General features: G+C 34.8%; 1 pseudogene; it reads left to right on the top strand.

Moving 5' to 3' along the window:
* The first annotated feature begins 7061 nt into the window (after window positions 1-7061).
* LOC106060745 (dynein axonemal heavy chain 6-like) lies at window positions 7062-90949 on the top strand (annotated as a pseudogene).
* Window positions 90950-117335: the final 26386 nt, after the last annotated feature.

Below are 117335 nucleotides of genomic sequence, written 5' to 3'. Positions count from 1 at the left end.
TTTGTGGACCAGTTAGGGGGGGGGGGGGGGTATCTAGGAATTGGTTTTCCGTGCTGCCTTTAGGCGCTCAGTAAGCGCAACTCTGCCCGAGTCGGGTGTCGAACTTCGAGCCCCTTTCTAAGTAGCCAAGACAAGACAAGGTCAAGCACACTTAGTCTCTCGACCACGCTTCCCACTAGTTCTAAGTTATATTTCTAGCATAATAAGGCACCATCTTTAATACAAAGGACTGTGAAGGTTATGGATAAGCAGACAGTCTTTAATACAAAGATTATGGATGAATGACACCATCTTTAATACAAAGATTATGGATGAATGACACCATCTTTAATACAAAGATTATGGATGAGTGACACCATCTTTAAAACAAAGATTATTATGGATGAGTGACACCATCTTTAATACAAAAATTATGGATGAGTGACACCATCTTTAATACAAAGATTATGGATGAGTGACACCATCTTTAATACAAAGATTATGGATGAGTGACACCATCTTTAATACAAAGATTATGGATGAGTAGGCCTGCAGTATTTCACATGGCTATGCAGACCAAGTCGTCAATGCATATTTCGACACAAATGAACAACTTAAGACCTAAAATCTAAACTAAGTAACTAGTTATGTTATTAAGGCAGCATTTTCTTTTCACAAATATGATAAGTACAAAGTAAGACTAGGCCTAGGATACACTTGATGCAGGTAACAATAACACAACAGTAGTTAGATGTTTACTAGATCTAGAATTCTCTCTCTCTCTCTCTCTCTATATATATATATATATATATATATATATATATATAAAGTAAAGTTCCCCTTTTAGACCTTGTGGTCTATAGGGCAGATGATGTAAAGGTCATCTGATTCTGTGGCCTACAGTTAACGAGGGTGTCATGTGGCCAGCACAACGACCAACCGCCTTTACTTTTCCCCAACTGTCAGGTACCCATTAGAGCTGGGTGGACTCATAGGCGCCCAAGGATCCCGATATAAAAATCCCAGCCTTCACCGGGATTCAAACCCGGGACCCCAGGTTCAGAAGGCAAGCGCTTTACGGCTCAGCCGCTGCGCCTCCATATATATATATATCTATATATATATATATAATATACTATATATATAGATCTTTAGCCTAGAAATATATAGTAATAAATATGTAGATCTAGGCTTATAGACCACTAGAATCTCAATCTAGATTAGAGCTAGATCTATCTAGACTTCTAGATCTAAGAGTCTCTAGATCTAGATACAGATGAGCCGGTTATCGTTATCGTGACGTAAGCAAATTTACTTTATCTAAAAGGCCTATATTCCCTATAAGAGTGAATAGTCTATATCTATAATCCATATTATAGTCTATAGCCTATACATCTCTAGACTCTAGACATAAATTAATCATGTTATAAAAGTTATTTAATCTTTGACAGAATTACCATAAAGTTGATAAAGAGTTAGTTGCCAAAGCAAGTAAATATTGACTAGATAATAAGATGGCATTACTAAATTTAAATTAGATCTAGAAGACACTGCAAACATACCTGGAACCGAAGATTAGACACAAGGGACATAACGAGATAGGCAATAGATAGGATTAGCCTCATAGGAGCGTCCCATTTCATTTGAATGCTGGCAACACACTGAGCTCTATTCACTTCGACCGCACGTGACCAATAGGCTTCTGTGTCAAAACTTGACCGAGATTAGGTCTAATAGATTGGGATTGGCCAGTTTATCCGAGACATGTGCATTTGTTACATCCGGAACTAGATAGACCCACACTTCGACGTTTAGTTGCTATGACACAATAGATCGCTTAAATTACTCTGACCCGTGACCCCTCAATACACATACACACAATATACTAACCAGTGGTCGGCAAACTCGTCATCCAAAAGAGAGCAATATAAACAATACAAAATTGAAGTTTGATCAGAGTTAGTAGCCCTGGAGACACTTTTATTTGAAATAATTAGGATTTAAAGTACAATCTCGCGACTACCGTTACCTTTGTCTTAGGTTGGGGGGCCTACATCAAATTAAACTTAGTATTATACCAGGGCTGGATTTACCTATAGGCAACACATGTTAGAACTATAACTTCCTCACAAGCTACGGTCTGCGGGCAATTTCTGTGCACGGACCAAAGGTTTGGAACTCACTTCCCATTGATCTCAGACAGACATGCTACACTAAATTCAAGAAGAACATTAATAAAACTTTTTATTTAGATTAGTTTGTGTCATTTTAGCTCTCCTGTTAATGTTTGTAATGGCCTTGAGCCTACATTTTTTGTTTGTTAACTGCTCGAGTCGGGTGTCGAACCTCGAGCCCCTTTTATAGGTAGCCAAGCAAAGTTAAGTTCAAGCGTTCTTAGTCTCTCGACCACGCTTCCCAGATGTGCCGACAAATTCGATGGTTAGATTACACAAAGGATTGCGTAATAACATGTCCTTTTTTTCACTAAATTATTATGTTTGTTTGTAAAATGTTTTACATGTTTCGGATGTTCATTCAGAGTTGAAGATAATTTACTTCCTAGTCCAAACCGTCCTCAGGACGACGGGAGAGGGGAGCGGGCTGGGTTTGAACCCGGGACCATCGCGAACGACAGTCCAGCGCGCATACCGCACGACCATCCTCGTAAATAATCCCCCATCGTAAATAATTAATAACCATTCCATCAAATATTGACTATGTTTATGACGTTGTTGATCTTTTTTAAATTAGCATTACATGTTCGTAATAAAAATAAAAGAGCTGCCATCTACAGATCGTTCGTTATCTCTGCACAGTGAATAGTGAATAATAAGATGATTTTTTTTTTAATTGGTAAAAATTGAAGCTTAAAATGTTTCTCTCTATAACCAACGAACTTTGTCATAGGGCAGAATATCTGCATCATAGACACACACTCTCTCTATAACCAACGAACTTTGTCATAGGGCAGAATATCTGCATCATAGACACACACTCTCTCTATAACCAACGAACTTTGTCATAGGGCAGAATATCTGCATCATAGATACACACACATACACTCTCTCGCTCTACTTCAATTAAAAATTCTTAAAATGTGCGAAGATAAAGATCACTAGATACAATTCAAGTAGGCCTACTTTGCGAATTTCGGGAATTGTTTGCGCACTTAGTGATTCCTAATAAAAAATCTCGTGATATATTTTTTTCTTTCAAAATTGAGACAAATCACAGACCTATAGGCCTTTATATTAACACCAATTTCTTCCACCTTTCTACTGTTGAAATCTAAACTCTTATTTTTCCTAATGGAATTAATTTTTTTAAGCACTTAGTTATAAAATTTGCTAAATCTACCTCACGTATTAGTCATTCAATTGGAAATTAATCCCAAAATTATTCTATTATATATGAGTATTGTGTATTGGAATGATTGCATGCCAAATGCGATCTTTAAACCAAGCGTAATGAAGGATGGCGTAACAGAGACCACCTTCCCCCAGGCGCTATAAAGATCAAATGAGGCGCCATTTTGATCGAGGCGACAGAGAAAAACAACTGCCAGAAAAGAATACATTTGATTAGAGTAGCACAATGATCAAAATCACTCAGAAGGTTAAAAAGTAAAGTAGCAATACTACATAACACTAGCTGTACCATAATTTACAAACACGAAAGGTCATCTGTCTCCATCGAGAAGTCCATACAAGTCTAACTTTTAAAACGCTGGTTGTGAAGTCTATAGAAGTCTAATTTATAAAACGCTGGTTGTGAAGTCAATAGAAGTCTAATTTATAAAACGCTGGTTGTGAAGTCTATAGAAGTCTAATTTATAAAACGCTGGTTGTGAAGTCAATAGAAGTCTAATTTATAAAACGCTGGTTGTGAAGTCAATAGAAGTCTAATTTATAAAACGCTGGTTGTGAAGTCTATAGAAGTCTAACTTCTAAAGCGCTGGTTGTTACGGTGTATGTGTTCCGTGTGTGAATGGTGTTCGCATTTGCATCTATATTGTTATTGTTACAGTAGTTACTTGAGGTGGTCAAAGACAGTTCTAGACAAACAATTTCCATTTGATTGAATCAATAAAAATTATCTTGTCTGAAAGTTTTCTGAAAACAAAATAAAATACTCAGAAAGACAGCAGGGTAAAGCACATTACTTGTTCCACGTGCTAGGACAAATGTGTACAAGTGCTCCTTCTTCAATGGTGCTATTAGAGCATGGAATGGGTTTTCTGAATCAGCCAGGAAAAGCAATGACTTGGAAAATACTAAATCACTAATTAACTAGATAACTGGATTCTCAAAGGGCGCAATTTTCCTTTGAAGTAACGTCTGTAATTCATCAGATAAGACAGGCGCAGTCGACGAAAAAAAAAAAAGAACGTAGGCCTCAGAGAACCTGCTTTTTATGCATAAGTTGTGGCAAAATATGCAGGTCGCAACTGGGTCTGCTTTGCCACGTTAAATGGGAATTCATCTTTAGTCACACAATCTTCGGAATCAAAGGCAAAGAGATGGGTATGTATAAAGTTACTATGAAGCAAGCAGCTGGTGATCTCGTATGATGTAACCTTTTCTCACTGCTCGCTGCCACAACCGTGACCTCCGTGACCCCACAACACACCTGACCAGAGATTGATGTGCTGTTAATGAACAGATGCCCACTGTTGCAATAGGCCTACTTATCCATTCTCGCCCCATCTCTTCATTTGTGTGCGGCGAAAAAAAAAGGGCGCGGGTGGTCAACACTACGAAATAGAGACGGAGGTCGGTCTGCACGACTGGTTTAAAGTCCCCGAGATAGTGGGCGCCTAGCTGGATCTCAGAATTCAGGGTCAGGTCTAAACTTGTATCAACTACATGTTATAATAATGTGGAAATAAACAAAAGTAAAACATGTAGGAAGCATAATTAGACTTTTTTTTTTTAAAACTGAATTTGTGGAACTACTCAATGAAAGCAAACATGCTTTCTCTCCCTTGTCTTTAGTACCGTATTAAAAAAAGTATCTTTTCAGACCTCACCATTTGTAAGTCAGATGATGTAAAGGCCATTGTTTTCAGGGCCGGATTTAAGTGAGATCATGCCGGGCTATAGCCTCTATAAAAAAAAGAAAAATATAACCGAATTATGACGGGTCTGAACTTTTTTTTTTTGGTCAAACATTCTATTTGTACTTTTGCCACCACAATCTTAAGGCTTCGAGGGAAACAGAAAGAGAGAGATTGGAGCCCCACCACAAAGCGAATCTTTCGTCACCTTTAGTCCATCGTACAAATATTCGTGTCCCTTTTGGTACTCGCCCAGGGTCCCGTGCAATGCTGAGACGCCATTGATTAATTGCTCTGTAGTAACGCTATCTTCGTTTGTTTTTTTTTAAATAAAGTTTTGTAGAAACAAAGGGAGGATAGTAGAATCAAAGCATACCGATCGACGAGAGAGAGAAAGAGAGAGAATAAGAGAAAGAAAAATATAAAGATGTTGACATTGTGTTTATGTGTTTGTATATAGAGCTATTCCCGTCGGTAAGCAAGCTCCTATTGTGTGTTATGTGTTATTAAAGAGTTTGATGTACCCAGCATCGAGTGTTAGCGTCGCATATAGAAAATCTAATCGACCACCGGCGAACAATTGTTATGCAAAATATGTAGGTCACAGCTGGGACTGTGTATCCACGAGAAATGTTGCATTCCTCGTTAATATTCGGACTCGAAGACAAACCTTATTATTTTTATTATTATTTAAGCTAACATGGATGTCTGGAAATTTAGGCATCGGATATTTAGGCACCCGATAATTAGACACCCGATAATTAGACACTTTTTGAAAAGGCAGAAAATTAGGCACTCTTTATTTAGCAACCTTAATTTTGAACCTAATTAAACAATTTTAACGGATATTTTATCATTAGGCTATGGGCTATCGTTGATCTAAAAATAAATATAACGATTCTTACTACTTTTCATGATACAAAAGAAAACCTGAAACAAAACGGGGAAAAAAAATATAATCATGAGAATGTGTGGCAAAAAAAAAAAGACTCCCAATTAAGAGTCATTATATAATGATTCAGGGGAGGGGGGAGGTAGAGATGATTCTCCGCTCATTGCTTCACCTCCATCACCAACCCCGAGTTTTTGAAATTGATAATTACGCGATTTGTGTACATGTTTAGTTACCAATGTAAATACGTTAGATTAAATAATATTATAAAATATTTATTATATATTATGTCGGAAGGATTGGTACCATGACCTTTAACGATTGTGCGTTTATGAGTTTATGAAATGGGAATCTACCGAGAAAAGTGAATGGATCTTTTTTTGTGGAACATGATAATTAGCCAGCATATTTGTTTTGTAAAGAAAGTCTGGCTGTTTCAAAAACAAGAACATATACAGCGGCATTATAAAACAAATATGAAGGCCTTTTTGGTTTGAGCCGCGTATAAAAGATTGGTCAAACTACGCCTAGAGATTGGTCAAACTACGCCTAGAGATTGGAGGGTCGATGGGAATATTAACCAAAAAGAGACAAGAAAATAAGTTGGTGATAAAGGTAGCTACAATGTCGCTCACATTTTAAGTATAGAAATGAACCCATTTTTAGACGCGTAAAAAATGATGACTTTAAATATCCCATTAATTAATACTAGATCCAATATTTTCAAATAGTTTTTGGAGAATTTGGATTTCATTATTTTACCTTTTATTGATGTGGCCCGCGACACGCGTGTCGAAAGTTAAAATGGCCCGCAGGTCGAATTCGGTTGAGCATCACTGTATTAGACCATAGCCAGTGGCAGTCTGTTTTAAAAAGTTGCCATGATAATGTTCTCTCATTTAGTATTTGATCATTTTAATAGATGTAGCTCTAGCGACTAGCCGCGCTAGGTCTAGAACAAAAACAAAACCTTTACTTATGTGATACTCGATTTTATTTTTAATGTTGTAATAAATAATATTTGGCCTGCATCACAATCCGGCCGTATTTATAATTCTTCCTTGAAGTCTAATCTATATTTTTAATCTATATATATCTAGATCTATATATAGAATCTGTCACAGATAGTAATATAAACAAGCATGGCGTCTGCTACACATGTTCAACATTTGTGCAGTTCTAGCTACGTTATCATTGAATGTGAGTGGCGATAGCAATATTTATAAAAACAACACCGAAAGTCTTAGTCAAAAATTACACCCTCACAAGACTAGATCGATCATTAGTATCATAATGTCATAATTATGAAAAGCCTAGATTTTAGTCTCTGCCTCTCTATGATCTAGCTACATCTCTAGATCTAGATCTAACTAGACTCCTAGAGTCTAGAACTAGAGGACTAGACTCTACTGTCTAAGTGACGTCTACTTCTACTCTCTAGACTAGAGTAGAGTAGTCTTAGGTCTAGGTCTAGAATACTCTAGAATCTAGATCTACTAGAACTAGAGGACCAATGATCTAATCAGACTAAGTCTAAAGTCACTAATCATTTACTGTCTAATCTAATCTGATCTTGTCTAGTCAGTCTAGTGACTCTAGTCTAGATCTAGTCTCTAGTCTAGCCAGTCGATTGGCCAATTCCCTGCTTAGACCTAGGCTGGCTAGACCTAGAGATCTATTACACTTCACTATGACTATTAATATTACCATTATTGTATTATACTAGAATCTAGTATTGCCTATTGGTAATTAGATCTACTATTTTAGTATTTATTAATTATTAGTCTAGAATTATAGAAATACATTTCAATGAATTTCGTTGTTACTGACTCAACACTGATTGTAACATTTTGATGCAGTCAATCTAATGACTAATCATATGATCTATAATAACCTAGAATAGAACTTTAGATGTAGTACAACTAGTACTATATCTACTACAAGACAATCTAACTAATAAACTAGAGCCCTTTCATGGCTCCTGGCCTATCAAACTTATACAGTTTTATACAGCCCTATCCTAACTCCAGGCACATCTAATACAGCCCTATCATGGCTCGCATTACGGCCAATCTAACTGTATTAGTGTTATTTAATTAATACAGCTCTATTTTCACTCCAGGCCTGTTTAACTAATACAGCACTTTTCATGGGCTTATTTATATAATAATTTGACTCCAGGCCTATCTACCTAATACAACACTATTTCAGCTACACGCCTACTCCAGGTTTATCTGCTGGTCATATTTAAATCTCAAATAAGTTAAATATGGGAGAGCAATGAAATGGAGTAGCACAGTAATTTCTCTCTCTCTCTCTCTCTATATATATATATATATATCTTCCCTATAACATGCACATACGCCTACACAATAAACTGACTTTTGACCAGACTTTAGAAAACATTTTAAGTTCATTGATAACATGTGGAGCAGCTGTTCATCTATTCAAAGTCACAAGGATAGATATTAACGAGTGGCAGATGCATTTTCTTTTTGGTTCTAATAAGAAGGTCGCTGCAGTGTCTTTCATTTATCAGATGTCTTTGTAAAGATAATTCTGTTTCAAATGAAAATTAGGAAAGCTGTCTAAAAACAAAACCATTGTATTGTTAAATAAAAAGATTTACTGCTACATATAGGAAACCCTTAATGTGAAAAGGGTAATCTATAAAATGAATGTCTGCATATGACTGTTAAGAATCTAAGCACTTCACTGTTAGGTGCACTGTCCCAATGTTTCCCTTGTTTATTTAAATAATAATAATAATTGTAAGCCCTAATATTTTTTACATTAAGTTTTTAAGTTTTATATATATCTAGGTTTAGCACCAAGTCATTGCTTGCATTTATTGAAATCATTATATTAGACATGCATATTGCAAATATTGCTGTAGTTTATAAGATTTTAAACACAAAAAAAAAAACAAGATTAAATAAAAAAATATATATATATTTGCAATAAAACAATAAAAAACTTTTAGAATTGTGTATTAATTATTCCTTTGGTTGTGTGTGCTACCAGGTTCCATTCATGAACTTGGAACCAGAGGAGGTGACCTCCACCACTATGAAATACCTGAAGACGGTTCAGATGCTAGAGAAAGGTCTACCACCCAATGATGTGGTCAGCCTGTTGAAGAAGAAAGTTGAAGTTATGAAACAGAGAGTAGGTGTTTGTTTTCTGTTTATTAGAGGCGTAATTCCTCAATTAGGTTTGCTTCATTTAGATTTTTTAATTAACACATAAAATATTTTTGTCATGATACATTTAGATGTGAAGTTTTTAGCTCTGTCACACTAGGTTTCGGGTATACTTTTGGATGTTTCCTTTGTTGTTACCACAATATAAATTGTTTTAGAGTGTGTCTCAGTAGCATTTCAGTACAAAGTAAGGTTATTGTTGGCAGCTTGAGATTTTCAATGGTTTCATTGTCATGGCATGTTATTGGGTTTGGTAGGCCTTGGTGGCACCCATCTCTTCTCCCAAAACCAATTATTTCTTGAGGCTTTCTCCAGACAATGGAAAGTATTACATGACTAATCCACTCATCCCTTGTTTAAGGTTGATGCTGGTTTTGATCTCCCCTTGGTATTTGATTTTCCTTTAGCCTGCCATATCTGGGGGGCATTCTTCTACTAGAAAAAAATTTCAGTAATGCCATATGAAGTTCGTAAATAGTTCAGAATACTTACACAATTCGGGAAAAGAGAGGTGCAGGAGGAAGCGTCTTAATATCTATTGCAGACATAATTAAATAATTACATTCTACCCATACCCATGTGTCAATCTAGTCATGTAGACCAATACCCATGTGTCAATCTAGTCATGTAGACCAATACCCATGTGTCAATCTAGTCATGTAGACCAATACCCATGTGTCAATCTAGTCATGTAGACCAATACCCATGTGTCAATCTAGTCATGTAGACCAAATCTGACCAATACCCATGTGTCAATCTAGTCATGTAGACCAATACCCATGTGTCAATCTAGTCATGTAGACCAATACCCATGTGTCAATCTAGTCATGTAGACCAATGCCCATGTGTCAATCTAGTCATGTAGACCAATACCCATGTGTCAATCTAGTCATGTAGACCAATGCCCATGTGTCAATCTAGTCATGTAGACCAATACCCATGTGTCAATCTAGTCATGTAGACCAATACCCATGTGTCAATCTAGTCATGTAGACCAATGCCCATGTGTCAATCTAGTCATGTAGACCAATACCCATGTGTCAATCTAGTCATGTAGACCTACATTTAGGAAGTTGTAGGACACATTCAAGCAGTCTTATAAATTTCACACATTTTGAGTTATTTAATTGGTCTATTAAAATTAAACATTGAAAATATAAAGTACAACAGTTGACTAAATGTGAATAGTTTAATATTAAGAAAGGGCGGAAGTTGATAGAACATATAGAATCAGAGAGTGATTGCAGGCTAGTGTAAGGTACAAAACAATAAAGTTCAATGAAATTTAAATGCAAATTTCTTTTTGATAAGACTTCCAAAATTTGAACAGCACAATTAAAATTTAAAGTTTTTTTTTCTTCTCATTATAAAAGTGGTGTGTTAACTAGACTGCTGGTAAATTGTACAATTCTTGAATTCATTTTATTTTTACTTTTGAAAAATGGTCAAGCAAAAACTTTTGCTATTGCATGTACTCACAGCTTCAGGTAATAACTGACATGAGAAACCCACATCTTAAAAAACTTTTGTTATTGCATGTACTCACAGCTTCAGGTAATAACTGACATGAGAAACCCACATCTTAAAAAACTTTTTGTTATTGCATGTACTCACAGCTTCAGGTAATAACTGACATGAGAAACCCACATCTTAAAAAAAGGCACTGGGACTTGATCCAGGAAGCATTGAATTATAAATTTATCAAAGATGAGCCTCTAACACTTGGCCTGTTGATTGAGATTGATGCATTTGACAAGTCTGAAGAAATGATGGAGATAGCTGGCATGGCGTCCTCACAGGCAGCTCTGGAAGCCATTCTTAAAAAAGTAATTTAACACTAGTATTATAGATCTACCATTTTTGGTCATTTTTATTTAGACAATTCATTATTAAGATGAAAATTATCTTAGATTTTTAAGTGTTTTACATTTAGTCCAAATTCTAATCATGATTGTTGACTACTTCATAATTCTTATAGTAGGCTAATGAATGCATCATGATACTATTTTTAAAGCACCTTTGACAACCTTATTTTAACCACCCTTATTGACTTTTTTAAAAACCAACTTTGGTGACTTCATATACACCTTTTGGAGACCTTACTTTAGCAAGCACACTCTATGTTAAAGTTAGTGACTATGGTATTGATTAGTGTCACATTATTGTTTTATAGCTATCGTGACATGCACTAGTCAGGAATCACGTAATACAATGATTTATAGTGTTTATTATTTTTCACGTGGGAAACAAGGGTCCACAGTTGAATGGTGGGTAATAAGTCTCGTTCTGAGAGTTGACCACATGGTCAGAAATCAGTAGACGCCATGGACATAGTAGAAGATAGATGTTATAAGTATTTGAGGAATTCTCTTGGACTACATTATCAGTTTATGTGAAATATTACATGTGATTTCTTGATGGCTGAAATTTCCAGTATATTATGAACTGTTGTTTTATTTTAATAAATGTATATCTGTTAAGTCGACTTGAATCAGTGAATTTTAATACATGTTGTGTTGTGCTAATGTAAGTAGACATACCCGACGACATGTAGAATAATACATTGAAAAAGATAAATTTACAATAAGTAATTCATTGTTTTGGTAAATTCCACTTAAAACAATAGGAAACTTATGTCTCAATATCTTGTTCAGGTGGTGGATGCCTGGAAGCATGTGGAGTTCCCTGTACTGCCTTACAAAGATCAGAAAGATGTCTATATAATTGGGAGCACAGATGAGATTCAACAACTGTTAGATGATAGTAACATTAACATCCAGACCATTCAGTCATCAAGACATGTAGGTCCCATTAAAATCAAAGTGGAAGAATGGGCAGCTAGTCTGTTTATTTAATAAGACTTTGGTAAGTAGTTAGAAGTTTAGAATGTACACTTTGGTTTCTTATAGTTATAATGTTTTTTGTTTGGTGTAATGCACAAATTGTAAGACAAATTTCCTTACGGATAATAAAGATTATTATTATTATTATTCGTAATGAAGTATTAAAAGTTTAGAAAGTCTTTCACTTTGTTGTTTCTCCCAAGGGTTCCTCCATCCGATGTTAAATATATATTTTATTAAGTTTCCTGCCCTGTATTAACCATGTTTGTTGCCTCTGTATATTTTTGGTTTTCCAGTTGATATTCAGAGGCCATGGTGGCTGATTGGTGAAACACTTGGCTTCTAAACCAAGAGGTCTCTGGTTCAAATCTTGGTGAAGACTGGGAATTTGAATTATGTATGATGCACCAGAGTCCACCCAACTCTAACTCATTCGTTGAGAAATGTAAAGAGAGTTGTTTGTTGTGCTGGTGACATGACACCCTCATTAAGTACTGAACAGAGAAACTGATGAACTTTATATCATCTGCTCTATAGATTGCAAGATCTGAAAGATCAATGTGTACACTTCCGTTAATCTAACTCAATGTTTTCCAAACTTTTTCATAAATGGACACTTTTACATTCTGAGTATTTAGAGGAACACTTTGCTTATTTTTTAAGAGAGGTTAGAGTTAGGCCTACTAGTTAATTATTCCAGTAGTTCATGGAACACCTATTCAGACCTCGTAGAACACAGTTGGGAAACACTGATATAACTCTTCAATCCCGTCCTCTTTTTCTTTTTTTTTTTTTTTGAATTACTTTCCAACTATGTTATTGTTATTTTTATACCTTCTTACATACAATTTAAATCCTGTTTATTTTCTTAAAATATTAAGGTCCTATTTTTTTCAATTGCTTTTTGTCTATTTCAACACCTCTTACCTCCGTTAGAGAGGCGTGTGCTGACGTGTGGGCAGCCCAGCACTCGCAAATTTACCGCTCAGGCTTTCCCCCAGCAATGGAGAGGTCACTCCATCTCTGACAGTAATGTCTTTGAAAAAAGTCAAGGATTGGCCTCTTAAGTCACACAAGAAGATGCGAATGGAAAAGATCGTTTCTCGAGACGTAAAATGCCACAGACCTCCATTACAGTTTAAATCCATTTAAACTGTCTTTTATTCTATCAAACTTTTTGCTACCCCATTTTATCCTAATTCATTATACTACTATCCTAGATCCTTGTTCCATGGATTGCAGTTTCTTCCCCCTGTCTTTAATTGTGCCATCTCATTATGAAATAGATTTATTTTCCAGGAATCATGGATCAACTGTCAGAGGACATGGCTATATTTAGAATCAATTTTTAGTGCCCCTGATATTCAGAGGCAGCTTCCAGTGGAGGCCAAACTGTTTGTTGAAGTTGACAGATCTTACAAGGAAATTATGAGGAGAGTAAAGAAAACTCCTCTAGCTATACGTAATGGAACACAGCCAGGTTTGTTTTCAGTTCAATTTGTACTTCTTAGCCCTACATAATAAATATTTATTTCATTGATATAATCAAAGCTATGGTAATATTTACATTGTATATATATATATTACTGATTATGATTATGGCTCTTAATCTTCAAGTTCATTAGTGTAGTGCAACCATTTAAATTGTAGAGCAAGTATCAAAATGTAGGAACAGGGTTTGAGAAATCTGTTGTCTGATTCTATTGAAGGTGTCAAAATGTCATTACATTTTTTTTTTTTTTTTTCTATTTCAGTAACTTTAGGAAGTATTTGAACAAAACATTAACAAATATTTAAATGAAACATTTCTGCATTAAAAGTAATGACATCTTTACAGGTCTCTGGGAAACATTTGAATATAACAATGAATTATTGGATACAATTCTGAAATGTCTTGAAGCCTACCTGGAAACAAAGCGTGTTACATTTCCAAGGCAAGGTTTAAGCTTAGCTATAGACAGAAATTATTGTTAAGCTTTAGGTTAGATTACATGCACTAATAGAATCAATGACTTGGTTAATGCTCTAATTAACATATCCTAACACTACATGAATGATTAAGTTAACACATAGGTACAAACTGTACACTAAAATCTTTATTTAAAGAAATGTCTCTTCTTTATGTCAAGAAATTTTCTTCAAAAAACAATTACTTAGCTTAAGATTTATTTTAGAATATTCACAAGCAATTTAAATTTTGAATTTTTTTTCCCAAATAGAATGCTTCCTTTGTTTTATAATTTAAATAATTTTTTGGTCCAATTTTCTCATTTAAACAAAATTTAGAAAATGCAGAATATTAAAAAAACAACACCTTTGGGAGCTTTGAGTTACCTATAGATGTAATAGCTAAGAAAGTGAGCTACTGTTTTTTTTTAGAAGAGATTAGATTGTATTTTTGTCCATATAATATTTGTAGACGGCATAAATTTCTGTCTCTTCTAAGGTTCTACTTTCTCTCCAATGATGAACTACTTGAGATACTTGCACAGACTCGAAACCCATTGGCTGTGCAACCACATTTACGTAAATGTTTTGATGCTATACACAGACTAGAGTTTGCTGTGGTTGAGGGACTTCCACCTGGTATATTTATAGTAGCTTAATAGTGTCTTCATATTTTCCAACTTGAAAAAGCTTGAAAAAAATACAAGTAAGTTATTAAATTTATTTTTTTATTGCAGAGGAGGAGATTCAATTTACAAATGACATATTAAGCATGATATCACCAGAAGGAGAGAAAATTGGATTGGGCAAAGTAAGTAGCTTCTTTTTTTTTTTGTTTAGGATTTTATGGCTTAGGAATTACACATACTTTTTATTAAAACATAGATCTGTTACAGAAACTGATTAGCTTTATATTTAATAATGTGGCCAAAGACAGGTGCAGAAGACAAAAAGAAAACTTAAATAAACCCAGGCTTTGTCTGCATTAGATTTGGCAAAATATGCAGGTCAATATTGGGTTTGCAAAGTCATGAGAACCACTGTGTTCACCCTGAATCTTCAGAATCAAAGACATTGCCATTAAATACATTTTATTATGGACTCTGTAAAGAACTACTTAACAAAAAATTGAGAGTTATGTTTTGTCATTGTAAAATGTAATGTGATTGTGACCTTAAACATTATATTTTCTTTCTACTAAATGCAACTATAAGCCTACTAATATTGGTATTAGGGACAATAACAATGAGAATAAATTGAGGTTGTGGCTTCAAAATCAAACTTTGTCAATGACTCAACAAAGCAGAGTCTAACGAAAAGAAGAAATGTTTACCCCAAATTATGGAAATAGTCTACATTATGGAACAAATCTTTTTTTTTTTTACCTACAATTCATTTGTTTTTTATAGGGCTTGAAGGCAAGAGGTAATGTCGAAGATTGGCTTGGAAAAGTGGAAGAAGCCATGTTTGCCAGCATACGACGATTGTGCAAAAAGTCAATCAAAGACTATGAGACAATGTCATTTCTTTCTTGGATTATGTCTAATGCTTCACAAGTAAGTAAATAACTTTTGTATGTCATTTTATTTGGTGTTAGCTTGAGAAAAGTATTAGAATTTCTCCATTCAATTAGTTTGAATGCAGAAATGATGGGTACTATTACTATTCTTTTGAAAACAATTTTTTTTTATTATGTCTATATAATAGAATGCCCTTTTTTTAATCTATGCTATAAAATAAGATATTTTTTAGGTTTCACAGCTTTGTCTAGTTTATCAAGAGAAGTTCAACATTTTTTAACTTGACAGTTAGTTACACTACCATTAAAGACACCTTTGTTCTGTCTCTGCCATGCTGCAGGAATTTAAGTTTAGGCTTTAACTAATAATCTTCATTTTGGAAAAAAAAATGTCTGATGCGTTTAAAACAAATCAAAAGCAGTTGGACAAAATTGGTGTGATGTTTGGCTGAGAGGCCAAAACCACTGAGCTATGGCTTGGCCACCAATCAATGGGGACTCAAGTTTGAATCTGGACTTAAGCAGAGCTATGTTTGCTGAGTGCATAAAAGCAGGAGGGAAACTTGTTTCTATGCCCCCCCCCCCTCCACTGGTCCACAAAAGAGATTGGACCATAGTACATTGAGCATGCAATGAACATGAAAGCAATAACAAAAAGTATTGATTCTCAGAAAAATCTTTGACGTAAAGGACAAATTATAAACTAGGAGGGCTAATTATAAATTAATAGGACACTAGATGTTGGTACATTAAATAATAGAGTACAAAGACACATAATTAACTAATTGGACAAATAATCGACTGTTAGAACAAATTTAATTTGTGAAATTATAAACAAGTAGAAGAATATAGGTACTAGCAATTCAAATTATAGAAAAGCAGAATAAATGTTTCATTATTTGGACAAGCTATTAGGTGACTGGGCTAAGTTATAAGTTATTAGGTCAAGCTATTAGGTGACTGGACTAAGTTATAAGTTATTAGGACAAGCTATTAGATGACTGGGCTAAGTTATAAGTTATAAGGACGAGCTATTAGGTGACTGTGCTAAGTTATAAGACTGTCAAGAAAAGAACAAAGACAAGTAAGATAATTAATCTCATATTGACCTCAGACTTTTGTATATAACAGAGCTAACCCATTTTAGTATTGCTCTTAATTGAATATCAAATTTGTATTTAGGTTGTTCTAACTATATGTGAAATGATGTGGACCCCTGATGTCAAAGCTATTCTTAGAGACTCTCGAACAGTTATCAGGGGAATGAGGGACTTTGAACAAAGAAGCTTTACAGTAAAAAATTATTTGATTTTATATTTCACAAAACTTATCTTTTCTACCATTATGTATCAGCACTTAAAATGTATCAGTAATTTCAAAGTGACTTTCTATCAATCTATCAACAGGAGTTAAATCTTCTAGCTGGGGCAGTGAGAGGAGAACTTCCTAAACTGGCTCGAGCTACACTCTGCGCTCTTATTACAATCAATGTTCATGCACGGGACATAATTTCAGAAATGGTGAAAAAACAGGTCAGACATTTTAGACAGTAAACTTTTTAATCTTCCTAATATAATTAAATTCCATTTGATGGCTTAATCACATTGTTTGACATCATTCATAAATGCATATTGCTTCATTCAACAAAGACCAAGAACAATTCTTAAAAGATGACTGGTGAAATGTGCATTAATGGGCTGCTTTACATGCAGCCCTGAGATGACCAAAAGCTTTAAAATCTTGTTAAAAATAGTATGCCTGTGAATAAATCAAAGCTTTACAAATTTAATCAGTCAAATGGAATCAGTCAAATGGAATTTTGAAATGGTAATCCATTGTAAAAATGACAAAATCATGAATGTCCCAAATGTGGTTAATTATAATTATAATAATAATAATAATAATAATAATCTTTATTATCCGTATGGAAATTTGTCTTACAATTTGTGCATTACACCAAACAAAAAACATTATAACTATAAGAAACCAAAATGTACATTCACACCAGACTCACTCAAAATTTACATGTGACAAAGTTTATACCAGATTGTTCTTATTTAATGATTTGATTGCCAGCACTCAAGACTTAATAGTAAAAAACAACAACATCATTTAAATAAATACAAGATCTTCTTTTTAAAAAGATAGAAAAGAAAAATCATAAGTTACAGTTTCATTCATTCTCTTTTACAAACTGTGTTTTGGGGACAAAAAATTGTTTTTAAAAAGAAAGAATAGTTTTGGTTATGGTGTAACTATAGGACTCATTTTAGTCATTTTAGGTCCATGTCATTATCATCTGAATGTAAATAAAAAATCTTTCTGGGTTCTGTATAATGCTAGGAACAAAAAACAAAAATATTTTTCTCTCTGTATGTGAATAGAAACATTGCTTGTGCATTGGAAACGTTTACAATCTACAGGAGATATGTCTTATAAATATGTCTAGTTGTAAGTTGTAGCTGCTGGCAGTTTTAAAATCTCTTTAGCCAAGTTTTTTTGGTGTGGCATTTCTTTTGATCTACTAAGTCTTTGCGAATTCAGTCTGTGTCTTATTCCATTTCAATCTCCTTGGGATTCTTTCATTTGTTTGTTAAATGAGGAAACTACAAAACTTGTGTTAACAGGTATCAGAACTTTTAAGTTTTGACTGGCAAAAACAACTCAGATATTATTGGAATATGGAAGTGGTAACTGTGTTGTCTGCATGTCAATAGCTGTCTACACCTATGGCTATGAGTACCTTGGAGCCTGTCCTAGATTAGTGATTACACCTCTGACTGTAAGTTTATTGATATGACTTTATTCGGGAAGTGGGGCTATCTACGAAGATCTGATTTATGAACATGCACTGTTTACATTAGATTTTTACCAAATATTTAAATTTTTACTACCTTTACTATTTTAACTGTGAATAGACCTTGATTTTAATGATATGACTGTATAGAATCTGGCCCTTGTTGTTTAGAGAGAGAGTAGTCCTTAAGGGACTGCAGGCTCGACATGGCCTAAATTGTGCCGATGTGCCTCAAATCAAAAATCAAATCGTTGGACTATTTATATTTTTCCAAGTGACAGGCATATTTGTTTGATCAATTGATAGGATAAAACATTTGAATTAATGTCAGGATAAAACATTTGAATAATATGACATGACCTGACTAATTTTCAGAACATGCCTAGCTGACTATTTGAGGATTCAAGTGGATATTTCTATTGAATTAAAAAGATAAAATAATTGAATAACTAAGTTGACATATCTATTACATCAATGATTATTAACTGGGCAAACACGTTTAACAAATTTACTGAACACAACAGAATTAATTGCTAATAAATTCTTTAGTTTTAAATAAACTTAATAGCAATGCTTTTAGTTTTAAAAAATACAGCTACCACTTTTGTGTAGATCCCTACTTTTTAATTGTAAATTCTCAGTACTAGCCTGAAGATTTTATGATGAACATATTAGTACCTTATTCGTTAGTAATCTAGTAGAATGGGAGCTCAAAGTCTGTAAGTGATGCCAGATGTTACTTTTTGACAAATAGTTATAAGCACAATCAAAGCACAATCATAGAGACATTGACAAAATTCTTTCTTCCTCCTAGAAGGATAAGTTTCATCTTTCTGGTTTATGCATTAAAACAGCAACCATCTTTATCTTTAGTTTTCTATACATGCCACATTGCTCATTCATAGGACAGATGTTATCTCTGCCTTATGGGAGCCCTACAACTTGATCTAGGTGGAGCACCTGCAGGTCCAGCTGGTACTGGAAAGACTGAAACAACTAAAGATTTGGCTAAAGCTTTGGCTATATGGTGTGTAGTGTTTAATTGTTCAGACAGCTTGGATTATAAGGTGATTAGGACCTTAAATATAATTATGTTTCTTTTATAAAGACTTTATTTGAATTAGTGAATATTGAATATTTAGTTCAAATTGTTCATTGACTTATTATTATTATTATACCTTTTATATAGCGCTACTTTCATGCTTATAGCATGCTCAGAGCGCTTTTGGTCCAATCTCATTTGTGGGGGGAGGGGGTATCTAGGAGTTGGTTTTCCGTGCTGCCTTTAGGCAGAGACACCATGGCTGAGGGGCAGACAAACCATAGCTAAATGGTATAAAGAGGCTTACTTTCATTGAAAAACACCATGGCTAATGGCTTACATATTGTTGTGACTGATGAGACTGGGTGACATAAACACTACAGAACTGAATGACATAAGACTCCACAAGGCTCAGTGACTTAGATAATTATATTAACACAATATATTTTAAGATTCTATACCAGAAATAAATTAATCCTCTCTTGATTTATATTTTTTTTGGTGTGTGTTTTTATTGGCGATGCTCTAGTGTTCTAAACTTCATGTAATCCTTAATATGCTATTGGAAGGGAAGGCTGCTTCCATTTTCATTAGACTAGTCTCACAAGTCTGATAAAACTAAAACTCACCCCAAAAAGATGCAAGTCTACAATACATGCGTTCTGAGTACAAAACATGGTCAATGTATGTGAAACAAGTCCCCACCTCTGCCAAGTGGATGTGATCAAAAGGAAAAAAAAAAACAACTTTTGTGTTGATCCCTACTTTTAAAAAGAAAATAGTTGCTTAACTATCTTGATGATAAAGGTGTGATCATCATGTACAAATGAAGCTTTCAGAATGCATCAAATCATATTGTTGTAAACCTGGTGGTGACACAGTTGGGGGTAGTGCTGTGTGTTTTTAGCCTACTCAAATCGCCACAGTCCAGCGCAGGATGAGCGGTCAACTGTGACCAGTGACAGTACACGCCAGTTCGGCAACGACCTGTGTGTAAATATTACGCAGGCAAGTCATGGTGATTGTGATCATTCTGAGTGGCCAAGAACGCTCCATCCCATTCTAGAAGGCCAGTAGAGACTCTATATAAGAGCGAGTGTGTTAGAAAGACTGGACTTCACGTTACCTCGCAATGTGACCAGACGAGTTAGTGTGATGTTGTTGCCAACCGTACAGTATTTGTAATGTATTTGAAATTAAATTGCTACTGTTACTTTGGAGCCCTGATGAGTTGTGAGGTTCTTTGAGTTCGTTGTGTCGTGTGGTGCAGTTTGAAGAGAGCCTGGGCAGTAGAGGAGAGATTGTAACAATATGAATAGAAGAGCATATAAATGCTTGGGAAGACATGGACATAGATCTAGACTTCACCATGTGTAGAGAAGTGGTAGAGAGACATTCATTGAACAGCCATGTAGCAGTAATGCAGCAATGATGTAGCAATGATCTCAGCTGACCTAGCTAGTTAAATGGAAAAGACTGGAACTACCAGGTTCTACATAGTATGCATGGGCACTATAGCCCTAACAAGGAAGGCTCTATGGGATAGCCATAGTCATCTTAGGACAGAGGTCTGTCAATGATGATAATGATAACTCTATGGTTTGACTTCTTCAGCTATATTAAATACTGTTTTATTGAGCAATTATTAGATGTTAAAATTTTATGTTATTGTAACATAACTGATAGTTTCAATTTCCATTGTATTCTTCCAGATGATGGGAGGATTCTTCTCTGGGCTAGCACAGTCAGGGGCCTGGTGCTGTTTTGATGAGTTCAACCGAATCAATATTGAAGTTTTATCTGTTATTGCTCAACAACTTATTACTATCAGAAATGCCAAAGTAGCTAAGGTAGGAATCAAAAGTAGATAAGGCAGGATTCAAAAGTAACATAGGCATGAAGCTAAAGCAGCAAATATGAAGCATGTCTTACCACCAAAGAAAGTGTCGATTAAAAAGTGTTACCTGAAAATAAATAAAATAATGACTAATCAAGATAAAGTGACTTTTATCAAAATGTAATTACTTAGATCTGGTTATCATAATATAGAATAAGCTGTAATAAAGACAAAAAAAATTATTAGCAAAGGAATCTAATGAGAAAATAATATTTTCATATCGAACATTGTGCATGAAAGTAAATACTTAGGTTCTAGGTTTCTGAATGAAGATTTCTCGTGTTTTTATTAGGTCTAACGACCCAGATGAAAGTTTACCTTTATTAGATTACACTTCGGCATGAAACTCAAGACCTACATGTTTTTTTGTTGTTGGTTTTTGGCGTAAAACTCAAGGACTACATGTTTGTTTGTTTTTTTGACATGAAACTCCAGGCCTACATGCTTGCCTCTTGTGTTTCAATCTAGTCCTTTATTAATCTCCATTATTGCCTACTAAAAGAAGAGTGTTTTTTTAAAAATATTATATGGAAAGGGAGTTAAACAATCAATGTAATTAATCAGACTAAAACATTGTTCTCTAGAAAAAGTGGCGTACATCGTTAGGCTTATTTTTTTGGCATTATTATTTATGAAAAGTGTTGCAGACTAAGAAATAAATAACTTCAGTTGTACAAGGCACAGTAAATAAAGACACCATATTAACTCCAATATATCCATCATTATAAAATACAAAGATCAGTGTGAGAAAATGTACCTCATTCCTATAATTTTATTCAACTTATTCTGCTCCTCACAAGTCTATAGACTTCTCTAAGTTGTAGATTTTGAATAATGGGATTGGAATTTTTATACTAAATACTACTGCAAACTTTCCATATTATAATCAGTAGATACAAGTGTGTATGTAAATGTGAATAAATCAGCCACTCTGGTTTAAAAAGCGAAACAAAATCAATCTTTCAAAGAGTTATCAGAATAACACACCAATATTTCATCAGAATAACACACAAATATTTCATCAGAATAACACACCAATATTTCATCAGAATAACACACTATTTCATCAGAAAAACACACTAATATTTCATTAGATGAACACAGAAATATTTCATCAGAATAACACAGCAATATTTCATCATAAGCAGACATCATTATTTCATCATGGGCAGTGTTTTTGTTTTACTTATTTTTCCAAATTGTATGTGTGTTAAGCAGTTTCTTGTATTTTCTCATGTTGCAATTTAAAACTTTCATATATATTTTTTTTTTGACATCACACTGTATATTAATATAGTCCTGAGATCGTCTTAATCATTATTTCCTATTTACTGTTGACTATTCATTATCATTACCTCTGTTTTAGTGATGGTTTGAGAGGTGGGTGCGTTTATTCTAAGTTTTAAAAGCCCTAGATAGAAGCTTGGTAATTGCATGTAGTGCATGTATGTTTCCGTGTAGGTTATGGTCAAGAAGATTCGGTAATGAAATTGGTTAACCTGATTAGTGTTAAAAACAATAAAAAAATTGTCTCTCTCTTTAGTCTCTTTAGATTACTAGACTGGTAAGAACAACGTTTTCTATGTTGTCTCCCTCTATAGCTCAATAGGTTCATGTTTGAAGGGGGTGAGATCAAACTGGTTCATACATGTGCAGCCTTCATCACTATGAATCCTGGTTACGCTGGACGGACAGAATTACCTGATAATTTACAGGCTTTGTTTAGACCTATATCAATGATGGTACCAGATTATGGTAAGAGGATGAAACATCTAGAATGTCTTTTCCTTAGTAGTATTCAGAAGCCACAAGTACAACAATGGCTAAGTGTTTAGAAAAATCCCAAAAGGCCCAAATCTGCAAGTACATGTGATGCCTGTCATGGAGGCCTGAACAAACTATAGAAGCATTGTGCAGAACAGGCCATTGTCTTGTTGTTTACTTTGCATGGTTCGAGCCAAAGATTGACTCCTTAGTAGATTTATTTATTTAAAGACAACAAAAATAGAACCTAAACCTATGAACCAGTACAAAGTTGAGTGATCTTTTTGGATGTTTTATTATTGTTATCTTTGGTATCACATGCTATTTCTTTCTCAGCCTCTGTCATTTGAGATGGCTTGGATATTATGCTAGATTTGCTATATTGTTTCTCTATCCAGATGATGGGAACTTGGGCTAATTCTTTTCATCTCCTCTCAATATTCATTTATTTTCAGGTGTAAGACAAATGAAGCTTTTTCCATGAATGCTATTAGTCCTTATGTGTTCTCTTTTTCTTTTAGTCTATGTATGCAGCTGTAGTGTTTATTATATATCATTTTTATCAACTTACAGATGAAGTTTATATGTAGTCTATTGTCACTCCTGTACAAAGTGACTCCTTGTAGATAAATTATTTCCAGTTCAAAAATCTGGCAATATTTTATTGCTTCTTTTCTTTTAGGTCTGATTGCTGAAGTTATCTTGTACTCAGAAGGATTTGAGTCCTCCAGAACATTAGCCAAGAAAATGGTTCAAATGTACAAACTGTGTAGTGAACAACTCTCGCAACAAGATCATTATGACTTTGGTAATAACCTTGACACATTCTTAAATAAGTATTTCCTAGAAAAAAAGTACACACTCATAAATAATAATGTCCTAGAAAATAGTAGACACTCATGAATAATTATATCCTAAAGCTAAAGACATGTACACACTCAAATAAAATGTGCTTATATGTTTCATTTAGGTAAAAAGCAAATTTATGATAATGTACACATTTTTGTTTTAGGTATGCGAGCTGTTAAATCTGTCCTGGTTATGGCTGGCAGTTTAAAAAGACAGAATCCTGACAAACCGGAAGATGTAGTTCTGATTCGAGCGCTTCGTGATAGCAATCTTCCAAAGTTTTTGTTCAACGATGCTAAACTGTTTCAAGTAACTCGGTTTTTACTTTTTCATTTATTATTATTATTAGTATAAGTATCACTATTATTTGTTTATTTTTATGCTTTGAACTGTTATAAAAGACTAACAGCTATATATATAAACTCTTCTAACAAATGTCAAAACAAAAGAAAGATGAAGTAAAAACCACAGTGTTAAGCCCTGTAATAAATGTGAACCATTTGATGAATGGATAAATCACTCTGTTGATTAATAAACCACTACGTCTATTCATGTAGGCCCTACTTCTGACTATAAGCTTACTGAACCATACAATAGTAAAAACTGTATATTATTATTATGCCATAAACTAAATTATCACTCATATTGCATGTTAATAATGTGTATTTACTTACATGGAGCTTGAGCTTTTAATTAGTTTTTAGACAAACATATTGTTATCTATGAATTATCAATTCATTTGTGGAAAGTTTTTCTTATGGTTTTATCACCAGCATTAAACAGAATATTTCTTACAGATAAATCAAAATTTAAAAAATTATATTTTGGGTGGAATAAAAAAAAGTATTAATAATGTGAAGAAATAGTTATGAAACTTGTTCACTGAATGGTTTATAATGTTTTGCAGGCCATACTTTCAGATCTTTTTCCTGGTGTTAACATACCAGAACATGATTCTGGCCAGCTGAAAGATGAGATCATGAACATCCAACTAGAAATGAAGCTCCAAGTGGTGGACACACAAGTTGTGAAAGTGATACAGTTCTTGGAGACTATGATTGTCAGACATGGTGTTATGTTAGTTGGACCAACTGTGGTGGAAAGACCACAATTTACAGGGTATTGTATTACATTTGTAGCCATTCTAATTGTAGTGTATAGGTATGTAAATCTTAAACGTGTAAGTTTTCATTCACTCTGGGACTCACACAATTCTCTACAACTTTTTTACTTTTTACTTTTTAAAGTAATGACTTTATGTTCTTGCATTTGAAAAGTTTGAACCAGGGCCTAAAAAGCAGAGTTTAATAAGGAATCCATCAAAAGGACATGATCTGCTGCTAGCATTTAAAAAAAATATATAGTCATCTATCCACATTATGTCCTTTTGTTGTACAATGACCTTGTTTCTTAGGTCTATACATAGAAAGTTAATAACAATCAATAATTAAACACATTCAATATCAACTTTCTCTGTGGCACCAGTGAGACAAAGACCAGAAATAAAAAAGGCTCCTCCCTTGGAATTATGTATAACAATTTGAACAAATTTAACTCTTTCTCTCCATAATTATTTACCACATTCTGGTGGAATCAACGCTGGTATCGTCAGTAGGAGAGAAAGAGTTAAAATATATTAAAGACTATCTTTTACACTTAGAACATTTAAAGATGGACTGTTAGATGTAAAAAATACATGTGTTGTTTTAGCTATTTTGGACAGATTCTGAGTTTTCTGAATTTTTTCATTATGTAGGTGTAGGTTAAGAATCATTGATATTTTAAGGCAATTATGTCTTACAATGCATACAGCTGCTAAAGGGTTATCTGAAATTTTTTACTCAACCAAAATAAACAATTATTAACTGTTGTCAAATTTTCTTTGAAAATATTCTAACAGCATCATTAAAATGAAAAAAGAAAATAAAAGACAGTTATTTGGAAAGTAAAAAGAATCAATACAAATTTTGACACCTGGCAGGCTTTGTTGTGCAGTTGTTTAAATGATCTGAGCTCTTTGTTACCTACCCCTGATGTTTGGTAGGGTAGTCAGACTCATTGCTAGTTATTTGGTGCAGTTCCTTCCTAACTATTTAGCTTGTAACCTAAACACTTTTCATTCTGTTCATAATATTTTTTTACACAATTTAAAAAAAAATTTTCATCTTTTGTGAATGAAAAGATTAATTGCCAATGTCTAAAGTTTGGTGAATGTGTATTGTGTAGTGTTTGTGCTTCAACCTTATTAAGGCATTAGATTAAGCATCAGATCTGAAATTACATTGGAAAAGACAACATTAGAATAGGTATAATATGTATTTTAATTCTAAATCAATTTACCTTTACCTATCCCTTAGTCTGTTGGACCATTGGGGCACCATGGCAAGATTCATCTACTGTCTTTCTCGATTCCTCTCTGTCTTTTGCCTTAGTTAGAACCTTTTTCAATGGCAGGCCCGTCCATTCTTTATGTTGTCCTCCCATCGATTTCTCTGTCTGTCTCTTCTTCATTTTCATGGTACTAAATATATAATAACCCTATCTATTTAAGCAAAAAAATGTTTTAAAGTTTTGATGACTTGTTTTATTAGATTCTAGAAAAAGCCTTGACCAGTTTGTACAATCAAGGTGTACAGAATGAATTCTATCAACAGTTCATGTGTATGTTATGAATCCAAAATCTATTACTATGAATGAATTATATGGAGGTGTGGACAAACAAATGCTCGAGTGGAAAGATGGGCTGATGGGACTGACTGTCAGGTTTTGTGTCAACGTAAGAGTTTAGCAGTTAGATTTAGTTTGAAAATTTGCAAGAAAATTTGCATTAAGATAAGTGTTAGAATATATTGTTTACTTAACGATAAGTGTAATAGTAGGTTACATTATTCACATGAGTATGAAGTGTAAATGTATATTATTGTGACTAGCCTGTGAATACATTTGGCATTATTTTGAACTGTTTAGGACACAACCAAAGATCATCAGTGGATAGTATGTGACGGCCCTGTGGATTATGGATAGAGAACATGAACACAGTGTTAGACGACAACAAAATGTTTTGCTTAGCCAATAGTGAGAGAATCAAATTTACACCTTACATCCACATGATCTTTGAGGTGCAGGATCTTGCCGTAGCTTCACCCGCGACAGTCAGCAGGTGCTTGCTACTGATTGCATTTCTTCATTTTTAGTTTAAGATATAGATTTGTAATTGAATAGGATATTTTTGTATAGTAATGCCAGGAAAGACTTTTACTTTGACAGTCTGGCTCAGCATCCAATTGTTACAAATATGTTATCATTGTATATTTCTATCAATCATGGATCTAATAACCACAGTTTGGCTACACAAATTAAATTTGTCTAAATTTTGTTGCTTAGTTTTAAAACTTGATCTTAATTTGATTTTAATATATTTTCATGATGATTGTCACATTTGAAGGTGTGGAATGGTTTACGTTGACCCAGATGAACTGAAGTGGCTACCATTTGTTAAAACATGGCTTGATAAATGGGGTAAAAATATGTCCCCGGAGGCTCCTGCCTATCTTCTCAAACTCTTTGAAATCTATGTTGAAGATGGTCTAAGATTTGTCTCCAAAAAATGTACTCAGACAATGAACCAGGTCAGTATTTTAATTTTGTGTGATCATTCTATTAAGAGACCAAGTCCATTATTAGTTCATATTACGTACTGAAAATAATCATTTGTTAAAATTACACTTAGTCATATTTAGCCTACCTTTTTTTAGTGATATAAACTAAAACTTATTTAAACTCATACAAACTGAAAGTCATATATACCAATCATATTTCATTTATACCTATTTCAATACAAACAGTGGCCACCAATATAAGACTTATTTTTTCATGCACTTATATCAAAATTAGTTACATTTAAATTAAGTGATTCACATTTCTGATAATGTGTGTTGATTTGTCTTATTTTGAAATGTAATTTTTGTATGTTGATGTAATTATGACATTTAAATGTTAAAACAAAAAAAAAGGGAACCTATACACTAAGTTTGGTCAACACCTTTATGTGTGAATTGTCCTAGAAATGTGAAAAAGTAGCAATTTTTTCACAATTTTTGCCCTAACATAAACATAACATTTCTATTTTTTTAGGGGTGGGGGGGGGGGGGGTCAAAGTGTCCATAGTAATAGATTGTAATACATTGTAATAGATGCTATGCTTAAGAGTTACTAAGACATAATTGGCAACACATTTATTCATATTGAAAATGAAACAAAATGTTTTTTAAACTCTAATTATTTAACCAAAAAAAAAAAGTTGTGCAGTGTATATGATAATGTGTATTCACCTTTTTGAATTTCAAGATTATATCATTACACTGTTAAATGGATAGAGATGGAAAGTAGTGAATAATGTAATGATAAAAGCATGCAGATGCTATTAGCTAAGGTTGACCCATCAGGGTGCCAAGAAAGATTCCAGTGCTTTTTAAAAATGATGTTGCATTAAATACAAAGTATCTTAAAGAACTATATCCATACCAGTAAGAACAAATTAGTTTCAATGTGGACTTAAGAATTCTCAACATTTAGATCTGTACTCTTATTTTCCAGGTAGATATCAGCAAAATAAACTCATTTTGTAAGTTGCTTGAAGCCATTTTCTTCTACAAGCTTGGTCAATTTGACTGGTCACTAGAATCCTCCAAGATGTTTCGATTTCTGTGCCAGATCTTTGTGTTTTGTTACCTTTGGGCTCTTGGGGGTAACCTCAATGATGAGTACAGAGATGCTTTTGATCTGTTTATACGACAACAATTTGATGAAAATCAAGATGCCAAGGTAACTGAAACAATATTATGTGTTGATAGTTTCAATCAGATATTCAATTTAGTGCTGAACTGGCTCAGAGTTGATTTCATTGTTGGATAATATAACAACAAATTTGGACCTTAAAGAACTGGGTATATTTCTTCTACTCACTAAACCTATTGACTTTATTAAAAACTAGACCCATCTAGTAAAAGACTACATTGGTAGTGATAGTAGAAAACAATTAACAAAACATACACCAAGGAGTCTTCTTTATAAGCATAAAAAATAGTTTTTTTGATTGGATACAGAGACGTGAGTCTTGAGTGCATTTTGAATACTGATGCTTGCTTATAGCTTACTTCATTGAGTAATCTAGTAGCTGGAAAGAAGTCTAGATGTAGTGCATTCTAGATGCACTGCTGAAGTACTATTGAAATGACAACATGTTCTGTTTAAATTTGATGTTATGTTGTCCTTAAAAAGAATACTGAAGTTATGAACATTGAAATTATTTGCAAGATGGAGTGTTTCTCTATTATTAATATAACCTTTCAGCTGCCAGGAACATATCCTTTATGGAGCTATTACATTGAGGTGGACTCAAAGAGAATGGATCTGTGGGAACGTCTTGTCTCATCCTTTCGATTTGACAAATCAATTTCATTTTTTAAAATGATGGTGCCCACTGTGGACACAGCACGTTATGGCTACTTCCTAGAGCGGTTACTTTCTGTTCAAAAACCAGTGCTCTTTACAGGAGGGACAGGCGTGGGCAAGGTAGTATGAAATTAGTTTACCAATTTACCTTCATTAAAGATATGATTATAAGATGTTGATTTAATGTTTTTGTTTAAACTATAACTAAAAAAAAAATGTTGCAACTTCTGAATATTTCTTGATTGGTTAATGTTTGTGTAATTGAAATAATTGACTGCATATCTGAAAGAATGAATATATTGTCTCCTTCATCTTGCTCTAGTCTGTGATAGTAAGAGATTTACTTGACCGCATCTCTGAGAGAATGAACTACGTACCAGTTTACATTAACTTTTCTGCACAAACCAGCAGCGGAAGAACTCAAGAAATTATTGAAGGGAAGTTGGAGAAACGAAAGAAAAATGTTATTGGTAAATTATTTTTTTGTCTATAACTGTAACATTTTAACTTCTTATACAGTCTTATGTTTTAAACTAAATGTCGGATCTCAGTTTTTTTTTTGTTTTTTTTTTGTATGTCTTTTTGGTTAATATCCTGACTATTTAATTTCTTTATTTACTCTCTCAAGATATTTTTAGTACTAAAATTAATTTCAGTAATTCTAAAATTAAATATCATTTTATGCTAAAAATTGATTACTTAAAATAAAATAATTTTCTATATTTTCAAAACCCTACCAATTGAGTCAAGGTTTGCAGGCTATATAGGCTACTGTTTTGATCTTATGTGCAAAAAGAATCGACAGGGGCTTATTGCAAAAAAAAAAATTTACATGAAGAGCGCAAGTTGAGAAAGAGATCATGTTCTTCCTCAACTACTAACAAACATTTTGTGTTCAACTGCTAATATGCACTTCTCTAATGACCAACAAAAATCTTTTAAAAACTAACATATATGTCTTTAATGACTAACACACATATAGTTCTATAACATCTTCAATGTTGGAAACACATAAAAAAAAGAAAAAAAGTTATGTTCACTTGATACGCTTTGCCAGCTATGCTTTAAGAATCTAGAGTGGTTCCCTGCCCCAAATGATTGTCTGGATGGGTTACATCTGTTTAACAAATGATGTCTGGATGGGTTACATCTGTTTAACAAATGATTGTCTGGATGGGTTACATCTATGTATAAGTAACACACTTCACACATTGCAACAAATGCATTCAAACAATTAGTAGAACAAACAAAATAGGCTACATTTCTTTTTTTTTTTTTTCTTTTTTTTTTTTTAAAGTTATAAAACAAAAAAGTTGTTTGGTTGAAGTTGTGGCATGTTACCCCACACAGGGGTAACTTGACACATGGCTTGGGGTAACAAATCACCATAATTGGATCATGGTTGTGGCTGAAAGCAGTATGAAAAATAGACTTTGTCCTTTCAATATACCTGCTGGTGGTGAAAGAGTGGTTTTTATATCCTGTTTTGGACAGTTCCAATAGCAGCTACAACAATTTTCTTTCCCCTTTCAGCTTTGGCGTTTCTTTTGATAATGCCCTGTGACCCAATTAACTCGGCAAGCTGATTTTTAGTCTATGCTTTGTGTATTTTTAGTTATTTTTTTTCCTGATTCTCTCAGGTCTACCCAGTAAACTTATGAAATGTTTCTGAGGCAGTGATCAGTTTCACCATTAAATGTTTTTTTCAAGTTCTTTCAAGAAAACTTGTCAGGTCTTAATTTAACCTGCATTTCTTTTTTTCTTGTTTGCTTTCCACACATCAACTGTAGTTTTGTTTTGTACATAATATTGTGCTGTTAGGTAGTTCAGAGTAATGACAGCATAATGACATGGTATCTGCTTGTAGCCTAATTGTACTTTTAATATTTTCCACATGCTTCATCATGATCGAGGGTCAACATGTCCTAGAGCAATTTTTAATACATTAAATTAACTAACTTTTTGATTGATTGAAATTAAGAATAAGAACAATTTCAATGTTTAACTAATGCATGGTGACATTATAGTCTAAAACTGACCTAATGTTTCAGTAGTATTAATGTTTAATTACAAAATTTCAGAAAATTGAACTCCACTTTTAGAGCAATTAAAAAAACAGTACAGTCCAATAGATGTAGGTTGGTAACAAAGAAGTGGCAGGGGCTATAATTGACCATCATTTATATATGTTTCTATAAGCATCTCAACTGTAGTCTTACATTTTCGATAGCGCATCAGATTATGTTTTTGAGGATTTGTGACGACCTGCCCTTTTGACTTAAAGCCCCGCCTTTACCTACATATTTGTAAAATGTTCTTTCAGAGTTGAAGATAATTACTTCCTAGTCCAAACCTCCTGCAGGATGACAGGGATGGGAGCGGGCAGGGTTTGAACCCTGGACCATTGATAAATCTGAATGACAGTCCAGTGCGCAAACCGCATGGCCAGGCAGCCATTCTATCCTTAATGGCTGACATACAAGACCATAGTAGTAACATACAACTCTTGAAAAGTACCGGTATAATTACATCTTAATTCCTGCTCAAAACTTTGATCAATGTTCATTATTCATACCAATGTCCTTCTGTCATGCTTTTCTCTTGTGTACAGGTGCACCTCAAGGTAAACGAGTGGTCATATTTATTGACGATCTCAATATGCCCAAACTTGACACGTACGGCTCTCAGCCACCTATTGAACTTTTACGACAGTATCTAGACTTTGATGGTTTATATGACAGAGAAACAATGACCTGGAAAGAGATTCAGGTGCTAAAAATAATTGCGAACGTTTTTTTTCATAAATGATAACAAAATGTTTACTGTTTGAGTGCATGTGTATGAGTTGAATATTTTTGATTAAACTGATGATAATAATTTAATAATTTTATTTATAAAGCACTGTTAACAAACAAAATGTAGGCTCAAGGCGCTCTAATAACATTACAAACACAAACACGACAATAGAAATAAAAAACTAATCTAAAAAAGTTTTAAACAAGTAGGTCTTAATGTTCTTCTTAAAAGTGGTATAGCATGTTGTCTGTCTGAGATCAATGGGGAGTGAGTTCCAAACCTTTGGTCTGTGCACTGAAAAAGCCTGCAGACCGTAGCTTTTGAGGGAGAAACGTGGCACCACTAAAAGCGTTGAGTCCATTGAGCGTAGGGCTCTCTTGGGGACATATGGAGTAATCAGTTCTCTAAGGTACAGTGGCATCTCATTATTATATATACACTGATGACAAAGTGTGGCGACAGTGTAATCGATTCTTGAAAACTGATGTACCTGGCATGATAACAACAGCCAAAGAACAATGGGGAGAGTCTTGCAATGTGGACCACTTTTTTTTACCCTTTATATATTTAGAGGGTAGCATTCTTAATATACTGGCTCGCCATGATATAAAATGTTAAATAATTTTAAAAGATTCAGAATGGCTCATACTGGAAACCCTCTTTGACTGCAATTTTGAAATCATTAAAACTAATTCCACCTTGGACTGACAAGCTGTGAAGAGACTATAAAGTTGTTTTAAATAGGCATAAATGTAAAAGTATTCAATTTTGTCATTGCAAATATCATTTAAAGAATTCACCTATCTCTTAGCCTGTTTAACTGTTGGGACACCATGCATGATCTGTCGACTGTTTTTCTCCATTCCTCTCTGGTTTTTTTTTTTTTTGCCTTTAATAGAATCTCTTTCAATGACTGGTCATCCATTCTTTTATGTTGTCTTCCTATCTCTTTCTGTGCTGCCTCTTCTATTTCCTGGTTCTGTTCCCTGCAGAAAGTTTTTTGCAAGCCCTGAAGACCTTGTGGTCATAAACGAATATGGTCATAAAGTTTTAGTTTTCTGTTATTGACAGTGGTTAGCAGGTCATCTCTGGGCCCAATTGTCATTGTGATCCAGTATCTAATCTTTTGTTTATGTTTCAGTCTTTGTATGTGATAATTAGGATCATTCTATAGCATATATCTATGGCCAGGATCCTCCTCTATAGTTCTGCAGTTCAAGCATATAAGAATGTGGCCATGACCAAAGTCTGATTTAAGTGTGGAGGGCTATACCTTTGTCTTTCTAAATTGCTATGAGTTAACCAAGTGCTCCTGTGAACTGGCCAGTAGTTCAGTTTTGGTTTCTTTATCTGAAACAATAGCTCTTAGGTATTTAAATTTACTGACACTTGTCAACTTTCTTTAAGTCTCCAATACTAATGTCTGTTGGCTACTAGAGTCATAATTAGTGTTTTTTCAACATTGATTTGCATACCCTATGCTGTGGAAGTCTTGTCTTTGAGCAACTAGTAAGCTAGTCCCTGCCAGACCATCTATGTATTCAGCAAAGCACAAGTTAGTAATTTTTCTTCCTTTAATGCTTACAGTACCTTTGTAACCTTTAATGTTGAAAGCTTTCTTAAAATCTATTAAGACATGACAGAGTATCCTGAAGCTTAGTATTTTTTTCTGTTGTGCTGTGACCTTGTCTAAAACCTGCTTGTCCTTCTAAAATTTTTGTCATCTATTGGTTTTAGATGGTATAATATAATTTTTAACAGGACTTTGCTGGGATGGCTTATGAGGCATGGTAGTTTTGACAGAGTTGCAAATAGCCTTTTTTTAGCAGGGTGATGATGAGTGATTGAAACCAGGGCTTGGGCCAGTCTCTTGACTGCCAGATCCTGTTGCAAATCTTAAAAAGTGTCTTTATTATCTTTACTCCTCCAGCCTTGTAGAAACTTACCCCCAAAAAAGTATATATGTGTGTGTGTGTGTGTTAATGTCATTAAATGATGGAATAGATTTTGTTAAGAGAATAAATAGGCTTTGCAACACAAAAGTTCAGATGATCAATTTAATTCAGAAATATTCACTCAGCAAAACAAGAGTTCCAAGTAGCACTTTTAATATTTAACAGTCTTAAAGATATTTTGAGTGTTTATTTCACTTAAGAAATTTGGTTGGAAATGACAGTCCTGTTTCTGAATCTATTCTGAAGTGAAAGTTGGCAACCAGAAGTTATATTATCAGAATTAGAGAATTTAGTGCTGCCAAGAAGGTACAGGTGTGGAGATATATAGGCTTTCACAAAATAATCTATCCTCAAACCAGAGAAGCCATTACTGACAATCAGCAAAGTGGACATATTTAATCCTGTGTTCAAGATTCCATGAAATAATCTTTCAAATTCTCTTTTAGTCAATTTTAAAAGAAAAAAAGCTGATGCACTGCTACACAGCTTTGTGCACTGACTCAAACAATTTTTTCTGTTACAGGATGTAACCCTTGCTGCTGCCTGTTCGCCTCCTGGTGGCGGTAGAAATCCTGTGTCACCAAGGTTATTTCGACATTTTTCCATGTTCACCATCCCATCCCCAACTGAAATGAGCCTGAAACAGATGTTTTTAGTAAGTACAGAGTTGTTTTTTTATTGATACTTTTCTTTAGTACAATATTTGTTTTTGCTTTTTATGTTTTCGATGTTCCTTCAAAATTAAAAGATTATTACATTGTAGCCCAAACCTCCCTCAGGTAGGCGGAGGAGGGTGACTGTGTTTGAACTAGGAACCATTCAGACAATAGTCCAGAGCTCCTACCGTATCATCAGGCAACCATTTTAACAAGGGCCTCACTTAAACTTGTTATAATTTAATTTTTAATGGTATTGATATTTTATACTTAAAATATTAATATTGAGTGTAATATATATTTTCAGTTAAAAAATAGTGATTGTAAATTGTATTGACTGCATTCTCAAATGTCAGGGTAAACTGCCTGGTCATTTAGTATTTGTGAATGTTGTCATGTTTGTCACTCCTGTCAGGTCTGGACTAGGATGTTCTAATCTTCAATTCAGATAGAATGTCTGTCCTGTAACACACATTGAAATAAATTACAATTTATTGAAATATAAAATGTTTTCAACTATTTGTGGAAAAAAAAAAGATAATTAGATAAAATATAACTTTTTTGACTAGTAAATTAAAATACATTTGATAAAGACTTTGTTGGCCTCTTTCAGTCATTGAACAAAGTATTTACTTAATAATAAAAACATAGTTTAGGTTATTGGGCCTATTATGTTTGACTTCACTTTTACTTCCAGGCAATCATCAATGGGTTTTTACTAGACTTCTCTCGCAATGCCCGTACATTAGCTGAACCAATAGTTAACTCAGCTGTTGAACTCTATTTTAGAATGAGCTCAGACCTACTTCCTACGCCTGCCAAATCTCACTACGTTTTCAATCTGCTACTAAGCATTTAAACAACAAAATTTCATGAAATTTGCACCTTTTCAATATCCCATATTATAATAATTACTGTTGATATAATTATAATTAATTGCAAGATGATATGAAAATAGCTTTAAAATACCACTGAAAATATTGTTCGACTAGTACTGTGAATCAGAAACTATGAAAAGAAAACAAAGCTTTAGAATGTCTAAGTGAAAGAATTGCTGTTTGAAAATTATTATCACCTCAAAGCTCGAGAGTGACCATAAGGCCTAGAATGCAGACTGGTTCTGATTACAAATAAAAGTAAACTAACATTATTGAGAAACAGCTCTTCAATGAAGAAGTTGATAAATTCAATTTCATATCAAACAACTTTAAATAGTTCCACAATAAAAGCACAGATTTTTTAATTAGAGCTACATTAATTTACAGTAACAAAAGCAGGGGGTTAATTAAACAAATTTTTTAAAAATAGATTACAAAGTCTCACAAAAAAGGTTTGGACTTTCTGAATTTTTTTTTTAATAGTATTTTTAGATTGATATTTTCATAGGATGAAATTATAGCAAAAATTCTATTTCTTCTTTCACTTTTACTTTTTTTTTTTTTTTTTTTTTTTTAAACAAACCATTTCCTTGTAATTTTATTGCTAGAATCTCAATTTCATTTTCTGTTAGAATTTTCAAATTTGTAATGACATTTTATTGTTTTGTAGGTATATTGAAGGCTGATGCAGGAATCTTCCGTGAAAAAAATTCAAATTGTTCGTCTATTTATTCACGAGACTCAAAGAGTGTTCCATGATCGACTGATTAACAATGAAGACAAGCTTTTCTTCCACAAACTTATGGCAGAAATTGTGTACAAAACATTCAATGAGGTTATGTTTAAATTACTGTTATCATTATTTTTAATTTATTTAATTATTGTTTCCAATCTAATCAGTAATGTTAATTAGAACTGAAATAAATACAATCATCAATAGAAGTAATAGCATCAATAGAGGCAAAATAATCTTTATTAATAACTCTTTAAAATGTGAACATTTAGGTCAATGCTCTTAAATTGGTGTAAGAAGTGCAAACAGTCTTGTTCCTATTCATATTACAATGTGAACATTCATTCAGATTGATGAATGTTTGTATAGAAATTTATTCCATTGTTGATGAGCTTGTCATTGTGTTGTAGTTCTAGTAAGCATTTAGCTTACTTGATACAAAACTCTAAATAAATTCTGAAAATGTTTCAACACCTACAATCAACACACATTCTGTCTCTTATCTCCTACTTCTTTCATCAGCTGCTAAGCTTCTTTTACCAACTGTAGAAATCTGAATTTAGCAGCAACAGTTCTCTGTCAATACAAACATGGGCACACACTCCATAACATACATGTTTAATAGTTTTTAGTTAGCTCAGTGCAATGGAATCTATATTTCATTTAAAATGGGGGGGGGGGGGGGGGGGAGAGGATCTGTGAAGAGTGGCGGAAAAGCTTAAACTGCTGTGCTATCCATCAAAGGGGCTCAAGCTCATAACCCGACTAAGATCTGAGTTGTGTTTGCTGGGTTCCTGAAGGCAGCACAGAAATTTCTCACAGATAGCCCATACTCTCACAAAAAAAGAGATTGGACCATAGCGCACTACCATAAGCATGAATAATGAAGCTACAAACCAGCCTAAATCTCATTCATTCTCCTGACCTGAACTGAGATTGTCAAGATCTTACTACCCTATTTATTAGACCATCATTTTATCACTTGGCCATCCTATCTAAAATACAAATGTCAATTTTTTTTAATTTTTAAAATTAACTCCAAACATCTGACCCTCATCAAATATCAATGCCAGTAAAGAATTCTTTTAATTATTTTCAGAACTTTGATCCACATTCATTTATCAAAGATCCTTTACTGTTAGGTAATTTCATGAAGATGGGATGCCCACCACAAGAGAAATTTTATGAGGAGATATCTGACATGAACAAACTTCAACATGTTTTAGGGGAGGTAACAAACTGCTATTTAATGATTTTTAAAATTTATATTGTGTTATGAAAATTTCATATGAAAATATCAAAATAAAATGATAAAGTTCTAGACATTTGGAAACTTAGTTTTATACTTCAAATAGTTACATAGGTATAATGTTTTTAACCATTTCAAAAGTTATCATCAAGCACTTCATAGTCTAACCTCTATATTTTATTAAATCATCTAAATTAAAATACATCTTATATAGAACTCTACAAAGCTTCTAATACTTACTTATGTAGAAATTCCTTCTGTTTGAGACAGTATCTAGATGACCTTAACCTTACATCACCTAAAGAAATGCATCTTGTGTTCTTTATGGATGCAATGGAACATATTACTCGACTAGTCAGGATGATTCAACAAGAAAGAGGCAATGCCTTATTGGTTGGAGTGGGAGGAACAGGAAAACAGTCATTAACAAGGTTCAATATATAAATATCTATAATATTTTTACCAGATTGTTGAGTTAAAATAATCATTTTTTTACAGTTTTAAAAGAACATTTATATATACTAGTAGATAAAAACACACCTAAGTATGTGATTTTTTTTTTTGTGTGCAGATTGTCTGCCCACATGTGTAACTATCGCTGCTTCCAGATTGAGCTCTTTCGAGGCTATGACTATTCTTCATTCCACGATGACCTGAAAAAATTGTATGATACAGCAGGCATTCAAAATAAACCCACAATTTTTTTATTTACTGATACACAGGTTGGCAAAAGAGTTTATATATATATATATATAGAGAGAGAGAGATACATATGTATGTATGTGAATATCTGTGTGATCAAGTGTGATTGTCAAATTCATGTGATACATATTAATATTTGAAAAATCTAATACTGGTACTATACTATATGGCTCCTTCTATTTGAAAGACAATGGATAAGCCTGGATGCATCATCGGTTTTAGTTTCTTCTTGAGACTGGGCAGAATCTGGTGTTATTAAACAAGCCAATTCTTGAGTGTCAAAGTTTGCCACAGTTAGTGTATATGAATGCACCTGTTATAGGGCTATGTGACAGGACAGCTTTCTTTATCATCTTTTTGTCTCTAGTTGCTTCATTCCTTTTGTTCTCAATGAGGTTTGTACCAGTATGCACAGTCTATCTTTATGCTGACCAATCTTGGGTGATGTTTGTACCAGTATGCACAGTCTACCTTCACGCTGTCCAATCTTGGGTGATGTTTGTACCAGTATGCACAGTTTACCTTCACGCTGTCCAATCTTGGGTAATGTTTGTACCAGTATGCACAGTCTACCTTCACGCTGTCCAATCTTGGGTGATGTTTGTACCAGTATGCACAGTCTACCTTCATGCTGTCCAATCTTGGGTAATGTTTGTACCAGTATGCACAGTCTACCTTCATGCTGTCCAATCTTGGGTAATGTTTGTACCAGTATGCACAGTCTACCTTCACGCTGTCCAATCTTGGGTAATGTTTGTACCAGTATGCACAGTCTACCTTCACGCTGTCCAATCTTGGGTAATGTTTGTACCAGTATGCACAGTTTACCTTCACGCTGTCCAATCTTGGGTGATGTTTGTACCAGTATGCACAGTCTACCTTCACGCTGTCCAATCTTGGGTGATGTTTGTACCAGTATGTCCAATCTTGGGTGATTCTTCTCCCACATACTTTCATTGAAGCCTGTGATCATCAAATCTTGCTTGGTCATCCCTTGGGTAAGACTACATAATCTTGGCATAGTGGTTGGGCTTAGGAAACTTCCATTTGGCATGCAAGTGACATGTCCAAGCCAACTTAGTCTTTTTCTGTGTCATAATATTATAGATATTGTGTGTATTGGCTAATTTCTTATTGCAAGTCTGAACCCTTGACATGCAACTGCCAGAGCATTTACTAGTTTTTGTGATCTTTCTTGCGAATGATAGTTGTGCACCTTATTGTCAGTGAACAGCAGTCCCTGATCAGGATATGCAGTTTCTTCATTTATATCTGTGTCTTGCCTTTATGGGTGTCCACTTAATTTGTTTAGATAACATTACTTTACAAGTAGCTCACAATGATGCAGATTGAAATCCCCTCTAAATTTCGCCACAACAAAATAACATCCACAAAACTTGTGTTACAAAAGATGGTGGTCAAATGCCTTGTCATCAATGTTTCCCTTGCACTAATTTCAATATAATTGACCATAAACATCAATAATCATACACATGCACTACTGCGCACTAGTTTTTTAATGTGCTAGCTATACTACAACATAAAGACAGAAAAAAATATGTGAGTTTTGTCATCTTACAGATTGTGGTAGAAGAATTTCTAGAAGATATTAACAACATGCTGAACTCTGGAGAAGTTCCAAACTTGTTTGAACCTGACGAGTATGAGAGGTTGATAATAGGCTGCAGACCAGGTGCTAAAGAGGCAGGAATTCCTGAAGGAAATAGAGATGCAATTTATGACTATTGTATCCATTGTGTCAGGTACAGTTGACATTATTGTTTTAACCGTCAGGCACTTATGACCTTACTATATTTCATGTATAAATTACTCTAGACCTAACTGTATCCAGTGTGTCAAGTATGTTTGAACTTTGAACTTGTACCTGGTCATTTGACTTTTCTTTATCCATTTTTCACATTCATTTGACTTCTCAATGTTCCCTTATAACAGGTTCATTTGGCTTATTGTATTCACTGTCAGGTACATGTAGCTTTTGTTTGCATTCAGTGTGTCAGATAAGTATCCAACATATCATGGCTAATGAAACCAAAAATTGTTCAATCCTTTACCTTTGGAAACTGCCTTGTTCATTTGAATGTGTGGGTGTAGGATATCTAGCACCTGTTCATAGAAAGTCATTAATTCATTGTCATCATGTTCAGAGAATTGTGCTTGAATTGTGTCACTTGACTGGTGTGTAGCATTACATACATATGGTCATCTTCACCTTACCCTGTCATTTAGTCTGTCTGACTGTTGGGGCACCATAAACATCATGTTCAGAGAATTGTGCTTGTCACTTAACTGGTGTGTAGCATTACATACATATGGTCATCTTCACCTTACCCTGTCATTTAGTCTGTCTGACTGTTGAGGCACCATAAACATATGTTGACAGAATTGTGCTTGTCACTTGACTGGTGTCTAGCACTACATACATATGGTCATCTTCACCTTACCCTGTCATTTAGTCTTGTCGGACTGTTGGGGCACCATAAACACATGTTCAGAGAATTGTGCTTGTCACTTGACTGGTGTGTAGCACTACATACATATGGTCATCTTCACCTTACCCTGTCATTTAGTCTGTCTGACTGTTGGGGCACCATAAACATATGTTGACAGAAATGTGCTTGTCACTTGACTGGTGTGTAGCACTACATACATATGGTCATCTTCACCTTACCCTGTCATTCAGTCTGTCTGACTGTTGGGGCACCATAAACATCTGTTGAGGTTTGGACTAGGGAGTAAACTATCTTCAACTCTGAAGGAACATCCGAAACATGTAAAACATTATTTTACAAAATAAAAAAAAAAGTAAGACAAGATTATTAGAAGGCACTCAAGAATGAACTATTAGTCGCAGATTCGTTGAGAGCTATTTAAGTGGATTAAGAGTATAGACATCATGTTGTGATAGAGTCACACTGTTAACCCTTAGATCTTCATTTGGGCATTCTTAAAAAGAAAACAAAAGCTAAGATTACACAAGTGTTAAGGTCTAAAATTAATGTGCATAACTAGATTAACAAGGAATATCTGTAGACTGACAAGATAAAAAAATTATTTCGATGGTTATGAAGAAAACTTTTCAGAGAAATAAATTCTTTAAGACTCTGTACTGTCGTAATATTTTAATCCAGACATAATAAATTTTTAAAATATTATTTTCTGTAAAGCATCCCTTTAAATTTAATGGCACTTTATCGGTCTGTATTTTTTCCAGAAATAATCTGCACATAGTATTGTGCATGTCTCCGGTGGGCTCTGACTTTCGATCACGATGCCGGATGTTTCCATCTTTGGTCAACTGTTGCACCATAGACTGGTTCATTGAATGGCCGAAAGAAGCTCTTTTAGGAGTGGCACAGTCTTTCTTCAAAACCGTATCTTTAGGATGTTCAGATGAAATCAAAGTAAGTCTTACACTAAATTATTCTTTTATTGAGCATTAGAAAGAAAATGTGATTCTCAAATATCTATGATCATTAACATCCACTCAAGATTTCAATTGAAAGACTTGACTTGCATTTTTCTAGAAAGTACCACTTAAAAAATATGAAGCAAACTAATCTTCAAACAATTAATGTTTACTATTTAAGTAAACAAATCAAAACTCAATAGTTACAACTGTTCTTGTTTTAATTTTTTTTTAAATATTACTATTGACACTTAATGCAAACACATATAGACATACAAGAAATGTTTAATTTAGAGCAAAACAAATTTGAATATTTTGTAGCAAAGTATTTTGTCAACAAGTTACAATTAACTGTAGCATCTGAACGATTACATCAAGAAAGTTCTTACAACAAGAAAGTTCTTATTCATTTTACATTGGTGTTTTATCAAAAGGGCTTGATTACATAGGTTTGACATTGCTATTTTATTGCCTTAAACACATATTATATAGAGGTTCCTCTTTCTGAACTTGTGATCTATGGAGTCAGATGAATAAAACTTGTGTTGCCTGGTCAAGTAGTATTCACTCCAGACAGGCTGTCATCTTGATGGTCCTGGGTTCAAACTCTGCCCACTGGCTTCCCCTGTCAACCTGAAGGAGGTGGGGGCTAGGAAATAAGGATATTCTATTCTGAAGTAACATGTTAAAAAAACAAAGCTTATCTGTTTCTATAACCAAAGGTTAACTAGGGTGTCACGTGGCCAGCACAATGCCAACTGCCTTTTCTTTACCTATCATATATCAGGTACCCATTAGAGTTGGGTGCACTCAGGGGCCTCCAAAAATCATATATCAGGTACCCATTAGAGTTGGGTGCACTCAGGGGCCTCCAAAAAATCATATATCAGGTACCCATTAGAGTAGGGTGCACTCAGGGGCCTCAAATAAATCATATATCAGGTACCCATTAGAGTTTGGTGCACTCAGGGGCCTCCAAAAAAATCATATATCAGGTACCCATTAGAGTTGGGTGCACTCAGGGGCCTCCAAAAAAATCATATATCAGCTACCCATTAGAGTAAGGTGCACTCAGGGGCATCCAAAAATCATATATCAGGTACCCATTAGAATTGGGTGCACTCAGGGGCATCCAAAAATCATATATCAGGTACCCATTAGAATTGGGTGCACTCAGGGGCCTCCAAAAAAATCATATATCAGGTACCCATTAGAGTTTGGTGCACTCAGGGGCCTCCAAAAAAATCATATATCAGGTACCCATTAGAGTTGGGTGCACTCAGGGGCCTCCAAAAAAATCATATATCAGCTACCCATTAGAGTAAGGTGCACTCAGGGGCATCCAAAAATCATATATCAGGTACCCATTAGAATTGGGTGCACTCAGGGGCCTCCAAAAAAATCATATATCAGGTACCCATTAGAGTTTGGTGCACTCAGGGGCCTCCAAAAAAATCATATATCAGGTACCCATTAGAGTTGGGTGCACTCAGGGGCCTCCAAAAATCATATATCAGGTACCCATTAGAGTTGGGTGCACTCAGGGGCCTCCAAAAAAATCATATATCAGCTACCCATTAGGGTTGGGTGCTCTCAGGGACCTCCAAAAAATCTCAAAATTAAAACTCCAAGTCTTAACTGATTTTCAAACTTGAATCCCTCTCATCAGTTTAAAGCCAAGTGCTTTACCACTTGACTTCGATGGCTGCCTGGTTGTGCGGTTTGCGCTGGACTGTCGTTCGGATTTGTCGAGGGTTCAAATCCTGCCCACTCCCATCCACCGTCGTCCTGCGGGAGGTTTGGACTAGGAAGTAAACTATCTTCAACTCTGAAGGAACATCCGAAACATGTAAAACAAACAGACCATCATGTCCCACAAATTGTGTAATAGTTTGAGTATTTCATTTACAGGACAATGTATCTAAAATGTGTGTAGAAATTCATATGAGTGTTACAGAAATGTCTGAGAGATTCTTCACTGAGCTAAAGCGTCGTTACTACACCACACCCACCTCCTACCTTGAGCTGATCAACCTGTACATTACCATGGTACAGGAGAAAACAAGGTACACTCATTTCTTCTAAATAAATATAATTTGAAAGAAGTGATCGTAAATTGCACTTCCTATTAAATCCTAGAATAGAAACGACCTTCTATTGCTCTAATATTTCAAAATAAAAATGTCAGTTCTTCCTTATAAATATTTTTTTATTAAATAAAGCCAGACTTATTTCACATTTTTGGATGTTATTAATGTAAAAAAAAAATAAATTTATCTTGGATTGTACTAAATCTTGCTCTTCCATTTCGACCATTGCACAAATCTTTCCTTTTCAGAGAGACTCTTCTCAGCCCTTTAATCTTTCTCTATTTTTTTATCCTTAAAGTAATGTTCTTTTGCTTGACTGTCACTAAATGGTTCATCTCCTTGGTTCTGGATGCACTGATATATATTGCTGGTGGCTAATTCTTAATGCTTATCCTAATTAAGTCATTTTTTTTTGCTACTATTCTATAGTGCAGTTGCAGGTCACAGCTGGGACTGTGTAGCCATGTAAAATTGTGAACTCCTCATTAATCTTTGGACTCAAAGAAAAAGCCTTACTATTATTATAGTGGAGTTGTATTAAAAAGTGATACTTCAAATGGTATCATTATAAGTGTCCACTGACATCAATTAGTTTTATAGTCATATTTTAAAGCTAGGATTATCTTTAGTCATAATAAGAGTAATATATTTGTTACTCAGACATCTTATAATGTAAGCACAAATCAGGATCAACTAAAGAATACTAACGTATTAGATTAGGCTGTAGAAAATGTTAATAGCTTTACTCATGTTGGTTTACTTAATATGCTTCTGTTGCATATATTTCTTGTAGTAATATTAAGACTGCTCGTGAGAGAGTAGCTAATGGACTTTCCAAACTGTTTTCAACCAATGATTTGGTTGACAATATGAAGAAAGAACTTGTTGCCTTAGAGCCTGAACTTAAACAGAAGTCTGCTGACACTGCTGCCTTGATGGAAAGACTTAAAATAGATCAAGAGAAAGCTAATGTTGTAAGTTGACATTTAGAAATAGGACGTTTCTATTTATAACAGAATGCATTATTTTTGTGCATCCATCATTCAATTATCTTTACTATTTAATTTTTGAAGTAGGGACAAGTAATTTTGTACGAGTTCAAGTTTCATTGAATGATGGAATTTTAATAAATGTTTGTAAAATGTTTTACATGTTTCGGATGTTCCTTCAGAGTTGAAGATAGTTTACTTCCTAGTCCAAACCTCCCGCAGGACGACGGGGGATGGGAGCGGGCAGGGTTTGAACCCTCGACCGTCGATAAATCCGAACGACAGTCCAGCGCGCAAACCGCACGACCAGGCAGCCATCCTGCTGATCATCAGGGGTATGGTAGTATTGGTAATTATTAAGAAAGTATAGGATGATTGCTGTCAAACTCTTATTTAGCTTTAGAAAAAAACAAATATATGTATATATGTTCAAAGAGAGACAGAAATGAACTTTATATTATCACTATATTTGAAATAGGATTACAAAACTTGAATAAAGAAGTCAGAATGTTCATAAAGTTTACTTTAAAGAAACAATCATGTCAAAATATAATTTGTACTTTAAACTTACTGATTTTTAGTAGTAATATAGTATTGATGTTCCTTTTTAAATGTGGTCGCTAAGAAAATAAAATTGTACATAGGTCATTGTTTACTAATTGTACTTTTTAATGATACATTTTAAGATTTGATGAACTAAAAGCTGTTTTGGCAATTAGTATTTTAAAAAAAAAAAGGACAAGCAATGGCTGAATAGTAGCTAACACAACAGAATGCAAATGTACCTGATTCAATCAATAGATATAAAAGGAGTGACACTTTTATTTAGATAAATTATAGTTGAGGTCTGAAGCCTTATGACTTTGTTTGGGACTATTTATTGTTTGATTTGTAGGAAATAAGAAGAAAACAAATCTCTGCTTTTTTGTATATTATATTGAAATTCAAGGGCTATTGAAATTACTGTTCTTGTTTCAAATATCTGAAAAGTCAGCACCTCTAGACCATGAAAACATCACCTTCACTTATCCCTTAGCCTGTTCAACTGTTGGGACACTACACATGATCTGTAGACCATTTTCCTTTGTCTTTTGCCTGAAGTAGAATCTCTTCCAGTGACGGGGTTGTCCACTCTTTGATGTTGTCTTCCATTCACTTTCTTTGCCTTTTCTTCTTTTTCCTGGTATTGTTCCCTGAACAATTGCAGTGTAATAAAATTCACTGATAATAACAATTAAAAGTTGAGTGATTATTAAAGTTAATATCTGATGTAGAAACCAGTCAACATTTAAGAACATAAGACCTCCATCAGTATTTCAATGCACTAATGAGATTCTAGGCTGCTTTTGATCTATCTATTACTTTGTTCTGATTAGGCTCAGAAATTGCTGCTGTGGATTGTTTCAAACCTCTAATCAATATGAAATATTTAATATGTATGGGTAACATTTTCTTTCAATTTATCAATCAGGTTCAGAAACAGGTGGCTATCGATGAAGCCAAAGCGAAAACAACTGCTGAAGAAACTCAGGCTATAGCAGATGATGCTCAGCGAGACTTGAACGAGGCGCTACCTGCGCTGGAAGTTGCAGAGAAAGTAAAACATTTTTATAAATTACAGACACTCTTTCTAAACAGAAGAGAGTTATAGATTAAGCATATCCATTTGTTAATCTAGTCATGTAAGTTAATAACAGACTTAAACTCACCTAAGTCTTGATTGTCCTGGATGATTCAGGCAACATGTTCCTTGCTCCAATAGCAATAGGGAAGAAACACTTGTACCAATTGTCCTACCAGATGGAATAAGAAATGTTACTTGTTACTTTATCTTTGTGTCTTTTGGAGTATTTCATTAGGTTGTGCTTTTGTATTTTTAAGTTATGGTTGAGTGTTTTATGTATTATTATTCCATCCCATCCCAGTGGCGCTACAGCTCTGGCCTACTTCAACACATCCTTCCATTCAGATCTCTCCTGGGCCTTTCGTCTCCACGCTCTAACCCCAAATTGTTGCAAATCTGCTTCCACATCATCAATCCATCGCATTCGGGGTCTGCCTTTGGGTCGCCTGCCTTTTGTTTTTTGCCTGTATACGATTTTCGCTCCTCTGTTATCTGACATTCTTTCAAGGTGACCTGCCCAACGTAGTCTTTTCTTTTTATTTTGGTCACTATTGGTGGGTCTTCATACAATTGATATATCTCATGGTTAGTGCGTGTCATCCACCCTGTTTCATCCTGTATGGCACCATAGATTTTCCTAAGAATTTTTGTTCCCAAGTATTAAGTAAATTTTCAGATTTCTTAGTCTGTGTCCAGGTCTCACTTCCATGCATTGCTGCTGGTCTTATTATGGTTTTGTAGATTATTTTCTTGGTTTTCCTTGAAAGAATGTATTATTATTACTTGACTTTTGTATCTTCTGTCTTTCACAAAGTGTCATTACATGACAAGGTAGTTGTTCCTTCTCTGTCATTGAAAAAGGATCTCATTTTCTTTGAACTCAAAGACTGCTAGGGAAGATTATCTTCATTTTGAAAAACAAGCCGCACACATGGCATGAAAAGGTTGGATATCTTGAGAGTTGCCCACTTTGATAAAAAAAAATTTTTGTAAGAATGTTCTTTACTGATGACCATAATCTCCTTGTCTTCAATCTCATAATGCTGCCATACACGACTTCATGCCATGAGGTGCAATAATAAATAGCATTTCACAGTCATGAATGTCAATTTCATTATCTTTGTGTCTTTCTGAGTATTTTATTAGATTTAGTTTTTTTATTTGAAGATTCTGGTTCAGTGTTTTATGTATAATTGCTACCTTACTTTTGAATCTTCTATCCTGAAGGCTTTCTAAATTTAGTGATTTTACTAAAGGTGTTACTCTAGTCAAATGTGAATATTCATTTGTTATGAATCTCACTGATCTATTTTGTGTCTGTTCCAGTTTCTTAATGTTTTCTTGAGTTGAGGGGTCCCAAACAGAGGATGCATATTCTATTATTGGCCTAACAAACATTTTAGTTATGCTTAATGCTTTGTTTGATTTTTTGTTAGTTTAATCAATATGGGGATTCCATGGCAGTTTTTCATTTATCATAACACCTAAGTATTTTGCGTTTTTAGTCTGTGTTACTGGTTAACCATGAATAAGATAAGTGGAATTTATTTGTTTTAGTTTTTATAATAAGGCTCAAAAGTAAAGTAGCAATCATACATAAAACACTGAACCATAATCTTCAAATACAAAAACAAAATTTAATAAAATACTCTGAAAGACACAAAGATAAAGGCACATTCCTCGTCCCATATGCTAGGACAAATTTGTACAAACACTCCTTCTTCCCTAGTGCTATTAGAGCATGGAATGGGTTGCCTGAGCTAGCCAGGAAAACCAGTGACTTGGCAGAATTTAAGTCATTGGTTAATATGCATGACTAAATGCATGATGCGTAGGACGTAATCATCTTCTTTTTTGAAGTAATGTCTGTATTATATAAGATTAAGATTAATAAGAATGACTCTGATCTGTTATGACTCTGTGCTTTCAGGCTTTGTTAGCACTAGACAAAAATGACATTGCTGAGATACGAGTATTTACCAAACCTCCAGAACTTGTTCAGACAGTTCTAGAAGCTGTTGCCATTCTCTTAGGCAAGTAAGTGGAATAAACAAACAAAACATTAATGTTTTATACTTGGTGAACGTCTAATGACCGTGACCTTCAGTAATTCATTGCACTAAAATGTTGATTGCTTATGTAATAATGTCTTTCAGGACAGACTGGGTGAGTTGTAAAGCCATGCTGGCAGACACAAACTTCTTAAAAAAAATTTATGAATATGACAAAGAAAATGTCCCAGCTGCCAAGCTGGCTAAAGTCAGGAAATATACATCCATGCCAAGTTTTGTACCTGACGTTGTAGCCAAAGTTTCAAAGGTAACTTATTTTATTGTCAGAGGAATCATTAAATTATTTCTAAAAACTCATTAGACTGAGTCCCAAAAAGCCTGTGGAGTCTGGGAGCACATGAGGCGCCCTGACTACACTCCCCGTGGTGGAGGCTGTCCAGGCCTGAGCAAGCTTTTATAGCACAGTGCAGGACAGGCCACTGTCCTGTTGGCTCATATATCTCGCGGCTATGGCCAAATTTTGATTCACTGTGCCCCCGCTACGGGGAAGAAGAGGAAACCCTGCCTCATATTCTGTTTGACTGCCCCAGATTTGCTGATCTCCGTCTCGACAGGTCTGGGAAACCCAAAATTCTCAACCTGTATGGCGACATTTATGCACTACGCAAGACAGCAGGGTTTCTGGTCAGGGCTTTTGCAAGAGAGGATTTGAGCCTCTCAAGCCCTCACTCTAATGGAGTTTGATGATGATGATTAAACTGAATAATGAAAAAGTAAAAAGCTGGCAACACATGCATTCAATGGACAAAAAAAAAATGGAGGATCTAGATTTCACAAGATGATATCTGCCTCCAAAAACTACAACATGCTCATTTAAAATGAAACAAGATCATTATAGAAGTGGAGAAAACTGATTTAAAAATCATAGAAGCACAACTATAACTTCAAGGAGAAAACCTAGTAGAAAGAGATGATACTGTCTATATTGAAAGCATCATAAGCAAAGAGGGATGATTAACATAGATGTTTAAAATTAGATCAACTAGGCTAGTCATGTGTTTAATATTCTACAGAAGATCTGGTGTTAAAAAAAAACACAACAAAATGTGAATGTGAAATCATTTCTTTTATTTGGATCAGAGACTTGAAGAGTAACACAGTCTAACATTCACCCACAAATGTTGTACTAATAAAATGATCTGTCTGATAAGTTAAGCCCACAGTATGTCAAAACAACTCCACTTTTCATTGAATGTTGTTTTGTTTTATTTGTTTTTTTTTTCTTCTTTTTTATTTGCCAACCAGCAATCTTCTAAGCTGAAAAACAATTTCTGTATTTGGTGTGAAAAAAAAATGTCTATAGATGCATTATTGTTTTTTTTATTTAGTAGACATTATATTTTGTAATTACATTGTTTATGGAAAAGTTTCATAGTGAATGTAAATCTTAAATCATTAACTACGTATCTGAAAATATTTGTGATATAATGTTTTGAAGATTCTTATGACCACCGAGTAATGATGGAATGTTGTTTGATAAATCTATTCTTCGTCTAGGCTTGTAAAACTTTAGTCCTATGGGTTCGAGCAATTGATGTTTACTCTGCTGTAGCTAAATAAGTTGAGCCAAAGAAACAAGCGTAAGTAATTGGAAGTCAAAGGTTTAAATAATTAGCTGACAAAGCATTAAATAATTAGCAGTCAAAGCATTAAATAATTAGCAGTCAAAGCGTTGCTATTTTTTAAATCATTCTAGGTATAAGTAAAAAAATATTCAATTATATTTGTTTTCTTAGACTTATTTTAATATAACTTTAGTGGTCATTACTTAGTAAACTTTGTACTAAATCATAATGATGTCACTTTGAACATGGGATATATATAGTTTTATTACAGAAGTATATGTATAGTTGGTATATTATTATTACAAGATGTATTATCTCTTCCTAGTCAGACTGGCTGAGGCTCAAGACGTTCTCAATGAGGTTTTAAGTGTCCTCAAAGCTAAACAAGACCAACTGGCGGAAGTGGAGAAACAAATTAAAAATCTTCAGGCTGTCTTTGACAAGAGTATGGCTGAAAAAAAAAGTTTGGAAAGAAACATGGCTGTGAATGCCGCCAGATTGAAACGCTCTTCCAAACTGACAACAGCCTTAGCTGATGAACAAGTAGGTTATTTTAAAATCTATGAGAACTATTATAACATTAAAATATGATTCTTAGTCAGACTTGGCCTACTGGGCGTAGTTTTTATAATATCAAAGATAAATTGAAATGATCAAACAAAAATATCACCTTGAGGAATAAATTAACGATTTGAAAATATGTGCATTCATTCACTAAAACCATATTTCCATATTGGAGATGAGACATGCATGACACACAATCTTGGAAAGAATTGTGAGACTACAATGATTTTGTCACTTTCTTGGTGTGATTTTGTTTCATATTTCTACTTTAAAAAATATACATTTCAGTAGCTCAACTATCTTTAAATCCCAAAACAACATCTCAATCTCATGATTTCATGTTGAAATAAGAAATGGGACATTACTAAAAACTCATTTATTTCTCATCTTTATCATTGAACTATTTATTCTCTGCTCCTTGAACTATTTATTCTCTGCTCCTTGAAATATTTATTCTCTGCTCCTTGAAATATTTATTCTCTGCTCCTTGAAATATTTATTCTCTACTCCTTGAAATATTTATTCTCTGTTCTGCAAGGTTGTTAAAAGTGTTAATGGATATAAGCACTCCACTACCTAAAAAATACTTTCAATGGCTTTCAGATAGCCTCTGACAAACAGCCTCTACCCGTTAGATGTTAGATATGGGAGAATTGTTATCACTAACTGGGGAAAATGTGTAACCAGTGCCTAAACCAGTAAGCTTCAGGCAGGAGGGGCTCATTAGCCTTGGTTGACTACCCACCTAGGAGAAGGAAAACTGAATTCAAACCTCTGCTGCCTTGCGGCTATAACCAAATATGTGAAAGGCTTTGGGAGTCTATCTTGAGGAAAAATAAGGAGCAGACAAGGCAGTTTGCAGAGCCTGCGCCACCGCATTTCGCATTCTGTATCAGCAGTTGCTGTTCCTTTGGATTCATTAGCTGTGCAGAGAAATTGGAAAATAGCTGTTTGGGTTACATTGTTCCAACCATAACTAATGCCCAGGCATTCATCTCATTTCTCATTTCCATAGTTATTTTGCAACTGAAGTAGGCCATTGTATTTATTCCCTTTCTACATCATGTTTCTTATAGGTTCGCTGGGAGGAAAGTGTTGCCAACTTTGATGTACAGTTGAAAAATGTAGTAGGAGATGTTTTTATAGCAGCAGCTTGTGTAGCTTACTATGGAGCCTTTACTTCTACTTACAGGCAAAAACTTGTAGAAGGTAAGTCTAAACATCAAAAACAATGTACTTTTAAAATGTTTAGATACAGACACCCTTGAAAACTAGTACCATTAAGAGAGCAAACTGGTCGTGTGGTATGCCTTTAGAACTGTCATCAGTTTGAACCCTTCCCACTGCTGTCTGCTTTGGTTCTCAAGAAGTTTAGATTGGTACATGATAATCTTAATTTCTGAATGAATGTCCAAAACTTAAAAAACGAAACCTTTATTAATGCAATGTCTGCTTATACCATATTAACTGATTGTTTTTTGACTAGCTTAAGTCTTGTGTTGGATACATAAATACATTTTTTAGACCTTTGTAGCAGCTTTTGATTCATTTCAGTTGTAAGTTTTCCTAATCGCCCATTAATCTTGATACATGACAACTAATCATCCTCAATAAGAAAATATGAATAGTACAAAATGAATTAGGTTTTGAAAATGGTGAAGGCTGTTTCTAAAAAATGTTTATAAAATGTTTTACATGTTACGGATGTTCCTTCAGAGATAAGGATAATCTACTTTCTAGTCCAAACCTCCTGCTTTCTGCTTTTGAATTGATCATTTGAGACTGTATACCTTCCTGGCCAAACATCAAATTATACAAACTTCTTGTTCTCATAACTCTTGAAAATATTATTAGGTCTAGCTTGATTTTTCATTATTTAGTTATGCTTTACTCTCAGATATATGATTTAGTAGTTAGAAACAAAATATTTTACATCAATTATTATTAACTTAGAAGGTGCGGTGGCTGAGCGGTAAAGGGCTTGACTTCCTAACCGTTGTCCGGGGTTTGAATCCTAGTGAAGACTGGGATATTTAATTTCAGGATCCTTGGGCGCCTCTGAGTCCACCCAGCTCTAATGGGTACCTGACATTAGTTGGGGAAAAGTAAAGGCGGTTGGTCGTTGAGCTGGCCACATGACACCCTCGTTAACTGTAGGCCACAGAATCAGATGACCTTTACATCATCTGCCCTATAGACCACAAGGTCTGAAAGGGGAACTTTACTTTACTTTATTAACTTAACTGTATCTTGTATTTCTCACATTTAATTATTTGTTAAAAACTTTTAGAAATATTTATATTAAGAAAGAACATTTTTAAGAAAGTAGCATAACATAACCTAAATATTACCACAACGACCAATTGATATGACTGAAATACTCTGATGTATCTAGCATGAATACTTAGATTCATTATAAGACATTTGATTGTATTTAATAATTTGGATACAAAAACTTTTCTACAGTTTGGACTAAACGATTGATTGAGCTTCAAATACCTGCAACAGAAAATATGACTCTTGTGTCAGTCTTGGCATATATATATGAAATTCGACAATGGAATGCTGACGGTCTGCCAAGAGATGCTGTGTCAATTGAAAACGCTGTTCTTGTAACTAAAGGTCGCAGGTGGCCTTTGATGATTGACCCACAAGAACAGGTAAAGTTTCTAAGTAAACAAATAATGTTTCTAGTATGTACTTGTATTGATTAAAGCTGAGTTTTATTGTTGACACTTCTTTCAGGCCAACAGATGGATCAGAAATAGAGAGGCTCTAAATAAGCTTAAAATTATTAAATTATCAAATTCCAACTTTCTGAGAACACTGGAAGCATGCATAAGAGCAGGCTTACCTGTTTTGAAGCAAAAAGGCTTAATGATGGAGTAATGTCTCCTGACTTGTTACAACTTTACGTAATCTACCCTTGGACTCCAATATGTTTTGAGGGTTTGGTCAGTGCAACATTCAATTCATTTCTCCAACTATAACTAAAGTGCTTTACATGACAAGTAACATATCAAGCTTTAAACTCCTTTAGGTATTTGAACCTTTTATGTAACCTTATTGACTTTTTCAGTTATATATTTATAAGTAAGGTCACTTTTATCAAATTTGACATTATGAAAATGCTTCATTTCTAAGGACTTAACATGTTTCTCTATAAGAGTAGATTCAAAAATTTTGAGTTTTTTGGTGTTCCTAATTAGGTATTTGTGAAGTAAAGCTATTACTTGCTTTAATCCCAGGATTCTCAAAGAGATGCCCAGAACAGTGTTAATGCAGAGTGTTCAGATGCAAATGTATTGTAGAACAGAGAGGAAAAAAAATGTTACTGTAATCTTTTAGAACACCAATCTTGGTTGCTGAAGTTATCAAAATATATTTTGTACAAAAATAAATAGTATAGTGTTGTAGGTAACTGTGAATGAAAAAATGCGAGGCTAAAATGATAATACATAAAAGGTTAAGGATGATTTTATGGAATGCCTCCCCCCTCCCCATTTGCCAATGCTTTCAATGAATTTCTTAGTGTTGTATCTGGTCTCCTTAGTGGTTGTCTTGGAATGTTCCTGGTTTTTTTTTAATAGAGTATATGTAGTCATAACGTATTTCCAATTAGAAAATTATTTTCTGGTCAGAGCCTACTTGTTATATATAGCAGAGAACAGATCATCTTATCCTATCTTGTCTGCTTACCATATTCCTTTGTAGATTGAAATCTAGATAATGATATTTTAAACATTCTCGAATATCATTCTCATTATAACTATGTTATGGGCTGATTTATGATAATTTTTCTTTCCTTTTCTAAGGGAATGAACTAAGTTTTATGTTTAGGCTCACAATAGATTTTATTGGAAATATAAGAAAATATAAGATGGAGTTCATTTGCCCCTGAGTCCACCCAACTCTAATGGGTACCCGACTTTAGTTGTGGAATGTAAAGGCGGTTGGTCGTTGTACTGGCCACATAACACCCTGCTTGTTAACTGTTGGCCATAGAAACAGATGACCTTAACATCATCTGCCCCATAGATAGCAAGGTCTGAAAGGGGAACTTTACTTTTACTTAGCTCGTGTCTCATGTTTACAGGAAGTATTCAATGAACAGCGTTTTGGATGTAATCTTTAAAATTAAAACAAAAGTTAGTTTATCTTGTAATATTTCTAAAAGTAATGAAGTCTATTCACATGTAAAATATTTCACATGTTCCTTCAGATTTGACGGTAATTTCATCCTAACCAAACCTCTCGCTGAACTGTAGGTTATGAATCTGGTACTATTGAGACCATCGAACAACAGTCCAGTCAGCATATCACACTACCTGGCTGCCGTCAATGAAACGATAAGGAAAAATCTTAGCATGAATAATATTATAATAAATGAAATGACCATAAATAGAATCATGATGAATCAACTAGTAATTAATAAGATTATTATAAATAAAATCAGCATAAGTGAAATTATAATTGAATTAGTCATGAATGAGCTTAAAAGGGATTGGAAGGATAGAACTTGCAGTTAAAAACTAAATTTTCAAAGTGATACCCAATGTGTAGAGTTTTAGGCCAACATTCTGATTAAATAAAAGTTACTTTTTAATCTTTTTTTTTCGTTGTCTTTTTTCAGGGTGGGCGTGTGTTGATTCGCTTGGGGGATAGCGATATAGACTATGATCGAAACTTCCGTTTCTATATGACCACCAAACTTTCTAATCCACATTACTTGCCAGAAGTCTGCATCAAAGTAACAGTTATCAATTTCACAGTCACCAAGAAAGGCCTTGAAGATCAACTTCTTAGGTTGAAAATTTCTTTTTCATCTGTTTTTTTTTTAGTTACATGCATTTTATTTTAGCTCTGGCTTAATATCCAAAGCATTCTTTCAAGACTAAATTAACCAGTCGAATTGTTAAAAAGATTTTAAAAAAAATAAGATTAGTTAAACTAAATACATTACAATTTTTATTACCAAAATAAAACCTACATTTATGTAAATGTTGTTTTATTGTTTTGATTATGAAAATAGAAATAGAAATTTTTTTTTGGAATACAATCTGTTTTTAAATAGACTAATTTTCAACTAGGAACAGTAAAAATTTCAACTAGTTACATTTAAAAGGTCAGACATGAAAAGGTTGTTGTTTTTTTTTTCTTTTGGTTGTAGTGATGTTGTCAGTTTAGAGAGACCAGACTTGGAAGAACAAAGAAATGAACTCATCATGAGAATCAATGCTGATAAGAACCAGCTGAAATCTATTGAAGATAAAATTCTTAAGTTACTTTTTGAATCGGAAGGAAATATATTGGACAATGAAGAACTTATCAATACATTGAATGATTCTAAGGCAAGTATCACATAGGCCTTGAAATGTGAGAGTTTCACATGTGTGAGTTTCACTTGTTTCCATTGGTAATGTGGGTGTTTATGACCATTAAAGCATCAATCAAATGTCCCAAGCACATCTTGAGGATCTCTCATTCCTTATATCTCTCGGCAGAAGTAACACAGCACTAAAATAATTTTTTTTATAATTCCGCTAGCAGAGTTTAATATGTAATAATGATCATATAATTATAATGTGATTTAGAAAACAAAGATGTAGAAGACTAGAAATCAAACAGAAAAAATACCATTATGTTTTATTAGACTTGGTTCAAGAAAAAACAATGTTCATAAAGTTAAACAAAATTCTAAGATTAAAAATGGGTCTAACAATGTTACCAGAAAATTATATCATGAGGGTGTCTACCAATAAATTTTACTGCTATTGGGAAAAAATTGGTTTTAGTTGCCAATTTAAAGTAAAAACATCAAGTAACAGTGTAGATACACTTGTTGAAATAAGGTCAGATGTAAAATGTATAGCAGACATGTATTAACTAGTTTTTAATTCTGATCAACTTAAAGAAAAATATTGAATGGTTTCTTAACAGGTCACCTCAGCAGTTATCAAAGACTTACTGTTACGTTTTCATATTGGATGAGACTCTTTAGACATGTAAACGACAAATCACGGTTTATAAATACTTTAATCTTTATTAACACTGAAAACACTTTCTTGTTCATAGTCCTCCATTTCGGTTCCTCTCCCCTTTCAACACGCAATCGCACCATTTCACATTCACACTAAGATGCGCACGTAACACCCCCCCTGTTTAACAAGTTCGATGCACATCGAACGTCCAAAATACAAATCACTGAATATATTATCAGACTATTCCAAGTTAAAACAAATCGGTAACATATAAAAACTATAATGTAATAATTACACAAAATCAAACACAATGTCATGTTAATACCAATACAATTCCAACATGAAATAACAATTATATTCATCACAATAATAACTGTTATTATGAGCAATTGAAACCACTTCTGTTAACATATATCTATAAGTAATCATATTTCTATTAATACAACTCCCCACTCATAATTTTATGCCTGTACAAACACCATCATTCCAGTCGCAATCAAATAGTTAACAAACAAGGTCTATCTTGCTCCATGTATATTGTAGCCTCAACAACATGACCCATTTATAACTAACAACACTCCTCATAGGATACCATAGCTTTAATCCAATGCTATTTACGTCTTAGTATCATCAGGCCTATATAATAATTCCAGTCTTGACGTTTCTTTTTATGTATTTCTACCACATCATTTCGATAATTTTCTTACAAATGTAATTTTAATAGAATAATTATAATCCAACCGAACCACACATAATTAAATACATTGTGCAACATATACGTATCTACTTTCCAGTATTTATACTCTTACATTTCCTATGTAGCCTTTACAAACTTCTATAATGTAGTATCCTTAACCTATATGTATATGTAACAAATATATTTACTTCATTACACATATATTTATTCATTGTAGAATAGAACAATAATTAGTGTCCATCAGTCCTACCTTTTCTAATCATATCTATATAATTCTAACATTATTGACATGCCATCCTTTCCGCTTCCCTCCTTTGCAATGATGTCCCATTGTGATCCTACTACCGAATGATCTAGCTGTACTGTTTTCTAGGCTGCTAATATCCCTCTCTTTTCTCGTATACGCCTCTCCACTATTGTACCTTGATTCCTTAATTCTAATTAACTGTTGACACTGTCTTCTAATATGCCCCCTTCTCCCACAATTAAAGCATAAGATGTATGGACTTGTACGTCTATATGTGGGTTTAAATCGCTTTCCCTGTACTTCTGATTGCCTTACTTTACTTTGATTTGGACCCATTCCTATTGCATTGCTTTCTACCTTATCTGTTAATTCTTTCTTCTCGTGCTCTCTGCTACCCATGTCATCTGATGTATGAGATCTTATGTCTTCTTCCACATCCCCATTTCTACCTCGCGTAAACTTTATCCCATAATATTTCTTCCAATTCTCAATCTCCCTTACTGAACATATTTTCACCCCATGAATATTCCCAATAATTAAATCTATCTCACCCTGATCTACAACACAAGCTTCCACTGTCCCCTTAAAATACGGTGTGTCTATACTAACTTTAGCAATCGGTAATTGTACAATATTCCCATTAAACATAACACACTTCCTAGATTCGCCTGTATATTCATGGTCTTCCACTAAATCCTTATTCACTCCAATAATAGTGCTCCCTGTATCCCTGATGGTCTTGGCTGCCTTGTTCCCTACGAATGTCTGAAAAATCTCCAATGTTCCAGTATCAGATGACAATGATAAGCCTTGCTCTATTCTACCTTTCTCCCAGTCCTTTCTTTCCTGTCTGTTTCCTTGATATCTTCCGTTGCGGCTATCATTTTGTCTTTCATATGTACCACTTCTATACTGTCTATCCTGTGTCTCCCTTGTTCTGTGAGAGTTATTCTGTGTCTCACATGTTCTGTTAAAGGCAACTATTTCTTCTATATCACTGCCTCTAGATAATTTCTTCTCGGGATGAGCCACTTTATAAGCCCTTATCAGTCTTACTATGTCTTCTATGGATTTCGGTTTCCTCTCCAACAGAAATATTTTTAATTCCTCCTGACACTCGTACATCACTTTGTCCAGCATGAGAAATGTCTTAAGACTGTCAAAGGTTTTTTCTACCTCAGCAGTTTCTATCCAGTTATCGAAATGGCTGCTCATTTTGTCCAGGAAGGTCTGCGGGTCATCCTCTGGTTCTATCTCACAATTAACAAACTGTTGGCGATAGAAAGCTTCTGTTTTCCCGAAAGTTCGAAGTAGTTGTTCTTTCACAATGCTGTAGTTACCCTGGTTCATACATATTTTTGAGGGCACCTCCGCTGTAAATGATCTCGACAATAAGAATGTCCATTTGTCTTCAGGGTATTCCAATTCTCTCATTTCTATTTCGAACTTCTTCAAAAAAATGTCTATGTCCATTTTGTCTTCGTTGAATATCAAACCTTTATATTTTGCCAGTTTATTCCCTGTAGAGTCACTCTTTCTTTTATCATTCTCTTTTCCTTGGTCTGTTTTTAACTTTTTCTCTGCTGTCTCTTTTTCAAACGCTAATCTTTCTCTTTCAATGGCGACTAATTCGTTTTTCTTCTCCTTTTCAATGGCTATCTTTTCCCTTTCTCTTTTGTCCTCCTTGTCTAATCTTTCCTTTTCTTTTTCTCTTTCTCTTTTGTCCTCCATGTCTAATCTCTCCTTTTCTTTTTCTCTTTCCATCGCTAATCTCTCCTTTTCTTTTTCTCTTTCCATCGCTAATCTCTCCTTTTCTTTTTCTCTTTCCATTGCTAATCTCTCCTTTTCTTTTTCTCTTTCCATCGCTAATCTCTCCTTTTCTTTTTCTCTTTCCATTGCTAATCTCTCCCTCTCCATCAACCTTTCTTGTACGTACTTTCTTAGTTCTGCCCCTTCCAGCTCCAACAACCTTCCCTCTTCTTTCAACGCTGCTACCTCAGCCTTGTCCGCCATTTTCTATTAATATTAATCAAATTGAATAGTATCCTGTCACTAGATCTAGACTATATAATATGATATCTCTACTGTCTGTTGACAGGAGATCAACTGTGTATAAAGGACTACGTAGGTTTTACCTTTGCGTTGGGCGCCACTTGTTACGTTTTCATATTGGATGAGACTCTTTAGACATGTAAACGACAAATCACGGTTTATAAATACTTTAATCTTTATTAACACTGAAAACACTTTCTTGTTCATAGTCCTCCATTTCGGTTCCTCTCCCCTTTCAACACGCAATCGCACCATTTCACATTCACACTAAGATGCGCACGTAACACTTACATTGAATTGTTTCTTGACAGGTCACCTCAGCAGTTATCAAAGACTTACATTGAATTGTTTCTTGACAGGTCACCTCAACAGTTATCAAACAAAGACTTGCTGAATCCGAGACAACAGAAGAAAAGATCAGTGTGGCCCAGGAGAAATATCGCTGTGTTGCTGAGAGGGGTTCGGTTATGTACTTTGTGGTGTCTGACATGGGGGAAGTAGATCCCATGTATCAATTCTCTCTCAAGTATTTTAAACAGGTAAAGGAATGGATAAGCCAATAAAATCATCACATTAGTATGTGTAATTTACATTCCTAAACCAATAAGTATTGATCTTAGTACCCAAAGTTGGTCTCTTTCAAATTGTAGTGGGCCCATGCATAAATGTAAAATTTTTAACTTTACCCATATTTACTTCATATACATTTTGCAAGTATTTAAAAAGGATATTGTTATAAATGAACTTATTGATATGGGTAAGGTTAGATGTGCATATGACACGCTCACACAGGTGACAGAAGCCATCTACTGCTAGCATTAAACCAGGATGAGGGATGGCCCTTCAGGAACACTCTACTTGAAAATAGGTTGTGATGTGGTCATGTGCTTTGTCTAAAAAAGGTCTGGGGACATTCTGTCATTTCCTAGAAGGCCTTCATTGGCCCTTTATAAAGAGAAGAGGTGGCAGAGTCAAGATAGTCTGGTAGAGTCCAGGTTCAGTTCAGTTCTGGACAAAACAGATAATCTAGTATGATTCAATTAAGTAGAGCAGTACCTTTTTGTAAGGTTCTCTACAGTGAAGTGCTTGTGCAGTCTTTCAAACTTCCAACTGTACAGTATTTGACATAGTTTATTAGAGTTGATAAAGTACCCGGCAATCTGAGTCCAGTGTTTCCAGGCAGCCAGATAGATAGTCATAACAATAAAAACAGATAATTTACTCATGTATAAGCACATGTGTTTTTTTCTCATATTCTTTGACAATCAGTCTATGTCTTATCCAAAATATCCATTATTTACAGTTAAAGTTTGAAATACAGTGTCATTATTAACTAATTTAGAAAATTCATTTTAAAATGTTTAGCTTCTTTGTGTATTGTGTTGCTGATGGGCAGAACCACTTTAAACATTACCCCTGTAAGCCGATTATAATAATAATCTTTATTATCCATGAATGCTTTGCTAGATGGTATATTAGATGACAATGACGGTATATTAGATGATAATGACGCCAACCTGCAACAAATTTTAGCACTGCAGCTATGGTTCTTGACAAGGCTAGATGGGATTCTTCTGTAAAATCCATATTGTTTCTTTGTGATTAAAAGAATGAATTACAAGGTGTCAACATTTTTGTCATCTGTGCTTCTGTAATAAATTGGTAGGGTTCGAAAACAGGACTAGGCAGTAGTCAAAAGGACCAAGGAGCCATCTGTATGAGTATGAAGTAGAAATTAGTTTGGTGTATTTTTTAGAAAATCTGAAACAAATTTGAAAAATGAAATGATGCTAGAATAGAGTAGTTTTCTCCCCTACACCCACATTACTAATAAAATAAAAAAAACTCTCCCTCCCCCATCATCTGATTGTCTGAGTTTAATTTGAATTTTAGCCTTTATTTTTCCAATGTTTCAAATGCTTAGGATTTAGTCAGAAACATCTTAACCATTTTATTATTTTAAAATTTTATTCAGCTATTTAACAATACAATCTCAACCAGTGAGAAGTCCGATGACCTTCAAACACGACTGGACATTTGCTTAGGAGAGACTACAGTATGTATTTACAAGAATGTTTCTAGATAATTCTTGTATTGTTACCTGCATTTGTCTCATGGTTTCAGTAATATTGACATTACTGGAATTGGTGTAATGCAAAAAAAGCACTCCACTGCCTATAAAATGCTTCCAAAGGCATGCGTCTCAAATAGCCTCTGACAACTAGTCCAACTCAGATATTGGATCCGGCTTGAACTGTTATCTGTAAAGAAGAGCACTGGTGCTTTAACAAGTAATCTTCAGGCAGGAAGGGGCTCCTTAGCTTGCTGGCTACCCACCTAGGAGAAGGAAAACTCTAATTCAAATCTCTACTCATTGCAGCTATATCCAAACATGGGGAAAGTTTTCAGGAGTCAACCCTGAAGAAAAATCAAGAGCCAGTGACCCTTGGGCAGCTTACAGTGCTACACCCTGGCAGAGTCTGGGATGCCGATAAAATTTACTCCTTAACTTTATTGGCATTAACCTTCATTTGGATAGATCAGCTGGTTGGGAGGGGTGGGGGGGAGGACTGCTGCGTGTGTGACATGGTTCCAATCATAGCCTATGTATTCATCTCAATTACATGAGACCAATAGTTGTTTCATGACTGAAGGAGGCCATAAAATAATCAAATGTATCTCATAGTGCCTGTCGCGTAGTATAGACAAGTGTCTACTTCTTTCTCCTAACTCTGTTTTTTTTATTTCCTCTACTCGTAGTACGTGTCTTGTATTTTTTTTGTTTTGAATTGTTTTGCTACGTCACAAAGTCCGGTGACATCTATCGGTCATTCTTTGTCATGAGGCAGTTCACCCTCTGAATTTGATTGTAACGGACGGTGTGTTGGCCCGTAAAACGTTATTTGTCTGTACCAGTTTCTCAGACTTATTATTCAGTTGAATTATTGAGACCCCTGTTTAGGGTGAGTTATTCGTTTGAGATATCTATTATTGTATGTTGTATGAGGTTGTCACTATTTCTATTTTTAGTGTAGAAGTTGAGAGTATTGTGTTTATTTCGTTTATAGGGTGCCAGTGTTGGAGTTGTGGGCGTCGCTTGCCGTCTCAGAAATACATATTGCAGTTTTTTTCATTGTCATTGTCAAACTTTACTATTACCGAGGTTGGCAGTGTTGTGACGCCAGTCGGTCAGAGTCTGGTGGACCATAAAGCCAGGGTGACAAGTTAATAGCCGTAGCAAAGGTGCTTAAATTAATTATTGTATAATATCTTTATATATACCTATTATATATATATATATATATCTAATATATATACTGTCTATTTGTCATCCTCATTGTACATACACATATATGTTTCATACAATTAAATTCATTTATTTTTGTTGTTATTTAAACTATTCACCTAGTTGTTTACTGTATGTACGACTGTCTGTGAGTGATGTTCTTGTCAGGTTGAACCCACGGGACCTTAACAGTATACAGCTAGTTAAAAACGCAAATAAATCCTAAACCTGACATAAATAAATAATAGTACACTTGTATGGAGTAGTGATTTTCTGTGACCTCGGCTGTGTATCGATGATTAGCCTCTTTATGCAGAAGAGAAGTTACAAAGGGAGGATTATAAATTTCAAGAGATGTAAAATGCTGAATGCCAGTAGTATATGGTTTTGTGGGTCATGCTTTATTTTAAATATATCTCATAGTGCCTCTAGTATATCTTGTTTTGTGGTCATGCTTTATTTTGTAGTATGCTTGGTCCCCTTTCACATCCTTCAGATGCAGATGATGCAAAGGTCATCTGTTTCTATTACTGATGGTTAGTTAACAAGGGTGTTATGAAGCTAGCCTTTCCTTAGCTAATGTCAAGTACCCATTAATTATATTGTAAATCTTAAAGAATTCATTAACTAAATTAACTTTGATCTTACTTACAGATTAATGTGACATGTGAAATGAGATATTCCTCTAGTGGTTGCTTTGATTTTCTTTCAGAGGTCTCTTTGAAAAACACTAGCTTGTATTTTCATTTTTGCTTTGCTCAGAGATTATGAAAACTGAAGGGGAAATAACTCCCTTGGAGTGGAATTTTTTTCTCCGTGGATCTATTGGAGGTATAGAGAAGGTATTAGACATTTTGGTTATTATTTCTCTTCTTCTCTTATTTCAACTTCATTTATTTTAGGAAATGCCTTCACAGAAATGAAATGACTTTCTAGAGATCCTAGAGATATATAAATATGTTATTATTTTATTATATACATTAGGAATAAAAAGTTTTAAATAATAGTACACTTGTATGGAGTTGTGATTTTCTGTGACCTCAGCTGTGTATTGATGATTAGCCTCTTTATGCAGAAGAGAAGTTACAAAGGGAGGATTATAAGTTTCAAGAGATGTAAAATGCTGAATGCCACAGAATTTTCTGTACATCTTAAAGAATGTAGCTTATTCAAATCAATTAGATTTGAGAGTTTAAATTTATATAACCATTGAGAATCAACACACTTTGTCACCACTGACAACTTGACATATTTATGGATTATTTAGAATCTCACTGAAAGACTTAGACTTAGGTCCTCCCGCACCGTTCGGCGCATTGGGCGGCAAGCTGTCTCCATAAAGATCTGTCACTGGCAATGTCTGAAGCCTCCTCCCACCTGGTGTCCACTGTTCTGAGGTCCCTGTTTGCGCTTTCCTCGTTTTGGCTTCCATGTTATCACAACTCTTGGTGTGCGTAATTCATTTTGACGTAGAACATGTCCCACAAACCTCATGCGACGCTCAGTCACAACCTCACTAAGTGTTCGACTCCCAGTTCGGCATAGGATTTCCTTGTTTAAGACCCGATCTGTGTAACTGACTCCCTGAAAGAGGAAGGTTAAACAATTATAGAACACACAACTTCTATCAAAATAAAAACTTTTTTTCTTTTTTTGTAATTAAAAGCCATTACATTTTCTACAGCAAAATGTCCCCAAACCAGAAAACACAACGTGGCTTCCATTAAATGTTTGGAAAATGGCCTGCGAGATGAGTGACACATTTGAAGACTTCCGTTACATCCATTATGATTTGGATAAAACACCTGTATGGATAAGACTGGATGAAGGCCCTGAGGTAATAATAATGGTAACAAAATGCATTACCCATATAAAAAAATATTAAAACAATCAGTCTCAATCAAACTGAAGGCTACATATCTTAATAATTAGGACATCTTCAAAAAAGATTGTTTCATTCTTTGAAATCTGTCTCTTTAATCTATTTGTACATAATAATGAGAGACTTAACTCTGCAAAGGCATTGTTTTTCTGGCTGATTCAGGCATCCCATTTCAGGCATAGGAAATAAATAGCACTTTTTAGAATTTGTCCTAGCATTTGGAATGAGAAATATGCCTTAATCACTTGTCTTATATTAAATTGTTTTATTGTGGTTCTAAATTATACAAAATATTTTACAGTTTGTGGCATAGTAACCATGGCACAAATGGGTTCCGTGAGCCCAGTCTCATTACCAATAGGGGCCCACAACAGCTCTTAAAAAAAAAGAATGTGTTTTGATGTTTTGAATTCTTACATTATTTTATTTCCCATTAATTCTGTGATTATAATTTTTAAATTGTCTGCAGTATATTGCAATTTGATAAAGAAACTGATGGGGCCTCCATACAGGATGACTAAATTTAGTTTTGTCATTCTAGATTCATTGTTTTAATACTGTGCCCAAGAGACTCTTGCTACCCCTTCTGTTTACTCTGTTATGCTAGCCAAACACATTTTCTGTAATAGTATGTAGCCTGGTGAGCCAATACACAAAAAGCGATGAACAATCAAAATAAGCACTATATTTCTTATGGTCCTAAAGAATTCACATTAGTCTGAACACATTTGGATGAACCTATAATAAAAATCTGTCGTTGAAATCATTAATGTATACTGTGTACAGCTCTCTGTATTTTAGTTTACGTGTTACTGAATTAGACTCAGATGGCGAGTCCAGTCACATTTATTGACTACAAAATCACTCACGAAGCTCTATTGCTATCTTAAAAAGCTGAACACATGGACCAAATGAAGATCGTAAAATAAAGAGCAGATAGTTGCTATCTTTGCACCAAAAATGCAACAGCTTTTGTTGAACCTTATGATGATAATATTCATGAGGTCGAAATGCATTTTATTGATTAAGCCAGTTACCTGATGAAAAAACAACCGCAAAAGTGCAAACATAAAAAAAAAAACAAAAGCAGAAGATGCAGATTAAGGAGACGCCCACAAAAATTCAGACTTAACAAACAACCTGCAAGCTTGCAGACAAAAGAAACAAGCATGAAGATTAAGACAAGAAACAATTAGCAGAAAATGCAGACATAAGAAAAACACCTTGAAGATACAGACATGAGGAACAACAGGCAGAAGATGCAGACATAAACCTTTAAATTCAAGAGTGTAAATTTGAGCCTCCAACTAGGAACAATTAAGTGACTTGGCATCTTTCACACAAAAATTGTAGTGCTTGTGACAATAACAAAACAATAGTGCCTTGTGACAAAAATAAAGTTTTTTATTTCACTTTCTCTAGTGGGTATTCCCATTTTACATAATGATTTATCAATCTATGTAAGCAATGGACATAAAGTTTATACAATAACTGTTGGAAATAAAGAAAATGAACAAGATAACAATTATTTTGGTGTATGATTAGTTTAGTTCTTTCCTTGTAAATCCTAGGCACAATTTGAACCGAAGGGGGTCTGGGGTGAAGGTTATGAAAATGATTTAATGTATCAGTTGTTGTTGTTATGTAAACATGTGCTTGTAACTATCCATAAGAATGTGTTCAGCAAATATTAGAGATGTGTGTTGTGTAGTCATTCAGTGTATTTTGACTCTATTGTACTATTATGCTCCTAACAGGAGGCAAGAGAAAAAAGTGTTTTTCTTTACAATAACTGTTACAGAATTTTAAAAAGGCTCATTTTATTAGCAAGGATGTATTTTATATTCAGCTTGACTTGGGCCATTAGGTCTAGGTTTTACAATGTTATAAATGCAAGAAGCTTGTGAAAGTTTCTGCGTTTTAAAATTGTATAGATTATAACTGAGAAAGCATGATTTTTTTTATATCAAAAACTTTAGGTTCCAGCCAATCCTCCTCCGGAGCGCTATCTCTATGCTGTCTTGGATCCCCCTGAATATAACGATGGTGATCTGCCTCTTCCAGATAGAGTTAATGGAAATTGGAATGATCGCCTGACAGCTTTTCAAAAATTAATGTTTGTTAAAGTTTTCCGTGAGGAAAGGGTGAGTTTTCAATTAAAAGTTTTGTTGTGTGCCCAAATGAAAGAGCATCATACTCACGTCTTACAAACCAGTACATAGACCTACTATTCTAACGGTGAAACTGGCAAATGGGATCAAAGGATCTTGCACCATAGCCTTAAGTTTTCTTACCTTGGTCATAGTTTAAATATTAGATCTATGTTCTGCGGCACAGGTTCTCTGTAAAATCACATCACATCTTAGATCCCTGGGTTAGGGCAGTCAAATGGATAATCTAGATCTATGGCCTGCTAACCAAACTCCTTCCCAGTTAAAGGCTCATTCTGGCTTTTTACAATATGATGAATTAAAAACAATGCTTACACTCACAATGTTCAAATGTTTAAAAGGAGTTGATATTCTCTGTAACATGAATTAACTTAATGTTGAGGTAGAAAGACTAATGGAATAGATCTAGATCTAGATTAATCTAAATTGATACCAGGGTTATCCTTCAATGCTAATAGATATCTTGGGGCTATTGAGATTGTTGATTCATTGAAAATGATAGAAAAAAGTAGCAGTTAGGATCAAAATAATCTTCTAACTATAAAGCACTGTGTGTAAATTTTTTTCAACAAAGATATTTTTCTTGGGTTTTATGTGAAAAAAAATTAATTATATCCTTTTTGGATTTATTGTTAACTTTTATATTATGTCAGTTCTGTTTTTATCCTAGACAACATTTGCAGTGACAGAGTTTGTTTCTGAATGTTTAGGGAAACAATTTGTTGAAAGTCCTCCTGTCACATTGCCAGAACTTTATGAAAGTATCTAAGACTACTCCACTGGTCTTCGTTCTTTCTCCAGGATCAGATCCAATGACATCATTTCTACGTTTTGCTAAAGATATGGGAGTTCATGAAAAGTAAATACTGACATTTTTTCAATAAATATATTCATTAAATTATTTTTCTACCATAAATGTCTTCTTTAACTTAAGCTAAATTCTATGGGAATTTAAATATGATTGTTATGGAAAAGAGAAACATAAAGCTTACATGGAGAAACTGCTGCCATTTTTTGTGACATCTTTTTTGTCTGGTGTCAGTCTGCTGCCCTTTCATATCAGTTAGTTACTTCTTGAAAATTAAGTTTTAACCAAAACAATTAGCTTCTCTACAACATAGGGAACTAGATTTCTTTGTAACACTAGCTTTTAATACAAGTAGATCTACATCATCTCATTCACAAAGTCAAGGCTCTAACTCTAGTTAGACAGAGAGTTTCTTATTACAGTGTTCCCCCTGCTTCCTCATTTTCCAAGAGTTTCTGAAATCTCCTCAAATTTACCCATATGACTGAAACAGCTCAGCTTTGTCTTTTCACATTATAGACTTGAGAAGTTCCTCCTTTTTTTTGTCATCCAGAGTGTTGACTTGTAAGAGTAAAAACCCAGCATTTTTCTGTAGCATTTATTTGAATTTTTTCTGTCTGTGTTCAGTATCCAACTTTCACAACCATGTGGGGGTTTAGAGACCACTAGAGAAGAATGCAGTTTTAATTTGGTTGGAAGCTGTTACTTTTCCAGATTCTCTAGTTTGCTCATGATAGCAAATGCCAAGCTTAAAAGGGTTTTTATTTCTTATTGATTTGAAGTCCATCTCTTCCAATGTTTGACCATAGGTATTTAAATGAGTCAACTTCTTCTAATGTTAGTTCGTTCGACTGTACCCCAACATCCGCAACATCTCATATCTCCAGCACAAACTAGTATTTTGAATTTATTAGCACTGATTTCCATGCAGACTGCTCTAGTATACAGTTTTGAAGTAATATCTTGTTTCTGGTCTGAAATTTCCCCAATGAGGTCTATATCGTCTTCAAACCCGAGATGAACAAAGGCTGCCTATATGGTCAAGTAGGAGTAAATCCTTCTAGAGTTTCCATCATAATATGCTTCAGAAATATGTTAATTAATAAGAGCTGGAGAGAGAATGCATCCTTACCACACTCCTATGGATGTCCTAAAACTTTCTCAAACTTGGTTGTTCAGAAGTATTGAGCTTTTTGCCTTTTGGAATAGGGCTTTGATAATATTGATAATGTTTTTATCCAAGCTGAACTTCCTCATCACTTGCCACATATCATGATGCTAAAACCAGTCAAAAGTTTTTTGAAATCTGTGAAGTCGTGTACAATTTATTTTGGTGTTAAAGGCATTTTTTTGCTTAAAAGTCTAATGTTAAGTATATGTTCAAGAATGCTTCTACCTTTGCAAAGGACCTCCTCAACTTTTGAGTCTGTTGAAATTATTTTTAGCATTATTTTGCTTGGTTAACCATTAGACTTTATCGTTCTATAGTTTTGGGCTTTTTTATTGTCTCAAGTTTTCTTTCTTGAGCATTGGAATTTTTAAAAATTTGGATCTATTCTTGTGGCAATATTTTTTTTAATCCCATATTTTCTGGCAGATAGTCCTAGTTATATTTGAGCCATTGTATTTTGAAAGTTCTTTGGTATGTTATCCCTCTGATGATACGATAAAATACCATCAGAAGGCTAGAAGTGCTAATTATTTGAAACCTATAAATTTTTTATGTGTTTTATCTTTATACAGTATAATTATATATTTAATAAATTCTTTGTATAACTTTTAATTTGGAGCAAGCTGGCTGAGGGAAATTTAATTATTATGTTCTTATTAGAGTTAACAAAAGACATGACATTTCCTAAATTTTATTTATGTATAATTAATTATTGCTTAATTACATGGTGGTTGTTTTTTTTATTAACTCCTATTCACATTTAGAAAGTAATTTGTAGGTTTGATTCCTTATTTTAACTATTCACTTATAGTGTGAAATCAATTTCACTTGGCCAAGGTCAAGGTCCAGTGGCAGATAAAATGATCAAGAATGCAACCAAATTTGGTGAATGTGTTTTTGTACAGGTAAGGAACAGAAGCTAGCATTTTTTTTTTTTCTTAGACCTTTCCAATTGTCATTTTCAAAAAGTAAATAGGTAACTGTTATATTATAATCTCTCCTAGCCATTGACTAAACAGAAATCAATGTTTATTATTTTTGAATAAACATAGATTTTTTTTTTCCCAGATTTATAAATATATTAATTAAAAATTTGATTGTATTATTTTTAAAAGACTTAACATTTTTTGCGTTAAAAAGTTATTTAAACCAAAACATTTAGTTTAAATTTAACTGATTAAATTCTTTTTAGAATTGCCATTTAGCTGCTTCATGGATGAATGCCATGGAAGACATTATTAAAAATATCCAGGAGACCAGTTCACTTTTACACAGCAACTTTAGACTCTTATCTGTCTTCAATGCCTGCCAAACATTTCCCTGTCAGTGTTCTTCAGAATAGTGTCAAAGTCACTAATGGGCCACCTAAGGGCATTAGAGCCAATCTAAGAAGGGCATTCATAGATATGTCAACTTCATTTTTTGAAGACCACCGTAAGACTTTTTTGTTTTTTGTTAGAAAAATTGTTTAATAATTAACAATAAATTCCAACACTATGATAGTATTGAGAGATGATAATGTAGTCCTCTGTGTTAATAGTAATAATGTTATTTACACTTTGTATTGTGTATGGATTATTATAGTGTTGGTTTAATCCTGTGCACTCCCAGGGAGCATAGGGCCGCAGCCACACCTCTCCACTGAACTCGGTTCTGAGCAGCTTTCTTAATCTGCTGCCATGTCATTCCAGTACCCTCAGCTTCACTGATGACTGACCTCTTCCAGGTTTGCTTGGGTCTGCCCACTTTCCTCTTTCCTTGTGGGTTCCAGTCAAGTGCCTGCCTTGCAACATCGGTAGCTGGTTTTCACAGGGTGTGTCCTATCCAGCTCCATTTTCGTTTTGTTAAATGTCTTGGGCTATGGGCTTTTGTCTAGTTCACAAATCGATAGTAGTTATCTTTTCTGGCCACATAATTCCTAATATGCGGCGTAGGCATCTGTTAACAAAGGTCTGGAGCTTTTCCATATTTGTTATATTTGTTATTATAGTGTAGGTTGATTGATTTTTTAATTTAAAAATGACAAAAAAAAGACATTTTAAAGATTAGTAATAATAATGACTGACTTAACTTGTGTTATTGTTTCTATATAAATTTAAAAAAATTTTTATAACAGCTCTGGGAATGGACTGGAGGAAGATCATTTTTGGCATTTGTTTTTTTCATGCTGTTGAGAGGAAAAAATTTGGACCATTAGGCTGGAATATTACAGTAAGAGTCATGTTAAGACTGTAGAACTGGGATATTACAGTTAGAGTGTAGAACCATAATATTACAGTAAGAGTAATGTTAAGAACTGGAATATTATCTATTAGTGTAAGGACCCATTCAATTTTTTTTGTTTTTAGATACTATTAAAGCTATTACATAACAGACATAAACTCAAGTGTTAAAATGACCCATTAATCTAAAAAAAAAGTTTTGAACAGATAGGTCTTAATGTTCTTCTTGAATGTAGTAGTGAAGCAAGCTGTTTGTCTGAGATCAATGGGGAGTGAGTTCGAAACCTTTAGACAAGCACTGAAAAGGCCCACAAACTGTAACTTTTTAGTGAGAAACATGTCACATTGAGTCCATGGACTGCAGGGCTCTCTCTCTAACATATGGAGTGATCAGTTCACTAAAGTAAAAGGACATTCTTAGTTTTGTAGTCAATTCTTGCATTCAATGGAGTGTACACAAGAGAGCAGTAGCAGAATCACTTCTTGTTTTTCATAGGACCATTCATGCAGCATTGTTCTGAATTTGCTCTAGCTCAGCGGTTCTCAACCTTTTAAGGTCGGCGACCCCTTTTAGAATCCCCCACTCTAACGCGACCCCCCCTAAGACACACACACACAGCAATAGAAGAATAGAAAAAAACAATCTATATTTTCGATGGTCTTAGGCGACCCCTGGCAAATTGTCAATCGACCCCCAAGGGGGGTCGCGACCCACAGGTTGAGAACCCCTGCTCTAGCTGAATGATGTTGTTGTCCTGTATACCTACCTGCTAGCACGGGATTGCAGTAGTCAAGGCAGGAGAGTATGAATATCACAGCTAACTTTTTTTTGTTGACTCTGTTGTCAAATATGGTCAGATCTGGTCTAATCTGCCCAGTGGAAGCCACGAGCTAGCACTAGTGCTCAAAATACTTTTTCAGGCAACACTTAATCAGGGTAGGGTACCTAAGATTGCAAACTAAGTGGATAAAAGAAACCTGGCAGTTCATGATGAGTAGGGAATCTATACTCTCTACATTTGTCATGTAGTTTTCTTAATTGCTTTTGTCCTATCTTTATTCATAGTAATATATATATATATATATAATCCTTCAGTCACGAAAATGAATGCTGTAGTTGACGACTTATTTGACTTAATCCTGTGCACTCCCAGGGGAGCATAGGGCCACAACCACACCTCTCCACCAAACTCGGTTCTGAGCAGCTTTCTTCATTTGCTCCCATGTCATTCCAGTAGTAGTATAGTGCTTATTGCCATTACCACCTCCAGCAAAGAAAACCTTACAATCTGAACAATGAAAAGGAATAGAAAAGCAATCTCAGCAACATGTGTCATGAAGTTATCTAAAAAATCAAAAGTTATTTATGTTAAAAAATAGCTGGAAAAAAAAACAGTGAGGCTATAAAGAAAAAGCTTAGGAATTATGTTGTTGTTTTTTCAGTGTTTCTATTGTTATTATTAGAATTTAATGTTTGTTTTTATTCCAAAAGAATCAACTTGTTTATTAAGGCTTGTCCCATTAAATTAATTATGACATGAAGCTGATATAAAATAATAATTTGACGAGAGTTGGCCTTACTTAATGCTAATTAGGCATGGGGCATCTGACTGTGTTAAGATTATTAAATTTCATTTAGTGCTGGATATTCAAAAATAAATCTTTTCTCTGGGTTACTAGGACAACATTTTGTTAAACATTTATAATTGTCTAACAACCTTTTTTTTTCGAGAAAATTCATCTACCTGGTATATTGAAAATACATTTTTTGACCTTTCCTTATAACAATTTTGAAAGACTATACCAGTATAGAGTCAGAATTAATTGAAGCTGGATGATTACTTATATAATATTGTTATTAAATCTTATTTGGATAAAAGATTCCTGGCAGACATTAATCAACTGGCAAAGGAAGTTATGTATTAGAAAAATGTATTCCCTGTGCTGTGTAGAAAAAAAAAAGAGAAAGAGATAATCAATGCTTGAAAGTAATGAGAGGCTGTATTATGGGAGTAGCTACTGTGATATATGGTAGACTAGATTTGTTCAATTTAAAATAGAAAATGCAATTAGGGAAGAAAAATGTGTTTTTGTTCAGTACAGACCATCCTGGCAATGCAAGTTCTAAAATTGGTGGCTCATGAATAAAAAAAAAAAAAAAAAAGACAATGCTCAACACACACAAAAATATAACAAACACACATATAAAGTATAAATATTTCTTTTATTTTTTTAAAAAAGAAAATGTTCAGCATCAAAACATGCAGCAATATGGACCTGTTAATTAAACAACGAATAAATCATAATGAACCTAACACAGTTAACAATAATGATATTGTTGTGTCTCTCTCCTTTGTTTCTTGATTGAAATCAAAACAGCTACCACCAATTGGGAGAATGTGGCAACTCAGATTCCAAATAGGGTGATACTTTATTGAGTCTAATGTATTACATGCCAAATAGTGTACTTTATTGAGTCTGATGTATTACATACCAAATAGTGTACTTTATTGAGTCTAATGTATTACATGCCAAATAGTGTACTATTGGCAACACAAAATTTCTAATTGAATAACTGTTGTACGGTACTGATCTTGTACTGGACTCCACTGTGCTAGACTGTCTTGACTCTGCAACTCTCTCTCTCTCTCTCTCTTTATATTAGGGTTTCTGAATGTCACTAGTCCTCTCTGGATGATCATTTCTTCACTTTCCTAAAGTAATTCATTTCAAAATATTATCTTTTTAGAAAAAAAAATGTATGTATACAGTTTTTCTTATAAATAAGTCGTATCTATTTTTATTTTAGTACGCTTTTAGTGATAGTGACAGAGAGTGTGCATTGCTCAACATGGAAATGTTTTGTAAAGATGGTTACATCCCTTGGGAGACACTGATCGATATAACATTAGAGGTAGAGTATTGTGTGTATTGTCATTTGTGCAGCATGAGATATAAATATTTTAGTTTCTTTCTAAAACACTAAGCCAAAAATATTTATCTCTTGACTTTTCATGACTTTGTTATAAACGTGTAATTAAAAAGAAAAATTTTAAAGGAAATTATTGTAATAGTTTGAGACAACTTAATTAATAATTTTGTAATTGAAATTGACCAGACATGGATGCCCACTTCATGTGGAGTGAAAATGACAAAACAGTGCACATTATATCAAAAATGGTTATAGACTTTCTATATGGATTTTGCTCAGCAGCTAGACATGCAATATCATGCTTTGAGACCAAGCTGGATTAAAGGAGAAACAGAAGTGGGCACATCTTTCTAATGATGCCTTAGCTAAATTGAGTCAAGAGAGAAAAGTATCATTTTGTCATTAGACCACAGACGGCTCACATTTAATTATTATCGCATTTCTTAAAATGCAATTGCGCAAAAAACATTTTAACATTTTAAAATAAAATACCACTACAATTTTCAAACTACATACATCCATAAAAGACTTCATATGTTTATCTATATTCGTTAATTTCCAAATTTTAGGTTAACATTCATGAATGATTTTTTTTTATACAGTATAATACACAATTAGTTGAATGATTAAAAACTTCTTTTATCACCACAGATTACCTATGGTGGTCGAGTCACAGATGCCCAAGATCAAAGATGTCTAAGGACAATTTTAAAGTTTTTTTTCAGACCTGAAACCTTAAAACCAAAATATAAATACTCGGAATCAGGTAATTGTAATGTATATTCAATATAAGGTACATTATAAGGGAAGTCCTTTTAATTTATTTGCGGCAGATGTTGATGTTTATTAGCAGGTTTCAAGCTAGAACTTCTTTATGGAGACAGCTTGCCGCCCAATGCGCCAAACGGAGCAGGAGGACCTAAGTATAAGTCTAAGCTAGAACTAAACTAAATTGAGGATCTGTTTCCTTTTTTCATCATCTGTGACTTTCTGTGATCCAACCTCAAAAGTAGCATTTTAGTCTTTGTACAAGTATTACTCCAGTCAGTACACACACATACACACTTTGTCCTTAACACAGATCAACATATTTTGATGTAAAATACAAATATTCCAAATTGATTTCTCTCATCTGTAAGTTTGTATAATGTTCTACTAATAATTTGTAAAAGGATTTAACTAGGTTAAGGTGTCAATAGTTTATGGCATATCAACATTATTTGGATCTCCATTGATTGTAGAGAAGCTGCAGGGTTTAGAAGCGTTGACAACTGATCAAAAAAGTCTGTATTGCTATTAAGATGCATGTCATAGAGAGGCATGTAACATGCATTTTAAAATAGTTGCATGAAGGGATCAAAGCAAAATTTCTTTTCAAAATATGCAAACAAAAAACATACATAAATTATAACCAGTTACAGAATTGAAGTATGAGCCTAATCAAAATTGATATAACAAATTAGAATAAATCCATTCTAATCTGACTTCAGAATCCTATGCAACTTGAGCAAAGATTTAACATAGTGAAAGTAGATTTGATTAAGACTGTTTTAGTCTGTCAGGGTGAGGAACTTTTTAGCTCGTGATACATTGTTTATTTTACTATTCCTCTTATCAGCTGGCAAAAGGGTTAAAAAAAAACAACAAACTTGGATGGACACAGATCTCAAAAATAGCTCTAACAAATTTAACAGTTTAAGTATAACTTTGGGAAAAGAATAACTAGCTAATTGGCCGCACTTGAAACTTGTTTGACCATTATAATTTTTCAAAATATAAATTTCTTACAATTAAATTTTGTCTGGAGGTCAAAGAGTTCAATAAATACATCAACATTTTCAAGAACATTTGACATCTTTGAAACTTTTATTACTTGTATTAATATCTAGATCCAGTATTCTAGTCTAGGCTACCCTTTTTTAAAATATTGCCATGTCTGCATCTGTATCACCAAGCTAGAATTTTATATATTCTGACTAGATTTATACATGCCCTTAACCTTGATTTATTTCAGGTATGGGGGAGAGGGAATTGTTCTTTTGTTTAAAATGTAGTATTCATTAGTAATTAATAGCAAAGTAATTGCTTACCAAAAGTCATCAGCCTCATAAGAAATAATGTCTTTGAGAAAAAAAGTTATGTTGTTTTGTATTAAATACAATGGGCCATGGAAGGTAATTTTTTTAATTTAATCTATTTTTAATCTAAGGTATTTACTATCCACCTCTTGTCAAGACATTGGCTACTGTCAAGGCTTACATAGAATCTCTACCACTTATAGATGAGCCAGAAATCTTTGGGCTCCATGAGAATGCAAACATAGCTTTTCAGTTGAATGAAACCAATGCTTTACTTGGTAAGTCTGTGTTTGTTTTGGTAATGGTTGTATAGAAACAAAAACAGTCGCAATTGACTGCTATGTACAATACACTGGTTTTGTTTTGAAATACTTTAGTTAAGAATATGATTCATTGTCATATAATAAATTGGCATATAATCTTTTTTTACACTGCTTTATTATGGCTTACATTATAGCCATCAGTGAGTCTTATGCTCTATGGACAGACTCCTTTGCCACTTTTCTCCCTAAAAAGATACAGATTGTGGGTCGTTTAGAACTTGCTTTTTGTTGATCTCAGGAGAACCACATTTGATAATGTTCAAGAAGAACGTTCAAACCAGTTCGAAACTCTTGCTTTATATATCTGTTTTGTTCACCTATTACCTTGAGCCTACTGTTTTGTTAGCAGCACTAATAAATCAATTGATTCTTCTTATTCAAATAAATCAACAAAAAAAGGGTGAGATTTTTGGAATTTAAGACAAAAATTTTTGTTCATGCAGAACTAAAGGAGTAAAACACATTTTTATCTAGCTACAATACTTGATGTTCAACCGAGAATCGTAGCAGCTGATGGTGGGATGTCTAATGATGATATTACTTATGAACTTGCTGAGGCTGTCCTGGATCGATTGATTGACAAACTGGATATTGAAAGAGCGAATCCCAATATGTTTACAGTACGTACCAATATTATTAGTTCCAAGTAAAAATGGTAGTTTTTAAATCTTAGTACTTACTTTACTTAGAGTCCATCACCCCTATTGAAGTATGGGCCACCAGCAATGGATTTCCATATTCCTTTATCCTGGGCCATCCTTTTAATTCTTAGTACTTACTTTACTTACAGTCCATCACCCCTATTGAAGTATGGGCCACCAACAATGGATTTCCATATTCCTTTATCCTGGGCCATCCTTTTAATTCTTAGTACTTACTTTACTTACAGTCCACACCCCTATTGAAGTATGGGCCACCAGCAATGGATTTCCATATTCCCATTTATTGGGCCATTCTTTTAATTCTTAGTACTTACTTTACTTACAGTCCATCACCCCTATTGAAGTATGGGCCACCAACAATGGATTTACATATTCCTTTATCCTGGGCCATCCTTTTAATTCTTAGTACTTACTTTACTTACAGTCCATCACCCCTATTGAAGTATGGGCCACCAGCAATGGATTTCCATATTCCCATTTATTGGGCCATCCTTTTAATTATTAGTAGGCCTTTCTGTTTCTAATATTGTTAGTGATCCATAGTTCCTAGTATTACATGATAGTCTTTTAGTTCTTGTGATGCTTTAGTGTCTAGCTTTATATAGTAGTAGTTCTTAGTTTTTATCATGCATTACCTAACATAATAGATTGCTCTCTTAGCATGCAATAATACCTAACAGTAGATTGCTCTCTTGGCATGCAATAATACCTAACATAATAGATTGCTCTCTTGGCATGCAATAATACCTAACATAATAGATTGCTCTCTTGGCATGCAATAATACCTAACATAATAGATTGCTCTCTTGGCATGCAATAATACCTAACATAATAGATTGCTCTCTTGGCATGCAATAATACCTAACATAATAGATTGCTCTCTTGGCATGCAATAATACCTGACAGTAGATTGCTCTCTTAGCATGCAATAATACCTAACAGTAGATTGCTCTCTTAGCATGCAATAATACCTAACAGTAGATTGCTCTCTTAGCATGCAATAATACCTAACAGTAGATTGCTCTCTTAGCATGCAATAATACCTAACAGTAGATTGCTCTCTTAGCATGCAATAATACCTAACAGTAGATTGCTCTCTTAGCATGCAATAAACCTAACATAATCGATTGCTCTCTTTGTTCTTAATATAAGTTCCAAGTCTAACATTTATTGTCATAGTTCTGAACTTTGCTTAGTTTCTAGATTGCTGTTGTACGAGTGAGATTGTTTTGATGTAGCACTTCTGTACAACTTGTGGATATGAGTCTCTGGTATACTGGAATATTGACAATGACTAGACAAAAAAAAAGAAGCATCATTACTCAAAAAAAAAAAAAAAGAAAAAAGAAACTAAGACCTTATTTACATTTGTAGAAATATGTGTTGCATGTGTTATCTGCCCTATATGGCTGCCTGGTCGTGCGGTTTGCACGCTGGACTGTCGTTCGAACTTATCAATGGTCCCGGGTTCAAACCCTGCCCGCTCCCATCCCCCGTCATCCAGCGGGAGGTTTGGACTAGGAAGTAATTATCTTCAACTCTGAAGGAACATCCGAAATAAGTAAAACATATATAAGGACAATTGTTAAAATGTACAAGTTTTAATAGACAAGCTAACCAGTAGAATCATAGCTCTGTTAAGCAAATCGTAGAAAAACCTGTAAAAAAAAAAAGAAACCTGTAGCATGGCCATTATTTTGTATTAAGCAAGATTAATTTTTTAATATATATCTATAAGCTTTGTGATAGTTTACAAAAATAGTGTTCTTGAAAAAGCAGGAAAAAAAATATCCATGACTTTAAATACACAAACAAAGTATATAGATTAACAATAAGATTATGATTTCCCAGCTTGTTTTCAGTTATTTTAACTGCTTTAAAAAACATAAATACTATGACTCTAATGATACAGCCATGTAAAAGCCAAATGACTTAACTGTATACAATTTAGCTCTTTGGATATGACTGTATTAAACATTGAAAAATTTTAAGTCATTGTTTTATTATTTACATCTTATGACATTTGAGTGAAACAAAATTGTTATAAGTCAGTCTTACATCTGGCTGAATGTGAAAACTACTACATTATTAAAAGCTTCTTATTTAAAGAAAAACAACATAATAGTGCATACAATATTTTTTAAAATATCAAAAACCATGTTGTTTTTTTTTCAATAATATTAGATACGCTTAGTAGTAATTGACAAATTGATTGCATAATATTATTTCTTTATTCACTAGCCTGACGCCAAAGGTCGCATAAACTCTTTAACCATAGTGTTGATGCAAGAAACTGAAAGATTCAATAAACTGCTTATAATAATCAAGGTACATGTTAATAAGATTTAAATATAGAATAATTAATGAGTATGTTTTATATTATTGTATACAAAGACCTTACTGATATTATAAAAGGTTTAATGTAAACGAAATCTGAAGTCTAGATTTATTTAACGAATAGTTCACGAGGCGAATTACAAGAAGATTGCTTATGATATGATATTGACACAGAATAAGTTCCCCTTTCAGAGTTTGCAATCTTTATGGCAGATGATGTCAAGGTCATCTATTTTGCTGGCCAAGGTTAACGTGCAGGGTATCATGTGGCCAGCACAATGACCTACCGCCTTTTCTTTCCCCAACAAAAGTCAGAATTTGGATTAGAATTAAAATTAGAATTAAATTAAAATTAGAATTTGGTGGACTCAGGGGCGTCCTAAAATCACAAAGCCAAGCACTTAACCACTCAGCCACCGTGCCCTCAATATCTCATGTAGTGAAATCAAAAATTCTTAACTGTCCATTTCTTGTAAAAGCAAGTTGGTAGCTCCATTCAATTTTCTAGGCTTTCAATGCATTCAACAACTTGAAAAAATTACTCTGGAATCCTCGATACACTATAATGAATCTCCACCCTGGGACGAAAGCCCTCTTCCTACTATAAGGGACCATATTGAAAACATAAAAAGAAAATCTGACTACAGACCAACAGGAAATAGTGAACTGTTTTCTACAAACCAATTATCCTAGCAATCAGTGGATCAGAGTTTACACGGACGGCTCACCATAAAGCCACCACAAATGGAGGAGCTGGAATACTCATGGAATGACCAGATGGATGAAAACTAGAAAAATCCATTGCAACTGGAGAGCTCTCTGACAGTCACAGAGCAGAAAGGGAAGCACTAGCTGCTGCCATGCTAGCAAATCATCCAAGTTCCCCACACAGTCAGATTGTCTTTCTAACTGATGCGAAAACAACCCTCCAAAGCTTGCAAAACTCTGATTCCTCTTGTATTAAAAACATCAGAACAGCACTTACAAAGCTCAACAACAACAGAAAAAAAAACTGTTATTCAATGGATACCAGAATAGAAAATACCCAGCAATAACTTGGAATTCTCGTGATAATGGTGAAATGATAGTAAGTCAGAGCTTCATTTTAAGAGATAATTTGGTTAAGTTTTTTAAAATTTATTTTTACTCCTTTAGACATCATTAGAACAACTGAAAAAAGCCATCAAAGGTTTCGTAGTGATGAGTGAGGAATTGGAGAATGTATACAATGCTTTTTTAAATAACCATGTAAGTAATATATTGTTTACATTTAGAATGAACGTAGATCTATCTGTTAAATTTTAGTCTTATTTTTCCAGAAAAACTTCACACATTTCATTGGAAGCTTCAACTTAAAGTCAGCTTCTCTTATACAAATTTAGTTCAAAAAGAAGATAATAATTCCAACCTGAATTCATCCTGTTACCCACTGGCTCATGTGAAATCTTTACCTTTTACCTTAACCTATCCCTTATTCTGTTGGACCGTTGGGGCACCAGGCAAGATTTGTCGACCGTCTTTCTCCATTCCTCCCTTTTTTTTGCCTTGTTTAGAACCTCTCTCAATGGCAGGCCCGTCCATTCTTTAATGTTGTCCTCCCATCGCTTTTTCTGTCTGCCTCTTCTTCTTTTCCCTGGCACTGTTCCCTGAAGGAAGGTCTTTGTGAGCCCCGTAGATCTTGTAATGTGGCCAAAGGTTTTAAGCTTTCGTCTTTTTACAATAGTTAGCAGGTCGTCATGGGCTCCAATCGCTACAGTAACCCTGTCTCTGATTTCTTGGTTTGTGATGCGGTCTTTGAATGTGATGCCTAGGATCCTTCTGTAGCATCTCAATTCCATTGCTAGGATCCTCCTCTCAAGCTCTGCATTCAACATCCACGACTCGCAAGCATATAAAAATGTGGCCATGACCAGAGAGCGCATCAGTCTGATTTTGGTGCCGAGGGCTAAGCCCTTATCTTTCCATATTATTTTAAGTTTTGAAAGGGCTGCTGTGGGCTGTGCTATTCGGGCCAATAGTTTGGGTTTTTTTCCCTCATCTGAGACAATAGCTCCGAGGTATTTGCAGCTTCAAATACCTCATGTGAAACAGAGCTTAAAATTCTTTTCCTTCCTTCCTTTTCATTCTCAAATTGTTCTTGGAAATTAAGATTATTTATATTAATTTGTTCTAGCATATGGAATAAGAAATGTGTCTTTAGCCTTGTGTCTCTGAGTATTTATTATATTAGGTAATGTTATTGTACTTGCAAGCTATAATTTAGTGTTTTAGGTATTACTACTACTTTGTTTTCTAGTGTTTTGTCTTGGAATTCCTCTAAATGTTTAGTGATATCCTAAGTTGCTAATTTAGTTTAATGTAAGTATCCATTTGTGATATGCCTCATAGCTCTATATGACATCTTTTAGATTCTTTATCTATCACATGTTGAAGGATCCCCCAAATTAAGATGCAATTTTGCATAGTGGTTTAAGGTGAAATAGAATTTTGTTGTGATATTACTGTCTGATTTGCAAACATTTATGATAAACTATAGTCTTTTTTGTTTGATTTCTTTATTATGTCAATATGGGAATTCCAAGATACTGGTAGCTTTTCATTTATTTAGGTATTTTGAGTTTCTAGTCCTCACTCTTCATTCAATGTATCATAACATTAAACATTCATCAAGTCAATATATGAATTGTTGTAGTGGTGTTTCTTGTTTGACATAATTGATTAACTGTGTCAGGGGGCCAGGACAGATAAGGCAAGGCTTTAAAATACAGCCTGACACATGTATGGATCAAATTTCCATTCATTATGTTTTTTCTAACAAAATCATTGTTGTGTAAATTATATGACTTACTCAATTTCACTAGATTTTTAATTTGGTTAGGGTTATTTCTTTCTGTTTGTAAAGCACACGTTTCTTGCTTTATAGCAAGCTTCTTGAATTATAGTCCAATTCCTTTTGTGGATCAGGGGGAGACAATGGGTTGCCTTCAGGCACTCAGCAAACACAAGTCTGGTCAAGTTTGGAATAAAACTCAGCCCCCCCTCCCCTCCTCTCGATGGGTTGCCACGGAATTCTTGTTACTCAGCCACACATCACACATATTATAACAAAAAAGAAAATAGAACTTCAATGAAAATAAATTATTAGAACTTCAATGAAAATAAATTATGGAATATCTTAAATCCACTGTGCTTACTAATGGTTTAAACTAATCCAGAGTTTTTCAAATCACTAATGTGTTTTATGTAACAATAATAATCAAATAGTTTTAACGATATGTTTAGAAGCACTTTAGTATATTTGATACACATTTTGATACTCATTTTCAGGTACCAGAATTATGGTCCAGAAACGCTTATCCTTCGTTAAAGTCTTTAGCATCTTGGGTTAAAGACCTGATAATGAGGTGTTGTTTTATTGACAATTGGATCAATAATGGACCTCCTAAGTCTTTTTGGTTGTCTGGCTTCTTCTTTCCACAAGGTTTGTAATTTTGTTGGGAAGTTGTAGATCTAAATGTCAGATACTTACAATATCTTTTCACAAAGTTTTATGTGTCCTATAAATGTCATGAAAATGTGTTTGAAAATAAATTACTGTCTTTTTGGAGTATTATTTTTAAGTTGTAACATAATATGATTGGGTATGACTTTATTGCCCTATATTAAAGGATGAGTTTTGATCTTCCCATTTATGATCACATTGATTTAAGGCAACTGCAGGTGATTGCTGTTAAAACTAAAGTGTCAAAACCATGTCAGGAACAAGTAAAATATAAAAAGTACTTTTAAAAAACTAATAGCATTACTTATTTTGAATCAATAATCTAATTAATTTTTAACAGAGCTAGACTAATAATAATAAACTTGTGCAATTGGAAATACTTTAATTAGTTGTTTTTGTTTATTGCCACTTTAATGCTAATAGCTTGCTCAGTGCACTATGGTCCAATAAGTTTCTGTTGGGGAAGGGGTTGAATCTGGGAGAAAGTTTTGGTGCTGCCCTTTCAAAACCAATTTTTTTTTTTTAAACTAAGAAAGTTGCTTGATTCTGTATTTCAAATGGAGGTCTCAAGTATCTAGGAAGGAAGGCTAATGTACTAGTCACTGAGCTGTTCAAGTACTGATAAAAAAATAGGTTTTACAGTCTTAAAAAAAATGTGTCACCTTATTCTCTACACAAGGCTTATCTCACTTTGCTTAGTACATTTAGGACTAATAATGAGAAGGCATGTATTTGAGTCTCAAGGGGGAGTGCAGCATTTCACTCGGCTAGGCTGTCCTAGCTGTGACCTACATATTTTGCCACACCCAATGCAGACATAATTGTTGTAGACATTGCTGTGATCCGTTTAGGTTCTCTTTCAGTAGTCTACGTCTGTCCTCTGTAGATTTCCTTTAGATCTCAAATTATGTATCCTTCTGCCTTTGTAACAGACCTACTGCTGTCTTGTTCACAATAAGCCTGCTGTCTGGTAATTAACTGCCTGGTCGTGCGGTTTGCGCGCTGGACTGTCGTTCGGATTTATCGATGGTCGAGGGTTCAAATCCTGCCCGCTCCCATCCCCCATCGTCCTGCGGGAGGTTTGGACTAGGAAGTAAACTATCTTCAACTCTGAAGGAACATCCGAAACATGTAAAACAAACATTTTAACTATTTGCTTAATTTTGTGATTGATTCATGCGTTGTCATCAACAATCAATAACTGTGCTCATTTTCAATTTGGTTTAAGAATGGGAAGTGGAAGAAAAAATGTGTAAAAGATTCCACTTGTACTTAGTTGGCAAGCATTTTTTTTTTAAACAGTAAAAAAAAAAAATCAAAACTTATTGAAGACTATATCTTCTATTTATTTACAGGTTTCTTGACTGGAACTCTTCAAAATTTTGCTAGAAAGTACAACCAGCCTATTGATCATCTCTCATTCAAGTTCATTCTCCTGCCATATTCTAGAGAAGAAGCACTAGTTATGGAGCAGTGCGTACAGTTAAAAAAGGCGAAACAATACCTATGGATCAAAATGTAAACTCTAAGTTAAAATCAAATTATTTCTCTAATAAATCAATATTTATTTTTAAAACAATGGTTAAATCAGTTTACGAAATCAAAATATAGAACTTCAAAATTAAAAACACTAACAAATGATCAGACTTGATATGGAAATTTAGGAAGTATAAAAAGAATTTCACTTGATTCAATGAAATTATTTCCCATTAATTAAAAAAAAAATTAGAGAAATTTAATTAAACTTTTGTTGTTTTCTCCTCCTCGTCCTCTGTCAGATTTTAATTTTATCATAACATAATGAGGAACCTAAATGCTTCCCAGGGGGTGTGGTGGTCAAATGGTTAAGGGCTTGGCATCCGAACCTGAGGGCCAGAGTTTGAATTTCAGTGAAGGCTGGGATCTTGAATTTCAGGATTTTTAGGGCGCCCCTGGGTACACCCAACTCTGGGGAAAGTAAAGGCCATTGGTTGTTGTGCTGGCCACATAACACCCTGCTCGTTAACCGTTGGCTTAGAAACAGATGACCTTAACATCGTCTGCCCATGTAGAAAACATGGTCGGAAAGGGGGAAACTTTTACTTTACTTAAATGTTTCCCAAACATGTTTAATTAAAAAAAAAAAACAGCATATCTAGTAAACTTATATTTCAATCCTATCTATTTTCAGTTGGATGTTCCTGATGATGGAGTGCTTGTACATGGACTCTATATGGATGGTTTTGCCTGGGACTGGGATCACATGACTGTTGGTGACCAATTGAAAGGCCAGATGCAGGCAAAGTAAGAGCTCATAAAAAAGGCCACATTGGCATTAATGTTTGCAACACGATCTTATTAATATTGTATACAACTTTCATTCAGCTACATATCATCTAGCAAAATGAACCAATACTTAAATACTCTTAGATAGTACAACATGGGGCAAACTAATAGCCTGTAAAGCCACACACTTGACATGTATTGCAGTGTGTGTCTTGTAATGGATATAACAAACAAAATGTATTTTAGTTAATATCTACTTTTTCATTGTATTCAATATTTAACTGTAACTCCTTCCTCCTTTCTACTGTCTGAATAGAAGCCATCTGTCTTCTACTGACTGAATAGAAGTCATCTGTCTTCTACTGACTGAATACAAGCCATCTAACTTCTACTGAATGAATAGGAGCCATCTGACTTTTACTGACTGAATAGAAGCTGTCTGTCTTCTATTGACTGAGTAGAAGCCATCTGTCTTCTACTGACTGAATAGAAGCCATCTAACTTCTACTGACTGAATAGAAGCCATCTGTCTTCTACTGACTGAATAGAAGTCAACTTACTTCTACTGACTGAATAGAAGCCATCTAACTTCTACTGACTGAATAGAAGCCATCTGTCTTCTACTGACTGAATAAAAGTCATCTGTTTTCTACTGACTGAAGTCATCTTACTTCTACTGACTGAATAGAAGCCATCTAACTTCTACTCACTGAATAGAAGCCATCTGTCTTCTATTAACTGAATAGAAGTCATCTTACTTCTACTGACTGAATAGAAGCCATCTAACTTCTACTGACTGAATAGAAGTCATCTGTCTTCTATTCACTGAATAGAAGTCATCTGTTTTCTACTGACTGAATAAAGCCATCTAACTTTTACTGACTGAATAGAAGTCATCTGTCTTCTACTGACTGAATAGAAGCCATCTGTCTTCTACTGACTGAATAGAAGCCATCTGTCTTCTACTGACTGAATAGAAGCCATCTGTCTTCTACTGACTGAATAGAAGCCATCTGTCTTATACTGACTGAATAGAATTTGTCTGTCTTTACTGACTGAACTGTAGTCATCTCTCAGTGCTCGTTGAAGTTCAAAAAGCAAGTTTGAAAACATGTTTCAACTATAAAAAAAATGACTGACAAAATGGATGATCCAAAATAATGCAAACAAATATTGTTAGACTTAGAGAAAGTGATGACAGAAATGAAACCAAGAGTGTCCTAGTCTCGTCACAATTTATGTGAACATGACTCTTATACACACTACAAAAAATTCAGCCTGAAGAAAAAAAAATAAAATTAACTCAACTACATAGGACAATGTAATTTAGAAATGCATTCCCTGAAAGATGAAAATCTGAACCAGCGACACAGACCCAAGTAGAATAGTTCTAAAAAATGTTGTTCAGATCTGTGCTTTTCTTCATAAGAAACTGGCCTCAAGCTAACCTTATAAAAGTGTAAAAAGAACTAAGCAGTTTGAAACATGTAGGACTATTTATGACCTCCATCAATTGACAGTAATATAAAAAAAAAGAAACAACTTTCTGTTTTGATAGTCATATTGAGGGGAACAAATCAGAAAAAAAGAAATTACTGCTTTCATTATTTCTATACAAATTGAGTCATTTAATTCTTTGTTTCTAAATGATATCCAGTTTGCCTGTAATGCACATGGATCCTCGCCTAGACTATGAACCAGATTTATCTCTCTATCCAGCGCCACTCTACAAAACAGCTGCAAGAGCTGGCACACTTTCCACTACAGGTAACAAGTTAACAAATTTCTTTACAGCTGGGATCAATGTTCTCACAAAACACTTTCTATCTTTTGTTAACTCCTACCATAGCTTTCATGGGCATGTCTGGTTAAGTCTTGCTACAGCTCTCACAGGTTTATTTTCTCCAAGACCTAACTTGTTTACTTTAAGATCTAGCTCTCACTTGTTTCTTCTTTGTATATCTCTCACTGATTTACTCTGTATATAGATATTGTTAAGGCTTCCGCACGGTGTTGATTCTTTGAAATATAACTAGTGTAGATCTACGTCTGCCTGGAAGTAACACTGAACTCAAACTACTTCAGTAACACCGGCGAAAGGCCGAAACAATCAAAATATGTAGTCGACGCTGATGTTGTTCTACAAATATGTTTAATAATCAAGAAGGGAATTGTCCGATGTCAGCTATGTCCGTAAATCCGTATATCTATGTTACTGCTCTACACGAAGCGTCTTCTTTTTAGCGTCACTTGGAGCGTTCTTGTTTTTTAAAGATCTGTCACGTCACTTGTCACTAAGTAAAACTTTCCCCTTATTCCCGAAACAAATAACTAAATCCTAATCATGTCATAACAATATACAACATTTTTTTCTGTTCATAACAAGATTGGTTAAATATCAAGATAGATTTTTGTGTTCAATAGTTTCTGTAGCTAGTACAATTAGTCTTTCTGTGAATAAGAAGAGGATTCCTGAATTTCTCAATCATTTCTGTGTTGAGAACATCCTCATTTGCACAGCTATTCATTCAAAAATTCATTTAGGAAATGGACTAAAGTCATGCCTACTACATACCCAGCCCAGCAGAGTTTTGGACTTTTTTTTTTAAAGTATGGACACTGTTTATTTGAGATGTATAGGATCTTACTATTACATGTGAAATTTTTCTTAGGAGGCACAGATCAAAAAAGAGTTCAGCTATTGAATGTGTCAAGACTATAGAGACCATGGCTTATAAAAGTGAGGGAAGAACTGTGGACTTTCAGCTTTGTTGATGCTGAGTCCTCGCCTTGGTCCTCCTTGTTCTTGAAGTCTACCAAATGCTGCACTAGCATGTGTAACACAAGTTTGTTTAATCATCTGTATTAGCATATATTGTTACAGTGCTCCCCAACTGGACACATTATTGCATGTTGACTCTTTGTTTTAATACATTGTGGGTGTTCCTTTAGAAATGGAGATTGTTACCCCTTAGCTCATTCCTCCTGCATGACGGCCAGCTGGCAGGCTTTGAACTCGGGACTAGGTTGATGACAATCCAAAGTGCATACTGCTCAACCTATCAATCAATGACCTGACATCAGCTAGTTTATGGTCATAGTATTTCTGGTTCCATGCCTACAGTGTTTGTGAAGCCAAAATGTGTACAGGTATAAGATCTGCTTCATTTGAGGCATTCAGGGTGCAAGCATCAGTCCATAGCAAATCTCTAATGCAGACATATTTTAGTCTTCAGTCTCTGTGTGTTGAATAGACCTGCATCAGAGAGAGATATAAGATGTCATAGTATTACTATAAGGCTTCTAGCTGTGTTGTTGGTGTTTCAGGAACTCTCAGATTTATTCATTGGTTTCATCAAATCAATAATGGTGTTTGCATTTTGGCTGTGCTAGTCACAGTATATAGAGTGCATGTGATCTTTCTAGTGGTTTTCCAGTGTAAAGATTGTATTTGAGGTTTTTGATAAGTTCCTGTTTGCTTTCTGTTGTTTTTTTTAGCTTTAGTACATCCATTGGTTTAACATGATTGGTTTCCTGAAGCTGTCCATTTTCTTTACAGCTTAGTTTTAATATATGTCCAGATCTCAGCTCAGTACATAGTTTTTGTGATTGCCTGACAATAGTTAGGTATAGATCTATTTGATGCCACTGTTTGGGATACATTCAAGGGAACTGAAAAAGTGTATATGTTATGATTATAAAGTAAGGTAAAGTTCATCTTTCAGACCTTGTGGTCTATAGGGCAGATAATGTAAAGGTCATCTGTTTCTGTGGCCTATGGGTGTCATGTGGCCAGCACAACAACCAACCGCCTTTACTTTTCCCCAACAAATGTCAGGTACCCATTAGAGAAAATTAAAATCTGTCTTCACCAGGTTTCGAACCCTGGACCCCAGTCATCCACCGTGCCTCCTATGTTATGATTATGAGCTGAGCGTATTTCTAATAGCAATATGCCATTACTTCTATACAATGGCCGATGACATGTTTGCCCAGAAAATGACTTCAGGTTGTCCAATCAAATTATGTATTTCAATACTGGTATAGTAGGCTTATCTGGTTTCTTTGTTTGTTTAAGTTTGAGTAGAAGCTTTCTTTGATGTAGTATGGGTTGGACCTACTGTACTTTATAGAAAGCTAGACATGTTTCCTATTCTTTCCTATATGTTGACTGAAACAAGAGATGCACTATTTTGAGAAATGATGTTAACAAAATGCTAAAACAAAAAATAAGAAACTTTAAAAAAAAATCAACCATTTAGTAGTAGAAATTACTGAATTTAAAATTATGATCAGGCTTCAGTGCCTGCTTTGAGCATTTTTTTTAATTGCTTGCATTTAATGTCTATTTTTTTATGTTCTTATTTCATCATAATTAATTTTATTTTACACTTTTTTTTTCTGATTTTAAATAATAAGCATAAAGTTATATTTATATATAATAATAGAAGGCTAAAATAGGCAATAATTTATTAGGGTTAATGACGAAATGTGTTCACATTGACATTTCTAAGATTACCTTTGACCATTCAATAGATTGGTTTTTAATATTAAGTAGATTTAAAAAGTGTTTTATTTGTGTAAGATTGCAGCATACAAAACAGATTGGCTGACATCTAGGGGTGTTTTTGTGTTTTAGAATATTGTTATTATTGATTCATGTAGGGGTAATTGTGTGTGCAATCAGCTGACACTGATAGCACAGGCCAGAACTCAGTGAGTGGTCTACTGTGATGAGGGATGACACTTCAGGAATGATCTGTATTCTGAATACTATATATGTAATTCATGATGATAGTCTTATGATCATCAATCACTTTCTAGAAGGTCTTTGAGAACCCTATATAAAGAACAAAGGTGTCAATCTAGATGATTCATGATTGAGGGTCTCACGATTCATTGTGAAGGCAATAGGAAACAGTTCAATCCAGGATGAGGTGGAAAGGCCTGTAGAGTTTGGTACAGATGTACAGAGGCTTAGACTGCAGTACAGTTATTGTTCAGTATTGGCTGTGTATTTATTAGACATTAAAGTGTTACATTATTTGGAGCCTGAGTTGTGAAGTTCTTTAAGTTGGTTATGTTGTGTTGGCAGAAATCCTGGATAGGGTCTTTATAATATTATATATCCTTTTTTTTTTTTGTCATTCCTTTGGAACTAGCAGCTGCCAGGTGAGGGGCTTCTTTGTGGATGACAAGATCTTCTAACCAAGACCATAGCTTCAGGCTTTGATTTCATACAAGTTAATAACCCTATAGATGTAGTTTTATAATAATAGGCAGTAATATTCTTTATGCAATGATGTTAGGAGCCTCTGCCCTGGTCTATTATATTCACATTTTTAGAGAAAATTAAAAAATAAAAGTTTTTTTTAGCTGCTGCACCCTAGGTGTATAGTATGATCTATAAATAAAAAAAAAATGTTTTGTTTAAAATGTTTTACATGTTTCGGATGTTCCTTCAGAGTTGAAGATAGTTTACTTCCTAGTCCAAACCTCCCGCAAGATGACGGGGGATGGGAGCGGGCAGGATTTGAACCCTCGACCATCGATAAATCCGAACGACCAGGCAGCCATCCAAATATTTGTACTCCACTGTTTTGACTTTGCTTTCCTTGTTTCTTTGGCAGGACATTCTACTAACTTTGTTGTAACTGTCCACCTTCCTTCAAGCAACACACAAGATTACTGGATAGCCAAAAGTGAAGCACTCTTATGTCAAATTTCTGATTAATTTTGCTTACAGATAAGTTGTAAAGCATTTAACAATAAAAACAATGTCCATTACAAATGGTTCTCTAGTTATTACTTTGTGTTTGTTCTCCTGTTTGTTTGTTTGTAGGCTCACACAATGTTAGATATGTTAGTGAGCAACTTTCTTCTCTGATCACTATCTAGAACATCTTGTGTTCATATCACAAAAATAAAGTCTTGAACTACTTTAAGATAATTATATTTTTTACCACTATAAAAATGAAGTAAAAAATTCTTTATAAAAATTTCTATTTAGTCATAATAAAATACAATTTGTATACATTGAGCTACTCTGACACATGAAAGAAAATAATATGAGACTATGTATCTATACAGTTGAAATTATATGATTCAGGCATTCAAATCCACTCTCATTCAGTCAGAATCACATTGCATAGTTAAGCAATAAATTATTCTCAAGGTCCGCAAAGTTGTAATTGTTGGAAGTGGTAATGGATATAAGCAATCCACTACCTATATCTGCTTCCTAATGGCATACATCTCAAATAGCCTTTGACAACCAGTCTAATTCATGTGTGGCTCATATATTTGAGTCCGGTGGAAGTTGGTTTGGTTCTTAGTGGGGTATCATACCATGCCCTCAACTGTAGAAAATCAACTGTGCAAAAATTATGGGTGTGATACTAAATGTATAGCGCAATGAGTACTGGTCATTTAAAATATAAATATTTATTGTACTCTGGTCATTTAAAGTATAATAAATAAATATTTATATCTATTTATATTCAACTTGAAGGAGATGACACAGAAGTTGACTCTGATAATATTATTATAGACTGCACAAACTAGTAAGCTTCAGGCAGATGGGGCTCGTTAGCCTTGGTGAACAGGATACTGTATAGAGTTTGAATTGATGCATCCATGACTTATAACTTATTGTATTTAAAGGCTGGTATACTATAAATATAATAGAAATATGGAGTGTCCCGGCTTGGCCTCCGGTCTTTGCATAAAAGAAGGTGTATCATGGTTCCAGTTAAAAATCTTACCTTTCCTAATTTTTATATTGAGGATTAACAAAACTCCCACGGATGCCAGGAAAGGTTTGAACCCGGGATTTTTGAGACCACATATCACTAGACCATATCCCACGACCAGGCAGCCATCCGTAGTTTCATAGCTCACACTATGCACAATAATAAATGTGATATATTATTTATTGCATATATATGTTTGTGTTTCACATATGTTGGCTTGAGCATGTTTGTTTATTAAGTGGAACATTTTTTAAATGGTTAATTTAATTTGATTAATTTATGGACTATCCAGCTATATATAGGCCTGCTACATTCAGTGAGGTCTTGTCTTCAATTGTTTGCCTTTATCTGTGCCAATAGAAATTCCTGTTACCAAAATCATCCTTACCCAAAATATTTTTTTTCAATTAAATCTACCTTTTAAAAGTTTCTTAGCTTTTACAGACATTTTAGCCTAAAAGTCTATTGGAAATAGAAATCAATGGATCTAATTTAATGCGCTTGGCAGAGCTAGAAAATAATATAGGGGGGGGGGGGGGGGGGAGTGAAGCTTGATCCTAATAAAATGAGCATATGTCCATGCGACCAAAATAAAAATTAATGCTACATTACCAATACCAGGCAAGGTTGACTCATCCAGCTGCACAGTCATACAATAGGTCAGCGTGTGTGTGTGTGTACCGTATCGTTATGAACTGTTTTGTCATTCGTATGTAAAAAGCCTTAGTGTTCTATATAAGGTTATAACCATTGTGTTATTCCACTGCAAAGTCTATGTCAGTGATGATAAAAATGTAAAACTAAAAAAAAAGGGACACGAAAGGTCATCTGTCGTAATCGAGAAGTACATAGAAGTCTAACTTATAGAGCGCTGGTTGTAAGTATGTATGTGTTCCGTGTGTGAATCTTGTTCGTATTTGCATCTATATTGTTATTGTTACAGTAGTTACTTGAGGTGGTCAGTTCTAGACAAACAATTTTCATTTAATTGGGTCGATAAAAATTATCTTGTCTGAAAACAAAACATAATAAAATACTCAGAAAGACAGATGGGTAAAACACATTACTTGTTCCATATGCTAGGACAAATGTGTACTAGTGCTCCTTTTTCAATAGTGTTACTAGAGCATGGAATGGGTTGTCTGAATCAGCCAGGAAAAGCAATGACTTGGAAAATACTAAATCACTAATTAACTAGATAACTGGATACTCAAAGGCCGCAATTATATTTTCTTTTGAAGTAACGTCTGTAATTCATCAGATAAGACAGGCGCAATCGACGAAAAAAAAAAGAACTTAGACCCCAGAGAACCTGCTTTTTTGTGGCAAAATATGCAGTTCGCAACTGGGTCTACTTGGCCACTTAAGGGCAAGGGAAACACTCAAAAATGATAGTTTTGGGAAAAAAATCGATTTTAGAATCAAAGCATACCAAACGACGAGAGAGAGGAAGAGAAACACAAAGAGAAAGAAAAAATTAGAGATGTTGACATTGTGTTGATGTGTATGTGTTTGTATGTAGAGTTATTTCCCTTGGTAAGAAACCTCCTATTGTTGTGCGTGTTATGTAAGAGTGTGTTATTAAAACAGTGTTTCTCAAACTTTTTTGTCTGGCGGCACAGTAAAAAGAACTACAAAAGTTTCGCGGCACACCACGAAGAGCAACAGTTGTTTTATAATAAAAAGAAAAAAAATATATTACCTGTTTTTAAGTAATATATTTAATGTTAAGGGTGTGCCTGTTTTTGAGAGCAAATGTGATCTAATCGAGGCTCCAGAGTCGACAAACAAACTCACATTTCATCGTCTATTGTAAGAAGTCTCTCTCTTTTCTTAGACTTGATTTCAGTCAGTGCTCAAAATCCAAACTCACAAAACCATGAAGATGCAAATGGAAGAATTATTTTGATTGCTTTTAAACTGATTGCAGGATATAACTTGTTGATTGAAATCTAAAACACATCCAGGCTTTTCTCGGCAAAACTTGACTTAAGAACGGCATCGTTGCTTTAAATCAATGAGCTTCTCTGCTTCTTCAGTTGTCAAATTTGTAGCTTCATTGTTTCCAAATGGATAACTGACCCATCCATATTCATTACTTCCAATTGTTGAAAATTAATGCCACAATGCTGATTGCAAGTGTCCAGAATTTCGGGGGTGATTTCTTTAGTTGAAGCACATTCATTGTAAGTAGGAAAGCAGTCGAAGACTCCTTTCGAGATCTTACTTTGCCACAAAGACAATTTTTCACCAAATGATTCAGTTTGAGGATGCAGTGATGATGGTTTCCGATGGTCCTTGAATTTAATTTGTCAAATAAATCAGAGAGAAACGTCACATTAACCACCAGATCTCGTCATGAATAGAAAATCCAACTTGAAATCAATCCCTTTTCTGGCAGCTTTAGGTAGTTCGTAAGTGTCTTAGCTTGTTTATTTTATTGAGCCCTGATGTTTTCAAAATTATTTCTTCGGTTGCGCTTTTACAGCTGGATATTTAGTTTCCAAGTGTCTCTTCAATTTGCTTGAAACAAGCGTCTCATTCGACAGAGTTGCATTGCAGATCAGACAGAATGGCAATGGTTCAGAAGATATGAAACCATATCTGGTGTAATCTTCTTTGTACCTTCGTTTGGTTCCTTGCTTTTCATTTAACGCTTTCACAGTTTCATTCTTGCTAACGTATTTCTCCATGGATAACAATGAATAAGGCTTATTATTAATTTGTTATTATTAGAATACACCTAACCAATTTACTTGAAACACATCGCTTATTTTTATCGTTACCAATTCGAGAACTGCTGTGCGTCTGCTAAGGCGGCCAACATTTTATTCATTATAATAATATATGTATAGTGGACAATTTCATAACCTGAATAGCTAACACCCCTTTCCGTCGTAATGGAAAGATCCACTACTACTACTGGTCATTGCAAGTGGAGATGTCATCGCAACGTAAAATCAAAATTTAATAGTAGGCAGACCTGTGTAACGCTGCACGTGTGGCGTTCTAAAAACTCCCGCAGCACACCTGCAAATCTTCGGCGGCACACTAATGTGCCACGGCACACAGTTTGAGAAACATTGGTGTAAAGAAAGGACAGTTGAGTCCAGGACAGCAAGAGAAAAACTGTGCAGTACCTTGAGAGTCCTCGAAGATGTAGCTGTACGAGCTAGAGAGACTTGTAGGGATTAGTTAGGCATTTCTGTTGTGAAGAAAAGCATTTCAGTTAGTGTAGCCAATTGTGTTCATTGGCTGTTGTTGATGTAATTTGTCACTAAACCGCCACTTTGTTTATTGAAGCTCTTGTAGTCAAGTTTTTTTTAGATGTGTTGTGTTGTTGGGAGTGTTTGCAGAAGGCCTGATAGAGAAGATCGTAACAATATAAACACACACATACACAATCCATATTAAGGCCACCAAGTGAAAAACAAATAAGCGAAAAGTTTCGCTAAATACTCAGAACGTGCGAAGTGTTTGGGAAACACTGCACTAGAGACACAATAGCGCTGACTTTGATCTAGGTTTTCCTTCAGTGGACAGTGACTTGAAATTCCCATCTTAAAAATTGAACAAGAACACATAAAAAAAATACTTTTTGAACAAAAAAACTACAAAACTTTTTGACCAAACAGACAGAGTTGATATAAGCTTTGTACAAAAAAATGTGGGGGGGGGGGGGGGGAGTATTTGAAAATCCCCACGGGCCCCCCCCCCCCCCATTTGAGAAAGCACCCAAATTAGTGTGTTTTTTACATAAAAAAAATATTACGCAAAATACAGAGGCCTCAAAAGAGGTCAAGCCCTGGGCCCCCCAACGATGGAAAATTCCTAGCTACGCCCCTGGTGGCCGCCTGTTCGAGTGATATGCACTTAGATGCTCGTCGTCAATGACGTCATCCCCCCGACGTCACGCATGAGGTTTGGCCTGGAATGAATGATCTTCATTTCAAAAGAAGTGTCAGAAACTTTAAAAAAAAAAAACACATCACTTACACTATAGACCTGTTTTTTACAAAGCGTATACCAAATCTTGTCTGTAAAAAGTTTGAACATGTCATTTCACCCATTCTCATTCTTGGATCAAGTTGAGTGAAACTTTTGCACAATTATTCCTTGGCGAAGAAAATACATGAATCAATAACAACAAAATTAACAAATTTGTACTGGGGCGTGGTGGCTGATTGGCTAAGCGCTTGGCTTCCAAACCTTGGGTCCTGGGTCCGAATCTTGGTGAAGACTGGGATTTTGAATTTCGGTCCACCCAAATATAATGGTGACCTGACTTAATTTGGGAAAGTAAAGGCGGTTGGTCATTGTGCTGGCCTCATGACACCCTGCTCGTTAAGTGTTGGCCATAGAAACAGATGACCTTAACATCATCAGCCCCATAGATCGCAAGGTCTGAAAGGGAAAATTTCCTTTTACAATATTGAAATTTATAGTTGCGAATGTGGAGTTCTTCCCCATACCATAGAAACGCTTTTTAAAAAGTATTTTCATATTTTGCCTTTTTTATGTTCCTATTCTTGTCCAGATAGTGTATCCAGTACTTCTGAAAGACCTTTTTGTTCCAGGTAATTTGCATTGCTGACGAGGAGCAATATCACTCAAAGTAATCTATGTGCGTATTCTGAAAACCAATATGTTCATTACAAACTTAAATTCCTGTATCTAAATTTATCTATCACAATGACTTTTTCAATGAAAAAACATTTTTAAACGAATCATCTGAACATGTTAAAATGTGGGTAAGTTAATAGCGTACACAAATTCTACGTTCAAACTATGTCAGCATAGTCTAGGGCCTGGCCTAGACTATTGATCAATATTTGTTTTATTAGTATTCCTTCTTACTTAGATCGATCTCAAATTACATAATTCGAGATAATTTAAAATTTAGAGCATTTAAAGCGAAGACCAGAAAGTGAGAACTTAAAATTATAAATATGAATTACAAAAAAGATTAGGCTACTTCTGCAAGAAGTTTATCTTATTGACGTCTGAAACACAAACATGGCAAGCTATAGAGTCAATATTTAACCATTTGACAACTAGAGTTGCCAGGAGTCGCCGCTACTGGTAGTCAACTAGCCGGAGGAAATTCCAGCTACACGTCGCCTCAGCGTGGCCCTCCGGACTCCGGAGGAAACGTCTAGTGGTGGAAACTAGATAGTCTAAGTACGTGTAGTGAACCAGGCCCGGCCGGGCTTCCCTGGGTGAGCTTTTTTTTTTTTTTTTTTTCTCTCACTCGGGGTTGGGATGGAAAAAACGCCCGGAACCCAGTCCAAAAAGTCCGTCACGCCGTTCCACAAGGGGGCCGTCATCAGTGTCCCGTTAGCTGGAGTGGCGGTCCTTGTACGGAACAGTGGCGGTTACAGTATTAGTATAGGAATATGAGACAAGCTCCCCTCAGTTAGCATTGCTCTCAGCCACTTGTAGCGAGTGGGGCCCAGGAACGGTGCGCTGTGTAGCCTACACATCACGGTCAGGTCTGGCCCAGTCAATCGATATGGCCGTCTACCGTTGGGAGCCCTCAGACAGAAGAGGGGTAAAGAGCCCCACGTCCAGGCCTGGTAGTTAGAAAAAAGCCTTTTTAACCACCAATGGGATAATGGCGCCTACGGCGCCGACGCCCTTCTGGACAACTAGAGCGTGACCTCAATGTCGAAGGCGCCGACTAAAGTCGCCGATTTTGGGTTGTTTCGTTTACGCACGCACTGCTAGTTTTTAAATAAAAATTTATACCTTTACTAACTCTGACCTAGAAGAGCGATAGTGAAGCTATTTTTAGATGTTTATCTAGATCTATATCTCTACAGTCTACAGCATGGAGTTTTAAGATTTTTTGAAAATTAATTTTTTTGCTAGCCTTTAAAATGGAACATATTTAGGCTTATGTGTAGGCTTTAATAGAATAAGATTCTAATGGGAATATTAATGTTTATATGGATATAAACAATGATTGGGGTAAGTAATTTACTTAATTTAGAATTTCAATTGAATTTTTTAGTTTTACTTTTATTACTTTTAATAACTTTTAGGTCTCGACTACTAGTACTAGGTCTAGATCTACATCTATATAGATCTAATACTATTTACTAATAGTGTTATAGTCTACTTTAACTTTACTAAGTATGGACTTAGGACTAGGCTAGGACTACTCAGGGTCTAGACTAGATCTAGACTAATCTAGAGTTTCTAGAGCCATTTGTATAAATTTGTTGAATTTGTCTCATTTGACAAATTTGAGTTCAGAACGATTTTTTTTAGTAGTGAAAATGAATAAAAAAAATGATGCTAGGCAGCTAGATTAGAATTCAGTATTGAATATGTTAGATCTAGTGAAAGTGAAACGGGAGATTGGAAGGCAACTAGATCTAGATCTAAATATGACGTGATATTTTAATGTTTTTGAGCTCTGCAGGCCTATTTATGACTTAAAACATGATGAAAGAATCAGTCACCAGTGAATGATCATCATAATAATTAGATCTAATAATAATATCATTATAATCATTCAATGATGCGGAATGTGAACCCTAGGTCTATTGTATTTTTTTCTATTATAAAAAGAATGTTTTTGACTTTTTTGTTAGGTTTTATTAGATCTAATCTAATTAGTTTTTTCCTGTGAAATTAGTCATAAAATTGATTTTTTAAAATTCTGATACATCAGAGTTATAGTTATATATCCCTTCTCTAAGCCTGTCTTCGGTGATAGATAGTTTCTGACAACTGTTTAGTGGTGAAAGGGTTAATATAGACTAGATCTAAAATATAATAATATATAGATCTCTAGAGATAGATTAGATCTAGATCTATAGAAATCTATACTAAACTGACTAAATGGTATAATACTATTATAATGTGTATAAGTAGATCTACTGACTAGATGACTACATTGTCTAGATCTATAACTAGTTAGTAGTGTATCTATAATTTAATACTATAATAATTTAATAAAGTATAGACTCTATAAGTACTATATATTATTGTCTTTGTCAGCATTCAGGTCTCACTTGCATACACTGCAGCTGGTCTTATGGTTTTGTATATTATTTTCTTGTTTTTTCATATTGTTTTGTTCTTAAGTAAATGGTGGGTGCTATAAAATGCCCTGTTGCCTCCTGATATTCTTTCCTTTATTTCTGTTTAGTAGGTCATTTTTTAAATCAATTGTACTTCCTAGATATTTGAATGCTTTGACATTTTCAAATGTGTGATTTATGATTTTAATATATGGTCCTATCTTTTTGATTGTCTCTTGTCATTGCGATGTACTTGGGTTTACTGTCATTGACCTCAAGTCCTGCTGGTCGAGATGCTTCTAGTTGTGTGAAAAAACTAGCAATGTCAGAGGTTTCTTTACCCAATAAGGCAATTCATCTGCATAAGCAAGGTATTGTAGAGGTTAGCTGTATATCGTCCCTGTTGGTTGTGGAACCATATTTTCTCTCCTGAAGTATTTAAAAAGTTAGTAATATTTCCCCTCAAGTTTATGTGTTTATTTCTTATAACTCTCCAGTGTCAAATTGAAAAGCATGCAAGTAAGTGAGTCACCTTGTCTTAATCCTCTTTTAATTTTAAATTCCAGTGAGTGTTCTCCTTCTATCATGACTTTACTTTTTGAGTTATTTAAAGTCATATGTATAAGTCTTGTCAGTTTGTTAGGTATTCAAAAATTTTGTAGAGTGTCATATAGATATTTCCATTTGATACTGTCATAGGCCATTTTATAATCTAAATAGAGTTGGTGGATAGGTATGCTGTATTCAAGGCATTTTTCTATTATAAATCTTAGTGTGAAGATGTGATCAGTTGTGGATCTATCTGATCTGAAATCAGATTAGTAGTCACCTAAGATTTCTTCTGAGTATTTTCCAAGCCTCTTAGTTATAAGCCTAGACAGGATCTTATAAGTCACATTTAGTAGAGAGATTCCTCTGTAATTGCAGCACTTTAGCTTGGATCCTTTTTGTGTATTGGGATTATAAGAGCTGGGAAAGTTTTGTTTGAAAAGATTTAGCATTCACATACATTTCATGTGCATTACCTCCGAAGAAAAAAAAGTTTGAGTCTTCCACTCTTCATTAGAAATATTAGTAGCAAAGTCATAGTCAATGTCCTTCAAGGAACATAACCTATTTCTTCCTTGAAATCCTATATTCTTCTCAATATCTTGTCCATGCTAAGCCAGCGGACACTACTGTGGTACCGAACATTGGAATGTTTTATTTCCAAATCTTCAAGTACTTCTCTGAGTTTGAATCTTTAACTGGATCTTTAAAATATTGCAAATAAGAATTTATGCTACGTTTAGTTTAGGCTTTTTAGAATGATGTGTAGAGACTATTTCTTTCACCTCTTCATCATAACTGATAAGAATCAGAAATTTCAATAATTTATATAGATATTTAAAATTAGTTATTTTTTATATATTTGCATTCTTTATATGTATAATCTATGAGCTCACCTAATTTCTGTAGGTATGCGCGTGTCGCATAAAACAGTTAGGTGGGCCTCATGTGGCCTGTGGGCCGTAATTTGCCCACCTCTGATCTAGTATATCTGATTCCATGTCTCTTATTTATGAGTATATGATCTATTTGATTCTGGGTGTTAAATCGAGTGAGATCCAGGTTACCTTGTGAATATTCTCATGTTAAAATTTAGTGTTGCAGATAAACATTCCTTTTCCTGATGCAAAATTCACTAATCTTATGCCATTATTGTTGGACTATTCATGTAAGCTTTCTTTGCCAATTGTTGGTCTGTATGCTGGTTCTTTGCCAATTTTTGCATTAAAATCTCCTTGGATTTATTTTGATGTCATGCTTTGGTGCTTCATCATAAATTCTTTCCAGTCCATCATAGAAGGCTTCTTTTGTGTTATCATCTGCATCTTCAGTAGGGGTATGGACATTGATGAATAATATGTTGAAGAATTTTCCTCTCAAACGTAGTGAGCAGAGTCTATTACTTACAGGTATAAATCCAATGACATTATCTGCCATTTTCTTTTTACAGCAAAACCTGTACCTAAGTTAATGCTTCCACCACTATAAAATATAGTATGTATATACTCCTTAGTTCTGAGAATGTCTTTCCACCTGGTTTCCTGTATGGCCTCAAGAGGTATCCTTTATTTCTTTAACACTTCAGTAAGTTGGGCTAGCGCACCTGCTCTATAAAGGCTTTGCATGTTGCATGTCCTTTTCCAGGCCGAGGCCGTTTTCCTTTGAGATCTGTCCAGGTTTTCTTGTGAGTAGAAGCTTTCATAACAGTATTTGTTTTTTATATGACAAAGTAGTTAGGGCTGCCCCTTTCAGCTCTCTGGATAGCTGCCTTTATTTTCAGGTAAGGTGCCATAGCCTTTGTGGATCCTTCCACTAATTTCTCACAATTTATTGAATAAGAATTAGAAAAAGCTGAAAGGAAAGAGAGGGATAAACTAGAAACAGATATAGGGGAATAAGAGAAAGAGATGAAAGAGCAGCTCAACGAGCTCATCAAAAAGAATTAAAAGACTTTGAACTCAGACAAAAAGAAAGTGAGGAATGGATAGAACTAGCAAAAGTAGAAGCAGCCAAAGTAAACCTTAATATATCGACCCAACAAACATCTCCAAATTCCATAACTTTAACATCAAAGAGGAAACTCTTGAAAATTACTTGGATCAATTTGAACACATAGCTTCAACCTCTCTCGATATTAATTGGAAAAAAAATATATTTGTTTGGTTTTGTATATTGTAATAATTCTGATTCTCTCTAACAGGCCTTCTGTAAACACTGCTCAACAGAACACATCTAACTCAAGAACTTCCAAAATAATGTGGTACTTTAATAACAAACTATCTCTCTATCTCATTCTGGACTTGTGACTGCTTCACTCAAGGATTCACTGTCCCTAGACCGACTTCACGGTAGACTGACAGTTTGGTCCCCAAAAAATCACATGGGTCATATTTATGTGTAACATTCATACCAGTACTGTCCCTTGTACACCAACACAGTACGCTGAACTGTTTTACTGGCCTGGGTCACATTTGTCAGGTTATTACACACAGTTAACCCTATCGCATCTTTCAGAAATAACCATTTCTTCAACCAAACTTCTCGCTGGATGGCAGAGGATGAGCTTGGTTAAAACTTGGAACAACATCTAGATGACAGGATGGTTGCCTGGTTGCTGGTCTTAAAGGTCCTGGGTTCAAACTCTGCCTGTCATCATCTCCTGCAATCCTTAGGCTTGGATAAAATACATTTAAAATTCAAATCTGAAGGAATATCAGAAACATGTAAAATACACAGTCAGCCTGATCGATTACCATATGAACAGGCAGGCATCCATCTGTATTTCTAGTATTCAATTCAATATAATATATCAAAAACTAACCCTATAGCACTATTTTTAGGCTATATTTTAGATTCTGTAGAACAGAATATATATTACACAGCACTATATCTAGGCTACAAAGCACATATTGCAAAGCACAATAATTAAACTCAAAAACATTTAATAAATGAGTTGCCTATCTCTTTAAATAAGTCTCTAGTGTCTCACATTAATGTGATCTCTAATAACACAGCAAAATCTAATCTGTTTTTTTTTTAACTATCACTCAAGAGGATGCTACATATGATGTCATCTGTATTTTGTTGATGTTGCAGTTCCTTTATCACGGCATCTCTTTGTGTCAATTTTCAGATTCATTTAGTTTTATTTTGTGTACAATTGCTGATGCAGAGCTATAGCGAGTATCACAAACTTGTTTGACTATTTGCTTCAGAACAAGTTTATTAGAAGAGTCCACTTTCTTCTAGACACATTACATAAGCAACAATGTTTTCATTAGCTTTTTCACATTTGACATTAAGAACTCTAGCAATTGTTATTATTATTCATATTGTCAGATTTAGATCAATAATATGTCTAATCTGGGTCTGTCGAGTTTGTGTTGATCAGAAGATTGATTGTTTCTGTACACATAGTATTACTCTTATTAACAGACTTACAGATCTTGACATATGTTGGGAAGCATGGTCCAGAGGCTAAGTACGTTTGTGTTGGCTACCTATTAAGTGGGCTCGAGGTTCGACACCCAACTTGAGCAAAGCACCTAAAGGCATCACGGAAAACCTTCTCTCAGATACCCCCTCCCCTCCACTGGTCCACAAATGAGATTGGAACATAGCGCTCTGAGCATGCTATAAGCATGAAAGTAGCGCTATATAAAAGCTATTATTATTATTATTGATTATAATATATATGTATATTCCAAAGAACAATAATAAATAAATCTCTGTGTGTGTGTGTCTATGTGCTATGTAGCCTAGACTAGATATAGTGCTGTGTAAAATGTAATATAGCTTAAATATTGTTTTTATCAGAATCTAAAATATAGCCTCTAGAAATTGTGCTGTAGAGTTAGTTTTTGACAGAGTGTGAGTTAAATTGAATAAATAATTAGTTATAATTAAGTGACCATGTATTCTCTGACCCAGTTTCTTGAGTTAATAGCTTGCCTTATTTTCTTTGTCAGTAATAAACATAAATATACATAGGTTTACATGAGTTAACTTAAGTTTTCTTTTTGATTTCCTTCCTTCAAGTATCTGCACTATTCAACACATTCAGAGAGGAAGCAGCAGCTCAAACTTCAACATTTTTGAGTCTTTCAATTTTGCTGTTGTCACGTTCTCCACTGTTGGCTATGGAGATGTTTCCTCTGACATTTGGCTGGGCTGACTCTTAATGATTCTAACCATTGCCCTGGCATTTGTTTTTATACCTAGCCAGGTAATCATACTCAAGTCTCATAATCTAGTCTAAGTATTTTTAGGATTAGTTCATAATCTAGCTAAGTATTTTTACAGTTATTTCATAATTTTGCTATGTTATTTTATAGTTCCCCTTTCAGACCTTGTGATCTATTGGGAAGATCATGTAAATGTCATCTGTTTCTGTAGCCCATAGTTAATGAGGGTGATATGTGGCCAGCATAATGACCTACCGATTTTACTTTTCCACAACTAATGTCAGGTACCCATTAGAACTGGATGGAATCATAAGTGCCATATGATCCCAAAATAAAAATCCCAGTCTTCACCAGGATTTGAACCCAGAACTTCCCCTGGTTCGGAAGCCACTCATCCACCATGTCTCAATGTAATGTTATATAGTTGGACATTATCAAATAAATAATCTTAATGTATTTCATAATCTTATTAATCAATCATATACATATTTCATTATGAAGCTAAGTTAATAATATTTTGTAATGTCTCTTAGTTATACCTTGTTCTTTAACTATACACAAATAATCTAGAAAGGTACATGGGCATGTATTTGACTTGGCCATTTGACATTATAAATATTTATTTTCATCAGTATTTAAAACTAATCTTTGCCTTTAGATGTGGGATCTAGAGGCTAAGTACGCTTGAGATTGGCAGCACGGAAAACCTTCTCCCAGATAACTACCCCCTACTGGTCCACAAATGAGATTGAGCCAAAGCGCTCTGAGCATGCTATATGCATGAAAGTTGCACTATATAAAAGCAATAAATTAATTAATTAATTAGTTGAAAATTTTGATTTTAGTTATCAAAAAAAGTGTTTCTTTTAAAGTTTTTTTTATGTTCCTTGAAAAATGAAGTTTATGTAGTAATCCAAACCTCCTCTAGGGTGGTGAGGATCCCAGATATAGCATAACATATGACCAGGGAACCATGTAATAAAAATTAGTTACAAACATACCTGGGAGCATGGGTGCTGAGTCGTAAAATGCTTGGCTTCCAAACTGAGGGATCTTGAGTTCAAATACAGGTGAAGACTGTGTTTTGAACTTCTGGAATCAAGGATGCCTTAGAGTCCACTAAACTCTAATGCCTACCTCATATGGGTTGCCTGAATCAGCAAGGGAAACCAATGACTTAGCAGAGTAATTCACTGATTGACTTGCACGACTAGATTGACATTAGAATTGCAAAGTAATTATCTTGTCTTTTGATGGAACATATATATATATATATATATATAAGCCCTTCGAAGTATCAAACGGGGTAAAACAAGGCTGTGTCCTATCACCTACACTGTTCAGTATCATGTTCTCCGCTATGCTGACAGATGCATTCACAAATAGAGAAAACAACGGGATAAATATATCATACAGATTTGATGGTGGCCTATTCAACCCGAGGCGGCTTAAAGCAAAATCAAAAACAAATGCAGCAGTAATCAGAGACTTGCTATTTGCTGACGACTGTGCCCTAAATGCCTGCTCTGAAAACGATCTGCAGAGCATCGTCAGTGACTTCTCAAGAGCATGCTCAGACGTCGGCCTTACCATCAATACGAACAAGACTGAAGTCTTATATCTACCTGCTCCTGGGAAAGCCTACTTGGATCCAAGCATCACTATAAATGGACAGGATATAAACGCAGTGGACAAATTCACATATCTTGGCAGCACACTCTCCAGGAATGGAAAAATCGATAGTGAAATCGATCTGCGTATCGCCAAGGCCAGTGCATCCTATGGCAGACTGTCTAAAACTGTCTGGAACAGACGTGGCTTCACCACAAACACAAAGCTAGGGGTCTATAGAGCTGTCATCCTCCCTACTTTGCTCTATGCCTCAGAAACATGGACAGTGTACAGTAAACATGCAAAGAAACTGAACCACTTCCACATGACATGTCAGAAAAATACTAAATGTCAAATTGCAAGACAAAATACCAGATACAGAAGTTCTTCTAAGAGTGTGTCTGCAAAGCATCCACACAATCCTGATGCAGTCCCAGCTGCGATGGGCAGGTCACATCTACAGAATGGAAGACCACCGCATCCCTAAACGACTCTTGAATGGCCAACTAAGCGAAGGAAAGCGCTTGCAAGGTGGTCAAAGAAAGAGCTTCAGGGACACCCTCAAAGCTTCTCTGAAGGCGTTCAGCATAGACCCAGGCACCTGGGAGACAGAGGCACATGACAGAGCATCATGGCGTCGCGCTGTGAAAACTGGCGCACAGGTTGCTGAGAAAAAAAGAACAACGCTGGCAGAAGAAAAACGCCAGAAAAGAAAAGCAAGGCAAACGACACTAGCTCCAGCTGGAATAACCTGCCCAGTGTGCGTCCGAAAATTCCGGGGTCACATAGGTCTCACCAGCCACATGAGGAGGCATAAAACCCCAGTGCAAAGCCCTCAGCCCCCTGGATGACAAAGTGGTCATCATCGAACCACGATGGACGAACTATATGTTATATATATATTTATATATATAATATGAGTGTTTCTCCAGTACTGGTGACAAAAAGTGTCACTTTAGGCCAAAAATTAAAGTGGAAGGTTTTGGTTTTATTTTAAGTGTATTCACTTCTTTACTCATTGTACTTTAAGAATTTATCAATAAAAAATGAATAGGAATACATACATTTCCTCAGCAGTGCTGGCAAAAGGGGGTATCCACCTAATTCTAATGGGTACCTGAAATAAGTTGGTCATTTTGCTGGCCACATGACACCCTTGTTAACCATTACCACATAAACAGAAGAGCTTTATATCATCTCTCATAGATTGCAAGTATCTATCTCCTAAACTTCACTTTTGAGATCTGAGCTTAAAGCAATAAGAAACAGTTGTAATAAATATAGTTTGTTAAGATGTTGATCATTTGTCTATATTTCAAAAGAAATTGGACTGAAAACTTGATTAGTTGTAAAGAAAAAATTTAACCCAAGAAACTTAAAAATGTTCAATTCAGCTATCAGAATGCTTAACCTTATATATCTTTTTTTTTTCAAGAATAGAGATGTAATTCTGCTGTGTTCCCGTGAGTTGGAAACCAGTAAGCAAGTCTTCTAATAGAGGTCTGATAGAGTCATGTACATCAAGCGATCAGCACTAAAAGATGTGGACCTGATGTGGTTTCAAGCTGATGAAGCTTTTGCTTGCTTCTTTTGGCTGTTCGTTTAACACAAGACAAAGTACAGACTGTAAGATTTTTTTCCATTTTATGTTAGATTTTTGTTTTAAATTTCTTTTTAAGATTAACTTCATGTTTCTTCACTTAACCTCATGTAAGTAAGACTGTCTAAAAATTTGATTCCATGAGTGGTACTCAGACATTGGTCTTTGAATGAAGCTTGCAATAATCTCCTGGTTAACTGAAAACACAAATTGCAGTCTCACTTCGAAACTGAATGATGCATACATATTACATATATAAAGACTGTTTCTGGGGTTACTGGTTATTGCCCTGCTTGTTACAGTCCCTCATTGTGTTTATATAATTCACTAATTTCTCTTATAAAAATGTGGACCCTAGTGCTTCACATATGCTATATGTATGCATTGTTCATTGTTTCAGCATTTAGCGTCACGTTGAAACTGGCAACAAAAAAATAACTAAGAATTAAAGAAGCAAATTTGTTCAACCTATTACCCCACAATATTTTTCTTTCTCTCTTTCTTCCACTTCTATTGAACATGCCAAATATTAAAAAAAACAACTCTTTGGTGTTTAAAACAAGAAACACTGTTTTTGTGACTGTTCTAAAGCCTGAGCTGGATTATGTACATTAAATAAAAATAAAATTCATCAAGATTTTCTAGTTTGTATGAGACTTCATTGAGTTTCTGAAATTTTTTCAATTTTATGCTCCAGACTAGTGGCAAGAGCACTAAATTGTTTATGTAACTACACTTGAACCACTGAGACATGATCTGACACCATTCTCTCTTTTTACTTAGAAATATAATAAACACAATAGTGAATTAATAAAGGAAATTTCACAGAAGTTAATTCATCGCAGACAGAACCAATTACCACAAAATAACCAAGACTGTATGGCAGTGTAGAACAGCTAAAAAGTAAACAGCACATTTTTTTCTATGGGACAGGTTGTGGTGACTAAGTGGTAAAGCACTTGGCTTTCAAACTGAGGGGTCTCGAGTTTGAATCTGAGTGATGACTGGGTTTTTAATTTCAGGATTTTAAGGGCGCTCCTGAGTCAACAAAACTGTAATGGGTACCTGGAAATAGTTGGGGAAATGTAAAGGCCATTGGTCATTGTGCTGGCCACATGATACCCTCATTAACTGTGGGCCACAGAAACAGATGACCTATACATCATCTGTCTTATAGATCACAAGGTCTAAATGAGGAAAAGTAGGCAGCTAAAGAGCTTAAAGCTCAGCAACAAAAATGTGGCTAGAAGAAGAATGAATTAAAGCTCTCAATTTATAAGGTTACATCCTGACAAGTTGATTTTTATAAAGAAACAATGTTGTAATACAGAAATATAAGATCACAATATAGTTTCTCAATACATTGAGCCTCTAATAAGAAAGAAATGTAACAAGCAAAATTAAAAATAAACAAAGCTTATTAAATAGCTGCACATTTACAGGCACATATCTCAATACTGTTAGTTCTATTTCACTTTTCACATTCTTCTTCTTCTAGCCAGCTTTATTGCTGCTGAGCTGTGAGCTCTTTAGCAGACTTTGCCAAGGAAAAAAGTGTGCTGTTGGTTATGTTGGGCTGTAGTGGAAGTAGTGTCTGCCTAAGGTGGAGCAGGTGGATTAGGGAGGGGCATTCAAAGAGGATATGGTTTACGGTTTCAAAGGGGTGGGCGCAGTGTCTGCAAAGGGGTAGTTGTGTGGAGTTTATTTTTTCAGGTGGTGTGTGTCCTGTTCTTAGTTGGAAGATTGTAGGTTGTTCTTTGCGGGGAGGAAGTTAATACTGTCCAGTTTGTTAGGCGTAGTCATTTCTCTGTACATGGCTCTGCCTGTGTTTCCTGATGCCCATTGGTTGAGCCACTCCTCTTTGTGATTGTTGACTAACATTGACCTTAGGGTGAGGTAGTTAACAGGTCTATCTGGTTGTTCCATAGATGAACCTGCCTTTGATAGCTTATCTGCCTTTTCATTTCCCATGATGCCAATGTGTCCAGGGATCCACTGTAGTGTGATATTGATATTTAATTTTGATATCATCTGGTGGATTATCACAATGAGTGTTGTCAACTCTCTTGGGCTGTTTGAGGTGCTGCTGTTAAGTGCTTGCAGAGTAGATTGGGAGTCTGTAAAGACAACAATATCTGATGGTGGTTGCACTCCTTCATATAATTTGTTTTCCACTGTCTGAAGTGCTAAGGTAATTGCCTCAATTTCGGCTTGGAAGTTTGAGCAGTAATCGCCACAGGGTGCGCTTATCTCAAAGTGTTTATTTTTAGGGAAGACCAGGAAGGCACCAAGACCAGCATTGATGGTAGCTTTGAAAGCCGATCCGTCTGTATAAATATGGAAAGCTGTTTTTTGATAGCTTTCGATTGTTTCAAGCGTGCCTTCTTTGAGCTCCAGTGGATTTGATTCTTTTGTTAAGGTGTTATTTAGTAAATGTGTTTTGATGGTTGGTTGTTTGTAGTTTAGTCCGGGTGTAATGTTTTAAAACCTGGTAATTTTTTCTCTGTTATTGGGTAGGTGGTGTTTTAGGGCTAGTTCGTCAGTAAGTTGGATCAGAGTCCTTTGCTTTTTTTGGGTTGTTTTTCCTATATTTCCTCCAACCTTCTGTATCTCTCAATAGCTTCTAATGCTGCTCTGTTGCGCCTTAACTTAAGAGGTTCAATATTGGAGTCTATGTCACAGGCTGCTGTGGGAGTAGTTCTCATACCTCCACTAATTAGCCGCAAGGCTTGGTTATGGATTGTATCTAATGATGATTGATAGGTTTTGTTGGCAGCTACTTGTATGGAGAGACAGTTATCCATTACAGATCTGACATATCCAGTGTATAACTGTCTTAAGGTTTTCTTTTCAGCTCCCCAGGATGTTCCTGCTAGGTGTTTTATTATGTTTAATCTTTGTGATGCCTTTTCTTTTAAATCTGCCATAAAGTGTTTTAGAGACAGTCTTTGGTCTAGTTTTACACCAAGATATGTTGGATTTTCTTCTTTATTTATTGGCTGAGAGTCTATTTTTAGGATGTAGTTTCTTTTTGCTGTTTTGTTGCTGTGGCTAAGGATTGAATAAACTGACTTTTCTTTGTTTATTTCCATTTTCCATAATTTTGAATATGTGGAGATAGTTGTGAGGGCTCTATTTAATTTGGATCTAGTCAGCACTGTATATTTCTCTGTAGTCCAAATTAAAAGGTCGTCTGCGTAAAGTGCCTTATTGACCGAAATGAGGTCCGGGAGGTCATTCATGAAGATTAGAAAGAGAGTGCAGCTAAGGGCTGAACCTTGTGGTAGTCCTTCTTCCAAACTTTTACTAGAGATGGCACCTTCGAATCGGGTTTGGATGGTTCTGTTTTTTAAGAATGCCCTGATCCAGCTGTACATTTTTCCATGGATGCCCATTTTTTTCATCTTCAAAAATAGACCTTCTCTCCACACTCTATCATAGGCTTGCTGCAAATCTATAAATACTGCTGTAGTGTGCTTGTTTTCATGAAACCCTTCTACTGTGTCCTGGATAAAACGAAAGAAGTGGTCTTCTGTTCTACTTGCTTTCCTGAAGCCAGCTTGTGCATTGTGGAGTGAGCAAGTACTTTCTAGCCACCAATAAAGTCGGTTATTGATCATTTTTTCAGACATTTTGCCAATGTTGGATGTTAGAGATATTGGTCTATAACTTTTTGAGTCTCCAGGTGGTTTATTTTTCTTTAAAATGGGTATTATGTTTGCGGTTCTCCATTCCTGTAGTATGTCTCCAGTTTTCCATGTATGGTTGATAAAGATAAGTATACAGTTTTGGGCCTGTGGTCCTAGTCTAGTTGTTCGCATGTTGTGGTACACTTTTTCTTTTTTTCTGTTTTAATTTTGTATCTTATAAGTCCTGTCAATTTGTTGTACGTTGTCTTGTTCTCTCTAGTAGGTTTTTTTTTCTATAGTCTTCCTGGCCATGTTTCTTTCTTTTACTAATTTGTCTAATTCAGGTGTCCAAAAAGGTTTGTATTTCTTAACTTGGCCTCGAGGGATGTGTTTTTTTGCTGCTTGTAAGATGTTGGAGACTGTAGTTGTGTAGGTTGATTTGACGTCTGTCTCAATTATGCTTGATAGTCTTGTGTCTGTTTCTTGTGAAAAAGCTGCCCAGTTAGCTTTTTTATAGTTCCATCTAGTTGTTTTGTTGGATTGGTATCTACCTGGCGTTCCAATATTGAGGAGTATAGGCCTGTGGTCACTACCTATGTCTTCAAGTACTGTTATTTTAGAAGAGTCGGTAATGTCTGTAGAGATAAAAGTTAGGTCAGGTCTGCTAGTTGTGTTGTGTGCTCTGTGGAGGAAAGTTGGAGGTGTAGTTTTGTTTTGCAGACGGTGTAGGTTAGAGGCATTTGTTACATCCTCTACTTCTTTGCCACGCTTGTAGTAGTGTGGGTAGCCTAGGGAAGGTGTGTGTGCATTGAAGTCGCCAGCTATTGTCCTTGTGTAGTGTGGTAGTTGTATGTCTATTTCTGCTGTTGATGATGGTGGGCAATAGTAGTTTTTGATGGTGTACTTTGTTCCTCCTCTCCAAAGAAGTATTTCCTGCGTGTCGATGTCTGTATTGTTCTGTATTTGTTTTACTGTGGCTTGTGTGTCGTTTCTTATGAGGGTCATAATTCCCTGGCATTTGGTGCAAAGGCATCTGTACTGTGTGTAGCCTGTAGTAGTGTTTCTTGCAATAGCGCTATGTGTATATCATGCTTCTTGAGTATGTGTTGGAGTTCTGTTGTCTTGTTTTGTAGGCCTAAGATGTTGAGTTGCAAAAGGTTTAGGTGTTTGCTGCTAGTCTGTTTTTCCAGTAGCTGACTTATCACTGGCAGTCCTGGAAGAAACTGCCATGCGCAGACCTTTTATGATGTGACGCCTGAGCTCGTATGGATTTTTCGTTAAATTCCTTGGCATTTAGTGTAGGCTGGGTGTTTCCTCAGGCTTTTTAAAAAAATATAAATATATAGTCCCCGCATTTTAAGTGAGTTTTCGGTCTTGGCAATTTTCTCCAATACTGACATAAAAGGAAACATGTAGGTCTGAAGACTGTAACCGGAATATCCATGGGACAAGGTGGGGTTGGCCAATGGTCCATTCTCCGCCATCCATAGAGCTCTCCAAATGGAACTTTTCTGCAGTAGAAAGCTTAAAGTGGACTGTGCCCTGGGTATGCCCTGTGGAATCATCACATCCTGGATCCAGGCCCCTTCACGATATCACATTCACCAGATCCAGAAAAAAAAACACTTCATGATGGATTTATATCTAGTATTAGAATGTAGTGAGACAAGGACTTCCGTCTGGTGTAGTGCAATCCAGACCTCCGTCAAAAAGCACCTAGAGGGGGGGAAGGTCCACTATTATTCACTTAGTGAAATGCAAGTGGAAAGGCAGTGGGGTTATTTATTTCTCTTGGTCATTTCCAAGCCCCGATACCCACACGGGGGAGTATCGCCACAGAGTGGAGGTTTGGAGTCAGAGTTTTCCTTCTCCTAGATGGGTTGCGTTATTTAGGCTGACGTGCCCCATCAACACGAAGCTAAACTGGTTTTGAGGCGCCAGTGTTCCGCCTTTCATCCCTTCTCCTGTCAGTTTGTAAGAACACATAAAAAAGGAAAGTTCCCCTTTCAGACCTTGTGGTCTATAGGACAGATGATATCTGTTTCTGTGGCCTATTGTAAGTGAGGGTGTCATGTGGCCAGCACAATGACCAACCACCTTTACTTTTCCCCAATTAAGATTACATGTAGCCAATAATCATTTAACTCTTTGGTCAATTATGTTTTGTTAAGGACAATGAATAATAGTGCTATGTTTCAACTTGATCTGAGTATGGGAAGTGGGAGAATAACATGTACACAATTTTTATCAAAAAGTCAGTCAGACTTGATAAAAGCTTTATAAAAAGTATATTGATATAGACTAGTTTAGGTAACCAAGTGAGCTAAAAGATAAACAAAAATTGTGATGTTTGTGACTCATGGAGTTTTTATTTGTATTTTAAGGATTGTCATACCATTTTAAGATCCTGGGATGTGAAAGACTTTGCACCGGACTGTCGTCAGTATCTTTACCTCTTCCATGCCGGCAATAAAATACATCTGAAACTTGTTGGTAAATATTTATTTTTTATTATATTGCTCTAGATCTAGATCCTAGAGGCTTTTTTTGCAGTCTGTAAATGTTTATTTTTAATTTTCAAACATTAATATAAAAATAATTTTTTGTTTTATTATAATTGCCTTGTTAGCCAACAACTGTCTGTATCCTGGACTGTCCACACTTGTATTATTGCTGGTACACTTTCAGCAGTAAGTTGACTTTAAAACATTCCTAAGTTATGACTGTTTTAGTTTTCAACTTCCTTTTAAAATAACTCTAGAACAAAATGGTGACAAAATGAGCCTTATAAACTCAAGAACCCTACATATAACAAATAATTTAAAAGTTTTTAAAAACAATTTTTCAAATTGAAAAAAAAAAAAAAGCTAAACATGTTCTCAGTGTGTTTTACAGCTCATTGCATTGCACTATTAGTTCATTCTAGATTTTTCTTTGTTTCTGGCATTCATCAAAACTGTATCTAGTTAAACTACCAACTATGTCATTTCTTTGGGCAGCTGCTGGAAAGGGTGGGTGCCTAATGTAAAGCTTGGCATTTCTTAAGATTAATAGAGAGGCAATAATGTTTGGGCAGCCCATGTTTTTAAAAAATCTAAAGCTAAGGAACTAAGCAGAAAGATGGTCAACAGATCTTTGTGGTGCCCCAATGGTCTAACATGCTAAAGGATAGGTAAATGTGATGAAGGAATGCAGCTTGGAAAAGAAATATTGTCTCTCTCAGCAGATGAAGATTAACAAACATTTCATTCTGAAATTGATTTAACATTTGTAATGTGTCTCTCTAACACCAGAATATAAAACTCTATAAGACTTGGAATAATCTAATTAGTTTCTTACTTCCAATGCCACACCAGGTGAGCCATGGCAGCAGACGTATAGAAGGCATGCTGGGAATGAAATTCATCACATACAGCTGCAAAAAAGTATTTTCATTGGTAATTATGTGGGCTGCACAAGCCTCAGCTGATGCTCACCAAAGGTCAGTGTATGCAAGTATAGTTTTGTACATTGATACAATAGATAAGCAGTTTTTATGATTGCTTTATTATATTAAGCAGATCCCTTTAAAAAAAAGTTACTTCAAAATGTATTGGCCCATCAGTCATGTGAATAATAATGTTTTCATAGCCAAATGACATAATTATTAAAAAAAGTTCCCCTTTCAGACCATGGGGCTGATGATGTAAAGTTCATCTGTTTCTCTGGCCCATAGTTATATAGGGTGTCATGAGGCCAGCACAACAACCAACCACTAAACCCAAAGATCCCAAAATTAGAAATTCGAGTCTTTGACAGGATTTGAACCCGGGACCCCTGGTTCAGATAGCTAAGTGCTTTACCACTCAGCTACTGCGCCTCCAATTAACAAAAGAGCGTAGTAGCAGAATCTTGTCTTGTTTTTCTAAGTACTATTCATGTGGCGTTGTTCTGAATACGTTGCATCTTTTGTCATCAAGTATACCTGCTAGCACGGCGTTGCAGTAGTCAAGGCGAGAGAGTATGAATGCCACAGCGGCGTTGTTCTGAATACATTGCATCTTGGCTATTTTGTCATCAGGTATACCTTCTAGCACGGCGTTGCAGTAGTCAAGGCGAGAGAGTATGAATGCCACAGCTAGCATTTTTGTTGACTCAACACATTTGGATCTACTAGTGGACCTCTTTTAATAGTTCATTTCACATAACACTTTTTCATTAATGTGGCTGTAGAGAGATGTTCCTTTCCACATGTGTCCCAGGTTAAGGTGACATTTGGCATGCTTTTTTTTCCAGAACTGAGGCAAATCTTTTTCGCTGTCCATACCTTTCTTGGTTACCATTTCTTTACATAGTGTGTACATCTGGAACCTGTCGTGAATTGTCCATAAAAATAACACTTGGTATATGATTGTTCTGCAGGACCAAGCCAGCTCAGACGTCGTTGTCTGAGGATTGTAAAGATATTTGGAAGACCAATTTTATCAAGTAACTTTATAAATGTTATAATATCATTAGCTCTTGGAAATCCTATGCCAAACTGGGAGTCAAACACTTAGTGAGGTTGTGACTGAACGTCGCATGAGGTTTGCGGGACATGTTCTACGTCAAAATGAATTACGCACACCAAGAGTCGCGATAACATGGAAGCCAAAACAAGGAAAGCGCAAACAGGGACGTCCTCGTATTACCTGGCGACACACCTTCATGGAGGACCTCAGAACAGTGGACACCAGGTGGGAGGAGGCTTCAGACATTACCAGTGACAGATCATTATGGAGACAGCTTGCCGCCCAATGCGCCGAACGGCGCCGGAGGACCTATGTCTAAGTAAGTAAGCTCTTGATACCTCAACATCATCAGCAACTACATCATTCAATAATTTTAGCTACATTTTATAACTTCAGCTATTAATGTTACTAAAATATAACATTATCAGCTATTGATGTAATTATATTGAAAGTTACCTACATCATGATATCAACAGTGATGTTATAATAATACAAGATACATCAGTATCTGGTCAGCATGAAAGAGAGATGAGTGCTGATGTTGGAAAGCCCAGCAATCACACATTTTATGCGCAGATTTTTCCTCAGTAATGGAGAGGTTAGTCCATATCGAATAGAGGGCAGTAGAGCTTCTCTATTCCATTTTTAAATGATTCTTGGCCTCCTTCAGTCATAAAGACAAAGGTTCATCTCATAGAACACTTTTTCAAATTAACAGTTTTATTCCATAAATCCATGGTGTTGTTTTTTCACTCTGCTCTATATGAAGCTTTTCAAAATCAACACCAATAGCATGGAGAAAAAAAGCAAAAGCACAGGATAGACCCTCATGGAAAGCAAGCATAACAGAAATGACCTGGATCACAGTTGAATATGATGCAATGTTTAGTGATCAAAAATACCAAGCCTGTGACTGCAGATGTGTATCTAGGATTTAGGACTGGCCTCTTAAGGCACATGAGTAGTTGCAAAGGGAAAAGATCATCTATTGAGATGTTAAAGGATGTAGACAGACAAGCTTCATCCACAACAATATTTCTTGCAACTTATAACATTTTTATCTTGCATATCTTTGTTACACTTATTATAAGATTACTCTCTAAACCACAATAGTACAAGTTGCCTTATTTACAATACTGTTTGCTTACTGTCAGAATACTAAAAATAGCCATCTATGTTGTAATATCACTAGCTATTGATAACTTATTATCCATGGTTAGATACCAACTTCATTATTTAAATAAGTACCTTCTATTCATTATACTCATTAAAATAGAGAGGCAGGATAATATTTAAAGAGTTAAAAAAATTAACATTTTCTGGGATTTTTGAAAGTTATTAGGAAAAAAAATTACATACTACACATTTTCAGTGTCAGAACACTTAAGTCTGCAGAAACTGAAGTAAATCCTTTTTGTTTCAACTTACCTGTTTTATGCCATAAATCCATTTTTTTTTCACTCTGCGCTAGAATGTTGAGTCAGATATTGAAGCCAGAGCTTTGTATCTAAGTCAAAGACCACTAGTATTTGACAGTGTTTACAGAGGACAAGATGTCCCAGCTCAGTCCAAAATTCATAAAGTAAGTATAAATATTTATTAAATTATAAAAAAATTTTATGTATAGAATTAAATAAGCAAAGGGTTTACAATAGGTCTAGTGCAAGATACATTCTAGGATAACAAATCTATATACCAGTGATTATAGGCATGAAGAAAGTCAGTATACCATTGTTCTTAGAGGAAAACTTTATAGACCAGCTCCTACAAATAAATAATATTTGCTACTTTGTCAAAATGTGTTTAAAAAGAAAATTTGTTTACAATTTCTTTCTGTTCTAATTAGGACTGTGTCTCAGCGAAGCATAAGAGTTGGTCTTGGATTCAAACAGTCAATGAATGTTTAGGCATTCATAGTGAAAATACTGCTAACTATCATCAGGTAAATATTATTCCTTTTCTTTTGTGAAATTTTGTGTATTAGAAATTGCTAGCTAGAATCAAAAGTTATTGATTCTCAGTAAATAATTGTGTAGTAAATTTTCACCCAGCCAACATAGATTAAAAATAAAAATAAGTATTTCAAGACTTTCATCTTATATAGAACCAGAGAAATAGAAAAAAAATATGGTAAAAGAAACATTTAAAATGCAATATTATGAAATGAGCTGGGCTCAAAACTGGTCATTGGAAAATGCAGAAAACTAAAGTGAAATCTAATTAGAAGCAGTAGACCAAGTGAAACATTATTACAAGAAGTAAATGAAACTGACACTAAAGTTTGAGTAGTTAACCAAAGTGTCAATAGCTGTAGAAGTGGACAACCAGATG

This window comes from Biomphalaria glabrata, chromosome 5, assembly GCF_947242115.1.
Source record: "Biomphalaria glabrata chromosome 5, xgBioGlab47.1, whole genome shotgun sequence".
In the NCBI taxonomy this organism is placed as follows: domain Eukaryota; kingdom Metazoa; phylum Mollusca; class Gastropoda; family Planorbidae; genus Biomphalaria; species Biomphalaria glabrata.
This window is presented reverse-complemented; position numbering and strand designations above follow the sequence as displayed.